General features: G+C 35.0%; 1 protein-coding gene across 1 annotated transcript; it reads left to right on the forward strand.

The window, feature by feature from the left end:
- Nucleotides 1-47,475: 47,475 nt before the first annotated feature.
- On the forward strand, nucleotides 47,476-114,969 carry LOC149556416 (uncharacterized). Its single transcript, XM_089830717.1, has 6 exons — nucleotides 47,476-48,402; nucleotides 80,500-81,048; nucleotides 96,908-96,988; nucleotides 105,694-105,771; nucleotides 114,301-114,396; nucleotides 114,650-114,969. The coding sequence occupies exons 1-6, from the start codon at nucleotides 48,076-48,078 to the stop codon at nucleotides 114,905-114,907; spliced, it is 1,389 nt and encodes a 462-aa protein (XP_089686843.1). The 5' UTR covers nucleotides 47,476-48,075; the 3' UTR covers nucleotides 114,908-114,969.
- Nucleotides 114,970-144,179: the final 29,210 nt, after the last annotated feature.

Raw genomic sequence — 144,179 nt, forward strand, 5'->3', positions numbered from 1 at the left:
GATGAGCTAGTAGACTACTTTGAGTTAAAAAAATATTGGGGATCTTGTCAAAGTAAGGTTAGCACATACTAAGTTGAAGGGACGTGTTCCTCTTTGGTGGAAATAATTGCAAAGAGATAGAGAAGAAGAAGAAGAAGAAGGTGAAATGAAAATCACTCATTGGAGATTAATGGTGACTAAGTTGAAGGCTAAGTTCATTCGTATTGATTATGAACTTGAGTTGTTTAAGAGGTTGCAAAATCTAAAGCAGAAGGATATGAGTGTGAAAGATTATGCTGAGGAGTTCTACAAGTTGGTTATTTGGTCTAGGCATAGAGAAATTTCTAAGGAGAAGGTAGCTCGGTATATTAATGGTTTCAGATTCAATATTTCGGATGAGATTGGTATGTTGAAGATTGATTCAGTTGAGGATGCTTATAAGTATGCACTAAGGGTAGAAGATAAGTTGAAGAGGTGAAATAAAGGTAGTTCTCATGGAAAGGAGAAGCAAGATCACTTGACAAAGGATAAATCTAGTGCAGAAGGTGAACCAAAACCTATTGAGCTGAGGAAGAGGATGATTAAGGCTTCCTTTAAAGGTATTTGTTTTTGTTGTGGTGAATTAGTGTTCCCAGAAGGCTGGTGATAGAAGAGTTGTTGTTGTGAATGAGGTTGAAGACATGGTTAATCAAATCAAAAGAAAAGGAGAGAACTTGTTGGCTTAGTGAGTATTATTTGGTAATAGGGTATTGGAACCTTGTCAAAGGAGTAATTTGTTCAAGACTCATTGTAAATCTGCTAGTAAAGTCTAAAATGTAATTGTGGATGGTGGTAGTACTAATAACCTTGTTGCTAAGGAGATGGTTCAAAAAATTGGTTTGAAGAGAGTGAGACATCCTTGTCCTTATAGGATTGGGTGGTTACAAGATGATCATGCTTTGAAAGTGAGATAGAAATGTCTTGTAGATTTTTAGATTGGGCAGTATAAGGATCAAGTTTTGTGTGATATTGTGGACATGAGTAATTGTCACATATTGCTTGGTAGACCTTAGCAATATGATTTTAAAGGTGTGCATGATTGTGTCAATAATGTATTTACAATTTAAAAAGGTGGCAGGAAGTTTTCATTGATTCCTTTGCAAAATAAAGAACTTGGTAGGAGGAACCTGAGATTTGGGAGACAAGTTGAACTGAAGGATTCTAAGAGGGTTAGATATTAGCATGGAAAGTAAACTTTTGGAACATTAGGGATAGATGTGAAGAAGCAAAGCAAACAATTATTTATTTTTGGAAAGGATTGGTAGAAGTGGAACAAGGGAAAGAGTGTGGAAGTTGATAACTTGGAGGATGTGTATGTGAAGACCCAGTTCAAGATTTATATGTTGAATCCCGCAAGATGTTCTTCTAGCTATTAAGAACATCTTTTTACACCTAGGGTGTCCAATGTAGGAGAATCCTAGGGAAGTTGGCAATCCTACATGCTAGAGTGGTTTGATTTTTAGGTTGGAGAGCTTGGTCGAAGAAGAGGTAATGCTTGCTTGCTATTGAGCATTTCTTGGTTGTAGTGTTGGCCAAGGATCTCAATCGCTAAAGGAGCTCAACATCAACTATTTCTTGACTTATACTATGTTTCTTGGCACTCTCTATAGTGCTCGGTATGTTTTGGTTGTTTGACACCTATGGAACTTAGCAATGCTTGTGGGAGCTTGGTGATACTTGTGGTTTTTTGCTAATGCTCAATAGTTTGGCTTGCCCAATGTAGTTCTTGTGGATTAGATCGACTAACTTGGCATATTTAATGTATGTGATCATGATTTGGATCATTATGGAGATATGTGTGGACTTATTTAGGCCTTAGATCTTTGTCCTGGATGCATTTAATTGGTGTTGTAAGACAACTAAGGAATTTTGTATTTAATATATGTTGTAGGCTGACTTGTGGCTCAAATATGTATTTAATGTAAAGGTTTGTTTAATTTGTAACTTTCTAGGCTAACTTGTGTCTTAGTTGGGTATAAATAGGGGGTATTCTGGAGTCTTGAATCATAATTCATTTAGTATGGAGTAGCTAAGAAGAACAAAGTTGAGAAGAGCTAGTAGATGTGGCTTGGGAACCAAGGAGATTTCTTAGTGGCTTGAGAGCACAAGTTTAGATCTCACTTAAGGTTTTTACCAAAGTATTGTTGTGCTACATATCTAGACTAGTTAGGGTTTATTCTGGATCTTGAGGGATCGTGCAAAACTATTACTTTCTTTGTATTTGGCCATAACTGAGAAGGCCTCATAGATTGGCACATTACATGTAATTAGTTATTTTATGAATAAAGATTTTAGTTTGGTACCAAATCTTGTATCTTGTGTTGTGTTTCTGTTGTGTGGTTAGTTGTTGGGAATTGGATCACCTCCATTGGAGGTTCATTTGGTTTTTTACTGCATCAAATAGAGTGACGCAACAGTTTGTTCTTTAGCAGGATTCACCCCCACCCATGCCCTGATACCCATATAGAGCTAGGTACAGGGATTTACCCAAGATCAAATAACAATTGGCTATAGATGATGTGACAGTGATAGATATTGAGGGTCCATTGATGCAAAGGTACCCCCTACACTAGAAGATGTAGGGGTATCCATAGAATACCTAAGGTATGTCAGTGTGCATGGTGTGAGAGATGTATTCCCAGTTGACTACCCTACAAGTCATTTGGGTCCATATCACAGAGCACAATGAGGAGATGGTAGAGATGATGATGATGAGGATGATATGATGAGCCTCCACTAGAGGGAGATCTGATAGAGGGTGAGGAGGACACACCAGTACTAGGTGGGAGACCATATGAGAGGACACCATCTCCTATAGTAGCTAGACTACTATGGTCATGCACACCACAACATTATACCAAGATGCCTCCCGCTAAGACTAGACAGGTAGAGTGTGGAGAATCGATTCATCTGCCACCAACTATCCATCTCTAGGACATAGATTCGAGGTTCCAGGATGGAGATCTAGGTATGAAAAAGAGATATAGAATGAATGCATAAACAATAATAGCAAATATATGACTGATGAAAATTGTAATTTGTGCAACTAGTATGAAAGAGTGGAGATCCTTTGTGCAAGATATCCTATAGTAGTGGAGCTATAGTTGATGCGAAAGAAGCTAGATCAGCCAAGACACAAGCTATGAGAGCTATGTGAGCACTAGTGTAGATCACATAGTTGATCAAAGAGTACCTCTAGGAGTCATACATAGGTATCCATGACTCAAAGGACAAACCCATCATCACATCATAGAGGAAAGAGATCCATATCTCATCGTCCTACGGATGAGAGTTGATTGTACCTATTTTGATATTAGCAACATTTTGTATCAAGTGCCTACTTATGTATACCAAAATTGTTTGATGATAACATATATATGTTGTACATGTTTTGCTATTTCTTTGTTTGATTAAGTATTATAACTAATTGCAATGAGAGAAAAAAAATTGAAATGAATGAATGATTACACATAATATCATCATAAATGCATAATTTTAATAGGTTCCTTAAAAGGCACGTCATTCATATCAACAATCTTATATGCACCAGGTCCATATGCCTTTGAGATAATATAAGGACCTAACCAGTTAGGACCAAACTTCCCTTTTTTTCCCAGTGAGTTATTTATATTCCTTTGATTCTCATAAAGAACTAAGTCTCCGATTGAAAAAGAGTGTTCAATCACTTTATCTTTTTATCTTTAGTTCACCATTTTATGATAAGTCATGATGTGTTCGAGAGAATTGATTTGTTGTTCATCCAACATCTCAAGCTCTTGTAAACATTGTTCTAAAAAATTATCTTTCTTAATTATACCTTTGAAAAAAATTATTAGAGAAGGAATTTCTAATTCTAAAGGCATCACCGCATCTGCCCATAAACTAGGTTATAAGGAGATTTCTCGGTTGCAATTCAAACACTGGTCCTATATGCCCAAAAAGCATAAACCAACTGAGTTTGCCTATGTTTAGTATTTTTATTAATTATCTTCTGCAGGATTTGTTCAATAACCTTATTAGAAGCCTCAACTTGTCCATTAGATTGAGGGAATTAAGGAGAAGAAAAATGGTGATGAATACAATATTTCTCCAAAAAGGCCTTCAATTCCTTGTTTTTAAATTAAGCTCCATCATCTAAGATTATAGCCATAGGGATACCAAATCAAGTGATAATTTTTTGAAGAATGAAGTCACAAATTACATCTATAGTGGTAGAGCAGAGAGATACAACTCCTATCCACTTAGTAAAGTGATCTATAGTAGTGAGAATATAAATATGTCCTTGAGAAGAAGGGGGAGAGATCTTACCAATAAGATCAAAACCCCACACACTAAAAGACCATTGTGGAACTTGAGAGTGCAAAGCATACATAGGAGCATGAATAAGGTTGTTATGGTGTTGACACTACAAACACTTTTTGACAAAGGAGAATGAGTCGTGTTCCATAGTTTTCCAATAATACCCCATACAAAGAATTTTGTTAACTATAGACTTCCCACCAATGTGCCCCGCATGATCCAACATGAGCTTCTCGCAAACCTACAGGGATATCAACTTTAGCGAGGCATCTAAGGAGAAGGCCATTATAAGACCTTTTATAAAGAACATCAGCAAGAATGATATAATGAGCTACTAGTTTTTGAATTCTACTTCTAGAATTCGTACTTGTTGACTTAGGGAAAGAACCATCGTTAAGATATTGATAAATGTGATAATACCACTCATCCAAATGTAAGTTAAGAAAATTTACATCTAGCAAGGCATCATGTGAAATATCAAGTTTAGATAGAGTATTAATCGTGAACTAAAAATCCAACACACCTTCCCCTAAAGTGATTAAGGATGTTGCACTAGCCATAGCATCGACATGTTGATTATCTTTTCAAGGTAGATTCTGAATTGCGAAAGAAGAAAATCTTCCAAGTATGTCCAAAGCGAGATCATGATACTTAGTTAATTCATTGTATGACAAGTCGTGAATCACCAAAGATCCTAATATGTCTAATATTCAAAGATAAAGTTGCTTTTAATCTAGCGATAAGGGCTTCATACTTAGCAATATTATTAGTACATGCAAGGGTAAGTTTTTAAGATAAAGGGATATATTTCCTAGACACGGGATACATTTCTAGATCTAGCTTGACATCTAGATCCATCGAAGTATAATTCCCATGTCTTATCTGCATCAATAGGTAAGACAAATTTGTTAGAAAACTTTCAAGTGTTGATGTAGAGATAAAAGAATGACTCTAGCTAATAGTCAATCAAGGCTTGCCCTTTAATAGATTTATGAGATATAAACTTTAAATCAAACTCTGTTAAGAGCATGACCCATTTAACAAGTCACCTAGATAAATTATTTTTTGAAAAGAGATGCTTCAAAGGATAAAACTTCACATAGACATTACCTTCTACATTTAAGAGATAATTTCTAAGTTTTTGACAAGAAAAAACTAAGGCCAAACATTGTTTTTCAATTGTAGTATAGCACATTTCATAATCAATCAGCGTACGACTTATGTAATAAATAGAAAGTTCCTTACCATTTTGATCATGTTGAGCCAAGATAGTACCTAACACCTTAGAATAAGTAGAAGTATAAAGAAAAAATGGCTTATTAATTTGATTTGGTTGAAGGATAGGAGGATTAGCAAGGTAAGCCTTGAATTGTTCAAATTAGAGCTTACAATCTTCATTCCAAGATAAAGTAGAATCTTTCTTGAGCAAGGAAGTGAAGGGAATAGTATAATCTGTCAGGTTAGAAACAAACCTATGAAAGGCCTACATCTTTCTTTGTAAGCTACAAAGTTGTGAGATGTTACGAGGAGGATGTATATTGACAATAGCATCAATCTTCTCTCTATCTACCTTGATACCTCTATTAGATATGATAAACACAATGAGCTTTCCACTGTCAACTCCAAAGGTAAATTTTCATGGAACTAGACACATATTGTATTTTCTTATCCTTTCAAAGATCTTTCTAAGAATAGGAACATGCTTTTCATGTCTTATAGACTTTGCTAAAATATCATCCACATAGTCTTGAAGAATGTTATGCATGTAATCATGAAAAATCAATGTCATAGCACACTAATAAGTAGCACCTACATTTCTTAATCCAAAAGGAATCATTACCCATTAGAAAGCTCCCCAAGGAGTTATGAAAGTAGTCTTGTATTGATCATAAGGAGGAACAAAAATATGATTATATTGAAAAAATCCATCCATAAAAGATAACAATGCATGTCCAACAGATGAATCCACTATCATATCAATGTCTAGTTAAGGAAAATCATCTTTGAAAGAAGCTTTGTTTAAATCTCATAAATTAGTACACATCCTTATCTTATTTTCACCCTTAGAGACATCCATGATATTTGAAATCCAAGGGGAATAATGTATAGGACGTATGAATTCGGCATCTAAAAGTTTTTCTATCGCAGCTTTAACCAAGGGAGCAATGTTGGGACTCATTTTACGAATCTTTTGTTTAATAGATTTAGCATCGAATGCCATGACTATATTGTGAGTGACAATTTTAGGATCAATGTTAGGCATCTTAGAATATTTCCAAGAAAAGATATAAAAAAAATCCAGAAAAAGTTTAGTAAGATGCTTTTGTTCTGTTTCATCTAAACATTTCCCAATCTTAATAACCTTTTTAGAGTGCACATCTATCATTTAGTGATCAACATATTATTTTTGTGTGTCTCTTTAATAGGAGGAGGAGGATCAATATGTGAATCAAATTTCATTTCCTCTCCAAAATATCCATTTATATCCAAACGATAAGGATTTCTCTTATTATGATGAAAAGAAGGTAAATCCTCATATGCGCCTAGAAAATCAGCCAAGGTATCATCGGAGGAGAAAACATCCAAAGAAGCAAATTGATAAAATGCAATAAGATGAGGATTTTTTATCTTTAAAGGATCACTCCAAATATGATTAAAATTCAAAAAGAATGATGGTTGTTTATAAGGGTTAAATCCCAAACCATAAGTATACTCATAAACATCATTAGATAAAGGAACTTGTATTCCTTGTTAATATTTTGTACATCCTTGACCATAAAACTAATCCTTAGCGAGAAAATGGTATCCAAGACCATAGTGGTCTACCATATCAGAGATAGTCAAAGGAGATTCATAGAAAACTATCTTCTAACCATCCAGCTTAATAGCTTCAATGGTTTCTTTACATGAAGCAGGGATAAAATTGTTACTTAATTCACTAGAAAGAGGAGTTGAACAACTTTTTCTTCCTTAGGTTGTTCAGAGATCTTCATAAAAGAGAGATCAAAGACCTTGTATTCTCCAATACATGTAGGATTAAAGTCCAAAGTGTTGGAAATATAGAAGGAGTAACTAAGAGGGGGGGTGAATCAGTTACCACTAAAATAAATCCTAGATCCCTTAGATGTCAACAATAAAATTAAGACTGAGAAAATTGATTGTTGTTGTTACTCAGTAAACACACAGAAAATGTTGTAACTCGGTAAATGCAGAGTGTGAATTACTTTTAGCAGATCTTAAAATAGTAACAATAATTAATTTGCAAGCATAAGAGAAATAGCATGAACACATGAGACACCATAATTTAACGTGGAAACCCAATTTGGGAAAAACCATCAATGTAACTAGTTATTGTTTTTCACTCTTCTAAAGTAAGTCCTATTAGGAGCCAACCCTATTAAAGGTTACAAAATACACTGTTAGGTGTGACCTTGTTAAAGGATTTAATCACCTTGCTAGGAGTGGCCTTGCAAGAGCTCTTAAAACAATTCAATGGAATTTCCACTTGTTAGAGGATTTACAATTGGCTGTTAAACCAACTTTGTTAAAGGATTTTAGATCATTGCTACAATGGTTAGAGAGTAACAATGAAATGACCTAATTGTGATGCAACTAAATTGTTGAATCCATATCTCTTTTCTACTTAAACTTGATCCTTCCTAATTGAATATTACTTTTCTATTCCATAAGGATACTTTCTTATCCTTCAAGTTCACTCACTCTCTTTCCTTTTTCAATTCAATCAACACACTTACACACACACACTATAAATCTCAACTTGACCTTTCATTTATACCTTCTAGATTGCCACGTCAACCCAAATTCAAATTACAATCACCAATATTCATCATCATAGTTGGCTAGAAACAATACATAAAGTAATTAAGCTTCATATGCCAAAACAAGAAAAATCCTTCGAGAGCTAACCCTACTCAATAGAAACTAAATTTAGAATGATTCTCTATGTTAACCAACAAAGGCTCAGTTAACACTATGAACTTGCAAAAATCCTTTGGCAACCGAGTGAACTCTGTGAACATTGACTTTGTCCAACTTTCTCTTCATTAACTGAGTGAGCTTGGTTAACACTCTTTTCTTCCTCAATTCCTTTGATGCCTAAGTGAGCTCGGTAGACACTGTCATCTGTTCAGAGTAAACTTGTAAACACTCGGTAGACAAGGAAAACTATCTTCACTGACCAAGTGAGCTTGGTAAGCACTGTCTGTCAACTGATATGACATTTTTGTAACATCAAAGACAACACACAATTAATCAATTTTATCCAACAATCTCCCTCTTTGGCATTGATGGCAACACAACATGTCATAGCACAATGAAATTTTGAGAACAAGACTCCCTCTGATAGAATGTTTCTCCCTCTTTGGTTTTAAACAAGAACTTCTTCTTTATGTTGTATTCTCCCTTTGCATACTTTCTTTTCAAACTTCTCCCTCTACAAACTCTACAAAATTTCAAAAAGATATAGATATGACAGTAAACTTCTCCCTCTTTGACAACACATGCCAAATTTGTATCAATGTATCTTGAGTATTGATTCATATGCAATATTTTTTTGATTATGTTGCATTAACTAATTGATTTTTAACTTGGTTATTGTTGATGCATCACTAAACTTTATTTAGTGAGCTTCAGATAGGGGAGTGACCCCTAGCTTGCCTCTTAGATATAAGAATGCATCCTTAGGTAATGGCTTGGTAAATATGTTTGCAACTTGTTCTTTTGTATGGACATATTCCAATCTGCTTTCTTTGTCTTGCACCAGTTCTCTGGGAAAGTGATATTTTATAGCAATGTGCTTTGTTTTGAAATGCATCACTGAGTTCTTTGATATGTTAATTGCACCGGTGTTATCACAATGCATGACTATTGGCTCTTTGACTTCAACCTTCATTCCTTCTAGTAATTGTTTGAATTGAACAATGTTAGAATAATTCACGACTACTACTACATACTCTGCTTCTACTATAGATTGGGATGTGTATTTTTGCTTCTTGCTTGTCCAAGATACCAACCTTTTACCAAGAAATAAAGCTCCACCATTTGTGCTTTTTCTATCATCAAGATTTCTTGCCCAATTAGCATCAATAAATACCTTTAGGTCTAGGTTTCCTCCAAGTTTGTACCATAAGCCATATTCCTCAGTACCTTTCAAATATCTCAAAATTCTTTTGATTCTCATCATATGATTTTCTCTAGGTTTAGCTGAGAATCTTGCCACTATCCCAACTACTAAAGCAATATCAGGCCTTGTGTGAATTACATACTGTAATTTTCCAATCATTGATTTGTATAAGATTCGATCTACTTCTTTGGAGTCATCATCTTTCATAATCTTGAGTCAAGTACACATAGGGGTACCAACTAGTTTAGAATCTTCCATACCAAACTTCTTGAGTATCTCTTTTACATACTTGGATTGGGTGATATATATACCATTCTTGTTCTGCTATATCTAGAATCCAACAAAAAAATTTATCTCACCAAACATGGACATCTCAAACTCTTTGTTTATTTGTTCTAAAAATGCTTTGCATAGGTCATCATTTCCTGTAAATAGAGTATCATCCATAAATATCTTTGCCAACATAATTTTGTTATATTGTCCTTCCTTGATGTACATACTATTGTTATCATTTGTTCTTTGAAAACCAATCTGTATCAAGTAGTTATGTAGTCTTTCATACCAGGCTCTAGGAGCCTGTTTGAGACCATATAGTTCTTTGTGTAATTTACAAACCATGTCCCTTTTGTCAGGATCAAAAAAACCTTCTGGTTGTTCAATGTACACTTCTTCATCAAGAATTCCATTCAGAAATGCAGATTTAACATCCATTTGATATACTTTGAATCCTCTGTGAGCTGCATATGCAAGTAGGGTCCTAATACCTTCTAATCTTTCAATAGGAGCAAAAGTCTCACCATAATCAATTCCTTCTTCTTGAGAATAGCCTTTACATACTAATCTGACTTTGTTTCTTGATACTTGTCCATCTTCATTCAGCTTATTTCTGAATACTCATTTTGTTCCAATCACATTTTTATCTTTAGGCCTAGGAACAAGAGTCCAAGTTTTGTTCTTTTCTATTTGTTCTATTTCTTCATTCATTGCCTCAATCCAACTTTCATTTTCTATAGCATCTTTAACACTTCTAGGTTCAAAATCAATAAGTAAACATGTACCTTTCAATTTGCTTCTTGTCATAGTACCTTCTGATTTATCTCCAATAATCTGATCAGGTGCATGATGCCTTCTGACATATTTGGCCAATACATGTTCTTTTCCTTTTGAATGAATTGCACTGTCTTCATTTTGAATTTCAATTTCAGGCTCGGGTTGTTCAAACTTGGTAGGCATTGGCTTGATAGCTTTAGAATGTTACTCGAGTCCCTATGACTCAGTTTGTACTTCTTGCAACTCGGTAGTTGTGGAAGACTCAGGAGGTGAAGTCTCCTTAGATGTGCCTAGAAATGTATCAGGTTTGAAGTAAACAAATCTTTTGTAATCTTTTTTTTCCTTTTTGCTTTCTTCTTCAGTCTTTTCTACAAACTCATCAATTCTCACATGTGCACTTTCTATGATTTTATGAGTAGACAAATTCAAGTATTTATATGCCTTACTTCTGCAAAAATATCCTAAGAATATACCTTCATCACCTTTCACATCAAACTTGCCTTTTCTAGACTCTTTCAAGATATAACATTTACTGCCAAATACTTTCAGCTAACTTACATTGGGTTTGTAGCCATACCATAATTCATAAAGAGTTTTATGTGAGTCATTCTTCAACTGAACTCAGTTCAAATTATGAACTACAGTGTTGATGGCTTTCTTTCATTATTTGATAGCAATATTCTTTTCAATCATTAGAGTCCTTACACAATCCATGATGGATTTGTTTCTTCTTTTAGCTATTCTATTCTGCTCAGGAGTACTGAGGGCTGCTACTTGCCTTTTGATTCCTCTTTCAATGCAAAAAATATTGAATTCATTGGAGATGAAATAACCACCTCTATTTGATCTTAAGCATTTCAATCTTTTTCCTATTTCTTTTTTTGCTCTTGCTAGATACCATTTGAATTTCTCAAATGCTTCTGACTTTTCTCTAAGATACATAATAGTCATCATTCTAGACTAGTCATCAACAAAAAGAATAAAGAATTTTTCTCTACTATAACTTTATCCTCCAATGGGTCCACATAGGTCAGTATGCACAATTTGCAAGACATCTTCAAATTGATATTTTTGCTCTTAAAACTAGTCTTTCCTATTTTTCCAATCTAACTATTTTTGCATAATCCAACATCTGGTTTCTTCAAACTAGGGATACCTCTTACTTTTTTGAATTTTCTTATCTTGATCATATTATCAAAGTTTACATGACATAGTCTTCTATGCCATAGCCAACTTTCTTCCATTTGAGCAATAAAACATGAGCAATCACCAAGATCAAGATAAAATAGGTTACCTCTTGTTTGTTTGCCTGATCAAATCAAATTCCCTTTGTCATCCAATAGTCTTTCCTTGTCATGCATGAATTCTACCTTGAATCCAATGTTGATTAGTTGTGCTACACTTAGTAGATTATGTTTTAGTCCTTCAACCCAATAGGCATTTTCACATACAAGTTCATTGGTTAATGATATGCGACCTTTCCCTTTTATGCAACAAGGTTCATTGTTTCCAAACCTTACACTACCTCCATCATAGTGTTCAAAGTGTTCAAATTTTGTTTTGACTCCAGTCATATGATGTGAACATCCACTATCTATGATCCATGTGTCATTTTTACTGACATGTGAGATAAGTACCATCTTGTCTTCTTCTTCATTAGATTCATCTTTTACAGCAATGTATACTATCTCATCTTCACTGGTATCAGAATCTTTAGCCATAAAACAAGTCTGCTTACCTTTTTATTTAAAGGATTTAAGACTTTTGGATTCCATCTTGCCTTTGTACTTGTGGCTCTTTTTCTCATCCTTTCTTTCTCTATTTGGGCACCTGGTAGCAATATGACCAATCTCTTCACATGAAAAGCAAATTAAAGGAACTTTACCTTTACACTTTCCTCTAGCTCTAGAATATTTCTTTGCAAGTAAAGCTTCAACAACTTCAAGATCACTATCAAAACTTTCCTCTGTTTCCTCTTCACTTTCTAACTGAATGTCCTTTTTTTCTTACCTTTTTCTTTGAGTGAACGTTTAGCTTCAAATGCAAACTCAACATTTTTTGAAGCTGGAACATAATTGTCAAAATTATCTAGCTCAAAAGTTGTCAATCTTCCTACTAAGGCATCCAAACTTAATTTGTGATTTGGGTCACGTCTCTTTTCTTGAATAGCAGATACTCTAATTGCACAGATAGGAAGCAATTTTCTGAGAACTTTACTTATGACATTTTCTTCCTTAATTTCTCCTCCAGAAGCTCTGATTGCACTTACACTAGCTTTGATTCTTTCCACATATTTAGCAACATTTTCATCTTCTCTCATTCTCATCTGATGAAATTGTCCTCTGAGGCTTTCTGCTTTGGTTCTCCTTACATTATCATCACCACCATAGATGTCCTTTAGCTTGTTCCACATATCAAAAGCATTTTTACAGTCTTTGATCTCATCAAATTCGTCATAGCTATGAGAAAATGCAATATCAATCATCATGATGTTATGGTTCTTTTTCTTAGAAAGATCTCCAACAGATAATGTACTAGTAGGAGTTTTGTATTCTTCATCAAGGTATTTTCAACTTGAATCACTAATGGTGGCCAGATGAAGTCTCATGAGTCCCTGCCATGCTGAAAAGTTGTCTCTATTTAGCTTTAGAATCTCTCTCTTGGAAGAAATCTTAATCTTTAGCTTAGGTCCTTGAAACCTTTCCTGCAAGCACTAATAGCTATGATACCAATTGTTGAAAATATAAGATTAACTAAGAGGGGGGTGAATCAATTACCACTAAAATAAATCCCAGATCCCTTAGATGTCAACAATAAAATTTAGACTAAGAAAACTGATTGATGTTGTTAATTGGTAAACACATAGAAAATACTGTAACTCGGTAAATGCAGAGTGTGAATTACTTTTAGCAGATCTTAAAACATTAATAGTAATTAATTTGCAAGCATAAGATAAATAACATGAACACATGAGACACTAGGATTTAACATGGAAACCCAATTTGGAAAAACGACCAATGTAACTAATTACTATTTTTACTCTTCTAAAGTGAGCCTTTTTAGGAGCCAACCGTGTTAAAGGTTACAAAACACATTGTTAGGTGTAACCTTGTTAGAGGATTTGATCACCCTGCTAGGAGTGGCCTTACAAGAGGTCTTAAAAAAATTCAATGGAATTGCCACCTTGTTAGAGGATTTACAACTGGTTGTTAAACCAACTCTGTTAAGAGATTTTAGATCATTGCTACAATGGTTAGAGAGTAACAATGAAATAACTTGATTGTGATGCAACTGAATTGTTGAATCTAGATCTCTTCTCTACTTAAACTTGATCCTTCCTAATTGAATATTACTTTTCTGCTCTACAAGGATACTTGCTTATCCTTCAATTTTTCTCCCTCTCTTTCCTTTTTCAATTCAATCAACACACTTGCCACACACTAGAAATCTCAACTTGACCCTTCATTTATACCTTCTAGATTGTCACATCGGCCCAAATTCAAATTACAATCACCAATATTCATCATCATAGTTAGCTAGAAACAATACATAAAGTAATTAAGCTTCGTATGCCAAATCAAGAAAAATCCTTCAAGAGCTGACCCTTCTCGGTAGAAACTAACTTTAGAATGATTCTCTGTGTTAACCAACAGAGGCTTGGTTAACACTACGAACTTGCAGAAATCCTTTAGCAACCGAGTGAACTCGATGAACACTAACTCTTTCCAAATTTCCCTTCGTTAACCGAGTGATCTCGATTAAGACTCTTTTCTTCCTCAATTCCTTCGACGTCCAAGTGAGCTCGGTAGACACTATCGTCTATTCAAAGTAAAACTGTGAATGCTCAATAGACAAGGAAAACTATCTTCACTAACCAAGTGAGCTTGGTAGGCACTTTCTATCAATTGATATGATATTTGTGTAACATCAAAGACAACACAAAATTAATCAAGTGTATCCAACACAAAGTACCCCATTCGTCATCAGATAATGAGGAAGGTTCTTCACTCGATTATTCTTTAACTTTAGCTTTGTCCTTTTGTTTCTCTTCCCTAGATGTTGATACCTCAAAAGCTTTAGTAGTATAGAAATTATTAAGTTTATTATCTGCATAAAGGGTGTAAATTATGTTATCATAGATAAACTTCACTTTACAATGAAGAGTAGAGGGAACACCATGCATGTTATGCAACCATGGTCTCCCTAAAAGAAGGTTGTAGTTGAGAGGTCTTGGCATCACATGGATAAAAGTATCTAATACCATAGGACCAACCTTCATAGGAAGAGTTATAACTCCCAAAATTTTCTTAGCAATGTTATCAAAACCACAAACAGGTAGGCTATCTATCTTTATAGTAGACATATCAGTGTTTATAGATTTCAAAATATCCAAACTACAAAAATTCAATCTCAATCCTTTATTAATTAAGGTTCTACAAATGAGATTCCCATTAATAAGAACCGCAACCATAAGAGTATCATATTGATCTTGAACTTCCTTAGATGACAAATCTTTGTCAGTAAACATAATCTAAAGAGGTGTAGGTGTAGCATGCATACACTCTAAGAAATAATTTATATTACCCAGATTAGGAAAAGGTTTAGAAAGAGTCGACAAAGCCTTTTGCAAAGCTTCATGATAGGTAGGTGATGTTTGAAGAAGTTCCCATAAAGAAATTGTAGTCGGAGAATCATGCAACCACTTAATTAAATCATACTCCCTTCCAATGGAATTTGTTAAATGAGGTGCTTGAGGAAGCACTAGTTGAGATGGAGGTAAAGATGTAGGAGCTACCAGAATAGTTGGTTGAGGATCATTATGTGTCCAATAAGTGTGAGCAACTAAAGTGTAATCAGGTTTTCCTTTAAGGACTATAAGAGTCTTATCATCCTGAAGAAATCCTTTAAGAGTGATAATGGGTTGGTATGGTGGACATCCTTTAAGAGTGATAACAAGTTGAGAAAATTGTATAGGTTCACTACTACATAGTATCATACATAGGAAGTCATGATATAACCCTAGTATAAAGTTTAGTTGCAAAAGATGTACAGTAAGTTGTAGGAGGAATAGATCCAATGAAGATATCATTCTTGTCATATGACTCTTTGCTACCAGACACCTTTGAAGGTTCTCTAGTAAAAACATCATCAAAGTACTCATAAAAGAAATCATACATCTTGAAGTAAAACAAAATTACTTAAGACTAACATGTAAAGCAATCCTAATAATGCAAAAAAAAAAAAAATTGTACTCTTTTTAAAAATAAATGCAACATATAAAAGAAAGATCTAAGTACCAAGATCAAACAAAAGAGAGTGTTCATGTCTAGTTCACTAAAATGTTTAGGGAGGAAATTGCACCAATAACAAACAATGCAAACTAGACTAGGCAACTTAAGCATGTTCACCCTGAGACATTCAATACAAGAGAAAGAGAGGATTCCAACTCTCGATAAGCCCTGAATTTGGTTAGCAAGACCCCAAAGAGGATAAGGGATGCTAATGAAAAATCTCAAAATTTGTCAAGGAAGTATGTTAGCAAGTTCTTTTTCAAGCAATGTAAACAATAGATATAACAAATATAAATCTGAAATACACACAAATAGCCCAATAAAGGTATGAAAGTAAATGTATGCTAAGAAGGAAAATAAGAGATAAAGTACTCATCTAGAAATGTGTAGTGGAAGATATGATTTGGCCTTAGAACTCATAGATCTGAACTATTTTTGAACTTCTGACTATGGAGCTTGGAATAAAATGTTGAAAGGAACAAAACCCAGAAACCTTCACGAAATCTAAGATTGAAGAACTAGGTCAACTTGGAAGGACATCCTACAACTAGGTTTACATAGACCATGACTCCAAAACTAATGACTCCAAAAAGCTTGTAAACTGTAGGTTCTAGATCTGTAATTCTTTTTGCTCCCGACCTGCAAATCTATAACAATTTTGTGTATGGGTAGCTAAAAAGGGATTTGCCTTAGTCAACCCTTCAGTTTGGTGATTTCCACCTCCATGAGTAGTTGTTAGGAAAAGTGTCATGTGTGTAATACTAGATGTATATATCTAGAATGCAAATATGCTAAGAATATACTTTATGAGTGAAACCCTAGCATAAAAGTATGTATGTATGTAAATGCATGTAAATGTATGAAGGTGCAAAGAATTAGATCTAGAGAATGATGTAAAAATTATAGCAAGCCCCCAAGGCTAAAGTACTCTAACCATCTTCAAGATCCATTTGAAACTCCATGTTTTGATAAATTCACCTTTGAATGCTTGATTGAAGAATAATAGCCTCACTTGCCTTGAATAATAAGAAACAAGCCTTTATTTCCACCTTGCAATTACTCTAATTCATATTGGGGTGCACATACTTGCTTTCTCCTCTCATGAAGAGTCATGTCATGTTCTCCTCTTGTGAAAATGAGGGATTAGATACCTTTTACAGTGGATTTTTGGAATAATCTTGAAATTACATTGTTGGGGATGATGACACAAGTGAGATTTTAATGGGAGTGTTAAATGACTACAAGTTTGAAATCATCAGAAACACCAAGACCAGGTTGACATAGGTTGACCTAGTCCTGAAGGTTGACCTTCAAGGTCTCCCTATCCATATTTTAGACTAGCAAAGATTTAGTGATGAAATGTGTGTCTCGGACTGTCATCTGGTGATCCAATCTAGGGTTTTGGGGTCCTAGAAAGGGAGGATACTCATAGATTACATCTTGATTCAGTGATTGTGTGAAGGATGAAGAGGAATCAAGGAGGATTGGTTACATCCTACCTCAGTTTCACCTAATAGCAAAGAGGAGAAAATATGTGAGGTGTGTGCTAAAAGTGAAAACATGAAATTCAAACACAGTAAAGAGGAGCTAAAATGTCTTAAATTCAAGTGCATCAAATTTAAGATAGTACAGAGGGAAAGGAAAATTCAAAGGTAAACTTCCTCTGGTATATTTTTAATGCAATAAAGTTGGTCATATTGTTGCTAGATGTCCCAATAGAAATAGAAGTGACAAGAAAGACAAAAAGTAGACAAAGGGAAGAAGTCATGCTATATTTCTAAGGAGGAGCATACCTAGTTAGATTCTAATGATAAGAATGAAGGTGAAGAAGTGGTATATGTTGTTGTTAAAGAAGACCCAAAAGAGGAAAGGTGTGAGGGAAAAAACTCTTATTTCTCATATTAGTAAAAGTGATACATGAATTATTGACACTAGATGTTCACATCATATGACTAGTGATATTAGTAAGTTTGATAAGCTAGAAGAATACAAAGGTGGAACTGTTAAACTTGGAAATTGTGTTCCATGTCATATGAAAGGTAGAGGATCATTGTTTCTAAATGATAACATTAGATGTGATGATGCTTATTAGGCTCACAAACTAAAATACAATTTGTTGAGTGTTGCACAACTGAATAATATAGGTCACAAGTTGGAATTTCAAAACATTAAGGTAAAGATCTATGGTGATGATGGAAACTTGATTGGTACTGGAGAGAAAACCAAAGTTAACCTATTTTAGCTAGATCCTACAATTAGTACATGCCTATTTGCTAAAATTGAAGATGTATGGTTGTGGCATAAGAGACCTTGTTAAGTAAATTTTGAGAATATGGTCAAAGTAAGAAAAAAAAAGAAAGTGAGAGGCTTACTAAATCTACATAAACCTAAAAATGCTATATGTAAGCAATGTCAACTTGGTAGGATGAATAATTATAGATTTTAAAGTAAGAAACATTCATCTAATGATATTCTAGAGTTTGTACATACTGATTTGTGTGGACCTATGAAAGTTTAGATTTAATCTAGAGATAGATATTTCATATTGTTTGTTGATGATTATTATAGAATGATGAAGGTTATGTTTTTGAAGTTGAAATTTGATTCTTTTTAAATATTCAAGTGGTATAAGGCATGAGTTGAAAAATAAATTGGTAAAAAATTGAAATGTTTGAGATTTGATAGAGGTGGTGAGTTTATGTATAATGAATTCACTAACTTTTTTGCTGAGAGCGGAATTAAGAGACATCCATCTACACCAAGGACACGACAATAAAATGAGATTGTAGAGAGAAGAAAATAATCCATTGTTGATTATGTTAGAACATTGTTGATTGAAAAAGGAGTTGGAAAAATGTTCTAGAGAGAGGTTGTAACTACTTCTATTTACACCCTCAACAAAGTTTAGTTGAAGAAAGGAACAAACAAGACACCATATGAACTGTGGTATGGTCATATACAGAATGTAAGTTATTTCAAAATATTTGGAAGTAGGTGTTATATTCATAAAGATGCAAGGAATGGGAAGTTTGATTCAAAAACTAATGAGGGTATATTTCTATGTTACTCTACTAGGAGCAAGGCTTCAAAATATTTGAGCAAAGTGGATAAAACAATGATTGAAAGTGAAAATATTAAAATTGATGAGTTTGCAGATAAGAATGTTGAGGAAAGCAATAAGGAACTTGAGGATTGCAACAAGTTTGTGTATGTCTTTGATGGCACATATGTTATTGTACCCAAGCACCAAAATAAGTCATTACAATGGTACACCAAGAAACAAAAAAGAACTATTGAGCAACAACCTGCATTACCCAAGCCACAAACTGAATAACTCGAACAAAATGTTGAACCCTAGCCGAGTGAAGATAATGTTCGAGATCACAGAGTTGAACCTATATTAGCAAAGTATGTGAGAAGGAATCATTAACAAGATCAAATAATTGGAGACAGAAGTGCTAGAATCATGACAAGAAGTAAGGTGAAGGATAATTCATGTTTGAATGTTGAATTTGAACAAGAATTGTGAAAGGTGCACTTGATAATGATGATTGGATCAATGTTGTCAATGAGGAAATAGATCATATTGAGGAGAACAATACACTGACACTTGTATGGAGACCCAAAGAAAAGAATGTAATTGAGACCAATTGGATATTTAGGAACAAATTAAATGAGAAAGGTGAAGTTGTGAGGAACAAAACTAGATTAGTTTGTAAATGTTATGCCCAAGAAGAAGGAATTGATTATGGTGAGACCTTTCCACTTCTAGCTAAATTAGAAGGAGTCAAAACATTGTTGGCTTATGCAATAGATTTAAAGTCTATCAAATGGATGTTAAGTCTATATTTCTAAATAGAATACTAGAATATGAGGTCTATATTGAACAACTTCAAGGATTTGTGGAGCCAAATCAAAAGCACCTAGTATGCAAACTAAACAAAGAATTGTATGGATTGAAGCAAGCATCGAGAGCATGGTATGAAAGGTTGCATTCATATATGATCAAAATTGGATTTGTTAAAACAATTAAAAACAATAATATGTATTTGAGAAGTGAAGCTGAAAACAAGGTTCTAAAACTTGAGATAGTTTTTGGTGATATATTATTTGATGGTAATGATTTGTTATGCAAATAATTTTTTGATAAAATGAGAAAATAATTTGAGATGTTTATATTTGGTGAGATCAAAATTTTCATTGGTTTACAAGTTCATCACACAAGGTGGTATATATCTGACCCAATCTAAGCATGTAAAGGAGATATTGAATACATTTGGTATTGATGAATCAAGGCTAGATGGAACACCTATGGTCACTAGATGCAACTCATCTAAGAAAGAAAACACTATTGAAATGATCGAAACATAATATAGATCAATGATTGGGAAGTTGCAATATGTTGCACACATCAGACTTGATATTGCACATGCAATTGGAATAGTTGCAAAATTTTCATCTAATCCTAAGGAGACACATATGACTACAATTAAGAGGATATTCAAATACTTTAAAGGAACAAAAGGTTTTGGACTATAGTTCAAACAAGAAGGTGATTTTGAGGTTAGATTTTATACTAATGTTGACTAGACATAAAATTTTGATGATAAAAAGAGTACTAGTGGTGGAGTTTTCTTTTTAGGAGAGAGATTGATTACATGGTTGAGCAAGAAACAAAGTTGTATATCTCATTTTGTTGCTGAAGCTAAGTATGTTGTTGTTGATATTAAATGTTTAAATATTGTATGGATTAAGCAACTATTGGAAGGTATGCAAGAAGTCATAGAACCTGTTATTATCTATTGTGACAACACAAGTTCTATAAACATATTAAAGAATCATGTGATGCATGAAAAAACCAAACACATATCTATCAAATATCATTACTTTATGGAGCAAGTTTAAGAGAAATAAATTAGACTAGAGTATGTGAAGTATAAGGATCAAATTGTAGATATATCCACAAAACCATTGCCTAAGGATACTTATGAGTATCTGAGAGGTAAGTTAGGGGTCCTTCCCCTATCCAAGATTCACTAAGATAAGATGTATGTCACATCAATTCATGGATTATCATAATATCTTTGTGGAGTTGATGCAAGAGTTCTCTCTTCAGGGGTTGTTTCGTGAAGTTGTGAAAGTTATTGTGATGGAACTAATGAAATATTTACATGCAAGGTATAAGGTATTACTACAAGGTTTTATAGGTTTTGCATTGAAACTTATAGTTACCTTTGTCATTGTTGTCAAAGTGGGAGAGAATCATAATGAAGATAATTAGAAGGGAGAGAAGAAGAATGAAGTGATTGCAAGTGATTGCAAGATTGATGCCAAACAAGGGAGAGTCAGAAATATTGAAGATAATATCCCAAGGGAGAGTAATTGCATAGTTGATTGAAGATGTTGTTGAATAGGAGTACACCCAAAGGGGGAGAAGATGTAAAAATGGACACCTAATGTTGAACTTGTTGTAGAGAACCTGAATGATGTCAAAGAACTGAAAATGTGTTAGCATTTGATGTTTCATAATGTAATATTATGTAATGTAATATCTTATATTTTTATGTGTCACCATCAATGCCAATGGGGGTAATTGTTAGCCCCAATTGATAATGTGGTTAATGTATATAAAAGAGTCATATCAGTTTTTTTCATTAATTTCAAGCCTTAGTTGGTTAGGCATTATGCTAATCCAGTAGAGTACCATATCATTCGATTGATGAAGATGATATGAAGAAAGTATGATGATGTAAGAGTTGTTAAGTGTATGGTATTCAATGGGAACTTCAATGAGTTGGACTCTAATAGTATAATGTTGGTTTGATTATTTTTCATGATCTCAACATATAAGAATAGTTATGACATCATGTATATGCAAGGTAGTTGGTTGGTAAATTAAGGAACATAGCATAGACCAAACTACTACAGTTGTCACAAAGCACGTGAAGAAGAGATGTAAAAAGTATAGTGTCAACTGAACAATTTTAGTTTTAACTGAGTCTAGTGTTGACTGAGTGATATGTAATGTTTATTAAGCATGTGAAGGAAAAACAATTTAAGAAAAAAATTAATCTAAGGCTGACATTTGATGAAAATAAGATTGTTTGAGAAGTTTTAAAGATAAGGATGAAGTTTGTTACAAGATCAACAACTAGATAAATCCAAAGAAGATCCAATGAAGGAGATTTATCAATTGGAAATGGAGCACAAATTTTAAGGTGGAAGTGTATTTCTCGAGCATCTAGATTCAATAAACATGATCTGGATGAAGATCTAACAATTGAGATTAAGTGGTAAAACCTAGAAGATTCTAGAGGAATGACAAAAGTTTTCTATTTAAAGGATGAACATGATGTTTATTATTGTTGATTGAGTTGATTGTTGTTGATCAAGTTGTTGAAGGAATAAGGAGACCTGAGCAAGACAATATTGTGAAGATCAAGCAAAGAAAGTGCTAAGTTTACGTGTGGAGTGTGTGAATTAGACAATAAGGGATCAGAAGACAGAGATTGATCAAAGCATAGATATGAGCAAGCAAGATAGTGCTAAACCTAACAAATCATTTCACTGTTACTCTCTAATCATTGTAACAGAAAAATATCTTAATCGAGTTGACCTAACAGTATTTTAAAACCCTATATGGTAACAATTTATTGAGTGTTCATAAGTCTTTTAGAAAAAACCAGTCTTTAGAAGTGTTAAATAATGAATAAGGTCTAGATGATCTTTGTTGAAAATCCTCTAACAAGGTCATATTAACAATGTGCATTTAACCTTTAACAAGGTTGCCTCCTAATAGAGCTCACTTTAGAAGAGTGAAAATTTTGGGTTCCCAATGGTGTTTCCCTTTATAGGGTTTCTACATTAAATACTTGTGTTAAATTGTGTGAATGCTTATGATGTTGCAAGTTTATTGTTTATTGTTGCAACTAGGTATAAGATGAAAGATAGCTATTTTACTTTATATATATATATATATATATATATATATATCAGTTTAATTTTTGATGCTAGATCTAGTTACTGGGTTATTTATCTGAAAGATCAAAGCATTTTAATTGGAAAAAAGTGTGTTTAAGGCATGTAGGATAACTGTTTAACCCCCTCCCCTAGATATCTAACAAATTGTCCTCACAAATCCTAACTCACACTCACTTTGAGTTATCTTCTTAATCAAAATTCTTCATGCCACAATTTTTGGTTCTAACTAAATAATCTATTTATAGTTAACTCCCCAATTAATTCAATCTTCTAATCAACTAAACCAATTAATTCATCCATGCATTTTGTTATCTCACTAATTTATTTTGATATCTAATCAATCAAATCACTTAAAATATGAATATAATATGTTGTCAGAGAAATTAATCCTATTAACATGATGAACAATTAAGTTGAACTCTTACTCACATTGATTTCACTCTTCAATCATAATCAGTCATCTCATTAATCAAGGAATCTTGATTGAAATTGTTGAAAAATCTTATAAATAGAGATCTTTATCTTTGATTTTGGTAACCATAAAACCACACACACGCATTGAATTCTTATATTGGCATAATCTTGAGCTCAATTCTAAGAACCCACAATGCACACAGAGGAGAATAATAAGGAAGGATGTCATATGGTTTTCATAATTCATTTGAATTTGATTTCATTATGTTTGAATGATGGTGATTATTATTTTTTAATATAAAAGTAACAAGAGTATTAACAACACATAGTTTGCACATTAAAAATAACTAGCACATTGTCAACAAATATAAAGCAACCACTCCTTACCTCCATCAAAAACATAATAAGAAAAAAACTAGCTAGGATAACATACTTAAAATCACTATTTAGATAATAATAAAAACTTGCAGGGCCATAACTGGTATCAAAAAATAAATAATTATGGAGAATAGCATTGTTCAAATAAAAACAAGACTGTGTAGGACCATAACCAGTATCAAAAAATAATTAGTTTTCAAGACCCAAAGGGCCAACACAATACCTTAACCACAAAAAGGAGACACCCATAGAAACTAAGTTTTAGTGTTGCCACCCAACCTCTTAGATACAAAAGTGGAGGTCCATTCTTCCTTTAAGAACTAAAAAAGCTTTGTGTAACCATCCTTAGTGTCTGGCTTACCACCACTGAACCACTCCTACAACAAGAAGAGAGTCACCAAGAATACATTCATCAACTTTACGGTGAATTTTTTGTTGTGTTGTATGCCACTATTAAGCCCAACAATATCTGTTTTCAAACTTCCCACACTGGCATCAAGCTCCACAAGTATTTTGTTAAAATTTTCCACCAAACCACCATACTTCAACTCAATAATGTCTAGCTTTGGAACCTCCTTGTCAGCAACACAAAAGGAGGAGTTGGAGGTGGGGTTAGGGGTCAAGGTTTGGGAGGGTTGATAGCAGGGACCATGGGCTGAAACTGAGGTTACATTAATAACCAGAGGTGGGGAATCATCCTTTCAACTGGAAGAGAGTTGGGATGAATCATCTATAGAGTGATTCTCATAGTTTTTAGTGGCATAATAGTTACTAGTTTTGAGAACTTGTTTATACCTTTTCTTAGCCAACTTATTAGACCTATATGCACTAGGTGTTTTTATATACACATTAAAGTTAACACTGAAAACATGTATTTTCCCTTTTTTTGGAGGTCTAGGCTCAGTAGGGGGTTCTCAACATGACTATGGTATTTTTCCTTGATAGTCTCAACCTAGGGAATACTAGTATCATGGGTAGAATCAGCCAAGGAGGCCTCAATATGGGGCACAAGTTAGACATACACATTAACAAGTGGGCACAAGGCATGATGGAAATTATAGGGCCTATAAATTTTACTTTGGTGTAAAATGACATTTTTTTACTAGTTTCCTTACATTCCCTAAAGGACTTAACATTGCCCTCATGCGAATGTAGAAAATAGAAAAGAAAGAAATGAGATCATTGTTCCTTAAGTGATTCAGGAAAGGAAGGTGGTAGAAGTAAAAGACAGTGAACTTACCCTCTAGTGTGAAATACTTCATAACAATGTAGCAGACATGCTTCCAAATTCCCCGAAGATCCTCACAGTTGTATCCACCTTATTTTTCACTAGATTCTCTTTAGGACCTCTAAAAAAAAAAGAGGCCATTGTGGTTAGAGTTTATGCTCATTTTTATTCCATTTCTGACCCTTAATGGAGAGACCAGTAGCTTTTGCAATGATGTCCTCGTTAATTTCAAAATTGATTATGTTGATAGTCACCCTTCCTTCATTCTAGGTAGAGATGAACTAGCATGAAATAGTCTTGTTGTAACCTCCTAACATACTTTCCATGATGAAGGGTAAAATGCCTCCCTCCTCATAAACATGCATAACTGCATGATTCTTCCATAGCCATTCCTTAATTTTATTTGGTTTGATTATCATTTTATCACCTCCCATTGTGGAATTCTACAAAAAGAAAAAAATGATACACTAGAGAACAGTAGAAAAATTATTTTGATGTGATTTAACCAATTTTTTATTATCTTAATAAAGAAGGGTGTTTCAATACCTGAATTTTTCATAATTACGATTCCATCCCAAACTCTTTGACACTTGCATGTACATGTATGAGCCATTATATGAGGAGCTAGAACATTTTTTGCTAATCTCACTAAATATTTTTAAATCCCAATTCTTGGAAAATTTTCCTTTGATGTGATTTAAATACCCATACAGTACATGAGCATTAAGAAGGCAAGTGTCATAGTAATAATTATTAATCTACATTGTTTCATGAGTGTTCTACAAGGGGAAAATAACCATTTGTATCCATCTAGTCATGTAATGCCTAGAACACAAGGGCACAGAGCTTAGGCCAAAAAAGAAGAAGGTGTTACACATGGATGGAGGGGGTGATGGTGTATTCCTCTTGCCTTAATAGGATCCTAGTCTTCTTTAATAGTTGATGAACACCAAACCAACACCTTAAGCTTTCTAGTTGCATACCAACTCCACCATAGAATCTGCCACAACACTGCCTTTATAATAAATGTGGTTGATCTTATACATGTAGAATTGAAGGATTAGGGAACTAGTGTCAACTTTCCAACCTATCTCCATCTTGGGTTGGATAGAATCCATAATGATCTTGGAATCCCCCTCTATCTCAAGAAAAGTGATACTCATAAAGACAATAAATTTGAGACCCCATATCAATGTCATGCACTCAACTTGATTGAACTTGTATTCCTTAAGAGGCCCAAAAAAGGTAGTTTTAAGCTTGGTCTTTGGGGGTGAAGACACCATCAACATATAGCTTGAACTATCCTGGGGATGGGGGTGACCGATTGATAAAAACTGTAGCAATCCTCTTCAAATTCTTAAAATTGTTGAACCTAGGTTTGAGATTCTGATTGTTGGATCCACGAGATTAGGATGAGTGATGGGGAATTTCAAGTTTTAGGTAGAAAGTTCTCCTAAATGTGTTTGATCCCAATCCTAAAAGTAGTCTAAGGGGAGCATTCAAAGTCTTCAAAAATTTGGTTACTCCTTTATTTCCATATGCACCAACATGCATAGGAAGGAACCAATCACCAAAGGATTTGTAGCAGGGGGTGGTTGGAGGTACATTGCCATTGTATAAACTTCTAAAAATCCTAATTAAGTGTCCATATGAGTTAAATTTTGTAAGAACTTGGTGCCAAATAGAAATCACAATGAATAAATAGGTGGTCAATGTTCTCCTCGACCTTCTTGCACATTACACATCTATTTGCAAGGTAGAGGCCCCTTTTGGTGAGGTTGTCCCGAAGGAGGATTTTTCCATGCACAAGAGTCCACCAAAAGAAGTTAATTTTGGGAATCAGCCTCTGGTTCCAAATCTTGGACTAATCAGTGGGGTCCTTGAGAGTATTATAAGTCAAGTTATAGGTCAACTTGACTAGAGAAGCTGATAGTAAGGGTGGGTGATCTAATATTCTTATCCTCTTGATCAAAGATGGGGATTCTTATAGAATTTGGGTGGTCCATAAGTTTCTCAGCAAGATTATGAGAAAGTGTCCTATCATCAAGAAGAGAGACCATGTTCTTCCATTTCCCTTTATTAAAGTAACCAACAACATTATGACCAAGCATAGGGGTAAGAAATTTTTTGAGGGGCTTGAGTCTGTGTACTTCACTAGTCAACAAGTCAAGTCACTTGTCCTTCCAAACCCTAGTGTTTGCCCCATTCCCAAGTTTATATTTAATACCTTTACAAATAACAATTTTGCACTTCATAATGTTATTACAGATTTTGGAGCCTTGGGGTGATTATTATCCATGAATTGTTTACTATAGAAACCTTCATTAGTTACTTGGCCTTCATAATGTTGCATCAATCATCCTTACCAATTATAAGCCTCCAAGTCATCTTTCTCATCAGAACCTTATTCAATTTGGTAATCTTTCAAAGGCCAAGGCCACCAAGTTTCTTAAGGGAGCATATAGTGTCCCGATTGACTAGAGACAGCCTATTTTTCTCCTCCATGCCCATCCAGAGGTAGTTGCATTGAATTTTTTCTAGCTTGTCATCCATGACCCCCAAGATCTTGAAGATAGATACAAAATAAATAGGAATACTTTGAAGGGAGGAGCTAAGGAGCTAAAGTTTACCAACATTGGTGAGGAGATTTCCTTTCCATCTCATGAGATTTTTTTGGGTTCATTTCATAATGTTGTTCTAGAAATCTATCTTAACTTCTTTTACAATAAATAGGAGACCTAAATAGTTGGTGGGAAGAGCACCAAGTTAGTAGCCCAAAATTTGTATCACTTTATTTTGAACATCAATAAGAGCATAGAAGAAAAACACTCTTCTTTTCTTAAAGTTAATATATTGACCAAAGGACTATGCATAGTTTTCAAGGAATTTCCTTCACTCTCTAGCTTCCACCAGAAAAGATTCACTTAAGAAAAAGGTGTCATCCACAATCTACTAAAGATCAAAGGCAAGAGGGTAGGTGACAATCTAACCCCTTTTATTCTTTGATGATCAATAAGGCTCTACATATTCATTCCAAGCACTTCAACCACTAGAATAAACAAGTAGGGAGAGATCGAGTCACTCTGTCTCAGGACTTTTCTCAAGGGGAAGAATTCACCTAGGGAGCCATTAACAAAAATTGAATGGTTAATAGTTTCTACAAATTCCTTAATGATTGTTATAAAATTGTCAACAAAGCCTAATTTGGCCAGGACTTTATAAAGGAAGGACCAATTAATTTTATCATAGGCCTTAGAGATATCAACTTTGAGGGCCATACCTATATTTTTCTATTGTCCGTGGACTGAATGATCTCATGAGTTGAGATCACAACATCTAAGATTTGTCACCCTAGGATAAATCCTTTTTTTATTGTGGCTAACAATCTTCTCTAGAAGTGGCTTCAACCTATTCACCAATACTTTGGACATAATTTTATAAAATGTGTTGCATACTTCATAGAGGATGGGTTATTGTATTTGGGGACCAACATAATAAAGGTTTTTTTGTGTTATTGAAGTATCTTTACTATTTATCTTGCATTCTTTATTGATTTATTAGGAATGTTAATTTCTCGATCATTATCTCTTTGTGGTTGAGATTTATGTATTGGTCCTCTTTACCCTATTAAAGTCACACTAAACATCCTAACAAAACTCATCCACACCACCACCACCCCCCACCCACCCACCCCCCGCTTTCAATAAATAATCATATATAATCTATTGAGACCACTACAAAAGTAACAATCAAGAGAAAATACTATGAAAAAAATCAAAACCTTGTTTTGAGAATCATCTAAGTGGAAGATTCCATAAATATTTATCGGTCTCTTGTCTCCTTCTATAAAGATAGTTCAAAGCATCAAACACCATGTCTAATATGATAACTATTACCCATTGATAAACTTCTTATAGTAGCTAATGTATTTCCACAATCACTCCAAAATGGTTATCACTTTGTCAAGATGTGAACATTGTCTGCCCCTGACATTATCTATTGATCTACAATTTCCTCTTTCTTGTAATTTCACTACCTGACTCCATCTAACATATAGGATACCAATGATGAAACATTTTAAAAATGTTGAATGTTTTACAAGAAAAATTGTCCAAACTCTAAGCTCCTATGGACCATATCAATGGTATAATATCTTAGGCAACATAAGAATTTAATTCTACATCCTTTGACATCCCATCGAGACCTTTTTAGTAAATGAGATTACATCCCTTGGAATAGGTTATGCATCCCACCTTGATACATACTATCATACTATCCCCGCCTTATCAAACACCTGCAAACCTTTCAAATTAATTGCCACTAATTCCCTTGCTTTTGGCAGTATCTATGACCTCCCAAATATGAATCCCAACTCCACTATTGGAAAGCCAATCTTCCACTTTATTTTCACTTCAATAGACATGGGAGATGGAACGGTCCTCTAATCAAACAATTCAGTGTTTAATTTTTTGAACCCACCTCTTGAGTTTCCAATTAGATATATGACCCTTTTCTATTGAATTAATGGAGAAAATTGAATCGCCTTCTACAACTACTCTTAGAAACCCTTTTGAAACACTTAATTTCACCTCTCTAATCAATGCTTCCAACTCTGCTTCACTATTAGATGTCATGCTTAGGAAAAAATGAAGGGGTTGTAAACATGAGCCATCACTATCTCTTATGATGCAACCAATGCCTACTGTACTTGGATATTATCTTACAACCTTATTCACATTAAGCTTAACCCATCCTTTCAATGATAGGTCAACTTAGCATATATGATCATTAACAATATTGGATATCATTAACAATATTTAAACTTGCATATATGATCAAACCAAAAAGTAAACATAATCATGACATAATGCAACTCATAACACTATTATTTGTTAACTAGGGAAATCCTAGCTAAGGGAAAACCCTGGCAGGGATGGTACCCACAAAATGATCCACTAATCAAAAGTATCATGTGAAATATATTGACCCTATTAGGAGTCTATTACATATGTATAATGTATCTAGCCTTATTAGAGGACTAGGCCTTGTTAGAAGCCTCAACCCTATTAGGAATTGTTATTAAAATACAAAAGTAGCAAGTTAAGCCCATTTCCCAAACATGCATATACAATAGTACAATATGTATACAAAAGTTATAGATATAAAAACCTTTTTGACAATGTTGATATCTTCAATATCTAATTTATATTGTGTAGATCTCTTCAGAAAACTTATCATATATCTATACTATATTGTACTACCATCTAGTTTGCATCAATATTGATCATAAAAGTGCACATTCAAACATTTCAAAATTATATTATAGTGCCACACTTATTACAAACAAAAAGTATCTTCTTTTGTACCAAACTACTTAACTAGACGATCTTCAATACCTTGTATGTTTCCCAAAACTTGAAACATATTTTTTCTAGGTGAGGGTTAACATCGAGGATGTTGTCCCTACTTTTTTAGATCATTTTTTTGGTAATCCAAAACAATCCCTTAACCAAAATGCCTTTGCTCTGTCATATGCTTTGTTTTGCCTGTTATGACCTATACCTGGAAAACTCTACATAACTTTGTCTGCACAATAAATCTTCTTGAGAACTTTTACCCACGTGCTCATTACATCCTCTACTACCTTCCCTCAACTGAACATAGATTGAAGTGCTTCCTAGTAAACCACACTAAAGAAAAATGTATAATTGTTCCCTGATTTCTAAATAATACTTAGACAAATTTCTAAGTCCAAGTATTCAAAACATAATATGAAGTTTTTCCTTCTTGATAGCAGGTGTATGTTTCCATAAATGAAAACTCTATATCATCCTTTCATATTCTCCTCGCCCAATTTACAACAATATCCCACTTTGGCATTGATGGCAATATGTAGGAAAATTGGCTATTACAAAAATCTTCAAATTTGTGGCCTTGTAATAAATTCAAAATTTGTGGATCATCTTCATCATATATAAGATGGTATACATTCATATGGTACTCTTGTACTCCCCCTTTCACTATACTTTATCCTACTTATAACTCCTTTCAATAAAGTATACTTAACATTTTACAATTTTCCTCAATACTCTCCCCCTTTGACATCAATGACAAAGATTAGTCAAAATCTATATGCATATAATAAAAAATTATTTTCCTTTAGGCTTGTTGCATGTTTGTGAGTGGCATTCACTCTCCAAATTTATGCTTCAAACTGGTGACCCATATATCATTTATTGCCTCAGATATATTGATCAATGCACATAAACCATATGATGCTAATTCAGATGCTAATTCAATTACATCAAGATCAGGAATATATCAGTCTTCCATAAAACTCTTTGGCATTCATGCATTATTTGAGCTTCCTTTGTACATGATCAATTTTCAATATAATGTGTTCCCTTAACAATGAAAACTTCTTTAAGGTTCTCTCCTTCTGCAACTCTAATAGCCTCAACTCATCATGAACATTGTTGATCCTTGATTCCAAATCTATGATTTATGCATTTGGATCTTTTAGTTCATCCAAAATGCTTTTCAATGATGTTAACTCATCTTTCCAAATTCTTTTGTTATCTTTCCAATTGAGAAAGTTGTTAACTAAATGTACTTTTGAATGTCTGTGTTACCATCAAACATTTTGGTAACATCTGGGGACAGACCAGTGAAAAGTCCTTCAAGAGGTGATCTTGAAGTACTTGCTTGAGTTGCATTAGTTGTCTTATCAGGTGTTTGCACAACTACTATCTACCTATCCCCATCTATAGATTATATTGATCTAGTGGCTATGATGGTTGAGTATCCATGTAATTTTTCTTTTATTGCTCTTTTGCTTTCTTTTCCTCTTCTTTCTTCTCTTCTTCTCTTTTAGTCTTCTTCAGAGAAATAGTGTTGAATGTGGCTTTCTCCACTATGTTTGACCAATTTGTTGTAAAGTCAAATTTTACACTCACAATAATAGGTCTCAAAAATAACTCTATAGGTGTTTCATGTTTGCTCACAACTGTAGAGTCCTATTTTCTATTGTTATTTGTTTCTTCCTCTGAATTGGAATAGTCAACTATGTTATTTGTAACCAAAGTGCCAACTTCATAATTTTTTTGTCCTGCAAGAGGGTCATCTTTAGTGCTATCAAAGGGATCTTCACTAGTATTTATAGTTATTGTGGCTCCCCCTATCATCATGGTGTCATCTTGCACATTAGGTGCATCCTCTGTATCCATTACTATATTATCTTTGGTCTCTTCTTTTGTTGTTGCTGAAGGAATTACAGTGATAGGTGTTGTAGGGGTAGGAATTGCTAGTGGTGGACTATTATGTGCAACTGACAATGGTTGAATTAGTAAGATATTGCTTTGAATGGTTTCCTTCATCTCAACTATTATTTGCTTAACGTCAACATATTCTTCCTTTTTCATCCCAATGTCATGAAATATTTTCTTCACTACATTTTCTACTTTCTTCTTTATTTCTTTAGATATCTGAAATTGTTGTACCTCAACTAATCTTTCTTCTGCATTTCCCCATTTCTCACTTTCATCATCCATATCAGATTTCATTATTTCTTCTACATAACCCTTAATTTCCTTTTCAGTCACTTCATAACCAAAGGGATCCATAAACATCACTCTTTTTTCAATTGCTTCCATACAAATTTTGTTAGTTTCCATCATAAAGAAAAATGTTTCCTTATACTTCTCTACAATTGTTCTAAGTATCCTTATCCTTCTCTTCATCTTAGATTGGAATGTTCTTGTCAAACTGTTTATATTACCAGTTATGTAGTCTTTAGAAGTTTTCCTATAATAGTAGCTTACCAATTTCATTATGCACTTATCTGATTTCCATTTTGACTGTGGCATGTTTGGGAATCTATTCGTGACATGAAAGAATATATATGTTATTAGAGATCCAAATATGAATATTACATACTTATTATTTTTATTCATTTCAAGGTTATCAAAGAGTTGTTTCAAATTTTCACATAAATTAACTTCCACTCTCTCAAGACACATCTTATAAGTTGCATTTAGGAAGCTTGTTGAGACTTCGTCTTCTCTAGATTTGGATCTCATATTATAAGCTAATATTTTACTAAAAAATCTAACAATATCATGTTCAATTAAACTTAACATCATGCCTCTTCCATTCCATTTAGTCTTAGTGTTTCCTTCAACAATTTTCTTCACATTTTTCTCATTGATAGGCACTCTTCCCTTGTTGCTTAGTCCATTCACCTCAAGAATTAGGTCACCTATTATTTCAATAACTTGATCTCATAACTAAAAAAATTTACCATGGATTTTTCTAAGGATAACTCTAGCCCATTCTTCATTGTCAAGTTCATGGAAAAACAAAAATTGTCCAATCTTTAATTGTCCTAAATGGTTGAATTCATCTTTAAATCTCGTATCTTGTTTATAAATCTTGTCAAATTTCTTTGAAATAATAGTGTGTCCTAGGATTTCAAATTTGTAGTGGATGTAAGATTGCACATCTTCTGCAATTACCACTCCATCTAAAATTTATGATAAATTCCCCAGCAGGGTCATCTTCCAAACTTGCAATTGCATTTATTTTGAACTTATGCCTTGGTTTCTCCATTATATCATGTATCAAAGAGGGATCCATTTTACAAATTTTAAATAACTTCATAGTTTAGCTTCAATGACGTAGATAAATACCTTAAATTCACATAATTAGGGCTCTTGCATAAACTATTTGAGTTTGCTTCTCCAACACTCAATTCTCCTTCAAATCACTCTCAAATATCCTCTACAAGTTTATTTTTTCTCTCAAACATTTGAATGGTGATAAATTACTTTGATTTCATTCATTTTATCTACCACAAGTTCAATTTTCATTAATTGTGTCAATATGCAAAACTCAAAAAGTTGATTTTATAACTAGTAGATTAAATTCCTTCTCCGTGCTCACATATGATCTTAATACTTTATGTGATCTTAATTGTAGCTTCTACCCAACGTTTTCAAGCTTCTCCCAAGTGCACAAAATTTTTTGTCACCATTTTTAGGTCTAATGAATTTTTGGTTGTATTAACCCCAGTTTATTTAATGAATTGATTGCTTAAGTTGAGAAGGGTTTCTCAACTACTAATACTAATTTCAACCTTTTGTCAGATGTATCATTTGTCTTCTCAATCCATACTCGTGTACATGTAAGTTTCTTTTCTTTAACAAATGTTTCATTGAATTTTTCTACTTGTTCTGTCACTTTTTCTTTCTTTCGTTCATCACTTTTTGATTCCTTCTTAAATTGTTGTTTACATTACTTCTAAAGTTCATGTTTTGTGATTCATATTTGATGTTCTCATGTTGTTAACTCTACAAAGTCTTGTTGTATGTCCCAAATTGTTGCAAATATAACATTTTATAACATTGTTTCCATATCTAGGTCCAAATTGATTAGTCTACAATATGTAATTCTAGCAATATGTCCAAAATTGTTGCACTCATAACACATAACTCCATGTCTTATGAAATTTGTTTCTCCCAATGGTCTACTAGCTATAGGTTTAGTGCTTTTATATATTACATTATTATTATTATATCTAGGTTTACTACATTTGTTAGATTTATGTCCATAAGCAAAGCAATTATAACAATAACCAAAGAAGGGTTTAGCATTCTTACCTGTATAATCCTTCTTCATGTGTCCAAGATGGTTACATGCAAGTCATATTACATTAATTTTTTTATTTATTTATTCATGTTTCAGAGGGTTTAGATACTTCTTTCTTTAGATCATCTTGATGTTCAAGTTGTTGGTTCACTAGATTTGGTTCCTTAGTAACTCTAGATCCTTTAGATGATTCTCCTTCAACATATCTAATCCTTGTCATGTTGTAAATAAGTCTTTGTGCCATAATCTTCTCATCAAGCTTCTTAGTGCTGGAATATAACTTTTCAAGATGCTTATTTGTTTGTGTAAGTTCTCCTTTAGCAATAATGTTGTATTTTTTAAGTCATGTATATTGTAACTTTGTAGTCTCAAACTCATATGTCACCTTCATAAGTTGAGATTTCAGATATGAATTCTCATATCTTAGATCTGATTGACTTTTCTTTTCATCTTCCATCATACTCATCTTAAGATTGGTAATCTCAAGTTCATGCTTTAGAATTTAGTTCTCCTTCTTAAGCTTAGAAACTACATCACTATCCTTGATTTGATTAATTGACCCAATCGGTCACATTGCATAATGTAGCAGAGTTGGCATAAGTGTGTTGTAATTGATTGACAATCAATCGAAGAGCACACATCATCTCATGTGTTTCGGTAGACATCTTCACCAATCTACACAAGAGAATAAGACAAGATAGAAGTTGTCACAGTTAGCATGAGGAGTCATCGTTATGATATGGTAGAATAGGTAAGGCAAAAATTCAAATTTGTTGGTACTCTAACAAGAACGACAGAGCACATAAAGGATAACTGAATTTAGAAGAGACCTAGAGTAGATGGACTTCACCACTAGTTTAGACACTAAATCCTAGGTGTTATAGGTTGCTCATGAACCACTTAGCATTTTGAATTCATTGGTTTGAGAGAGATATTATCCTAGGGTTTGGTCACCCATAGATAAGAGGAGACTTCACACGTTCAAGTGTGTGGTTGGAAATGAAAAAGTGATAATGTTGAAATAGAGAGAGATTGGGAACTAGAGAAGATACCAGAGACCAAAAGAAGATAGAATGTTACACTAAGAACACAAAGAAGGAAAACCAGAATGATAGAGGAAAGTTATTAAGAAGAAGACTAAAAATGAAGAGCCATATCCAACTAGATGTAGTAGTATGCACTGTAGACACAGGTGAGTAGAAAAGTGAAAAGCCAAGGAATAAAATAGATATTGCCAAGTGCACCCATGTGATAGGGAGATAAAATGATATCTGAAGAGGTATACATTGGAGTTATATCAATCAAGGAAATGTTATTTATTCTAGAACACATTTTGATTGCTTTCTAACAATTGTAATCATCTTGTAACATCTTAATTGAGTATGCTTCAGCAGTAAGCATATGTTAAATCCACTAACAAGGTCCCTCTTAGAAGGAGTGCTAAATCCTATAACTAGGTAGCCTTAACAGGTTGTTTGTAATCCTAATAGGTTACTAACATTCTTGACAAAAAATTGTTCTCAAAAGGAATAAGTTGTAGCTCTTAACACAACAACCTTTTTATCTACAGTAAAAGGCTACTGGGTATATTATCCCCATAGTTGTTTTCATCCTCTCATCAAGGGTTTCCACTTACTAAAATTTTTATGTCCATTGATGAATTCTCTTGCATGTAAGTTCATTTTCTTTTATCTTAGTGCATTTATATTTGTGTTGGCAATCAAGTGGTAGTTAGTTAATAGATTTGGAGATATTTTTTTTTAAAATAAAAATAAATTTAGAGTCGGTATTGATTCACCCCCCTCCCCCTCTCATAATACCAGCTAGGACCAATTGGTATCAAAGCTTGGACCCTAATAGTTTCAAGTTTCGCAACTTGAGGGAAGATCAAACAACAACCATGAAGTATAAACAATTATATGAAGTACTTGACACCATGGAAGACCTAAAGGAAAAGATGAAAGAGTCCTTAGCTAAAAGAAAGAAACTCAGTGAAAGACATGAGATTATTGAGAAGATGGAAGAACAAATTGGCTTAGATGGATCCAAAGAAACCATCTCTAACCTCATGTCCGACAACAAGAAGTTGAGCAAGTCAGTTGCAAAGATGAAGAAAGAGTTGGAAGAAGTGTCAAAAAGATTAAGTCAGGTAGAAAATGAGAAAAGTGATGCCACATTAGCATTGCAAGAAGTTGAAATAGCACTAAGTGAATCCATGGAAGCAAAGAGAATAGAGAAGGAAAACATCAAATAAAAGGATGAGCAAATTCAAAGACTATCAGAGGAACTAAAGAATGCCAACAAAAGAAATGAGAAACTAAGAATATTCAATGACATATTTGAGATGATAGATGAGCAACTCAAAGCTCAAATAGGAGCCAAGGATAGAAATAGTCTTGGCTATGAAGGAGTCAGTAGGACTAAAAATAGTGAATCATCCAAGGATAAGGGAAAATGTCATCTAAAGGAAAGAACCCTAAGAAGCCAATTTGTCATTGTTGTGGTAGAAAAGGTCACACCTCAAATATATGTTGGCACATAAAGGTTGCATCTAATGCATGGTATGCCTCCTATAGGTATTATAACACATGCCACTAGTATGGTCATTCCTCTTGAGAATGCAGATCTCATACACATGAGAAAAGGTTTGATGGGTATTGTTACTACTGTAACAAGTACATACACAAGGCTGAGGTATGCAAATCAAGACAATGGAAAAAATAGTAGTCATAAAGAACCTTCAATTATGATTCAAAGAATAAGTTCAACAAACTTGTATGTTCAACCTGTGTGAACATAAGACATATGAATGAGCATTGCCAAACAATAACTGGTCAAAGGAATAACTTAGGACCGTGGAGAAGAACAAACATGACCTATTACTACTGTAGCAAGATAGGGCATCTTGCCAAAGGTTGTAGATCAAGAAAAAATATTCCAAGTGCACAACTTAAACCACAAAGGGAAGAGCAAGGTGGTAGACAAGGAGGAATTCAAAAAATACTTCAACAAGATATGGGTAAGAAAAGAAGACCAGAGCAAACAGGCTCAATTGATGTTATACTCAATGATATTTTTCACAATGCAAACTATAATACAATAAGGTATAAATATGCACTTATGAGTGAAAAAGACTAGAACAATGTAATAAGTGCAGTAGTGGTAAGCATGGGGACTTATAGCAAAACACTAGACATGGTAAAGAGGATGCTACAAAAGGAATTGGTAGACATTGTAATCAAGAAATGGTAATATGGTGTTGCACAACTAAAAGAGATACTTAATGACACACTTACAAAAGTAAGACCAGAATTCACACCCTCAGACAGGTAGACCTACACTGCAACTTATATCAATGAGTTCCTAACACAAGATAATGTTGCATTAGTCACAACATGAAGGGAAAGGGAAATGTTTGACAAAGCAGTCAAAAGATGGAGATGTGGTGCATGGGCACCTATTCAAGCGTGGTAAAACCACTTAAAAGTATAAACAAAAAGTGGAACTAATATAATTTAAGTCCTAAAGTCATTTTAATCACATGTCAAGGTTTTATGAAAAGTTTTAAGTCATTTGGATAATAATTGTAAATGTTTTTCAAAAGTTGTTAAAATTGTAATGGCAACTTTTACAACTTGGTGACAATTTTACAAAAGTTGGTTTAAATATGTTAATGGGTAGTTGTAGGTTAGTTGGAGAGTTTAATCTAATTCCAAATTATATATATTTGGTTTCCAAAACATGAGATTGTAAGTTGGATAAGTTGGAGGAAGGATTTGGAATGCAAGAAAACTTATTTTGATGTTGTATATTTCAGTTTTCTGGTTATTTTTTCCTACAATTTCTTTGATGTTTCAATTGATGTGAATTCATTGTGAATAGTACAGACCTAAAACTTACATTTTTAGAAAGGTATATGAGTTATCTTTGATTTGGTTTTTGTCTGGATGATTTTAAACACATTTGGAAGAAGTTATGGCCATTTTGGTGAAGATTGGTCAAATTCTGTCATAATATGATAAGTTTTAAGGAAATTGTAATAACTTTTATTTCCTTGATTATATTTGGCTATAACTTGGAGAAAATGATGATAATTCACTCTTATTGAATCTCACAAAAAGAATTGGTTTAATTATTTCATTTATGGAAGTTATAAATGACTGGTTAAGGGTTTTAAATTATGCCCTAGTTGAGAAATTATTATTAAAGGATGCAACATTCTTGCATTCATTTCAATCATTGGAAAAGATTATAAATGTGAATCCCTACCTAATAATGGAGTGGAATAATATATTTTAAGTTTTTGATTGATTTTATATACCCATTACTTGGTACTTTCTTTGTAAACCAAGCCTAATTAGGCCTATTAGGTCTGCATACAAGGTAAGAGTTAAGGAGTGTTGAAGTAGAGTTAGTTCTATAAATTTGAAATTTTGTGGAAGGCCCATAAAGTACACTTTGTTGTGCTCTCTACATCAAGATGGATAAGATACCAAGTAGAGTTTTTTGTGTAAAAAGGTTAGTAGAACAAACAAAAGCCCTAACAAGACTAGATCCAAAGGATAAGGACAAGAAAAAGACAATCACATCTATTGGAATCGACAGAACAATATAATTCAAGGGTTATGTTGAAGAAATATATGAATAACCTATTAAATTCAGCCCTCTAACCTCACCGAGAGAAGCCAGATATGCAATAACTAAAGGTATAGTAGTTACTAAGCATGAAATAACACCAGGTTCGGTAAAACCTCAAAATATTTCAGCAACACCAAATCTAGCTAATGATCCCAAGACATCTACAGTGTAGCTGGCAACAAAAACATAGAAATCATGCACCACTCAACATGAAGTAATAAGGAAAGAATGCAACACTCAATCAAGCAAGCCAGTAGAGACTATATGCATGGAGGATGTCTTATCAACAAAGGTCACATAAGAAGAAGACAAAGGCAAGAGAAGCCCAAGAAAGGACACTACTGAGCAACGTCTACATGAAAAAAATGATGTACATAAGGAAGATGACCAATCGGTCACCCAATCAACACCTAGGAGATCCCCAAGCCTCGTAAAGTCTATATCTACAAAGAGGAAGATGCAATTGAGAAGTAGTGAATCTGAACATTGCCAGGGAAAAATAACAAAGAGGAGAAAAAAACCTTCCTCATCATCATCGTCTTCAAGATCTAAAGTTGAAGGAGAACAATATGAGAAGCATACTCAGGAAGTAGAAGATCTTGAGACTTGATCCAAACTTAATTGGACAAGTACGCTAGAAGAGCAAAGGATTTGAGTGGTGAAGCACTTGATTGCCACAATAACTTGTTGAACAAACTCACAATAGAAAAAAAAAAAAAACTAGTCTAAGAAGGAGACGTGCATGTATCTTGATCAAACCAAGGACATTAATCATAAGTTGATCACAAGAGTACTTGGTAATGTGTCATATGACCCCAATACTGATCTTACTGATCAACTAGGGCATATACTCTAGCATGTAAATAGAAGTGACACAATAGGTCCCCTCAACACAAGGAAGGAAAATAAAAGCTCAAGAAACTCATTGAGCATCACTCACAGAAACTCAAAGAAGCAAGAAATATTATAGTCAAGCTATTGAAGGATATCTCTCCAATCCTATACATAATATATGATTCCCAAAACTTTCTAATTGATCTTAACGGTACTTTGAAATCTTCCCATTAGGGATTGCAAGTCACTCAAAACATTTTTTGATTTGTCATAATCTTTAGCTAGTGCATGCACCTATCAGCTTTAAGAAAAGCTTACATAGATCAAGCAGGTTACTGCAAAATAACACATGAGAAACTCCACACTTTTTGAGTTGTAATGCTTCCTATGTCCCATAATAGGAACCATTCAATGTCATATTTAGGACGTAGATCAGTTACCATCCATAAACATTGTAGACAATATTCAAGAAATCAAATAGCACATACTGATGTTGACTGATATAACTTAGGCACTCCAAAAACTATCATATACATGGAAGACACAACTAGAAACTACAGAGGCAACATACCCTTTATCATTGATGACAAAAAGGGGGAGATAAGAAACTAAGAAAGAGGGAGATAAGAGAATAAATGAAGTTGAGATAAGGGGGAGATAAATGATAGAGATGACAAAAAGAGGGAGATGAGATCAAAAATAAAGATTCAAAAAAAGGCAAAAAGAGGAAATGAACAGGGGGAGATGAGAAATACAGATACATGGAGCACACAATGGAGATACCTAGAAGAGCACAACCAAAAAAAAGGAAGGGAGAGATAAGAAAATAAGAAAGAGGGAGATAAGAGAATAAATGAAGCTGAGATAAGGGGGAGATAAATGATAGAGATGACAAAAAGAGGGAGATGAGATCAACAATAAATATTTAAAGAAAGGCAAAAAGGGGAAATGAATAGGGAGAGATGAGAAACATAGATACATGGAGCACGCAATGGAGATACCTAAAAGAGCACAACCAAAAACAAAAAGGGAAGGCAAAGACTTGAAGAATAGATCAAGCAGAAGATACATCACAGGAGGAGTAAAATAAAGAAAGATGTTGAACATAGTAGATAAATGAATAAGTCCACTCATCGGTAAAGATTCTACTAGCACTCCAATCAAGTGAAGGTATATGTTTTGCCATAGATGCCAAAGGGGGAGATTATTGACCCAACTGATCACATTGGCATAATGTAGTAGAGTTTGTATAAGTGTGTTGTCATTTATTGGCAACTAATTGAAGAATACACATCATCTCATGTGTACCAAAAACATCTTCACCAATCTGCATAGGACAGTAAGACAATTATGGTGCTTAGCTTCTGGATTAGATTCTGTTAATATTTTTGCCATCAACATTTTGAATCACACTACATGATCCATCATTAGGATGAGAGAATAAGACATTGTTTTACATCTCTTGCTCTCTCATCTTGATGATGGATCACGCAATGTGATTTGAAATGTTGATGGAAAAAATCTTAACACAATCTAATCTAGAAGCTAAGCACCATAACTATCATGGATTATGGAAATTTGATCTCCTTAATAGATTAAGACAAGATAGAAGTTGTCATAGTCAGCATGAGGAGTCATCACTATGACATGAGATAACCAGTAAGATGAGAACTTAATTAGTTGGTATTCTGACAATAATGGTAGAGCACAGAAAGGACAATTGAATTCATATGAGACCTAGAGTAGATGGACTGTACCAATAGTCTAGACCCTATGTTGTAGCTATCACATGTTGCTTGTGAACCACTCAACAATTTGAATTTGAATTTTGAATTCACTGGTTTGAGTAGGATATTCTCCTAAGGTTTCGACACCCATAGATAAGAGGAGACTTTACATGTTCAAGTATGCGGTTGGAAATGAAAAAGTGAGAATGCTAAGATAGAGAGAGATTGGGAATTGGAGAAGATACTAGAGACCAAAAGAAGATAAATGTCACACTAAGAACATGGAGAAGGAAAAACATAATGAAAGAAGAAAGTTGTTAAGAAGAATACTAAAAAGGAACAACCATATCCAACTAGATGCAATAGTGTGCACTACAGACACAAGTAAGTAGAAAAGTGAAAAGCCAAGGAATACAAAAAAAATCACCAAGTGCACCCAAATGACAAGGGAGAACATGATATCTGAAGAGGTATACACTAGAATTCTAATGATCTCGTAAGCTCTTAACCACACATGCTTCAACAGTAAGGATATGTTAAATCCTCTAATTAGATGTCTCTCAAAAGTAGTGCTAAATCCTATAACCAAGTAGCCTTAACAAGTTCTTTGTAATCCTAATAGGTTACTAGAATTCTTGAAAGAATGTGTTCTTGGAAGGAACAAGTTGTAGCTCTTAACAAGGCAACCTTTTATCTATGGTAAAAGGAGAATGGGTATATTATCCCCATCATGGTTTTCATCCTCACATCAAGGGTTTCCCCGTACAAAAATATGTGTATCCATTGATGAATGCTCTCGTGTGTGAGTTCATTTGCTTTATTTTATTGCATTTATATTTGTTGGCAATCAAGTGGTTGTTAGTTAATATATTTGGAGTAATTAAAAAGTTAACAATTTTAGAGCCAGTATTGATTCACCTGCCCTCTCAATACTAGTTGGTACCAACATGATTATTTGACTCTTTCTTCTTAGATTTAGATGATTCAATTTACTCTTCCAACTTCCAAATGAATCTTGTGCATCTCTAAGTTTGATCTTCATTTTGTTTCTTTCATTTGTAACTACATCAAGTTCCTCAAGAGCTTCCTCAATATTATTCTGTAGTTGATCCATATCCATAGAGATCTTATTCAAGATGTTAGTCCTCCTTTGAGCAATTGAGCTTTGATACTAATTGTTAGAAATAGGGAATATTAAGAGGAGGGTGGGTGGGAGGGGGGGGGGTGGTGGTGAATCAATGTTCCACAAATTTTGGCCCAACTATGGATAACAATCTTTAAACTTGTATATATAATCAAACATAAAAGTAAACATAACCATAACATAATACAACTCATAGCACTATTATTTGTTAACTAGGGAAACCCTAGCCAAGGGAAAACCCTGATGGGGATGGTAACCACAAAATGATCCACTAATCAAAAGTATCTTGTGAAAGATATTGACTATGTTAGGAGTCTATTACATATGTCCTTGTTAGAAGTCTCAACCTTGTTAGGAGTTGTTATTACAATACAAAAGTAGCTAGTTGAGTCCATTGCCCAAACATGCATATGCAATAGTACAATCTGTATACAAAAGGTATAGATATACAAACCTTTCTGACAGTGTTGATATCTTCAATATCTGATTTGTCCTTTGTAGTTCTCTTAAAAAAACTAATCATACATCCATATTATAACGTACTACCTTCTAGTTCACATCAATATTGATCATGCAAAGTGTGCATTCAAATATTTTGACATTATATTACAATGCCACACTTATTACAAACAAAAAGTGTCTTCTTTTATACCAAATTGCTTAACCAACCAGCCTTCAATATCTTGCAAGTTTCCCAAAACTTAAAATAACTTTTTTCTAAGTGAGGGTAAACATCTAGGATGTTGTCCCTACCTTGCTAATCATTTTTTTGGTAATCCAAAACAATCCCTTAACCAAAATGCCTTTACTCTATCATTTGCTTTGTTCTGCCTGTTATGACTTGTACTTGGAAAACTGTCCATAACTCTGTCCGTACAACAAATCTTCTTGAGTGATTTTACCCACATGCTCTTTACATGCTCTACTACCTTCCCTCAACTATGCATAGATTGAAGTGCTTCCAATAAGCCACACTAAAGCAAAATGTATAATTATTCCCTATCTTCCTAAATAATACTTAGACATTTTTCTAAGTTTAAGTATCCAAAACATAATATGAGGTTTTTCCTTCTTGATAGTAGGTATATGTTTCCATAAATGACAAATCTATATCATCTTTTCATATCCTCTTAGCCAAATTCCCAACACCTTAGCCGATAATTGTCCTATACCTAGTTCAAGTCAAAAAATATCTTAGACCAGAATAACATTCTCATTCGATGGAAATTGATAGCATACTGGTGAGGTTGAGCAGTGGTGGACAACATTTAGGACAAATATGATCTAACATGTTCAAGGAGCATACACAATCCTCATGAATTGTTGGACATAGAGATACTTGTATCAGATGGAGGTGGCACCGTAAGTAGCACTGTGTCTCAGATGGGGACAGATTTTCATTGCTCACAATGATAGCTTGGTGTAGGCATGTTCTTTATGGGACAACTGAAAGAATACAATGGAAAGTCTAAATTGGTCTCTACCACCAAAGAAGGGTTGAAGTTGGAGGACACAAAGGTAGAGAAGAAGAGACTGGAAATATTGGGAGACAAGGTAGAGAAGGTAGTAGTATTTGACTGTGTTGTGGAATCACCATGTGTGCTTGTGATAGGGAAATACAAGTGGACTACAAACATGGAGAGGATAATGAAGGCTCAGGCCATATGGGATAACAATATGTTGAGCAAGAAAACCATGGAAATAAATCTAGACAATCCAATAATGGAGGAGTTGAGGAAGAGAGCAGAGGCATATAAGAATGACAAGTTTGTGAAGGATCTAGTTCTCCTCATCTATGAAACCACTTTGTTGACCTCTAGATTCAACCTTGATGATCCTAACACCTTTACATCCAAGATGAAAGAGGTGGACTAAATTCATATTTCTTTTTGTCTATAGTAGGAGGAATTGCAAAATGTTATATAGGTTGAGTTTTTGTGATTAGGTTGAAGGAAGTATGATATCAAATTAGGAAATGACTAGAATGCTATCCAACAACATTAAGCCTATCATTTATGAATAGGTTTGAGTATGATCTAAGTTAGAAACAAAGGCTAGGGTATTACTCTTATGCAACAACATGGGTACACATATATGTCATATTTTATGTAATTATCTCTAAATTTTGTATAAGAAATATAATTTTCTATTTTTTCACTGAGATTTTATTTCCATTCATTTGATTTATTTTCAATATAAAATGGATTAATGGAATTACTTTGGATGTGGTTGTGGTTATAATGGATTTTCCTAGGTTCTTGCATATGGGCCTTGAAACCTTTTCAATATGCTCTAGATTCTAAATGTCCAAAATGCCACATGTTGTTTTGTATATATACATTCCAACTGAGTTCAACAAAGTTTTAGCACTATAGAGTATATATGGTAGAACATTTAATAATATGTTGAAATGTCTGAATCAAATTAGAGCAATTGCTAAGAAATTTTGACATTCTTCAACAAATGGTACACCATGATATGGTAGAATATGAAGCAATAACAATCTATCTTATCCAAATCTAAGCATTTGTTATAAAATATTACATTTTGTTTGAAGAGAGTAGAGCATGGTGAGAAAGAACATTTAAATAATTCTATTGTCATTGAACTATGAGCAAGACTATAATTTAAAGATCATGTGTATGCAATTGCTAAGTTTCACTATTATAAGTGCTAAACTTGGCTTGTGTAGTTGTGAAGTTTGTTCTCTCTATTTTAAAGTATTAGTAGGTGCACTGGAAATTTAGGTAGAACATCAAGTACGTGTGTAAAAGTTTCACCATTATGTTTGTCCAAATTGTTTGTATTGAAAGTATTTAATTCGGTGGATTTGGGATTTTGAATTATTATTTTTGGTAGTTTTCTAGGTTAATTTGTATTTCTAAATGATTAATTATTTAAAAATGACAAAAATTGAAGGGTTTTAATGGAGTAATTTTAATTATACAAATGAACACTCTAAAACAACACATGTCCATGTATTTTTGTTAAGGAGTTGTTTTAAAAAATAAAATGGATTTCATTGGTTTAGTTGTTGAGCATAAAATGAAAAGATGTCAGGGTATTTTCATGAGATTTGGGGATGATTCATTAAGTTAGGGGAAATATTTTTTTGGTAGTATATATTACTAGAACTTGCTCTTGCTAGGCTCAAGGGTTATGCTGATTGTTGATCCGTTATATTGATCACTCACTACAATTTACATAACATCAATTGTTACATATTTAAACAAATTTTTAAAATTTTAGAAATTGACCTGCAAATGTAACTTTAAGAAAAATATCAGTGTGACATTCTTTCAAATAATTCTCTTGCATTACCTATGGTTGTTCTACGACCAATGCAACCACAAAAATATAATAATAAACTAATGCACTTGATAGGGGATTTCACAAAAGAGAAATCATGGACTCAAAAGTCCAATCAAAGACTTTTCATAATAGAAACATACATGCTACTCTTTCTTATGGGCTGCATAATTTCATATTTAAGGGTATTGTCAAGAAAATTTCATTGCAAACCCTTATGTTGGAAATGAGGCGCCAATAAAATTTGTCATACTCTTCCCAAGAAAACGAAAGAGAAGTTTGACAAAAAAATGTAGGAGTGGTGTGTTCAACCTCCAACATCTTGGGAACTTGACATGCAGAATGTTGTGCAATAATTTTTTGAAGTCTACTAAGGTGCGAGATTCAAGGTTTAGATCAATCTCTGAGACAAAAAACTACATCACCTCAAACATCATGCCAACTCTTTTCTACACAAGAATATTCTCTCAAAACCTATAAATCACTCAATCAAATCCTTTACATAGTAGCTCGACAGAAATCTAATTTGCAACTTGTCTCGATAGAATATATTTCTATTGTAATATAGCCGGATATGTTTAGCGAAGGTTAAGAAACTCCACGTTGTTGATGCACATGTTAAATCCTTAGTAGCTTATACATTTCTTTCTGTGTTGTGATATTAAATTTCAATATTAGCTTCATGACTCCATTGCTTAAGTCAAACGGATTCTAACTAATAACAAGATTAGTCACTATTATTTGCAATGTCAAAAAGTAGATGTGCATCCTCTATAATTTATAACATTGTGTATGCTTGAACATTTTACATTTGTGACCACTATTGTGCACCTGTTGCTACAAATTTGATAAACTTTCTATATCATTTATACTTTAGACTTGTTGATTTCTTGAAAGTTGTTACAACCATTCAAGCTAATCTTTTTTATGTATATTCCGCCATCTTTGTACTCCATGTACTGACAATCTCTTGAAGCGACCTATGAAACAATTCAATGCACTGTTCATATCTCCACTTCTCTTTGAAACATTTATCAAAGAGTACATATACATGCTGCAAACTCTCTATCAAAGAGTCCACATACATGCTTTGTAAACGCTACTATATTTTATTTGCACTTCGTGCACACGTCACAAAATTTCCATATTATCTCTTATATGACACAATATTACGATCTTCTAGAAAGTTTTATGTCATATCTAAATATTTATGATTTAACAATCGACATAACCTTAGACGTTGAAGCACAAGAGATAGTATTAATGAGGAATACATATAGACGTACAAGAGATAGTACTAATGAGGAATACATATATAATTACAATCGTTGAGATGAAGTTATTGGATAATCCAATTTTGACGAAAACTTTTTTGCACGATATCATTCAAGAGCATGCCAAGTCGTGCAAGAAGAACCAAAAACCAAAATATATTTGTTTTGGTTACAACCGGTCAACAATTGCCGTCCCAAAGAGAAAAAGGCTGGTAAGATAATCCAATTTTCTGATAAAATATCTTATGACAACAAGTCATCAATCACCAAGTGCCATGTCAAAATCGTCCACTAGAAAAATATACACATAAAATATATTCTGTCCAATTGTCGATATTTCTCTGGTACAGAATGGTCGAACCCTAACGTATACACACACAGTATTTCCCCAGGTGAAGCCGTTATATTTGGACCCTGCAGGCATATTCAAACCCTGATATATATACACAGTAAATATATTCCCAATTGAATCCACCCCGGTTGGCTCCCGTCGGCATGTACAAACCCTTTGATATATATCCAAGAAATGCATTCAGCCGGCATGTACAAACCATTTGATATATAACCAAGAAGTGCATTCAGAATCGATTGATTGCAATTGATTTAGGGAAAGTTCCGTGGAGATCAATTGAGTATAGAACAGTTGAAATTCTTTTTGAAGGGAAAATTTGTGCAAACATCCCGTAGAATCTATGAAATTCAATGAACAGGAATTTGTTTTTGTTAGATGATAGGAGCTCAAGACTTGTCATGGTGAGGTGCAGGAAGAAGATGCAGAAATTGCAATTCAATGCAAAAAACTGTTTCAGCAGATCTGTTGTTCCGCTCTTAGTTTTATGCTTTGTGACTCCATTGTTAATAATTCACCTAACGCCGTCTTTACCGATTGGTTCGTTAAATCCCGCACCAGAACCGAGTTGTGAGAAACCTGGGCCGCGCTTTGCTGTTGAAAACTCGGGCTTTTGCATTGGGGCGTGCAGATCCGAGTGTTTTCCTCGCGTTAAGAATCTTTGCATTTCTCGTTCTCAGGTTAGCCTTTTTTGTCATTTAACATTACTGGAAAGATAATTGCTCCTGCAAATTTTTAGCATTTATATTTTGTTTGAACTTCGCAAATGTTTTGGGAGTTTTGAAATGGTAATCATTCTTTACAGAGCAGGACTGGGGTTATTGTTATTATGGAAACTAAGTTAACTGCGCGGAGCAGATACGAATACAAATAAAATGATTTTTTAATATTTTTATGTATCTATAGTAGGAGGTAAGGGATGTTACAGAGTTTAAAGATTTATTGTGCTTTCAAATTAAAAATTCGCAAGATACATGTAGTAAAATCAATCAATAAAATATTAATTAAGATTGCACTTTCAGAAGGTGTTTTGAAAATTTTATAAGAATTAATTTAGTAAGTTTTAATTTTTTTAAAATTTTAACAACAATACTACTCAATCTATACAATTATATAGTGAAATATAAAAATATTTGGAAAAATTTAAAGAATAATAAATGAATGAATGACACGTAAGGTAAAATTTAACCCATTTCTAATACACCTCCTTAATAAAAAGTAGAGACCAGTAGTTCTTTACGCAGGATTCCAATTCTTAAATATCCTACAGCATAATATGTTTCTTCTTAGAGAACTCCTCCACAGTAATAGTTCCTCTATGGATCTGACATATCTCGGAATTTGAAAAGAAAAATAGATTCCAGATTAAGTAACAAAAGTCCTATTTGCCCATTTCTTGGTCGCATTATGGAAATTTTCTGTAAAGAGTATTGAGTAGGCGACTCTGTAGAGACCTAAAGTTGAGATTGTTATGCTAGAAACAGATTTAACTTCCAGAGAAACATATAAAGGAATATGCTATATACCCTGATACATATCCGCGAGTCTCGTTAAATGGACTAAATTTATAGATTTACTTGTTCCTTTGCATTTCAATTTTGTTCCGAATCTATTATTTTCAGCCAATTAAAAACAGTAAGCAGTTTTAATAAATTGTAAACTGACGATTTTATTTTCTTTCTGAATTTTAAGCACAAGAAAGGTTGACTTTTCTCTGCTAGCAGTAATTATAATGACATAAGTTCTGCTACCAATTTCTGTTCGATCCAATTCTGCCTTAAATAGTAGCGTTTTTTTGTAAACATGAATTTCTCATTGGTTCCCATATCATCCTAAGTGTTTTTCTGAAAATTCAAATTGCTACTTCACGTTATCTTTAGAGAACAGAACAAAGCTTTTTTAATAAATCAAAACAAAGTTCTTGCTCTGAGAGTTCAAACCTTTTTAACCTTATTTGCCACCACAAAAAGAAATTTTAGTGATTTTCTGGAACAGTCAAGGAGGAGAATAGAGTAAATATGATTGTAAACATTTATCAATAGCTTCCTTCATCAGAACTTCCTGAAACAAAATGAATAAAAAATCTGTTAAATTGGCATGTTCTGTGACAACAGCGTCGCACTGGCATAAATTCTTGACAGTTGTTGTCCTTGTCTTGCGTCCTTTGATTGCGGCCCTCATCTCTGGTGTAGGTCTTCTACAATAACTTCTCGTTCAATACCTTTTTCCTAGTTTCCCTTTCTATAAAAAATACAAACTAACAAATTTTTTAATCCTATACCATAACTACCATAACAGTTTTCCCTATTGCAAGAGGCAATTTTGAAGGACAGATCACATTTAATGGAAGGAGGTTTGAAGTGGCGAAATTTCATTGTTCAAAGACCAAAATAGGAGATAATTATTGTAGATTTTTTAAAATTTTTTTGATCGATAAAAAGCCTAAGCCATAATGATTTTATTAATTTTAAATTGCTAGGTACAACCTCCGTTCATAACGGGCATTGGTAGGAAACAGCAGAGACAATAAAACCTCCAGTCGTCTTGCCCTTGGACCATCATCCACTCAAAAAATTACAAAAGTACAGGTATAGGGGCATCCCCCTATTTACAGAGATAAAAGTTATGAAGGCCTTTCCTCACAGTATGGACTTTATTACATAAAACCAAGAGTCCGCCCAACTTTGGTTAACATCCTTCTATGCTGAGTATACATGGATAATTGCTTACTTTAGTCGAGACCTGTATGCACTACTTCTTGACCAAGATCGATATTAGCGTAATCTTACCACATGAAAACCTAATATCTCTAGATGCCATGTATAGGGATCATTCTTAATAGATAAATCAGGATTCTATGAGCTCTAATTAGTCCTTGAAGTAGCAGTTGCAACCAAGCTACGAAAAATTAAAGAAATTACGCAAAGCTACTTCAATTTAATGTTCCTCTTAGTGTTAGCTCACTTAAACTAAGAAATAATTAAACTCTCTGTAGAAATAATTAAATTCCCTCTAAATCTGCTGTAATTCTGTTCCCTATGAAGCTCCAATATTTTTGAAAGAAACATGCCGAAAACCTATCAGGCAAAAGAGATTTATCTGGGTTCATTTGTCTTAGTGTATTTCCTACTTCTGGAACAGTCAATTTGCCCGAAATTTTTTTATTTTGCTCTCGGGAAATAAGCCTAGGAATATTCTTTACAATGTTTTCCTGTGCCACCAGATTCAGAAGCGTTCAAGATGTCCTCAAAATACTGAACAGCTTCCTTAGCTATCCCCTTAGCGTCCTCCACAACTCCCACTCCTCTGTTTTTAATGGATGTTATCCTATTAACAATTCTCCGTTGCTTAGTGCAATTATGAAAGAATCTACTATTTCTATCCCTGCCGCTAACCATGTTTACCTTGATTTCTGTCTCCAAAATATCTCTTTTTTGGCAAGGACCTCCCCATATTCTTTTACCAATTGCTTTTCAGGTTCATATAAGGCAGAGTACATCCCCTTTGCTATTACCTCCTGGTTTAGATTCTCCAATTTCTCTTCTCTTCCAATGCTTCCTTATTCTCAAATATATTTTCAAGGTGTTCAACATTCCACATCTTAAGGCTCTGCTTAATAATTTTAAGTTTATTAGTTACTCGGTAGAGTTTAGACCTAGTTATCTCAATTTCTTTCCACCATCTTTCAATCATTTCCAAAAAACCTTCCGCTATAAACCACATCTATTCAAATTTGAAAGGGCAATTGTCTGGCCTTTTCAGATCAACTGGGTAGTGATTTGAACCCAATATAGGCTTTACCTCTGATCTTAATGTCAAAGGTAGGTCAGCCATATTTCCATAAATTAGGAATCTATCCAATTTTTCCGCTATGTAGCTAAAACCTTTTCTTTGGTTATTCCATGTAAAGCTCTCTTTGGATGTTGTAATTTCTGTAAGTCCGTTTTTGTTAATCCAATCATTAAAGTCTACTACAGATTTTGGAAGTATCTAAATCCCTCCCCATTTCTCTGTGGTTTTAGTAATAGTATTGAAGTCCCCTCCAATGATAGATACCCCTGCTCTATCTTCTAACAGTTTTTCTTCAATATCCTTCCAAACTTTTACCTTCTCCATGTTGGGAATAGGACCATAAACATTAAAGATCCTAATTTTTAACTTAGTTTGGGAGCTTCTCACCAGACCACAGCTTTAGTTTTCATGGTCTTCAATTGTTGTGATAGTCACCACTCTTGGGTCCCAAACATACGCCAAACCCCCTTAAGCTCCCCTAGCCAGAGAACCCCATATCTCTCTGAAACGTAGTTTTTTCTTTAAATTTGCTATGTCATCCCTATCTAATTTAGTTTCTTGAAGCATTATGATTTCAGCTTTAGTTGAAGAATGCAACGTTTTAATATTCACTGCTTGCTAGGGGCATTTAATCCCCTAACATTCCACGCTAGGACATTCATGATGATTTGGGAATGAACTTCCCCTTCCTTGCATAAAAGATTTCTGTAATTTTGGTCTGCCTTGCTGGAACACCATCCCTTGATCTCAATTCTTCAATAGTTTAACTGCCTCCTCTTTTTGTAACTTTTGGCGCAGTCAGGGACTTCACTACTGGGCTGAGTTGCAATAATTCCTAACGATTCGTGTTTTATTTGTTCCAAAACTTCTAAATTTACTAGAAGATGCTCTTTTCAGCTTTATCTAGCGGATTGTTTCCTTCCAAACACTTCTTGATCGACAACTCTTTTTGTCTGGAAGATTCCTCTTTGTCGCAAATTTCAACCACAAATTGTTCCATCAAATCATTGACCACCACATCACACAAATGTTCAAAGATAATCATGACCTCATTCTCTACCCTATCTGGGCTACTCAACCCACCTTCTAAAGAGCTACTTGATCCAAATGATCCTGCCTCCTCCATTATACCTTCAGGCTTTGCATTCTTGCTATCTAATTCCTCGAGATTTTGATAAGTTATGATCCTAAAACCCCCTCCTTCCTCATTTAGTGTTACTGAAAGACCTTCTAAGAGCTTATTACTATTGAAACAATCTTCTCTCCCTACTAAGCACTTTGTCCTGCTAAAATCCCTATCTTCTACAATCTCCCCTTCCTCAATAGTACTTGGAGCTTCTACTGATGGTTCTATATTCTCTTGATGACATTGAGTCCTATCTTTTCTTGCTTGTTTTAATTTCTCCTCAAAATCCTTTTGTGATTTTGATTTGAGGAATTTAGGATGAATTTCATAGATTGCATCTTGTCACTGAATTGGAATTGGCCTTAAAGATTTAATATTAATATCCATGTTGACTACTATTATGCTATCAGACTTCGGAAAATCTTTTTCAACATTGCCTAGGTGATTCCCAATAGCTTTAAAGAATTCTAGATTAATTAATTCTACCGGAATATTTGGACTAAGAATAGCCCTATCTACTTTAAGATTTTCTAAATTACTAGGATCAAATTTCGGTTTCCAATCTAAGAATGTAAGATTATAGTCTTTAAAAATAGGGTTTTCACCTTTAAGAAAACTATGCTAAATTTTAATTGACTTACATTTAACAAAGAAGAAGCCTCACGATCTTGGTTTCACTCTAATCCATCCATTAGGGTTTGCCCCCCTCTTGGTCGTGTGCTTAAAGATTTTGAACATAACATTTCTTAGTATATTTTGTATGCTGAAAGAGGAAAAATTGCTCATACAACTTTTCCATCAAGAAAGCATTCTTTCAAAGGCTAAATCCACCCACAAGTGGTTAGATCGCAAAAAAATTCCTTTGAAGAGGGGAATGGAAGTAGTGGCCTCCTCGTCTTCCTCTCTTTGTATCAAAACATGCGATAGATGCAGTTGTGTATTTCCTTTGTTCTTTAGAATTCCAGGAGAAGGAAGGTCTTGGATGCCCTACTTCTTGATCGACATGGATATCCTTCCCTAGTTCTGACTAACTCACAAGCATAAAAAGAAAGAGACAAAAATAGATCAAGACCTCGCTCTCAGATTGCCCCTTTCACAGTGTACCATGATATAAAATATCGCGGCAACCTTGAGTAGAGAAAAACCGAATTGATTGAAAAAGATAATCAAGAAACAAAATTTGAAATCCAATATCAAAAGAAAAGAGTAAATCCATGAAAAGTAACTTTTTGCCAAAGAGATCAATAGGACTGGATAGTGACGAGCCAAGGGTAGACATGAAGAAGGACACATCTTGGAAGGACCTATTGGTAGCATCTAGAACCATGATAAGACTAGCAAACTAAGACCTTTAGGACAATACTCTCTAGGACAAAGGATCTCGTGAAGCACTTAGTTGGGAGGACTACAGATCCTAATCAAACGTAGAGAGGCATGAAAATAAAGATATATCTCATTTTCAAGCTCAATACGTGTATTTTTGTTGTGTGACGTTAGAACACCACGAGAATATGGAGGAGTGGATGCTGTGGGGATTTGGATGGATGAGACAGTGATAGATAATAAGTGGGTCCAAGTACACATGGCGCCTATTGCTAGGTTTTCACCAAGGTACCTATCCAAGGTGCCTAAATTGTCAAATCTTCACCATTGGATGCTTATTTCCCTTTACTATTTTTCTTTGCTTTTTAAAATTTTTTTGTTATCACCAGGTGCCTAAATTTCTAAGTTTCTACCATGATGATGATTTTTTAAGATTTTCTAAGATGTTTTTGTGTTTTTTTCAGGAGTAGCAGGGTACACTAAGTGGCTTAGGCATATAAATTCTTTAGGCGAATGATGTTTGTGAGAGCTTTTAGAGGTTCATCTTCTAGAGTTGATAATTGATATGCTCCTAAGCCGAAGGATGCTACGATAACCTAGGGGCCTAACTAGGTGGGATCAAACTCACCCTTCTTTTCTCATTCTACTTGGACTTTCATGTTCTCTTTTAACACTATGTTCCCTACCTAAAAGTGTCAGGGACGAACCCTTTTTTTGAAATTGCTCGAGTCATTTTGATATACCATGAGGTGGTCATAGGATTGTTGCCTTATTTTATGAAGGAGATCTAGCTGTTAGTCCCAACTGATAATGTAATTAGTAATGCTACATGAATATATGTAAATGAGTCATATCAATTGTTATATTGTCATTGATGTCAAGTCTTAGTTGGCTAGACATTATGATAATTCAGTAGATTGCCATATCATTTGATTGATGAAGAGGATTTGAAGAAAGTATGTTGAAGACAAAGTTGATAAGCAAGTTATTCAATGGGCACTTGAATGAGTTGGACAATGATAATATAATGTTGGTTTGATTGTTTTACAATTGTGTAATATTGTAATGCATTGAGCTACACAAGCCAAATCGAGTAAAAAGGTTAAGGAAGGAAAACAATATTTGCCGAGTGACTAAAGTGTTCACCTAGCAGATGGCAAAGTTAAGTTGGAAGTTCAGTATTTCCTGAGCAAGTCTAGTATTGACCAAGTACTATATTACTCGAGTGAAATGTTATGTTCACCGAGTAACAGTTGGAAGAACAAGATTATAAAGATGGATTCTAAGGTCGATTTTTTTGATGGAAATATGGAATGTTTGAGATGTTCAAAGGTGCGAGTCTAAGTTTTTTTTACAAGATGAACGACTAATAAAATTCAATAAGGATCTAATTATGGAGATTGAAGAAGGATAAGGATGAGCACAAAGCTCAATGAAAGTTCTATTTTCTAAGTGGCTAGATACATTGTATTTGGTAAAATGGAAACTATGACGGCCCAAACCTTGGAATCTATCGTAGATTTCTTTGATTTGTTCTGCAAAACGACAGAGCCATTTTTTGTGTGATGATAACATATTTCTCAATTCAACATTTGATCCCTTGATTATCCTTTGACTTTGTTATTATCATCCGCTCAATTTCTTTTCTGATCAACCTGATTATTGCACTTACAATTATTGGAAAATTTCTAATTTCTAATTTTTCACACCTCAATCTAAGATTTGTCTCTTGATTTCTGATATGACAATCAAAATCGATCTGAAATCTGAAAGTTGCCCTTCTTTTGTTTAGAATTTGCCTTAAAACAGGGTGTAAATTGCGTTTGACTGCTTGGAAACTCTTGTTCAGGCCAGATCTGCTTGCATGGATCCACACTTTGTGCTTTGAATGTCAGATAAAGGAGCTGGATTGGGTTTGAAGAGATCTCCCAAAATCTGATGCTCTGTTCAAAATTGGGGCTCTGGGCTCAGTGGATGACGAGCTCGCTGTGCAAGTCAGATTGGGCTCTGAATGTTACAAGATCGATCTGGTGTCTGAGATGCCAAGTTGGAGGGGCACTGATCTCCAGAATTGCTCTCTGCTTAAACAATTAACTAGGTTTGCATTTACTATTAACATTAGAGATAGACCCGCAATGAAGAACCCTATCCATCTTATGTATGCATTTATTTAGTGAGTGTTTTCTTTTATACAACAAAATGACACACAAGTTGAAATTAATTCTACCAATCAATCATTGTAGAAATTAATTTTATTCTGCAGAATAGAATTAAATATCAGTTGAGTTGCTGTTCTTATGGCGGGAATTGTTTTCCTGAGGAAGGTACATTTTGTTTGGAGTTTTATTTAATCAAATATGATGTATTTTAGTTAGTGAGTGTTCTTTCTTTTCTAAATATTACTGTAGAATTCTTACATACTGCGATTCTGCCATATGTACACATTTACATATTTCATTAAGTTACTGTTTAGAAACCAATATTTGGGATTTTTTTGGAAGAAACCGAGAGTTCATTTTGCTAAATAGAACTAAATGCCAAAGGAACTATAGAGAAGTGGTTTTTCTGAGAGAATGGAAAAGAGATAAATCTTGTCTTGAAGACATATTGTCAATTTGCATTTTTTTTGGGGTTTTAAATAAATTTCTTTTTTTTAAAAATATTAAACATTGTTATTTGATTCTTGAAAAGTTTGCAGAATTCTTTTAGTCTGTTTGTTGTGTAGATTCAAATGTATATTTCCTAACCTTAGATTTGGATGTATTTCATGAGTTATTACTACATTATTGTCTAATCTGGTTGCAGGTTTCCAAAACAGGCTGATCTCATCTTATTTTGCAGTATGGATTATATGTTTAATTACATTTTGCCCAAAATACTCCAATACACCAAAATATGGCAAAACCTTTACAATTAAAAGTACACTTTCGGATTAGGATATAAAATACCTTGGAATATCCTCCAATCATTTTGACTCCACGATCCTACTCTTTGTAGCAGAGGCTACTAGCACATGATCTTAGTCAAGCTAAACAAGGTGACACAAAAATTGGGTGGCACACAAAACAAGGTGATACCAAAAACACCCCAAAACCAAACTTCTCAGAATTCGATGAAAACAAAATCCAATTCCAAAATATATTCGAACTCTCAAAAATCCAATAAAAATCTCGTTCTGGGCATGCACACAAAATCCAACTGCATAACTAAATAAAAACTCCCATTTTCCAATCAAGAATTCACATGAAAACTCATCCCCATCCAACTGGGCCATGAATCACACAAAAATAGAGGGGAACACTAGCTCTCAACCTCCAAACATTTAGCAATCAAAAGGAAGAGTTAAAACGAAGAGGAACAATTTAAACGAGGACGCCCTATCTCAAGACAAAACTCCAAAATCGGAAAAGAGAAGAAGAAAATAAAGGAAACATCTAATGGGCTGTAAACCTCGGTGGATATGAGTAATTGCACTATGAATCCAATGACTTGCTCCTCCCGAAGATTCGGTGAGCCAATCTCCCACAACAAGCAATTTACGCAATTTCTGCAAAGGGGTTTGGAGAGCAAAAATTCTTTTCTCTTAACACAAAGTGAGAAGTGAGTGTGAAGAACTCACTTTTTGCCTAATATAAACACTTTCATTGAAGTGCCTTGTAAATTAGATTATTAAATCACCCAATAATCTAATTGGCCCCTTTTCCCAAATAAATAAATTGATCGCAGGAACATGGAATCCAACTACAACAAATTAGCTGGTAATATAATTAAGTTAAATCAAATAAATAAAATCCCCTAAATACAATCAGAATGGAACAATGGAAAGTTTTAAGTATGAACTTTAAAACCATTGAATCAAAATATCAAACCACTAATATTGATACTAATACTAATAGTAATATCATCTACTCATTTAATATTATGTCATATAGAGTCAAATAATTGAAAACTCACATTGCAAACAAATAAAAATAAAAATGTTTTGTTTTCATTATTTATTGATATGCTTTTTCCTCTAGAGACGTGCAGTAGATGTTGAAATTTAATGGTGAGAGACCTGGAGACATTGGGAGACTTTTTCTGGGTACGCACAAGGTCTCAGAGAAACATCTCGGAGGGGGAGACACCACTCCTAGTTACACTTATAGAATTCATATGCATGATTTTTGAGGTAGGGTTTCATGAATAAAGATGACAAACTTCAACAAACCAGTTACTGTCTTTCCGGATCATCAAGGAATCTTTGGAGACACCCAACTACACTAGGGGTTTATTAGCCTTGCCTTCAGTTCTCCCCCTTAGACCGTACATCTCTGATATAATGTTTAGAAAGAAGGATCAGCACCTGGAGTAGGTGCATAATCATCTTCAATCATTCCAGGCATAACTACCTTTTTACTGTTATAATAAATGCTCCATCTTTTTTTCTTTATTGATATTAATCTTCCTCCACAGATGGTTACCATTCAGATTTGTTTTGCAGAAGCCTGCATCATGTCCCATCTTGTAACAGTTATAATGTACTGGACCTTACCAGATCCACCTGTGCTCAAGCTCCCTTTAAAACTTTTTTTTCATCCTGCACTCAATAGCTCTATGCCCATATCCATTGCAGAAAAACTAGTATACATTGAATGAGTGAGCTTAATTCTATATTTTAACTCAACATTCAGCAGCTCTAATGTCCACAACTATTACAAGCACAACATCTTCCATGAAACGATTGATTTTTTGAATCTACTTCTACATTCATTTGCCTGGTGACCAAATTTATTGCAAGAAAAGCATTTACCATTAAAAAAGCACCTGGATGGATTATTATGACTTCTACTGAAATAGATCTTGCTACCCTAGACTGGAATAGACGCTGTTCTTCAGTGTCCACTGATTCATCCTTAGTCTTCACTTGGCATTTGTCTTCTGGGATCTGACCTTTTTCAGAATCGGGTACTTTTTTTGTGTCCCCCTTTAGCATATTGATAAACATTTTACTGTCTCTTCCTGATTTAAGACTTTTTCTAATCAGTTCTTTTGCATCTTCCAGTTTCTTTTTCAGCATGTGAACAACATTTTCAAGTTTGACACATTCTTCAGTTTTGTTGTTTATCTTAAGTTCAAGATCATCAATATATTTTCTTCCTTCTCAAGAAGTTTTCTTAGAGAGCAAATCTTGTCCATAGCCTTCTTATGACAACATCACATACACTATCTCCAAAGGCATCGATATCATCCAAAAAATCTCCAAACATAGTGCCCAAAACCCAGATCTACCATAGTGCTCTGATATCAGTTGTTGGACCCACTTTGATGCTGGGGTGTGAATCAATATCCACTTAAACAACTATTAATCTCAGCTTGTTTATTAATTCATTCACTTCGTGGAACATGTGAGAATGCAGCTGAAGTAGTAAAATACATTCACACAAGAAACACCAGAATTTTTGCGTGGAAAACTAAAAAATGGGAATAACCACAGTGAGAGTTTCCTCACAATATATGCATATGTTTACTTTTGTTTACAAAAAGTTAGGCTAATCAATGAGGAGCTCACTGCCCAGATTTTACAACAAAGGTTCATTACCTATAGAGTAAGATACAAAAGAGAATCTTGCAATCTGAAGATCATATCTCCAGAGTAAGAAGCATAATATTAACTGATGATGAATGAAAATTGAACCAATAGGAATAGCATCTGTTATGCCTGATTACAGTTAATAATGAATACACATCTGACTATCTTCGTTCCTACATTCTACAACATTCGGTCTGTTGAAGTACTGGATCACTGCAAATGTAATAACACTTCCATATTTTTGTGCGTTCCAAGTGCAGATTCAAATGCATATACATAGGAGAAGAAGAGACATATCTCTACGTTAATCAATATTGGTTATGGTAAGTTAATAACCATTAGACATTATTAACAACAATATATGAAGGGGACCATATGCAGATTTGAGGAAGAATCTATATATGGATAAATATAAATAGGAATGAACAACATTAGTTCATATCTAACAACACAGCGATCTGATTATAATCTCTTAAGTTGTGGTATAAGTAGTTATGCTTATTTATCTCTTTCAATTAATATAAATTATATGCAATCAATGAGTAGAGGTTGACATGATGGAGGAGAACGTGTAAATCCCTCACTAAGCATGCAAACTCATGATGATGGTTAAAAGACCATTGAGGCCATGAATAAAGTCCTGCTGTTGGGCCTAGGGTATAGGATACTTGGGGCACCTCATCATGTCTCCCAACATAATCCTGGAAAGGAGTTCAAGGAGGGTGAACAATTAAGATTCCCACTAGGTAAGGCACCTGGTAAATATGGTTAAGGATCATTGGTTAGAGACCATGAGGCCAAGGAGGATAAGGTTTTGCCTTGACCCTCACACTAAATTTTCTCACAAACAGTTTTAAGAATATAACAAAAATCTTTGCAATTGAAACCAGTTGAATAAACCAAAAAAGTAGCAGCAAACTGTTCACTAAAATCCCTCAAAATATGTTATTGCATTATACATCAACAATACAATAACTAGATAACATCATCCAATCTTAAATACAGCTACACAATCAAATTGGAGAGAACTATAAAATGCGCCTGTAAAATTCAGATGTGAATCCTGATGTGAATCCACCACAGATGTTGAACTAGGGCTACATCCAATCCACCAAAGATGGTCTGAAGGTTTGCGTCCTTAGGTCTGAAATAGAAGATGTAAACTCTCATAATGTTTCTCCAAGAGAAACTCAAAATCTCCAAGCAACAAATAATCCAAGCATAGCTGAAAATGAGTGAGGCTTTCCTCTTTTAATGCTCCACAGTGACTCTTCAACTTCCTTCTGTCTTTTCGTCTTATTCTTCTTTGTCACCTTTAACCCACTTTATAATATCAATTTCACCATTTTATAAATCTGCATTAAGCTCCCTTAAGCCAAAATTAATATTTTATGGATTTCTAATGTCCCAAAAAGGGGACATTACAAGTCCTCCCTCATCGAAATTGCTTGTCCTCAAGCAATCGGTACCAGGATCTCATACATATCTGCAAGTAGTTTTGTAGCCCATCCTGAAAACATATCCTGTAACACGATGAAACAAGGTGTGTAACCGCAACTCTTTAAGCAATGAAATTCTAGGATCCCAAGTCAACCTCTGACACAAAGTTGTGTCCATAGGTTGCGTGACTCTGATCATAAACCTCCCACAATGCAAAGCACACCTTGTGTTGACCCCTGGATCCCAAACCAACCTATCAACATGATCCTAGGTGTAGAAATAGATGATTGATGAATCCCAAGCCTCCTGAATCAGCCAACTGAATAAATAGATGCCCATCACATTGCCCATGTGCAAGGAAACCAGTTCAGCTTGACTCAAGATGTCACTGACATAACTCGGATCAACATCAAGAATGATAATGCTATCACCAATATGTTGTGGAACTGGAAGGAGAAACATCTTATATAGAATATATAGCAACATGTGTAGTTCCCACTCATCTGCATGCAACTCACTACCCCTTCTGGGTCAAGCCAAATCTAAAAATTTACAAATAGTTCAAGCAGGGCAGCCGCTGATAATTGAAGTATGTAGAAAGATAAAATCACCAAGCAATAAGTAGACAGCTGCCGTATCATAAGAACTTGGTGATAAATCTTAAGGTAAGCTGTAAAAACGCTCAAGGCAATTTAAAGACAACTCTAAATTATCTGCTTCACCATAAGTATCAGCACTAGAATCAACATCTCCATCAATGAAACGATTACCATCAAGTGAAGTCTTTGAATCATTTTTACTTGTTTGATTCCTATCCACGTGGCATTGTGTAGATATATAACTGCTGTTATAAAAATCAGAGCTCTCAGTGTGCATTTCTTGCTGGTCCTTGAGGTCTTCCTCAACCTCATGAGCATCATATAGATAGGGTGAAGTGGGGATACTAAGTTTACCTTATTCTCACCAAAGGTACTAATTCCTTCAACAATGTGTATGAGATCCATAGTTCTATGATCAATGTCAATCATCTATGTGTGTGGCTGTTGTAGAATTCTCATTTTCAGCCTGATGTAAAGAATATTGTGTCATACTTAGTTGGAGACAAAACTCATCTATCTCCCTCTTTATCTTCAGCATGTTTGATAGCCATATCTCTATCTTTGAGAAACTTCAAGTAATCTTATTTCATTCTTTCCAATGCCCTCTTAAGAGTGTGAAGACTTGCACTATTGGGTCCCTTAATTATTCCCTTCTCCTTTTCAATACTTTTAACTTACCACATGATTTCCTCAATGTTTTTATGGGTTTTGTCAAAATGTACTAAGGCTGCGATGACCATATCATTTGATACTTTCAGCTTATCCTCCAAACCATATGCTCCAAAATCATCATCATCCTGAAATGGAATTTCTACTTGGCTCTTGAATTTAGCCCCTAAGGTAACATCATCTTGTTCTAGTTCTTGAATACTAGATTCGTTTTTCCTTTCAGCCATACTATTTTCAGAATTTTCTTTCCTCTCTAGATGTATTGTTTTATCAACTATCACATCATTGTCTTCACATAATTTGTTCTCATTGAGAGACTCATTTTCAACCTTAGATTCACCATAATATTTGTTAATATTAATCTCCAATTCACTAAAGAAGATGCTAGTATAATCCTTACCATCATTCATAGTGGAATCCCTCTCACAAGTTTCATCATGTTGCAAACAAGTCCTCAAATTCCTCAACATTGATATGGACTTCTTGAGTTGACTCTTCTTTCTTGTTTTCCTCACAAGTGTGATCAAGTGACCTGATATGCTGCAAGTAAAATTTTTTCGCTCTTTCCTTATTTAGTTCTTGCTCATTTTCTAAGATTCTACAACCTGTAATTCCCTTGCCCTAAATGTTTCTTTAGCCCGTTGTTTTTTATACTTCTCAATATTTGGCTCACATTGTTTGAGCACCTTGTTGACCAACTTACAAGCAGCTTTTGAAACCTTTTGTTCTCTATTTTAAATTGTTAACACCATTAGTAGAAGTGGCTGGAAATGAGCATCACACTCAGTAATTGTTATTACCATAATATTTTCCATGGCTGCAATAACATCTACATTGTGTTCTTCCCTAATTGTACCTAATAGATTATGAAACATGGTATGTATGAAATCATACATTGCCAAGTCAAGTAGTAGATTGCACAACCTGATATCTGCAAATGACTTTAGTATTGTTTCCCTTCTTGTGAAATGATGATTGTTGCTGTCACCAAGATGTTGAAAACTATAAAAAATGAGCTACTGCCTCCTTCATAATGTCTTCTTCATAAGGTTCTTGTGGTGCTAGAATTCTTATAACCTCCATCAAACAAGAAGTAACCAATAGCTTTACCTTGTCATCTTTATGTTTTAGCCACTTTAGATGTTTCAATTCCATCACTGAAGGCACAAGAGCAACTTCCAATAAATCTGGGGGTGATTGCTCGATCGTGATCAAACATCCTTCTAATTGGGTTAGTGTGGTGAGAACATTTTCCTTTGTTTGTGATTCCAACTCCAACTTGCTACTAGTCTCATAAAGTACTAGGGCCAAACTGTTATTTGATGCCACTGAAGTTTGCTCTTTTGACTACTACCCAATCTCATGGGGAATTCGTCAAATAGTTCACATATATGTTGATTGGATAATTTAGCCGGTCTGTAATTGCAATTTAGTATTAATGGGGTTAAATTGTTAAATCTAGAGCGCAGAAATCAATGAAGATAACCAGCAATAAGAAAGATATAAAATTGAAACAAAGACGCCAGAAATATTCTAGGAAAACCCTTCAAGAATGAAGGGAAAAACCTAGCCACACAATGCAAATATATCTTTATTGATAATGAAATGTTCAAGTGTACAATATCCTTTGGTAGCTACGAATATATAACAATAGGAGAGACTCTTCACATTGTAACCGAAGGTCTCTTGAGATTCCCATAACTCCTATAATTAATTATAACTCTTCTAATATTCATGCCTCAATGCATGTGAATGACACATGTCATTTACATTTAATATTACAAATTAAACTTAAGTGTCCTTTTTAGCTGAACGTAATAATAATGGTAATAATGTTCATATTTCCAGAGATAAATATCTCTATCGCAGCTACCATCTTCAACACTCCCTCTTAGCCAGAGAGAGATCTTTAGTTGAACAATCACACGAGACTACAACCAAAATGTTAATAATGAAATCTCATCTCATTTACCCTATAAAATTCATGAAAACTTGTAACAATCAATCACATTCATGGAATCGCTTAACATGAAACACTGTAACAATAATTCACATTCATGGAATCGCTCAACATGCAACCCGGTAACAATTAATCATATTCATGGAATCACTCAACATTAAAAGATTTGCAAGACTCACAACTAAGCCTTTATTCACGAACTCTCTCAATGTGAACTGTCATGGAATCTCTCAACATGATATCCAACTCCCATCACAGAATCTCTCAAGGTGATGACATCATGAACTCTCTCCACATGATGTTCACTATTGCATAGTGAATAGTTATCATAGCTGATCTTACAATCTCTTTTATTCACACAAGAATAGAAATATGTATAACAAAAGCAAGACTTAGTTCCATTTAAGTCTCAAATTTTACAGATACCACAAGCATCACAATCATATATGAGAATGAAGAGGATTTCTTATGCACTCCCTCTTAATTATGAAGCCTCCATCTGAAGCTAAAATCTCCCTCTAAAGCTCAACATCTCCTTGTGGAGCTATTATCCTTATCTTGTTGTATTATGCAACCAAGAGTGATTAAGATTAATCTATCATGTAAGAAATATTGATACAATAAGTATATTATTTCTAGTTATATAAACAAAAAAATCATAAACTCTACAAGAGTAATACTAATCTCTATGTTGATGTCAAACAAGGTCCATTCAACAATCATTGTAGTCCTCTTGCTACAAATTAGAAGACACTTTGGCATAAATAATCCTCCCTCCATTACTGACAACTTTCACAGCTTTAGGAAGAATAAAAAATTATTACACAACATTCACCATTCTCAGTAAACAAATCAATTCTAAATAGTATTCCGGTTCCTATTTGTATATAATTTCATCTCATGAAAAATATACACAATAGACATAGTAGAATAATACTTATCTCTGGATGCACAAAAATTGTTGTACACGCCTAGTAATCATAATTTACAAGAGATTTGGCAGCACGTGTGGCCATCCCTAACAAAGTTGAACTCTGATATGCTTTGCTCTAGTGCTCAAAAGAGACGACAGTCATATAAAAAATAAAACAATAATAACTCGAAAGATTGAGAAAGAGAAACTGTTACCACCAAACAAAATAACAGAGTGAACATGTCATAAACCAAGAGAGGAGTGGAAGCAAGTTCTTTCAACAGTTGAACTTTAACTCCATCTTTGTCAGTTATGACTCTCGACCATGAATGATAAGTATAGCGATAATGCTCATATCACTCTTCATGTCATTGAAGCATCCAACTCCTCATAACCTATCCATATATGAAATGTCTCAATTAGAGATAGTTGTGTAGCATTGGTCTTCTTGACTCACATAGTGACCCATTGCTAATCACCATATGAATGTTGAGAACATAATCCACTATCACCCAGGTTGTATGGAAGGTTGGACTCAATGATCGAAAGCCGTGGAGAAACAATTTTGTCTTATCACTATCCCATCAATCTACTCATCGCTCAAAACTTGTAGGCATTGAAATATGAAATAGCAATGAAGAACATGCACCTGATGAAAGGCAAAGACATACAAAATTAATCAATGGAAACATAAAATGATAAGAGTGATGGATGATAACTCTAGACAGTTGGAAGTTTTATTCACAGGGAGACTACGCAGTTGCATAAAAGGCATATATGAATCGTGAAGAGACTTTCCTACCAAATAAAGAATACATGTGAGATATTGCACAAGCAAACATCTCTAGTATGAACGTAATATTAATTTTGCAAGGAAGATCGTAGGAAAGCACAAATTCATGAATCGAATCCCGCCTAGGGAGGATTTCCTGACTCAGTGGTAATGAATATGACTAAGAACCTCTAGTTGCCAAGCATCACACGGGAATGAAAAAAAACTTATTACACAAGAACGAGGAATTATTTTAGTGACCAAATCTCGAACTCGTAATTCACCAACAAAATAAAACTCACCAATTATTCCCTCGAAGATGCCCATCTATAAACTTCGCTTCATTAAAAACGAGTTCTCAAGGGAATCAGCGTGAAAATAGATGGGAGAGAAAGACACTGGAAAACTGTTGCTAGCTAGACAAAAATCCCATAATTAAAACTAAAGATGAGCTAGCAAGAGCCAAGAACGACAAAATACATAATTGGTGGAGAAAACTCGATAGCTTCAACATAATCCACGCTATAAAATTCCAAACATGAGAAATGATGTTGACAAACATGAGGCCAAAAAACACACAATCTAGAGCGGATATTGTAGCTCCTCTACTTAACACTGAAAGGAACATTTCATTATTTGCATCATGCCATCAACAATCTTCAAATAGCGAAGTGTGACGATCATTTGAGCATTGAGCATCTCCTTTCCATATTAACAACACAAAAAAAAATCATAGTTAAAAAATTTTTATTCCTGAAGTCCTACCAAGACATCAAATTAGAAAGAAATAAGCCATTGCCATTACAACAAGTGCAAAAAACCTTCAATAGAAAGACTGGCGTTTTGTAAAATAATTCCCACAAGGCCTTACACCTAATGTGAAATTTCCTCTACAGATCATGTAAGATCTGTCAAAGTGCATCACAGAATAAAAAACACAACTACTCCCCTAAACCCGTCTGTTCCAAAACATCCGACCAACAATATCATGAGTTCCATTCAGAATATATTTGCAGACAAAATCAAGATCATCACAAATAGACAATCTATATAAATTTAACACTCCTATATTGCTGATATCAACTTTACTCTGATACCATGTTAAATCTAGAGCACAGAAATCAATGAAGATAAGATAACCAGCAATAAGAAAGATATAAAACTGAAACAAAGACACCATAAATATTCTGGGAAAACCTTTAGAGAATGAAGGGAAAAACCCAACCACACAACACAAATATCTCTTTATTGATAATAAAATGTTCAAGTGTACAATATCTTTTGGTAGCTACAAATATATAACAATAGGAGAGACTCTTCACATTATAACTGAAGGTCTCTTGAGATTCCCATAACTCCTATAATTAATTATAACTCTTTGAATATTCATACCTCAGTGCATGTGAATGGCACATGTCGTTACATTTAATATTACAAATTAAACTTAAATGTCCTTTTCAGCTGAACGTAATAATAACGGTAATAACGTTCATATTTCCAGAGATCAAGATCTCTATCGCAGCTACCATCTTCAACATAAATAACATATGAATGAAAATCTGATGTGAAGCAATGAGACGACTAAGGCCCAATAGAATAGCCTTTTAAAAGACAAAAATGGATAGCTCAAAGCGAGAGTTATCAGTCACAATTAACTCTCCTTCATTTATTTGACATTTGTTTCAGATAACCCAGTTATGACCATATTGTTTGCAACTGCTGAAAGCTATTCAAATCATAATAGTGTCTATTTTTTTCTTTTTGAAGTCTATTCTTTAACACCAAATTCACAGATTCATGCAAATATTTGGTTGACATTAATGAACTCTGCATAGGTTCACGCAACAAGGAGATATCTGTGACTCTGACTCAGTTGCATCAGTAAAGTCTAATTGTGAAGTTCTTGATTGTAAAGTTCCCAATACACCATTTATTTATTGCAACTGCTTATACAACTCCTCTGAATCATTTTTCAATCCCTGTGAACGCCCGCCTTTTCGAAACGAGAAACCACTTACTACTCCCAAGCATCCGACACCATCTTCGAACACATTAAGGCTTCAAACTTCTTTTATTCCCTGTCACCTGTCCAATTTCTGTCGCTTCTACAAGTGCTAATTCAAACAAACCAAGGACTAGTATAAAATCGATAAGTTATGGAATTATAATCGTAAAAGTCTCCTTTGAAGATCAAAGTATCCGTCACAAACTCCTATTGATGTTTGGTAGCTTTAGTCGAATAAGCTAATGAATATATATAATTATATATGAGATATAATATATATGTTTTTATTATATTTGAGATATGAGTTTATTATTATATGAGAAAAATTAATATAATACACACACACATATATAACTATAATTATAATTATATTAATTACATTATAATGAATAAACATGTTCCATGAAGGGACATGTCTATTCTTGGCTCATTTTTCAAATATAAATAAAAGAGGTCATCATCATTTGGAACAAACATGCCGAATAGGCAGTGCCATTACATTTGCAATGATCATGACAAACTCAACATGGTATTAGAGCCAAACTGCATATGTAATGAAAGATTGATTAATAGAATATGTTGTATAATGTGCATAAGCACACATGAATGCAGAGGATGGTTGTATTCAGATTGTGTTGGTCATTAGACGATAGTGCAAAGATGAAGGAGATCAAACTCAACGCATTGGAAAATTAGTAAATAAAGTAAAATCAAAATAAAATAGTCTTTGAGCAAGCTGCTAGCATGACAAACTACGTATGTACTCGAGTTTAGGGAATGTGGACAGGATGTACACGTTAGATACGATGTGAGTACAAAATAGATGGATGCGACCTTCCATTGGCATAGATTGGGCAAAACAGAATCAAAGAAGCGCATAATAGTCAACACGGTGACTGGCATGTAAGGAAGGAAGCAATCCCCAACAAGGCATGTTGGTAAGCATCGACCCCACAATAAGAAGTTGGAAGATGGAGCCATACAATGATTTAAATTGAATGTGGGCAACCAATCTTCTCATCCATTCCAACGGTTTTCCATCAGATATATTGACTCAATAAGGAAAAACAATAACATCAAATATGGGAGGTTGACATAGATCACAGGGAGCATGAGAATAATCAAAGTGCATAGCAAGAGTGGACAAATTAGTAGAATCTATGGACCACACATCGTTGTGTGATATCCATGTGACACTCACATAAAAGTACAATCGACATCAGAACCGTTCGTTGGGGATAGGCCGCACTCTCTGCCACATCACCCATGGTGATATTCATCATTTAAGTATGGTGCGAATGGACCCAACAAGATTATGCGACCAAGATGCTCATATGCCCACCTTGGCGATTCATTAGTTGATCAAACATGGTTGGAATCTTTTGGAAGATCCCAAGGTTAATAACCTTGATCCTACCTGCATACGCCTCCTCAAAAATCCACGTGGGAGTCAAATATAGAAGAATGAACAAATTGGGAGTCAAATATGAGAATAGTTTGCTCACTTCTCTCAATAGAGGAAACAAAGGGGACGAAGAATAATAATTACAAGAAATGATTTCACAACCTGGGTGGTTGTGCAGACCGTCTACACTTCAGTGTCACAACTTAAAACTTGTTGGTAGAAATGGCGAAGGCAGAGAACAAACTCAGATACCAACCAATTTTAAGTCAATACACAACGTGGAGTATTTGGTGAACTAGGAAGAAACAAAATAGTAACATCATATATAAGGAGCGATCAATGTTTTTGAGAGGAACAATCAGAACATTGAAACATGAATACAAGTCGATCTGATTATATATAGCAGCAAAATTGGCTCTAGAAAATTATTAGAGGTTGCGACAAGTTTTTTGATGATTGTATTATGTCACGATTACACGCAGAGGATATACGAATAAGAAGAGATAGATGCGTGTCAAGTGTGCCACCCGACATTAACCATTTTGCCGTCAACTATCTTGGAATCTTTCCTCCATTCCTTGAGATGGTATAGATGGCATGAGGGTTTTGAGTACAGAGGGATTTCTACATTCTGTTGTTTCTTAAATTTGAAAGGAATTCAAAATGGTGGTAATTATAGCGAAATTCGACTAAGAAAAAAAGAAACTCTTGGTTGAGTAGGGGAGCAAATTTGACATTTCCTCCACAATGGACACCAATTAGCTCCAAAGCACTCTAAAATGAAATTAATTGACCATATTTGAAAATATCTGAATGAATTTATGGACCATCTATTGTGCGGGGTTGGATTGAGCCAATTTGTACAACAGTTTTAAAACCTTAGCCATAAGGTGGAAACGTTGAGAAAAAATGTTGTATAGGTACGATGGAATGACATGATGACTTATAAGTATTTTAGTTATCTTTGTTACTATTATTTATTTTGTAGTTACCTTAGATTATTGTATGTGGTATAATATGTTGAAAATGTATATATATATATATATATATATATATATATATGTTAATGTTTGGTAGCTTCAGTCGGATAACTATATGACTATACACGTAATTATTATGTGAGATATAAACTTATTATATGAGAGAAATATATTTATATTCATATATATATATATATATAACAATAGTTAAGTTTATATAAAATAATTATTTGATTATTGAATAGACATGTCCCATGAAGGGACATGTCCATTCATGACCTATGTTCAGTATAAATGAGAGGATGTTGCATATGGAAAACATATACCTCAATAGGCAATGCCATTACATTTGCAGTAGATCCAAAGAAACATCAACATGGTATCAAAGCTAGGATGCAAATGTAAAGAAACAAAGAGTAGTAGCATTATTATTTTGGGGTCTAATTTGAATGCAAGAATCACACATTTAGGGAGCTCTGAGATAACTGTTGAATTGTCTGGAAAATATGAAAACGAACAATTCTCAAGCATAGAGATTACAAAGGAGGATTCAGGGGAAACTCATGGCCGGTACAAGAGGTCACAAAGTAGGAAAATTATTGGATCACAAGGTTACACGGCTCCAGAGTTTGCTATGAGCGGTATAATCTCTCAGAAAGCTAACATTTTTGCATTTGAGATAGTTTTGTTGGAGCTTTTGACTGGATGGGAACTTGTGAAATTTTCTTTTGATGCGACAAGGAATGAGGACAACTTAAAGATTCCTACCCTGTTGATTGTGCTGAGAAAGTTGCAAAGCTCATAGCAACATGTATAGATATGATTCCACACATAGGCCGGAAATGAGACATGTAGCTGGAGAGCTATCTAAAATATACCTGAAATCCAAGAAATGGTCAGAGGAACTCGAGGCAAATAAAGCCTTCATGACTGCCACAATGGATGCTAGATAGCTTTGTAAAGTTTAGGGTTCTTTCTCCATTTTTTGCAAAGGCGTTTTTGGTGGTTCTGAATATCTAACATGTTTAGATGTGGTCCATGCAACGAGACAAATATTAGACATATACAAGGAGACATCTATTTTCAATGTAAAGGAAATAAGAGTTTTTTAGCGTTAAGGAAGTTCCCAAGAAGATGACAAGTGTAAGGAGAAAATCAACAATCAACAGTGACTAGCCAATATTTGGTAAGAAACCTTGCGTATTTTCTCTTGAACCACATGCCCATATAAAGGTAATTATAAACAAAAAGCACTACGAGTCCTTGATAAGGTACGCATGTTTGATATGTTAGTATGTAAATTTAAAGATGTAAGTATATTGGTAACAAAATATGTTAATATATTATATTTTTAAATGATTAACATACAACTTATAATTGTTATTGATAAGATGATATTAATAACTACATTGAATATTGGAATAGAATTTCTCATTTCTTATAATTAAAATACAATAATATTATTGTTGTGAATAATTATTAAAAGTGTTTGCAATAATATTATTGTTGAGAATAATTATTAAAAGTGTTTTGTACTATAAGAGTTATTTGCCTTGATTTTTTCCTCCGAGAATGTTCTTGCAGGAAAAAGAGGGAGATTAAGATTCAGAGGGAGAAGACTAAGGATGCTATTTTGGTTAACCTTTAGTGGACCCGATTTTATTAATTGAGAGGGAGTACACCATAGTGATATGGATTCCCTAGTGATCTATAAATTGTGACAGTCATGAGGACTGCGACTCATAAATTGTGACCATGTGATTTTAATGGGCCTACCCCTGTGTACATCACGAGGAAGTGACGACTTCTAAATGATCATCACTTGTATTTGGGAGAAGTTGTTGTAAGGTGACGATCTTACAATCAACTTGTATCATGAGATCTAATAAATTGAGTAAATGGTGAATGTCTTGTATCTCAACATTCTGGGAGGCCATTACTCTTAGAGTACTTGGTGAATATTATTGATATTCTGGGAGGCTAATACTCTTGATATCAAATGTGATGTCTAAACGTTTTGAGTAAGTGGTGAATATCATTGATATTTTGGGAGGCCAATACTCTTGATATCAAATGTGATATCTAAACGTTTTGAGTAATTAGGGAATATCATTAATATTCTGGGAGGCTAATATTCTTGATATCAAATGTGATATCTAAATGTTTTTGAGTAATTGGTGAATATCATTGATATTTTGGGAGGCCAATACTCTTGATATCAAATGTGATATCTAAACCTTGTTTTGAGTACTTGATGAATATCGAATGTCGATATTCTAAGAGATCAAGACTCTTGATATCAAATGTGATATCTAAACTTTGTTTTGAGTAATTGACAAATATCATATGTTGATATTCTGGAGATCAATACTCTTGATATCGTATGCGATATTAATGGTAGAAAACTTTTGAGTTTTCCTTAAATTCTTAATATTACCAATGGTGTAATATTTGTCTTGTTTTTATCCTCCCTTGCTAAGAGGGAGTGTTAATGTTTGGTAGCTTCAGTCGGATAACTATATAACTGTACACATAATTATTATGTGAGATATAAACTTATTATATGAGAGAAATATATTTATATTCATATATATATAAATATTTATATATAACAATAGTTAAGTTTATATAAAATAATTATTTGATTATTGAATAGAAATATCCCTTCATGGGACATGTCTATTCATGACCTATGTTCAATATAAATGAGAGGATGTTGCATATGGAAAACACATACCTCAACAGGCAATGCTATTACATTTGCAGCAGATCCAGAAAAACATCAACAATATATATATATGTGTGTGTGTGTGGAGAACTATTTATTACCCTTGCGTATTACATTAGTCTATCTCATATTTGTATTTTGAATACGTACTATAAGAGCTATATGCCTTGATCTTTTCCCTCATAGAATCATATTGCAAGAAGAGGGAGATTGAGATTCAGAGGGAGCCTGGCATTTAATTATAGGCAACCTTGAAAGAGAGGGAGTAGATAGAGGATGTGATTTAGTCAACATTCGGTGATCTTGGTCATATTGATTCAAAGGGAGTAAATCATGTTGAGAAGGGTCCTCCACTGATCAATAAATTGTAGGAGTCAAGAAGACTATGATTTCATGAATATACCTCATGACTATGTGATTTTACTGGGCCTACCCCTATGTACATCATGAGGAAGTGACAACTTCCAAATGATCATTACTTGTATTTGTAGAAGTCAATGAAAAGTGACGATCTTACAATAACTTAATTTTCTATTATGATGGATATATTACAATGTCTATGTAGGTCATGATAGATTATATTTTGCATGGTGGATGTTTATATGGTAAGCATTATGAGAATGCATGTGCACATACCTTATAAACATTTTTCGAGTACATGGTGAATGTTATGCAAATTGATGTTCTAGAGGCCATTACATAGAGTACGTGTTGAATATCATACGACTTGATGTTTTGTAGGCCATTACTCACAGTACTTAGTGAATATCTTGCATCTCATTATGGAGACCATTACTCAGAGTATTTGGTGAATATCATATGTTGATATTCTGTAGACCAATACTCAAATGTGATATCAAAATGGTGATTATCATATGTTGATATTCTATAGACCATTACCTTATTGAGTACATGGTGAGGATCAAGTGTTGATATTCTGAAGACCATTACTCAGAGTATTCGGTGAATATCATATATTTTGAACGCCAATACCCATGATATCAAATCAAAATGTGATATCAAATTGGTGGATATCTTCTAATCAAAGATATCCTTAAAAATTTTCATGCCCAATATTACCAATGGTGCAATACATGTCTTGTGTTTAACCTCCCTAGCTAAGAGGTAGTGTTGATGTTTGGGCTTCAGTCGAATAAGCCTACAAATATATATAATAATATATGAGATATAATTTATATATTTATTATATTTGAGATATGAGTTTATTATTATATGAGAAAAATTAATACAATATACACACATATATAAAACTACAATTATAACTATATTAATTGCATTATAATGAATAGACGTCCCATGAAGGGACACATCTGTTCTTGGCTCATTTTTCAAATATAAATAAAAGAGGTCGCTGCCATTTGGAACAAACATACCGAACAGGCAGTGCGATTACATTTGCCAGTACTGGGATGGGTGACCTCCCGGGAAGTCCCGGTGCTTCACCCCTGTGAGCATCACCTAGATCCAATGAGTGCTAAGTGTTTCATTTATACTCATGAGAGATGGATTCATGTTGAATCACTACTCATGAAACATGGGTCATCGAGTTTGACTCAAAATCACACAGTTAAATCCTGATATTCACATCACAATTTGACTAGCTGTGGAAATCATGTCCTACTTATCAATTGATGAGCTTAAGGGGCTTTCTAATGAATGGTTCATAAGGCACAACACTTGGTGAAGGTTTTGCAAATGGGGTTGCAAGCTTTGGGTTTAACTGTGGAGGAAACTCCGTAGTTAAGCGCGCTCAGGCTGGAGTAGTACTGGGATGGGTGACCTCCCGGGAAGTCCCGGTGCTTCACCCCTGTGAGCATCACCTAGATCCAATGAGTGCTAAGTGTTTCATTTATACTCATGAGAGATGGATTCATGTTGAATCACTACTCATGAAACATGGGTCATCGAGTTTGACTCAAAATCACACAGTTAAATCCTGATATTCACATCACAATTTGACTAGCTGTGGAAATCATGTCCTACTTATCAATTGATGAGCTTAAGGGGCTTTCTAATGAATGGTTCATAAGGCACAACACTTGGTGAAGGTTTTGCAAATGGGGTTGCAAGCTTTGGGTTTAACTGTGGAGGAAACTCCGTAGTTAAGCGCGCTCAGGCTGGAGTAGTACTGGGATGGGTGACCTCCCGGGAAGTCCCGGTGCTTCACCCCTGTGAGCATCACCTAGATCCAATGAGTGCTAAGTGTTTCATTTATACTCATGAGAGATGGATTCATGTTGAATCACTACTCATGAAACATGGGTCATCGAGTTTGACTCAAAATCACACAGTTAAATCCTGATATTCACATCACAATTTGACTAGCTGTGGAAATCATGTCCTACTTATCAATTGATGAGCTTAAGGGGCTTTCTAATGAATGGTTCATAAGGCACAACACTTGGTGAAGGTTTTGCAAATGGGGTTGCAAGCTTTGGGTTTAACTGTGGAGGAAACTCCGTAGTTAAGCGCGCTCAGGCTGGAGTAGTACTGGGATGGGTGACCTCCCGGGAAGTCCCGGTGCTTCACCCCTGTGAGCATCACCTAGATCCAACGAGTGCTAAGTGTTTCATTTATACTCATGAGAGATGGATTCATGTTGAATCACTACTCATGAAACATGGGTCATCGAGTTTGACTCAAAATCACACAGTTAAATCCTGATATTCACATCACAATTTGACTAGCTGTGGAAATCATGTCCTACTTATCAATTGATGAGCTTAAGGGGCTTTCTAATGAATGGTTCATAAGGCACAACACTTGGTGAAGGTTTTGCAAATGGGGTTGCAAGCTTTGGGTTTAACTGTGGAGGAAACTCCGTAGTTAAGCGCGCTCAGGCTGGAGTAGTACTGGGATGGGTGACCTCCCGGGAAGTCCCGGTGCTTCACCCCTGTGAGCATCACTTAGATCCAATGAGTGCTAAGTGTTTCATTTATACTCATGAGAGATGGATTCATGTTGAATCACTACTCATGAAACATGGGTCATCGAGTTTGACTCAAAATCACACAGTTAAATCCTGATATTCACATCACAATTTGACTAGCTGTGGAAATCATGTCCTACTTATCAATTGATGAGCTTAAGGGGCTTTCTAATGAATGGTTCATAAGGCACAACACTTGGTGAAGGTTTTGCAAATGGGGTTGCAAGCTTTGGGTTTAACTGTGGAGGAAACTCCGTAGTTAAGCGCGCTCAGGCTGGAGTAGTACTGGGATGGGTGACCTCCCGGGAAGTCCCGGTGCTTCACCCCTGTGAGCATCACCTAGATCCAACGAGTGCTAAGTGTTTCATTTATACTCATGAGAGATGGATTCATGTTGAATCACTACTCATGAAACATGGGTCATCGAGTTTGACTCAAAATCACACAGTTAAATCCTGATATTCACATCACAATTTGACTAGCTGTGGAAATCATGTCCTACTTATCAATTGATGAGCTTAAGGGGCTTTCTAATGAATGGTTCATAAGGCACAACACTTGGTGAAGGTTTTGCAAATGGGGTTGCAAGCTTTGGGTTTAACTGTGGAGGAAACTCCGTAGTTAAGCGCGCTCAGGCTGGAGTAGTACTGGGATGGGTGACCTCCCGGGAAGTCCCGGTGCTTCACCCCTGTGAGCATCACCTAGATCCAATGAGTGCTAAGTGTTTCATTTATACTCATGAGAGATGGATTCATGTTGAATCACTACTCATGAAACATGGGTCATCGAGTTTGACTCAAAATCACACAGTTAAATCCTGATATTCACATCACAATTTGACTAGCTGTGGAAATCATGTCCTACTTATCAAACTCAACAACTTCGTTCATGATAGTTTGCTCAGAATGATATTCAATGTAAATATTTGCAATATCCACCAAAAAATTGCTACGAATTGACAACAACCAATAGTATAGCAAAGGCCTGCACAACTTTTCAAGTCAAATATCAATGCAAGGAGCGACTGAAATCATCAAACTTGTGTCAAATGAGATTTTGGCCCATCTTCTTCATAAGAATATTTTACGGTTCGCAATGCTTAACAAGGACAGACCATATGCTTCAACAACTTGTGTTATAATCGCGTAGTACAAAGAAATAGTCTGCAGACGCCCAACATCTTGCATCACATCCAAACTATTAAGGAAATAATAAAATTCTTGTTATTGTGTACAAAATAATTTCATTCCTCTCAATCATTGCCATCTGGAGCTAAATATATTGGCTTATAATTGATCAATTAGGAGCCATAGCTTTGAGTATGGCGTCCAGAGGAAATATTCTAAGCCAAGTTACCAATAATATATAAATTTTCATCGCAGAATATAGTCCTTCCTTGACAATATTTGATTCAGCTTGCATATTCCTCAAGACTAATAAAATACAAAGTAGCTATTAGATATCTATCTTAAAGCCAAGCTGCTTCTCTCTTTAACTTCTCTTATAAGAAACCCTTCTAAGATTTGTCCTAGTTAATCTGTACAGGTTGGCAGGAAAATTAGCTTTGATACCATTGTAATAACCCAGTAGGATATTATCTCCACATTTTCTCACAAACAGTTTCAAGAATATAATATATATCTTTGCAATTAAAACCAGCTGAATAAACCAGAAAAGTAGCAGCAAATGTTCACTGAAATCCCTCAAAATATGTTATTGTATTATACATCGGCAATACAATAACTAGATAACATAATCCAATCTTAAATATAGCTACACAGTCAGATTGGAGAGAGCTTTAAAATGCACTTGTCAAATTGAGATGTGAATCCACCATAGATGATGAATTGGGGCTATGTCCAATCCACCAGAGATGCCTTGAAGGTTTGCGTCCTCAGGTCTAAAATGGAAGATGTAAACTCTCCCAATGTTTCTCTACGAGAAACTCAAATAATCCAAGCATAGCTGAAAATGAATGAGGCTCCCTCTTTTAATGCTCCACAATGACTCTTCAATTGCCTTCTGTCTTTTAGTTTTATTCTTCTTTGTCACCTTTAACCCACTTTATAATATTAATATTAATTTTACCATTTTATAAATTTGCATTAAGCTCCCTTAAGCCAAAATTAATATTTTATGGATTGGACTTTAGAATCTTTAATGTCCCACAAAGGGGACATTACATAGCTTCACATTGATCATTTTTGAAATGAGTGAATCGTAAGCGAGAGGTGGATAGGATGGAGGAGAACGATGCAAAGCCCTTGCTAGTTACACCGGCTCATGATGTTGGTTAAGGACCATCGATTAAGGACCACACGAGGTTACAAAGGATAAGGTCTTGCTATATGGCCTAGTGTAGAGGATACTTGGGACTCCTCGTCATGTCTTGTAATACAATCCTTGTTATGGTTGAGCTCCTAAGTAATCATTAGATTTGTTGTGTATATTTATATGTATGTTTCCTAACCCTAGATTTATTTATGTGTGTGTATTTGTACTTGTCTAATCTGGTTGTAGTTTTCCAAAATAAGCTTATCTTCTTCTTAAGTAAGGTTATATCTCTAATTACATTTTGCTCTTGGTTTCATTTTGGAATTGGGAATTTAGGACAAAATATGAGATGATCCCAAAAGGGGACATGACATTATTATTGTAAACATTGAGTATATTTTGTAAAAGCTTATGACTTTTTTGTGACTTTTGACCTAACTTTTGCATTGGCTTGTGAATCTAGTTAAATAGATGCTACCTAAAATGGTAAGCATTTTTTCCTGAAATTTTCACTCATGCAAACCTTGTTAGTTTGGATATAAGCATAATATCTGTTAAATTTCCACTATGTTATTAATAGATTTATTAACGGGGGAATTTCATTGGTTTGACATAAGAACTTGGGGATATTATGGTAGAATTTAAGTTCATTTAACAGGATGGATTTAATTGTTGAAGGAATTGTTGTTCCGTATGCTGAGAAATGACTTTTTTAGCATAAGGGAGAAATATTTAAAAGCTTGGTTGTTTTGTTTGGGAGGAGTCCTTCCACGTAGTTTTTATTCATGAATTCTATTATATCATGTAAATTGGTGAGTGCAATTTTCTCCCAAAAGTTTTTGTGTAAAAGCTTTATTGATTTGACTTTTTCTGAGGATATTTTTTAGTGGAAAGTCCTTAGATAACAGGAAATGTTGCTATATTTAGTTTGTTTTCCTGTATTTGCTTAAAATCTATCAGGTATAGATTTTCCAAAGGACGGCAAACTAGACTAAGCTCATAAATTGTTTTGCAGTTTTGCATCAGATTATGTTTTAAGTTTAACCTACTTAGAATCTGTGTTTTCTATTAGGTGTTAGGAATCGAGCAATATATTATCCTACATAATTTGCAAGAAATCTCTCAAGCTTTTTATTTCTGCAGTTGAGAAAAACACTTTTGGCGTGATAATCCTTTTATATGGTGAATTAATTAATTAGAATGACTTAGAATCAATCTCTACTCATACAGCCAAATAGTTAACAATAAATTATTGGGGTAGTCTTGAATTTGGCATTTATGGATTTCACATATTTCTTGATTTTGTTCATTTGTGTTGTATTGCATGCTTAAGTTTTCCCTTGTAACTTAAGACTATAACTTTCGATTGCCTTTGTTGCCACTTAGGTGTCTTAAGGGTGCGCTTGCTTGAGCTTGTCTGTCCATCCTTATAGTGCTATACTGGGTTAAATAGTTAAGTTATCCATCTTTAGTATTTGTTTTCACCTTGCTTTGCCCTAAAAGATCAGAAGCAATAACTGTCCAACTTCTGATATACCCCATTTTCTAGTTCTTAACAAAGCTTAATCAATAATGATGCCATGATATTTGCATTGCATTTTTTATGTAGCACCACCTCATCTTTCCCAAGGATTACAGCTAGCTCTGCAGTGCTAAAATATCTACAGATTAATTTCAAGTTTTCAGGATAGCTACATATATTTCTCTTAATATGAGCAGTCATATAAAGCACAACTTGAAGAATTCATCTCTAGCATTCCTATTGATGTTCATGTCCCTGAGTACAAAATTAGCTTTTTAAGTTGATAATATACAGTCAGTTCTGATTCTAAACAGCTAGAATTAGTATTCATATCATAATTTAAATTTCTAGCCTTGGATATCATCTTTGTGAACTCTTTGTATTTTGGAAAGAGTTTATAGTTTGACAATGTGTAGATACAACAAATTAAAACTAATGCTTATCTACTGATTATGGATCAAATAAATATCTGAAGAAGTAAAAATAATAAAAAAATCGGCCAGTTGAATATTGTTGTCTCTCTTTCATTTAGACTCTGAAAATTTCAAAATTAATATTCTCATTGTTTGTCTACAATTCACCTTGCCTCCGATCTCTGTGTTCTTGTTTGTTTGTTTGTTTCTTCAAAGGTTTCTCACTTTGTGCATAGGTGTTTTGGTACTTATGCTTTTATCAGTATACATGTTGACATGAATAGTATGGTGAATATATCCTTAAAAAACATAACTAATAATGTGTCCTTTGCAGGTGGCTTACTGTAAGATGGTGGAAGAAAAGGAAGATATTGCATCAACACAATTTATGCATCCATATGGAGATGAAAAGGGCTTGTTTCAACCTAAACATTCCACAATGCCAAGTATCATGCGTTTTAATGGAGAAACTTTGACTGTACCTGTAGAAAATTCTTCTTGTAATCAAGAAAAAAAGGGAATTCTTGGCTTATCTTTGGTAGCAGATCAACGATATCTTCCATCCCGTAAGCCAAATCCTCATCACGAAGCAGAAAAAATTATCCCTGCTCTTTTATTTACTCAAAGTCAACAAGAACACAATCACACCTTTTATTGGTTCTCCACTCCTAGTGAAGTCTCTACATGGGGAAAGGGTTTCTTAAAAGCCTTCAACATGGATAAAAATGTGAAGTACATGAATTTTCCTGAAGGGAAAAACAGTACTATTTGCTTTGAAGATGCTGTAGTATTTTCAGCTGGAACAACCCTTTACTACGTACCTGACCAAAACACAAATGACTGGCTGCGACATCATGTACTGGAATACTGCTCCATACCAATTGTAGGTAATAGTTCTTTTAATTAGCATATAAATTTCAGTAATATACATTCATACTTTGTGAACTATTTTTTTTGATTAATGAAATGTTGTACATGATGCTGTTAATTGTATATATAAGAGTTTTTTTTTTTTATGATTATTACTGTAACAGGTGTTGGAGCAAGTTTGAAATCATAGTTTGAAGACTCAGATTTGATAAGCTATTATTTGACTAAGACTTGGACTCAACAAAACTGAAAAAATGATTAAATCTAGATATTTTCAAGGAACAAAAGCATTCATTAAGCACCCAAATCAACTTTAAAGGCATTGTATTGATGAGTTAGTGGTAAAGAGAATGCATTCACATGTATAGCTGTTTGTTGCTGTTTACTCCTGTAGGCAACTTACTAATTACTATGCAGAGTAAATCGAGAACAAAGGGGTAGGTGAAGTCTAGCAGTACTAGAACCATACATGTACTCGTGACTTCCTTCAACTTGTCAAAGGTGCGTTGCGCCCGCTGACCCCAATGGAAGGATCCCTTCTTTGTCAGGTCTGTATGGGTTGCACCATGCTATGAGAATCCCTTCACAAACCTTCTGTAACAACTGCATAATTTAAAGAATCCACATAACTTCAAGAGAGGCTTAGGAGGTGAGTTCAAAATTGCTTGAATCTTCTTTTGGTATTCCTGTTCCCCTTGGGCATCAATTACGTGACCCAAAGTACAATTTCTCGGTCATCCCAAACTCCTATTTGGACCTCTTGGCAAATAAAGATTGTGACTCCATGATCCCCAATACTTTAGTCAAATGTCTTAGACGTTCTTCCCAAGTCTTGTTGTAGATGAATATGTCATCGAAGAACACCAACAAAAATTTGCATAGTTGCTTGTTGAAGATGTGGTTCATGTAGGACTGGAAGGTGATCAAAATGAATGAATGCGATTTTAATGACGTCCATGAGACCACAACAGTCTATGGGACCAGCAGAACATGCTAAACAGATTCCATATTTCTTTCCATTTCCAATCTTCTGATATGGATCATAATCAAGAAGTCCGCCGTTTGCTTGATCCTGTCAACCTCAAACAAACTATGCATGTTGACTGCCTTCTGTATAAAATTATAGTATATTCGGATGTTGTCGGAAGCTGTGCACTCGGAGAGAAAATGCCATTCTGTTTCAATAGCTCCTGTCTTACAAAACATGCATAACCTCTCCTCCCAAACCTCCTTGGGCCTCTTCCATTTGCCTATCTCACATCTGAGTGATGGTATCTAGTTCTCAACTGAGCCAATGACAACCTTGCTTTACCTTTAATAGCAGCCCCAAGGTATGCTTTCTTAACGTGATCCCTGGTTGGGTTGAATTCTTTAATGTAATACACCTTTTTTCTGCCAATGTTATTATTCCACATGGCACTTTTGAAACTTTTCCCTAACAAACTTTTTTATGCCCATATTATCATTCAGACACTCATGCACCTTGATGTTCCATTTATCCATCCATTTAACGTTTTGCTTCATCCATGTTTTCTTCCTATGGTTAAGAGCTTCTTCTTTCACAATTTTTGGCCACCGATGATCATGCATGTTTTCAGTTCTTTTATAAGTAGCTAATTATACAGATTAACACAAAAGCCTCTAATGGAAAAGTGTCGGCTTCTGACAAAAGAATTTCATAAGGAACGGAGGATTTGACTTTGAGATTGCTTGTGATTAAGTGTTTTTGAATTCTCTCTATTTGCCTCCATCCACACTTTGATATGCTGCCCCTCCACACCTCACAGCCATAAAGAATCACCGGCGTGACCAGCAAACTGAAGAGAGTCTTCTTAGTTTTCCAATACTATAGTTCTGCTGTCCTATATCTATTCTGAAGTAGAAATGAAGCTTTCTAAACCCCCTTGAATCCTTTTCGCTCGACATGTCTCCCAACTAACTTGATGATGAAAGTCAATCCCAAGGTACTTGTATTCTTTCACGATTCCCAACGGGCTGCCTTCGAAAAGAACTGTAGTATTCTCTTATTTTCTCATTAGAGAGAAAATCATGACTTTGGTTTTGGAGATATTCACTTGCATCCAAACTTCTTGGCAAAATTTTTTTAAGGCCCCTAAATGATCTCTTAATCCTTGAGCCATTTTTGCTATTAAAATAAGGTCATCCACCTACAAAAGAAGCTTCACCACATACCCTGCCAACTGAACACCTCCCCTCCATGTTGTCTAACCAATTTTCTAGTTTATCGATGTATAGCCCGAACAAGGTAGGGGATAAAGGGCATCCCTGTTTAACACCAATGTAGCTCCTAAAACATTTAGACATACCATCACTAGTTCTGATTTTGGCTCTGGCTTTGTCATATAATCTATTATGCACTGCTGCTCTATATTCATTTGGGATGCCTAATTCTTTCATTCTGTTCCATAGCTTGTCTCTAGGTACCTTGTTTAAGGTTTTCTTGAAGTCAACAAAACAACAATAAGCTTCTTCCCCCTGAATGTCCCACACTTTCTCTATTATGTGTTGAAGGGTGATGCAATGGTCAATGGTGAAGTCTTTGGGTATGAAACCTGAAACCTGCCTGCCCTCTTGCTCTTTTACGTTCACTTTTTGCCCATTTGCTGATATTACATTCAATCATACTCCCAAAAAGTTTTCCGAGAAGTGGTTTAACCATAATAGTGTGGTAGTTTGATGGGTTGTTGATATCACCGCTCTTAAAAAGTGGGATAACCACACTAGCAGTCCAATCTAATGGGAAACCTTCACGAGCAACGTGGTTGAAAATATCCTTTGTATGAGGCGCAATAATTTCTGTGCTCCATTTTATGAATTCAGCTTGCATCTCATCAATGTCACTTGCTTTACCACTTGCCAAATTCTTTATACCAAAGCATTGGTCACAAATGGCACAATCAAGAATTCATAGTGTTCGTAATGGCAATAGAACACTATCTTGTCCACATCTTGCTCCCTTATGCGAATCTAATGGTAGCTTGAGCAAAGATCATTTTTGGAGAAATAGACTATGCCATGTAGTTCGTCCAATAGTTCATCAGTCTTAGGGATGGGGTATCTATTTTTGATAGTCTTTTTGTTCAACGCCCAATAGTCAATACACATCCCCAGGGATCTACCCTTTCTCTTTACCAGAACTATCAAAGATGCAAAGGGGTTAGAGTTGGGCTTCATCCATCCTTTGTCAAGGAGTTCCTGGATCTTCTTTTCTATTTCATCTTTGAACTTCTTAGGATGGCGATAGGGCATGGTGATGATAGGTTTGGTTCCCTCCTCCAACTTGATGATGTGCTTGAAGCCACAAAGTGGGGGTATGCTAGCTGGAATATCAACAAAGGCCAAACTGTGTTTATCTAATATCGTCTAAAGCTCCTCATCTTGGTAGTAACTTTTTTGCCCATGTATAGGTTCTATTGAGACCAAGTAGTGTGCTGTCCAAATGACATCATGTTTGCAGATTTCTTCTATCCGTTGCGTCGAGTTTGAATGACAACTCCATCCTTTTGAAGCACTGTGTGTACTCATCGAGAGTCTTCATCCATTGGATGCCCAATATGATATTCACATTATCCAAATCTCCTATAAAGAAGTCACTTGTCACTATGTAGCTTCCTATGGTGATGCTCAGTTGTAGAACCAATGAGTACATAACAAGAGACTTCCTCCCACCACCTTGGCTTCAAAACCTTCACATTCCTTTGTACACAAACTTATCCGGTTCATAAGTGGTGTTGATGAAGTGGAGTGTGGCGCCATTGTTGAGCATGACCACGATCTATTGCCCTTGGAGAGTACCTTGTACTCGAAATGTATTGCACCACAAAGTTTCGACAAGTGTTGCGATAGTGCCTTCCTCTCGTGCCAATGTGGCAATCCTCTCCACGCAATTTATGTTAGTCTCCTTTGAATCCTGTCGACCATCTCCTTCATTCTCCCTTTTTGGTGGCTCGATTTCTTCATGCTCCTCATCATTGTCAAACATCACCTCAATGTAATGAATTTTTCGCTTGCCTAAGCATCGGTGCTTGGTTCCCAAAACTCCTTCAAGGTGAAACACAATTTCTTCCCCTTGATTTCCTATCCTGTGGCCTCATTCGATGATGGCTTCTTCAGATGGGATTTGTCGTCTTTCTCCTTCAAAGTGAGGGGCGGCTTGAGATGCGAATAATTCCTCAAAGAAAAAGAGGATGTCGCCATGTCATGTGCCTTGTTAATTGCTTTGAGTAGTGTGTTGGGGTTGAACCCCTTCACCCAACCCTTTAAAGCTTCCATCAGCCCATCCATGAATAACACAATTAATCTCCTCTTTGAGATGTCTACTACTAACAATCTCTGGAATTTTGTAAAGTAACTCTACTGATTCAAATTGCATTCATTGTGCCAACTCCTTAAAGTTGAGTTATGAATTCTTCCCGTCAAAGTAGTCTATAAGCCTCTTCATTAATTCGGCATGAGTTTTCTTGATCATGGTTGAGAGTGACCATTCCTTGATGTCACCATTCGTGAGTGATCCCTTCCAAGTGAAGTGCTGCAAATTTGATCGCCTCATCTTCAAGCATCGAATTAAGCTGGAAGTAGGTATCAACCTTTTGTATCCGTGCTCGTTCTGATATTGCCTTGGCCTCATGAAAGGATGATAAATTGACACTACTCATCTTCCTCTTGATGTCATTATTGTAGTAACCACGACTATTGCCACTTGAGTATCTCATTCGAAGATCAGCATAATCCTTGAAGGATGTGTCTCCTTTGAGATTCATGTTCCTCAAGTCTTGCCTTAGCTTCTTTTGCATTTCTAGAAAGTGGGCTCTCTCTCTTTGTGTGCTGCTTTGGTTATTGGCATAAATGTTAGCACTGACAATCAAAAGTGGATGTGTTGAATGCTTCACCTTCTTGTGATGAAATTGTCACGATGACCATTTTGCTCTCCATTTGATTTACTTTCTACCAATTTCTGCAATGTTTTCTCGTGGCTTCTTGTCGTTGTTCCCCTCTGATTATGGTCCCGTTGATATGCCTTAACAATGTTGTTCCTCTGTGGATTTTTTTTACCAAGCCATGCCTCCTTTTGGTGTTGAGTATGATTTTGTTCTGCATCCACAATCCGAGAGGTTGGCAGAATCACTGGCTTTAATACCACTGTATAGTCGAGGGTGTGATAAAAGACTACCATTATTGTGTTTCAAATAACACTTCTGTCAGCAAGACCCTTGTACGCACGCAATCTCACTATGCCAGTCACTATTTGTACTATAACCTTTATAATGTGTAGAAACAAACAATTCAAACAGAAAGAACTTAGCTCTCAATGATACTCATATGATTGACTAAGATTGTATGACAATGGTCTATGGATGACAACACATATGAATTTGAATGTTCGTATGACGGATTGTGTAGGATCGTGTATAGTCAACTAGACCATATAATAGTTAGCCACACTGTACATGCTTGAATCTTGATGTTGTACTTCGAGTGTTGGGTCTTTGTGTCGAGGCGCCAGGGCTATATAGTATTGTTATGTCACCTGTACAGTCTCAAACCTGAATTGTTTTCGGCTTAGACAATAATTGTCACAGTGTTATTATGGATGAGAACAATGTATGGTAATTAAACCACCTCCATCCACGAGGAAGATCCACACATGCAAAGAGGAATTTGTACTCAATAATGATAGCACCTCAAATTAAACCAAATGAATCTTCATTACAACAATTTTGGGACAAGAGCAGATTATGGTGAAGAGTTACTCCCATTAATACTGCAGATACCAAGTAGGGGGAGGATCTTTCACTTTCAAATTGGCAGACAAGCTGAACTCCAACGAGAATTTGCAATTAGAAAGAAAATCTTAAAGGTGCATACCTACAACAATGACTATCTCGACCTTATATATGTCTTTCAGAAACTTCCTGAAGAATTACAAATGTGCTGACACGACCAAGATACTACCAACTAATAAATTGAAAAGGGCCCGAGAGATAATAATATTAGTTTTGGGGCCATGCATAGATAATATTAAATTGAATTATTTAATATTATTGATGTCATTACAATATTAGAGTTAGGTCTCTTGCCAGCTAGTAGGGTTTTATGAGTGACAAAAGTGTAGCTTAATTGTTTGGAAAGACTTATATATTGTTGCGGAGTTCTATTTAAATATCCTTGAAATAAAGTTGTTACCTTCGAGGTATTTCATTCCTGCGATGGAATAATGATTTTGAGGTAATTATATATAATTTGGAATAATAAAGTTGTTTTCTTTGTAGCATTATATTATTGGTACAATTCATTATATGGTTTCAATTATAAGTTGCAGTGGGAGAAGCATTTAGTCTGAAGATTAATATTTACAGGAGGAAATGAAAAAGAGCCAATCCAAATGTTGGCTGTAGAATATATATCTTCAAAAGCTGTAAGGTAACTAAGGTTCCATTTCCATCCGCGTAATATCGGCAATACAATATTCATTTGGCTTAATATATTAGATCCATATTGGAAAGTTTGGGCTTAAATATTTATAGAAATTTGATCCATATTGTTGAGCTGTTTGGATGTGACACATACCACATCATAATCTAGAGCAAAATTGGGTTAATTTTAAAGCAAATGACATGACATAATAATATTTCATGTCTAATTATTTAGACGTTGGGCATAGTTAAGGTGAGATATTGAATAATGGAGCAAATCCCGTTGGTCCAATTTCTAATATGATTAATAAACTGTGGAGTTGTCCTTACTTGACCTAGGGGACAATGGAGGAATCGCAAGGATTAGTGTTCCTTCACATTCCCACCTCCCAGAACTTGTGAAATTCTAGTGGTAGGTCTCCTTAATGGAGATCCTATATCAATTTTAAATTTATTGACTCCTTCCCCATCCACTGAACTTTCACTACCAGTTATTCTTGCAATGTTATTTCTTGCTATTATAAGAAATTAAATAAATTGAAATTAGGAAAAAAACTATGAAATGCAAGCATGCAAATGCTAAATAAAGTTACAATTATAATAGAGTTAAACTTGTTTCTTTATCTCTTAATTTTTTTTTGGAAAACACTTGATTTATTTCTATCCCAAATTTGAAAAAATTCATCAAAATCTAAAAAGAATTTATTAAAAGACTCAAGAATAGGGTCAGATGCTTATCTTAGACATTTAGATCATTTTGTGGAAGATATCTTCCACCTTAGGAATGAACCCTTAAAAAATAATCACTTGCCCTTCGAATTGCCAAAATGGAGACCAAATGAAAAGAGAAAAAAATAGAAAACAAGATCATATGTTTTAACAACGAATAGCCTCAAAAAAAAAAAAAAAAGTTCTTCAAAATGCACGTCTTAAGTTAATTTCACTTCTTGAAATTTTTTCATTTAAAACTGTGCGTTGGCATGCAAATACTCTTTGGATGTGCCCGAGCATGCCCTGATGTGCATAGGAAAGCCCATCCAGATGCATCCACATGGGGTGGATGTGCTTGATGTGTGCAAGAAAACGCATCCGGATGCATCCATAGGGGGTGGATGTGCTTGATGTATGCAGGAAAGCGCATCCGGATGCATCCACAGGGGGTGGATGTGCTTGATGTGTGCATCCAGATATAGGGGGTCAATGCACGAATTTGGTAGCACAACATAATTCACATGACCATCAAATATTTGTAATTCCACTCTTCAAGAGAAGACAATGAACAATATTGGAGGAGATTTTATTCTTTGTGCATCCTTGATAGTGCCATAGAGAAAACATCCAACGATCAATGTTCATTGAGATCTTTTGCAATGTTTTTAGCACACTGTATACATCAAAGCCATGTCCCGTTTTCTAGCCCTCCTTTCTATTAATTCTACACCCAACAACTATTAAAGAGTAGAAAGAGACATTGAAGCATTATTTAGAGCAAAAACATATTCCCGACACATGGTATTAAGAGGTGTAAGCACGATTGTGAAAAATTCTTACTTTGTATAGTAAATACATGATTTTTCCTTTTTTGATGCTCGGCTCACTCCATTCGGCCCAAACTGAACTATTCTTTGGTTGTCACGAAGATTCAAGTTGACATGACTCTTGTTTGAACTCCCCATTCCAGGGACAATGGAGAAACGTATGCCAAATTACCTGAATTGTCAGTCTAAATCTTAGATTCTTTCATGGGCTATTGAGCAGAATACCTCCAACCTCTTGCAATCAAGATCCTCTCACAAGTATGTTTTTTTTACCACTAGTATTGTACAATTGAGTACCAGTTCTAAATCTTAGATTCTTTCGTGGGCTAATGAGCACAGTACCTCCAAGCTTGTGCAATCAAAGATCCTTTCACAAGTATGTTTTTTTTTACCACTAGTATTGTACAATTGAGTACTTAACAATATTTAATTTACCTTGCAATTTTACACTTAAATTTTGTGAAAGCTATCCAGGTTGCAAATTTTTTTGTCGTTGGACGATTAGAATACATGCTCCTTTATCCACTCAATTAAGCATAACCGTTGGGTTAAAAAAAGCTGAAGACTGAGTTTATATTCATTTCAACTTGTGTCTTATGTCACATAAGGAGGAATAGTACAAGGACGAGGCAATGAAGCTTTGACATGATGATTACATCCCTACACTTGGTGCATCTAGTGTGATCAGAACTGCTTTGGGTTCAAATGATCCTGCAGCTGCTGAAGATGAAAATCAAATAGATTATGGCTTTTTGACAATCCTTTCGATGATTGATGAATCATGAACTACATTTTTGTAATAGCATTAATTTTCTGTTTTTCATTGGAGTCGTGAACATAGGCATATTTGATATTCATTATTTGAATATTTATGAACTATCAATTGGCATTTAATACTTATCTTTGGCATTTGGCATTGATCGATGATGAACTAACATATTATCAATGATTTGCTTTTCTATAATTCTTTAATTGTTTTGCACACACACAAACATGTGTGCACATGCCCAAACCTATCCAACCCCACCCTGCCAAAGAAAAAAATCACGTATCTATGTACTGGGTTCCTATACCTGCATTGGGATCTGGATTCAAACTGGTAACTTAGGAGTTAAGCGTTGATGCCAGCTATGTTATGTTCTAAATTTGTACTGAACCATTAGAAGACTTTGTTGTAAGCTGCTATTCAATTTCCATATCTGTGGTGAGTACCTTCGTTCCTGAATATTAAGTTGTATGCTGAGAAAGGGAAGGAAATTGTGTTGTAAAGGGGAATCTTTCTTTGCTGTTCGATTTAGAATGCTTGAAGTCCAGGCCAGTGAAATGAAACATTTACTCTTTTTGGAGTATTTCTGCTATGAATTTGAATATTCATATTCACACTATATTTTTGAATAAAAAATCAGTTGATAACTAACACCTCTGAAATTAATGTTGCAAATTTATTCATATTTTCTCTCGCACTATGGCCATTGTCCTAAATTGATGCAAGAGCATCTTGGGGTAGTTGGCAATCCTGGATGTTGGAGTGCTTTTGACTTTGGTGTTGGGGAACTCGGTTAAAGAAGATGGCGATGCTCGGTCATTATTGGGGAATCTTTGGCTGTAGTTTTGCTCTAGGAGCTCAATGACTGAAGGAACTCGGTTAAGCTTGTGGTGCTTGGTTGATAATCTACTCGGTAGAACCTGTGCTTGGTGGTGCTTGTCGAAGCTCGGTGGATGTGCTTGCTTGGTATGCTCGGTGGTTTAGTTCACCGAATGGGTGTCTTGGGAGATTTGATTAGTCGATCTGTGCATTTAATTCAAGTTGCACATGATTGTGACGTGGACCGATTGTGGGATGCGTGTGGACCTATTTGGGTCTTGGTTCTTTATCCTATGTGCATTTAATAATTGTTGCAAGCCGACTAAGGCATTTTATGGTTATTTGGGTTCTAGATGATTCTATTTGTAACAAGCCAACTTGTGGCTGTGCAAGTATATAAGGAGGGGTTGGGGTAGTGTTTAGGTATTCAAGGGTAGTAGGAGTAGCAGAGATTCAAGTTAGGAATCTAGAGTTGCGAATTTGAAAGCAGAGCTAGTAACTGAGTGTGGGCTTGGGAAATAAGGAGATTGCTTGGTAGCTTGTGAGCACAAGTTTAGATCTTGCATGGAGTGTCTACTAGAGTCTTGTTGTGTTATAGATCTGGGCTAGCTAGGATTTGGGTTGGGTCTTGCAAGATCTTGTAGAACTATTACTTGCTTTGTATATGGCCGTAACCGGGAAGGCCTTACAGCCCAGCACATTGCATGTAATCAGTTATTTGATGAATAAAGAAGTTGAGTTTAGTATCAAATCTTGTATCTAGTGTTGTGTTTCCGCTGTGTGGTTATTGCTGGGACCAGATCACCTCCATTGGGGGTACATCTGTTCTTGTACTACTACATCATGAATTACGTAATCCTTTGAGTTGTTGATCTCTGTTATGATTATTTTTTAATTGAAGCACCAAACATGATGAAAAGAAATACATGACTTTAAACAAACTACCATACACTATATGCACATAAACTGTTTGAGAAAATAGCTTAGAGGACAAGGTAAAATTTTTATAATTTTTAAAGGGGCTGTTCCTACAGTGGTATTCTGCCATCTTGAAGGGTACAATAAGAAATATGAAGACATGGACAGATCAGAAAAGTTTTTTTCTTAGAAGAATTTAATGACACATTTAATGGTGAACAATTGAGGGATTTGTATAAAGGGAAGTAGGGAATTGACTCTATGTAATTGGATTACAATTGGAGTCCATGAAATTTGTGGATGATGTTCTCTCTAAGTTGGAAGAACTAGATTCATATTTGTTTAACCTGGACTAATCAGATTGGAGACTTCTGAATTGGGTTTTGCAGCCTTCAATGCACGCTTTGGCCCTAACACAAGTTTATGGATCATCCTTATGAAAAGGTGAAGTTGCAGTTGCTTCTTGTCACAATGAGATCATAAGAATAACAACTCCTATGTAGTACTCTATAATGATGACATACTAAAGAAGGTTTGGCAACCGGTTGTGGAGAGCCTACATGGTAACGTCAAAGTCCATAGTTTTGGTAAGAGGGCGAAAATTTAAGAATTAATGGCAAAAACCCCACTATTTATCATCATTATGTTGGATATTGAATGTGATAATTGATTTCACAAACGTTTCAATGTTTTTAAATCGAAATTAGAAAACATAGTCTAGACAATGTGAGGGCTTATATTTTGTCTTTAATTGTGGATGAAGATGGACCGTTTGGAAAAAGGAGCATAACATCTCACTTTTGGCTCATGAGTTTTGAAGAGGACTGATTGAGCAAAAGATTGAAAGGTTCATGAAACAAATGACTGAAAATGAACTAATCTCAATGGGCTTATAGGGTGCAAGGTTTCCCAAAAAGAGTAAGAACCAAATAAGGAAAGAGCAGATCTGTTTCACATGTCAAAAGGCTTGGATACTTGATCATATTTGTGTCTGTCTGGGGAAGGAGCATAACATCTCACTTTTGGCTTAAGAGTTTTAAAGAGGACTGATTGAGAACAAGATTGAAAAGCTCAAGAAACAGATGACTGAATATGAACTAATCTCAATGGGCTTATAGGGTTGCGAGGTTTCCCGAAAAGAGTAAGAACCAAATAAGGAAAGAGCAGATCTGTTTCACATGTCAAATGGCTTGGACACTTGATCATATTTGTGGCTATTTGGGGAAAGGAACATAACATCTCACTTTTGGCTTATGAGTTACAAAGAGGACTGATTGAGAACAAGATGGAAAAGTTTAAGAAACAGATGACTGAAAATGAACTAATCTCAATGGGCTTATAGGGTGCAAGGTTTCCTGAGAAGAGTAACAACAAAATAAGGAAAGAGCAGATTTGTTTCACATATCAGAAGGCTTGGGCACCTGATCATATTTGTGGAATTAGTAAGGGAGAAGACATATTGAGGCCAAGTGGGGATAAGGGCTAAGATACATGCAAGAATGGTGCCATGATATATGAGGAGCAAGCTAAAAGACAGTTTTAAATACACCCATTACTATGCATGGTGACAGCAAAAAGATAATCGTTTTCAATCCACTAAGGCAAGCAATATGGAGGAAGATAAATCACTATAGGTGAGGAGCATTCAAAACTCTTTATTGGTGATTTGCAATCCGTATTGATAGAACATGTGAAGAGAAAAACTTCTTTGATGAATCCATATATGACCGTAATGCTGTCCCATTATTTCTACGTGAAGAGTGCACAACATCCTCTAGAGAGACAACTGATAATGATGGTGATATTGTTCTTATGTATACTAGGCGGAATTGAAAAAAGGAGAAGGATGTGCAAGTATTAACAAGGGTAGACGAATCTCACAAATGCATTGCAAAACTTTTTTGGAAATCTCGAATTGGGGAGAGACATATGGGAATTGCAAGTGGATTCACTAGTACTCAATAGGATGTAATCAAATAAGCATTTGAAAGGACGACATAAGATTACTCACAACTGTTAAGGGATAAGAATCATGGCATCAAATTTACAGAAGACAAGGAAAATGAGGTTGATGATCTCTGTTATTAGCTAAGTATAGCTCATTTTTTTCTATACAAATCAGAACATCAAATGTCTGTTACAACTACAACCAGAAAACAAGAAGTTCGTACAGGGGAAATGGAAATCAAACAAATAGTAGAATGGGTTGATAGACTCATGATGGATGAAATGGGACGATGATTCTAGAAATTGACATGCTAAGTAGATCTAAAATGTCATTGAAACAATTAAAGAGCTTTACGAGAAAATATATTGCAGCCTTATGATATCATTGGAAGGATTTATTTGAGACTCGACTACCTCTGATCACTTGGAAATGACATGAAAATTCAAGATTTGGTGATAGACGAGGAGCCCAAAAATTTGATTTGGAGCAGAAGTTTACCTTCCCATTCACTTGAGTTTACAGTCCTTATACGGAAAAAAATAATGAAGAGGGGTCTAGAAGTGTTGGTACCCAAAGTGCAAGTATTGGCCATAAAATTTTCAGTGAAGAGGTGTTTGAAAGGGTTGAAGATATGATACAAAGGTACAGTAACAAGTCTGATTTTTGCAACAACAGTTATGTATCTTTACATCATCATGAGGTAACAAAATTTCACATACGGGTAACAAAATTTCACATACGGATGACGATGAGCAAAGTTTTATTAGTTCTGAAATTTCACTTGATGGTATTCAATTCATTGGAGAAGTTGATTTGTTGTTGATGACACTTGTAGTGAATTAGATACTCAAGAGTTGTTTTTCATGGGTGATGAAAGCATCTACAATTCATTTTCAGATTTGTCACCAATTTTATACAATATGAGAGCTGTTAATTTACTGGTTGCAGTTGGTGATGTTATCTTCATAGATGCAGTGGACGATTTTATCTTCATTACTGCCGAGAGGCATTCTACAATGGCAGAAAGGGTGGAGTATGATGGTGTGAGTGTGTTAATGTTTAACAATTACCTTTTTAGCTTAAATTTGACAACCATTTACATGTCAAAATTTTAATATATATTTTAAACAAAATATACTTTTACAAATAATTTAATATTTGTTAAAATTATAAGTCTTAGTAATATAAGTAATTGAATTTTTTTAGAAATTAAAATAAATAACTTAAGTCTACCAAAAAATAAACATAAATATTTTGAGTATAGTAAATTCAATTTGGCATTTTCAATTTGGTAGTAAATATAAATAAAAAACTTAAGTCTACCATTGCACTTTCAGATTTGGCATAGTCTACAACAACTAGTGAATTACATGGGAGTTTGTTGAGACATGACTACTTGTTAGATAATGCTCGTGAGATGGATATCTTCCTTATACATGGATATAATAACACCTTCTACATCATTTTTATTGCCAGCCAAAGTTACAACTGCAACATTTGTTGGCCTAATGAGAGGATCTATGTGCATATTGGAGCACCTTTTGGCATCTTTTGGGTGGACTACTTATTTAGATGGATGATACATGAAGATTGTATTATGATAGACATATGGGCGGATGGATAGATTGGTTTGGGATCTGGGTGTTGACAAGTTTGGTGCACAGTTTCTTGTGGATTGTGATGAGTTGCTTCACAACTCGGGGCACGGTGTTGTTATTTGTAGAGTGAGTAACCGGATTGGTGGAGCAGTGTTTTCGAGTTGAACACAGGATCTTGGTATTGACATGCAAACCCTAATTGCTTGAGAACAAGCAATCTTTTTGGGAATGGAGAACTGTAATGTCCCCTTTATTTGGATATAAAAATACTTTAAAAATAATTAAATTAAAGTTGTTGAAATATAATAATTTAATGAAGACTTAATTTAATTATTTACCAAAGTATTAAAATGACTAGTCATGAGTGACAAAAAAAAAAGGTCATTCATTGTTTTCTCTTGGAGAATTCCATGAAGGTTTAGTTTTGTTTTGAAAACCTGAGTATGGAAACCTTGAGGACTTTTTGTTGTATTCGATGGAAACCCAATTCATCACGTTGGTGGATTGTAAACGGAATTCAGAACTGAGCTAATTTGTGAAGTATTCATTGGAAAACAACAAGGTATTTTAAATATGTTGGAAAAATAAGGTTGTAATGATTTATCTATTTGATGGCAATAGTCATATTTAATTTCAGAAATATATTCGGTCTGTTATTATATGATTTTCAAAACAATTTAAGCATAAATAGAAACCAGTTTGCATGCAAATTGTTTGTTTAAATTACTGTGGTACATTTGGAAACAATTTTGAGCAAATATCCGCAGGGGGATATTTCAACCGTACATGTTTCTGTACTTACTAAATTTTGTTACTCTGTTTTCTGAAATATAATTTTATTTTTATGCTTGTATTTGCAAATGTACCAAACTGAGATCAGTAAAACAATGTGTTATGGGTCATGGCATCGTGGGACTAAAGTTGAGCAAGTTGGCTTTTTCGATAAGAAACACATTGCTCAACTTGTTTTTTATTACGTTATATGGCATCCTTGTTGCCTCTACATGACCTGAACATAACTTACAAAAATTTAAATGGATGGGAAGGAATCCCATTTCATTGATAATTTAGAGAATCAACAGAATTCTGCTCCACATTCCTTCTATGTAGGATTGCAGGGTTTTCTATTACCATACTAATCCCTACTCATAATCATTCTGTTGCAACTTAGTTTGATACCACATAATTTTTCTTTGATGTTCCCCATCTACCAATGTCCAAATATAAAATCAATCAAGCAATGTGTTGTGAATCTCTGACATTTTTGGACTAAAGTAAAATAATTTAGCTTTCTTCATTTAGGCTACTTTTCCTGAAGCTTTCCTTCTATGACCTTTTATGCCAAGTCTTGTCAGTTTATACATCCTTAGCATGGTTTACAAGAATGTCCATATATGGAACAAAATCTATTCTCTTGGTATGTTCAGGACAAACCATTTTGACTTTTCTGGTACTAAAGTAAAATAATTTAGCTTTCTTCATTTAGGCTACTTTTCCTGAAGCTTTCCTTCTATGACCTTTTATGCCAAGTCTTGTCAGTTTATACATCCTTAGCATGGTTTACAAGAATGTCCATATATGGAACAAAATCTATTCTCTTGGTATGTTCAGGACAAACCATTTTGATTTTTCTGGTACCAATCTAAGTGGTAAAATCAAATTTCTCAAGAATTTTTGGCTACTATATAATTTCAGTCTAGGTAGAATCTCTTGCATAACCCAATTAAAACTATAGTTAATTCTTAGTACAATTGATTTAGTAGAACAGATCAGAGACTCATATAAAGCATTAACATGGGCTTTTTGCTATGCTTGATGAAAGGAATGAAGCTTTATCTCTTTTTTGTTCAGGTTAACGCATCTTGGCCCCCCAAAAAGGTGGCGATTTTAGATCGAATTGGTGGATCACGCCAACTTCAAAATAAAGATAAGGTATTTATCTCTTTTATTGCTCTGGATGGGCTTTATGATTCATCTGCACTGAACTGTTGGTATGTGATGTTTTCTTGTATGTTACAGTTTCGCTTTGCTGAATTTATGTATTTAGGAAATACATGTTTTTTTTATACATATTTGGTCTGATTATCATGGAAAAGTATTTACTGTGAAAGTTGCCCTTGATGGGAATATTGGATAAATTTCAGATGTGCCAATGGAAACTACAGGAGAGTTTTATGGGTCCTTAGAACAGGTTTGTCTAAGAATGGTTATTGTCAATATTGTTCAGAGAAGTAAACAAGGGTAGTTGGCTCAATGAAACTGATAAACTCTCTGCATTTGGTAGATAACAAGTACTGCCCATTCCAGCTAGCCTTTGATAATGCTTGACAGGTTCATCTATGTATTTCAATGCTTGCCAAGTATTCTTGTTGTCATAATTATAGCAAAATCGATGCCCATTAGAAGCAAAGAGGAATCTATAATTCTCCTGAATATGAAAAAATTAGGATGCAAAGTCATTTACACAAATGGTTTTGTTTCAAAAATATTTAGTATGCCAATTTCATTAAATAAATAAAATGAAGCAAAATGTTTTTCATATATTTGTGTCAGTTTTGTAAAATTTTCTGCTCAGTAAATATAAATAACCAATTGAGTTCGAGAATCATAAAATCAGTAGCCACCTTGACATTCTAAGCATAAAATTTTGGTAACATTTGTTGTAATAATTGATTTACTTTTGGAGAATTAATTTTTTTTCCTCAAAAGGTGTTTCAAAGCATTTTTCCACTAAAATTTGCATACTTTGGAATGCTATTTCGTATTTAGACAATGTTGTGACTTCCAAAGCGTATGATCCACATAGACACAATTATTGCATAGAAGTTTCCATATTTTTTGTATTATCCATTTGTTGTTTCAATGCCTACTTCTTGGCTGTTGGGGAGGTTTGCATTTCAAAAGGCATTTCCATGTTTGGTACATTTGATTATTATTATTATATTAGAGTAGTTGAGGTAATTTTTAGATAGTTTTGCATAGAAACTGAAAGTAAGTTTCTTCTAGAACCTTAATTAATGATCATTTAGGCTTTCTTTTTAGTTTTCTTAATCAGTTCTATTATTAGACATCATCTTTATTTAGACAAACTTTTCTTTTTAGTTTTCACTTTTTATAGCGCCTATAAACTCTATAAATTTGGTGTATTAGTTAATACAGTTATCCAGTTTATAACAATTCCATGGTATCAAAGTGGGAGTCAGTTTGGATTTTCTTCAAAAGAGGGTTTTCATAATCCTTTTCTTAAAAATTATTTGTTGGGTTTTAATAATTTGTTCTAAAAAATAATCTATTTTGTATTCTCTAATCCAGGTAATTCGCAAAAAGTTCGAGTGGGATTTATAAGAATTTCCTCAAACTTGTGATAGATGTTCTCAATGTGTATCTCTATTTTTAGGGAAGTATAGTGCAATTGCCCAACATCACGTTGGACGTTTTATGATGAGTCTTGGTCAGAGATTTTGCAACCTAAGTCACAAGGTTCGAGTTCGAGTTCGAGTTTGACAAATGTGAAGTTCAACAAGTCAAAATAATCAAAAAAAAATTGACATCAAATTTGCCAAATTTATTATTATATGTTTTGATAATTTATAAATAATATAAAATAATATAAATATTGACATGTTTATTTATTAACAAAACACTTAATAATATAAAATAATATAAGTATATGCTATTCATTATTATATAATATAATATAAAATAATATTGACATGCTTAATATTGTATTATTGCTATTAGGATTTAACTATGTGATTTGAGTCAAACTCATCAACCCATGTTTCATGAGTAGTGAATCAACATGAATCCATCTCTCATGAGAATAAATGGAACACTTAGCACTCATTGGATCTAGGTGATGCTCACAAGGGTGAAGCACCAGGACTTCTCGAGAACCCATCCTAGTACTACTCCAATCTGAGCACGCTTAACTACGGAGTTTCCTCCATGGTTAAACCGAAAGCTTGCAACCCCATTTGCAAAACCTTCACCAAGTGTTGTGCCTTATGAACCATTCATTAGAAAGCCTCTTAAGCTCATCAATTGACAAGTAGGAGATAATTTCCACAGCAAGTTAAATTGTGATATTACTATCAGGATTTAACTGTGTGATTTTGAGTCAAACTCATTGACCAGTGTTTCATGAGTAGTGATTTAACATGAATCCATCTCTCATGAGAATAAATGGAACACTTAGCACTCATTGGATCTCGGTGATGACCAGTAGTTTGACTCGAAATGACTGTTAAATCCTAATAGCAATATCACAATTTGACCTGCTGTGGAAATTATCTCCTACTTATCAATGTTTAATATTTGATAAATAAATATGAAATTAATAACAGTAATAAATTAAAAATAATGATAAGATGTACAATAATAAAAGTTTAAACTTATTAACTAAACCTAACATTAAATAATCTCAAAACGTAGAAAATCAATATAATTTATATCCGCTACCTATAGTTAGCTGAAACTGAACTGCCGATGGAGAGGAATGGAAGTGCTGCAGATGCCATTCACAGGGGATGTGGGAGATGTTGAAAGCAGAGAGGTATGCAGGAGAATGTGCAGCAGCTCCCAGCAACCTGCGACAGTTTGCAACTTTGCAGCGACAATGTGCAATAACTTTCAACAACCCACGATGATTCGCAGGCAATGAACTTTCTAGCAGGATTGCAGATAATGGCCACCACAGTTTGCCCTAGCTGTCCTGAAAGAATCGTAAAAACTTGAATTCATTTCCTATTAACAGAGGCATCTTTTTATTAATTTTACTGTTGAAAACCCTAAAAATCTTAATATTAAAATACATTTTTTCAGAAACGACAGTTGTTGACTAGCCATCAAATTTATATGAATTTTTTTACATTTTTTAAGTTCGCCAAATTCTGAACCTGGAGTCAAACATTTTGGCGAACCTTGTGACTTAGGTGGCAACCTCATTGCAATGGAAGACTCTTGTCTCTTGTTGCTGACCATTTTGAAGAAGGGTATAAAATTCTCTGTTTTTATTCTAGGCTTCTCTTTGTCATTGACATTCTGTAGATCAGAGAGGGTCCGAGCAACTACAAAATGTTCTGAAGGATTTGTAACTTAAGACATCTAATGTCTTATGCAAGGTAGTTGATAGAATGACCATAAGGGAGGCCATAAGATTATTTTTAGAATCCTAGGGTCTTTCTTTGTTTAGCTTGTTGTTCTAGAACCTTTGTTAATAGTCAGTCTAGGATTTCTTTTTAGTTCTCATAATCAGTTCTATATTTAGATGTTGCCTTTATTTAGACAACTTTTCTTTATAGGTAACGCTTTTTATAGCATCTGTGAACTCTATATATTTGGTGAATTGGTTAATACAATTAATTCCAATTTTTAACAATTTCCTGATTAAAAAGTTTAAAAGCTTTTCTTCCCAAGGTAACACTTAGAAGGAGAGTATTCTTGTGTCTATAGCTCCTAGCAATGGGTATAACTCAATATTGATGTCACAAATTAACTGCAGGTTCAAAAAAGAATATCTAGAAGCTAGAAGTGTTTTGCAGTGTGAATTGAACTTGCAAAGCACTTTTTGTCTAGATTTTGAATAATTAAAAAAGATGGCTGTTAATACCATTTGAGTCTCTTTGCGCTTAATGATTGGATTTCAGAATAGAAAGGATCCATAAAATCAAAGTCATCTTTACCTCTCAGAGAGATCATTGGCTCGCTGGACATTGCACCGTGTCTCAACCATAGCTCACAAGAGTATAACAGAAGTTGGCAGGGGCAGATGCTAAGGCCATGTAACTATTGATTGATTATAGTTTGGACCAACATTGTTACAATTGATAATTTACGAGAATTGTTTAACAGAGAAATGCATCTGACCTAACTCTCTTGAATTTATTGTGGGCCGTGGCTAAAAGCTATATGCTCTCTCCAGCATTTTTTTATTGCTTATCCCTTTGTGGAAAGGTGGTGAAAGTTGGTGTCTAAGGTTTATTTGAAGAAAATGACCCAGTAAATGCAAATGTCAATAGATTAAGGAAACAAAACAATCAAAATGGCATATTGTTCCCCAAAAATGCAAGCTAACCTTGGAATTGCCAAGAGACCTTACCTTGTGAAGATAGAAAATAAGCTTGAAAAGACTCCTAAGACAACTAAGTTTGGAATAAAATTTGAACTGGACATTGCTTTGAGGGAACGTTTGCCTACAGTGTGGCACATGTTGGAGCATGTTAGTTTGCACTTCTCAACCCTTGTACAGTCAATTTTTCTCTAAAAATAGGGGCCTCAAACCTGCAACTGGTATATAACTTGTGATCTAATTCGATATAGAAGACTTGAACCTTCAAAGGGATATCCTTGTAATGTATCGTAGAGCAATGATGCTTGAAAATAGGGAGTTATACATATCACTTACGACTTATTAACCCAGAGAAAGTAAAATTTCTGGAAATTTAGATATTTTTATTTTTGTTGGGTTTTTAACTGCACAGAGCTTTTTTGTGCACAAATCCTTACAATGATTGGTATATCTTACTTGAATTGGATCAGTGAAGTTAATAAGAGGGCTAGCTTAGTGACCTAATGTTCCTATTGGAGCTAACCTCCTGATTATGCTTACCACAACTTGAAGGCACATTCTACAAGAATGAAGTTGATTAGTAGAGACTACCATAAAAGAGAACAGAGAAAGTATAAACTGAAGGAAGAGACTGCGGTTGATCACATCTTTGTAGTTCGACATTAGTTGTAGTTGAACATTTTGCAGAAGATAAAAGAGACGGGCCTACAGGGTCTGAGAGCTCCAACATATCACAATGATTTCTTTCAGTTACCAGGAGACTTAGGCTTTCTTCTTTGACTTTTTAGTTTTTTTCCGTATTCATCTTCCTATAATCTTCCAGCATTGGTCATTGTATGGGGACTTTTCCTTGACATTCACAAGTGTTGGTTGTAAGAATTATTGCTGGTAGTCTATCGGTCTTGGGGAGTCGTAGCATTGATTTTGGGAGGGTGGGACATTGCTTTGTTGTATGAAAGATTTGCATGCCTTTTTTAAGGAGATAAAACCATTCTAACAGCTCATGAGATAGTTGATTGAGGGGAATGAAATGTTGCGCTTATGTTTTCCTTCTATTAGTGGCTTCCTCCAGGTCATGTTGGTCTTACTTCTGATTCTTCTTGTTGCTGCTTTTTATTTTGGTTGTATATGTATTCTGCTTTGCATAATTCAGCTATCATAACTTTTTAAATTAAAATTAAAGGGACTGTTTTTCCTTATTCTGCACTGGAATAGAAACAAATTCAGCTGAATTATAGTGGGGAAGTGTTGTACTGTTTTAATGAACTATGTGGTGGAATATTTACACTAGTTTGGGAATCATTTGTGGTGGAATATTGACACTAGTTTGGGAATCATTTGCCTATGAGTGATCATTTTCAATGATCCTTAGCCAATGTACATATGAATAATGAAAAGGATAGGGGTCCACAATGCATAAGCACCATTTAACAAATTTACAATGATGCCTAATCAATAGGAAAGTAGCTCACAAAGCATGGAAGCACCATTAACTCATGTACATTTGTGATCTTTTAATTTTTGTGGATTGTTTTACTGTAGAGTATATCTATACTGAAAATCTTCCCTGCAACAATTATGATTTATATTCCACAAGCAGTCTGTCATTCTCAGTAACATTTAACTTGAGCATGTTGATGAATAAGAAAAAGATGATGGCTCCATAAAACATACAATTTTGTATAATTTATGCATCTCCAACAACCTTGGAAGTGCCCATGGATGCCTAGGGGGAAATTTCTAAATATTTTGTAATCAGGATTCCCTGAGAAATTTGGCATTAGTTGTGATGTGCATTCATGAAGAAGGTGGAGTACAACAGTACATATGAATAATGAAAAGGAAAGGGGCTCACAATACATAAGCACCATCTAACAAATGTTAAATGATCCTCAATCAATAGGAAAGTAGCTCACAAAACACGAAAGCACCTTTAACTCATGTACATTTGTGATCTTTAAAGCAGTAATATTGAGCATCTCAATAAAGTGCTCATAGGATTGTGGTAGACTTTTCAAAGTAATGACTACCATTTCCTTTTCCTCTGTCTCTGAAAAAGTGCTGAAGCTGATCTCTGATGTCCTTAATCTTCAGAAGATGTTTCTGTAAGGACATGTTCTCATACATAAAAATAGAGAATAGCTGATTCTCCATAGAGAAATCTTTTCTTTTGTTTGATGTCTTGTGGAAATCCTTCAGTGTATAGATCTCTGTAGCTATCTTTCTGGATGACACTAGAGGCAGCTGATCATCAATAACTGAAAGCTCAACGAGCATAGTTGCTTCACAGTTACGCTTATCAAACCTTTCTTAAGTAGCATCAACTGTGGTAGGATGAGTCTTGGTACCCAGAACAAGTGCCTCAAGGCGACAACACTTGAAGATTGTTATCATTCCTTGCTTCCAAGGTGTTGAAATTCTTTGTGTTGAATCGTTGACTGACTTCCAAAAACATGAATATCCGAAAAGGCTTGAATGTTAAGGTGGATTGACAAAAGGTTCAGGAAAAATGAAGACACCCATAAGAGAGCTCAGAAAACCTAGAAGGAATCTGATGTCAGATTTTGAATCCGCTGGCTTGAAAATCAAGGTATGGAAAATGATGCATCAAGAAAAAAATGAAGGCAAGCAAGTTGAGATATGCAAAAACCCACCAAGAATTTGCAATTTTTTTGAATCCAACACAAAAAATGAGAGTTTCGAAAGGAACCCAAGCTGTCTGCAACAAACATCAAAAAATGGCAAAAGAAAATTTATCACTGGTTGCAGAAAAATTATCATAACAGGTTGAAAGAAATTTGCGTTTGTAGAAGATGTTTGTAATAACATCATGTAGGCTTTAGAAGGCCAAAAGACAAACACAAAGTTTTCAGTAGAGAGCAAAAAATGCAACCGACCTAGCATAGTGGATAAACGCCCAAAATACAAGCCTAAAAGAAGTAGACCAGTTGCAGGTAGCACAAACAACAGGTGCCAAAAAACTCAGAAAAAAACTGATGCCAAAAATATGTTCTAGACCAAATAGATGCCTAGAAAGAGTTAAGAACTAGGAAAAAAATTGCAGGAAAGGTGTCAATTAGGATGCTAAAACCCTAGTTGAGTTATAAAAAATGAATTCCTGCAAACAGATTTTTGAACAGATCACAGGAAAGGTGTTAATGAAGAATAAAAGATTTTCAAAACCTATTTCGAAAAGCAACTCAGGAAATTTCAATAATGAAATTATTACTTTCATGTCTGATACTATATTATGGTAAAATAATGAATGTGTTATTCAACAAAGATCATAAATGATCTATATATACATGTATACACATGGATGTTTCTACAATGAATGACGAGAGAGAAGTAGAAACATTTTGAAGAGAAAAACCTAAGTTGCCGGTTCGGGTTCAGTTCCAAGTTTGAAGTTCAAGAACCAGTTAACAAGTTCATCAAAATTTTGGAAAGGGGTTTGGGTTCATTTGGGTTCGTTAGTAGAAAAACATGTAAAAGTTATAAATATATATATACACATATTTATGAAGCATGGGTTAAATTAGAATGTAGCATAGTAGCATAAACACATTTAAACAACAAAAACATCATAAACAGTTAAACTTGTAATCATAGTGATCAGACCATCATATAGTTCAATCAACTTCAACATCAAAGATTCAAAACATTTGACAGAATACCCTGTTTGGAAACATAAAATGACAATGAGAGGCCACCAAGAAGCAATTCATAACAACTTTTAGGGTTGTAGACACCAAAAAATATTTAATACTTGCCCAAAAAAACACTTTCCAGCTGTCCGCGGGGCCCGGTTTGCTGCAGGTTCGAACTTTTTGGTGCTGGTGTACCCGGGTTCGAACCCAATTCAAACCCGATCAAACCCACAGAGGAAAAACAGTACCTTGGTCGAACCAAGTCCGAACCGGACTAGAACTGCGAACCAGTTTGAACTTTTCCTGGTGCGGAGGGGGGGGTGAGGTACCCATGCAACGTAGAGAAAAACAGATAGAGAGTTTCCATATTGAATAGAGAGGGAATTGGGAAACATGTAAGAGGAATGACCATTAGAAATATAAATAAATCTATGGAAGAAAGAAACAAAAAAAGAGAGATTTAACTCTAATAAGTATGAGTTAGCTGTTTCAAGGTTCATATGTTCACAAGCATCACTGTTATCTAGACCTTGCTTCAATGGGACATTTAGTTGCTTAATTTTTTATTTTAACAAGTGAATAACAATGAATCAGACATGGTAAGGTTAGCAGAAGTTCCAACTTTTTAGTAGTAGCTAGTATGACTTAAAAGTGAATGTAGAATCCAGTTCTCTGAGAATCTGTAAGTTTGAATTTTCTATAAATGATCATTAAGTTATATAAGTCATTTGCTTCAATCAATCCTTTAAGAGGAATAATTGTTTCTTTAGGTTGTGTCTAGCAAGTTCCTCTCTGGTTTTACTGTAATTATGATCCTCTGGCACTTCTTCATTTACTCATTTCATAGAGGCTTACTTTTGAGAGCAGAAAGGGTACACTTTCTAATGTCTTTTGTTTCTTTGCAATGTTTATGTTAGGTTGCACAAGTGTTGTCCCAGAAACTAGGAATGCCTGCAAGGCAAGGCTACAGTGGCATTGGTTCATTTTGTGATCAGGTAAATTTTTTGACTTTATTCTCTTAGTTGCCTACATACTACCATGTGTTGTGGGTAATAATAAGATTGGTCACAATATTAAACATGTTCAATCAGCATTCTATTACCATGTTAGGTGATTTTTAGTTACAATTTCCATATAATGATTTATTTCTGATGTCTTGAGAAGGAAGGATTGGAGACACATATTTTGATTTTATTATTCTATTCTGAATACATCTGGTGCTACAAATTCCATTTAAAGGCATTTTCAGGTTTATATATTCATGTCTCCACATCACATTGCATTTCGCAACCATTCCATGATGATATTTGACAAAACCTATTAAAGGAGAATGCTTTACAAAATCTAGTGAGCTAGACTTAAATAAATTAAGATCATCTGGAAAATTTAGAGCGAAAATGGAACTCGAGATGGATCTATGAATTTTGGAAGTCAGGATAGAGAAAAATGGATTTTTGTGGTTCTTTCACAAAGTACATTGCTTGATGCTTTACTTATGTGGCTCCAAAATTGAACAAGCATCCAGTTACTTCGTGGATGAAGCTGTGTTCACTGTCAAGCACCTTTCACAAGCTGCCCAGACTGATGGCAAGGCAGCTAGAAGCCTGATGAAGCTCACTCTGTTTCGGTAGTTCTACAGTGTAGTAGTTAGCTACATATACCTCACTCAGATTTTGGTTTTTGCTCTCAAAACAATTTTATCTTACCAATACTCCTCGACCTGTGACTTCTATATTTTCACAGGCTACAAATTCAGGCCAGACTCGCACAATCCATATTCATACTGGATGATGATGATGATGATGAAGCTGCTGCTGAATAGGCTATTGCAGAGATTTTGAGCTACGATGTGAGATATATTGATTCAGTTGAGTATAAATGAGAGCTAGGATGAGCGATTATATGATGTATAGGGCCAAAAGTCCATTAGAAGTTAGAGTGGTGTTGCGGTGCAGAAGTATTATTGATAACAGCTTCTGTATGGAAAAGTATCATTAAAGAGTCAGGAAGCTAGATATCCGAGTTAGGTTTATGACAACTGAGATAGCCTTAAATGCTTACAAATCATACTAGGGACAGTTTTTGGCTGAAAAATGGAGCAAAGGAGTCATGTGCATGTATGCAATGATGTACACTAAAATCAGTTATAAAATGTATGTTAAGTAGACCGGTGTCCACCATAAAATCATAGAACTTGTACCCATCAAATCAACATACAGAAATCTTTGTACGGAGGAGTACCAGCCAATTAAATGAAAAAGAACACGCTAACAAGGATATCCCTTTTAAGTTTTTAACATTTGGCTTTTCATGAAGCTTGCACATGCAAGGATATAGAAGATGCATCCCTGACATGCAAAAATTAAACTGGCCTCTTTGCCAACAAAAATAAATGATGAACAAAGATTGCTGTACAATCCATAAATATGGCTAATGCTTTATTATTTATTAGAAATGCATTTATTTCAATAGTTTGATAAAATATAAGCGCTATGTTGGCATTAAAAATAGAGGGAAAAATCAACTAATAAAGCCCAAAGTCAAACTTAGGGTGGTGAGTGGAGATTCAGAAGATCATTTAAACCATCCCAAGTTTCTTGCCTCTAACTAACTAGAGCTGTGTAATATCCCAGTCTGGATACTTTTCCAAAATACCACACAAATATATTTTCAGAAATATAACAGATAATTCATACCGTAACTTTCAGATTAACCAGTGGTCCAGCAGTAACACTAGATTATTCCCAAATAAAATAACCTCAGAAACATCACTGCATTGAATCATCACCGGTTATTATTGCAATGGGTTGCAGATGGAAAGTGGGAGATGGTACACAGGTGAAGTTTTGGGAAGACTGCTGGTTGCTGGATACTCTGCTGGATACAGCTCTTAATAATCCTGGTATAGTTGATTATTGTAAAAACAATTTTGGCATGTTATTGGAGAGATGGTAAGTGGGTGGATTTGATTCGGACCAAGGCCTAAGATTGTTCAGAGATCCCTTAACTCAGTATGCATTTCTGATAATTATAGGGATAGTCTTATTTGGGCCCTTCATCACAGTGGGAAGTTCAATGTCTCCTCTGTCTTTCGGTCTAAATGTGATGTCAACAACCCCCCTTGGGTTAGAGCATGGATCAAAGTTCTGACTCCCAAAATTGAGATTTTCTTTTGGATTGCTTTGAAGAATAAAATCTTAACTATTGATAATCTACAAAAAAGGGGGTTTCTTCTTATTAACAAGTGTAGTCTGTGTGAACTGGTTAATGATTCTGTTGATCATCTTTCCATTGCCAGTATAACCAGGATGTTTGCAAAATTATTCTTGACTAGTGGTCTATATCTTGGATCCAGTCAGAGAGTATTGTTGACTGTTTAAAGATGGAAATGCTCACTTAAAGGACCTGAAGCTAAAGCCCTTTGGCAGTTCTCCCTGCCTTATCACAAAGAAGGCTGGAATGGTGTCCCCTACTGTGCAGGTGAAAGATTATGTGTAAGAAGTAGCTAATATTGGTAAGAGTTTGGCTAATGCCATCAAAGAGCTAGTCTAGTGCTCTTTAGTTTGTTGTGTATTTTTGTCAGTGGTCTGGTGTTTTTTGTTGCTGAAGCTGGTTATCGTTGCTGGTTTTTTGTTTGTTCCAGCAGGTAGTTGGTCTGTTTTTCCCTGGATGGGCTTTGGTCTTATTGTCTATATGCTAAAGTTTGGACTCAGGTTTCAAATCCTTGTAAAACCTGGTTTTGAGTTGGTACTTTAAAGCTCTATCTTTCTGTTGTAATTGTGTGTGAGGTTTCCGGTCCCCTCAAAACCTATTTTAACCTTAATCTAAAAAAATCATCACCAGCACAACATAATATAATCCAATCTTAAATACAAAAGTAATAGTCGGATTGGAAAACATAGTAGAGAACTTGAAGCACAATTGTGAACTCCATCACAAATCCACCGCGAATGATGAACTAGGTTTCCGATCAATCCATTGAAAAGCTTGAGGGTTTCCATCCTCGAGTTTGTGAATCAAAAGATCGAAGCTTCCTAAATATTTCTAAGAGAAATCAGAAATGAGCTCCTCCTTCCTCTTTTAAGCACAACCATATTCCCCTGCCAGTCTCTTCATTTTCATTCTCTTTTTCTTTTAAATTGTCCTTTTTTCACTTAGAAGAATAATATGGCCTTGTAAACTAAAGTGACTTATTAATTTGCCTTTTAATTTAAAAACCACTTAAAGAAATTTAATCTTCAGGCATTAAAATAGATAACGAGTCGGACTTGGAGAACCATGTGTGATAGCTCGTAGGAAAGATCTTGATGACATACTCTGAGTCCAACACTGAAATGCTAGAAATAAGGAACCCTACTGACTTACAATAAATAGTAAGCAACTCTGAAAAGCTAGAAATAAGGAACCTTGCTGACTTACTATAAATACTAAATATATGGAAACCTGTGCTGTATTAACTCAGATCTGCCTGAAAACTTTGTTGAATCTCACACTGTTCTCTGCAAAGTCCTGGTTAGCCCATGAGACCATGGTGAAAAGGGCTAACGACATGTCAGAAAACAATGTCCTAGAAAAAGGGGACATTACAAGTTGAGAAGAGGAATGTGGAAGAAAAAACAATATGTAATCTCATAATGAATTATTGTTATTTCTCAGCATTTGATTAGTTTTTTCTCTACTCTTGATTTGATTGAAGTGCATGTTTTCTTTGTTTATAATGATTAATTATGTTTTAGAACCATTTAAATTCATGGCAAAATGATCTCGTAAGTTTTTTAATTTTCAGTTTGATGTAATTAACATCTCAAAGGATAGGTATATAAATCTGATGCTTGTTTTGAGCAAATAAAATTTTGAAGGAGAAAAAAAAAATATACAATTAACTTTGTGTTGTTTGTCAGACATGATTTCATTGTCGCCTAAAAGTCGGGAAATTTGGTTTTCATTTCTTCTCTTCCTCTTGATACTTGTTATTCACATACATATCAGAGACTATCTATGTGTTTGTGCATGTGTGTGAAAAGTATTCCTGTGTAGACCGTAATTGTTTGAAGGATCACTAAGTAGGAAAATAATATTATCAAGGTTTTGCGTAATGTTTTTGTTCCTAAACAAACTAGAGAAGAATATTCATATTTGTCAAGACCTCTTTCTTGTAATAAGTTTAGTTTGTCTGATTTGTACCATGTAATTCGACAATTAGTATTGCGGTTGTAAGATTCAAGTTATATTGTTGACATTAATAATATACATTGCAAGATTAGTGGTAGACCATAATAAATTAGCCTAATAATTTAGACAGTTGTCAAACAAGTATACAATAGTGATATTACTATCAAGATTGAGGCTCCCGGTAAGGCTCAATGCTTCATCCCTATGAGCATCATCTAGATGCCATGAGTGTGAAGTGTTCCATTCATTCGCATGAGAGATGGGTTCTTGTGAACCATTTCTGATGGAACAAGGATCAATGAGTTTGTCTCAAAAACTACACAGTTGAATACTATTAGCAATATCACAATTTGACTACTTGTGGAAAAGATCTCCTATTTATGAAGTATGTAATAGCCAAGATTTAAAATAGTTTCTAGGTTGATCCAATGGAGGGACAAAGAAACAAAACTCTACATGGATACATCCTTTACAAATTATTGATTACAACTTTTTCATGTACATATATATTGTTAGCTATTTGAAACTGCATGTCATTCAAATGGCTTTAGAATGAACATTTTTGTCTAGAAACATTGCCCATCCCGTCGTATGGTAGCTCTTGTAAGAGATTGCAGAATGCATGTAATTTTCCAATGTTAGAGGAAACTTTTGTAGCTCTTCTTGCATAGTTGAAATTTCAAAGTATTGCATTTGATTCATACCTTAGCTCACTTTCCTAGCTTGTCAAACAATCTCATGACAGCGTGATGAAAAATTGTTTGAAAAAGTTGTAATATTGCTTGCATGAATTCCTCACCAATTTACGAATGTTGAGATCTCACATGGTGGTAAAGTGGTTTGGTGCCACTGCTCAAATGCCTACAATTTGAGGTAGTCGATTGATTGTTATTATTTGGAAGAAAAGTATAATTGAAAACTAACAATACAATGGTTTTATGAATATGGGTGCAACAAAAGAACTTAGTTTTATAAGATTTGTGACATTCATATAGTTATGAAAACTTAAAACTAAAAAAATGGCTAAGCAACATCATTGAAGGACCTAGAATAAATGGGGAGATTATACTTTTCTATAAGCTATAATGGGTGGCACAAAGACATGGAGTCCATAAACAATAAGGATTGACAAAAAGTTTATCAATTTTGAACAAAAGCTTATCTTATTAAAATAAATTAACATTGACATTGAATAGGTTTAAGTGTACAAAACTTATCAAGAAAAAAATTAACTGCTAACAAGAAGAATGACATCACTTTGGTTTGTGAGTGAATATGAAAGTTAACTGATGAAAATAATGAAGATTTTGCATCTTAAAATATGTATATGATTTATAAGGCCATCTACACTTATCGGTATCAAAATATTTCTGTATATCAATGAAGATCAACCTTATGGATACAAATTTAAATTGAGACTACAAACTCTTGTCTTGATAGTTTATGGAGTATGACCATGTATAAATTACAAAATACACATTTTGATATTAGAAGTTTGTCACACTCTTAGAGATTTTTGAACAAGCTATTAGTATTACAAATACATTGGCAAACAACAAGGTTAACATTTATATAGATTTTATGATGATTGTTAGGTGATCAACTCTTAGACTTTGATCTTGTGATATAAATCTTCTCAAGAGTCCAAAGCTTTTTTCGACAGAAGGTGTTGAGGATGGGTGTGATTAGATATGCCTTTGTATGCTTGATTTGATTATAGCTTTGAATGAATATATTCTAAAATGTTATGAGCGCCTTTTATATATAACTTCTAACTTAACATTATGTAAAATAACCTATCTTATATTTGAAGGGAGTCAAAGTTCTTTGACAATTTTTTATCTTTAGAATCGATCCAACAATCATGATGATAAGAAAACCTCTGTACAATTGTGCTTTGGTCCTTATTTTTGAACAATTGTGTTTTGTTCCATTGGAAATCTTTCTATTCAATTGACATCACACATGTAATTTAGTTATGGACAACTAGAGTGGATGATGTAGTAGATCTATTTCTTAGTCCAATAGTGTTGTTGAGTATCTAATCTTTTTTATCCTAATTTAGGGTTTGACTCTAATTTAATTGTGAAGGTATTAGGGGTAGGCATAATCTTGATGATTTTAAAAAAATAACTTCCTAATTTGATTAGAGCGAAACCCTTTAATAGGATAAGAAAGATGAGATGGTTAACACCACTCTTAGAGAGAGAAATAGAACTACAACATCATCTGCTCTTATTGTCTATATAAAATCACTTTTGTATCATGTCTATGAAATAGATAGATAGGTCCCAAAAGACTAAAGTACAATTTTTCAAAAATAAGTAGCATAACAATCTTGAATTTTTTTATCATCATTATTGCTTTGTAGGGATTAATGATGAGATGGTTGAAGAACTTTGATTCCCTTTAGATATAAAAGAGGAGATTGACACCTTTAGCAACATGCTTTAGACCAAGTAGCTTTTATATGAAGGTTTAAGGCAGTGTTACACTGGCACAAGGGTGTGGGGGGACGTCGGGATGAGTTTCGGGTGCGGGAAAAAAAAGGCCTCAATTTGGGGGCGGCAAGGGTGCGGAGGGGGGGAGGGAGGTTGCATGGTATACATATATGACTTAAAATACGAATTATGAAATGATACTTAAATATAACATACCAAATATAGTTGAATATAGAAAATTGAAATGGGATTCACAAATTATTAGTTCAAACTTGAAACTTGAAACTTCATAACCAATGACCATTGAACTTAGTATTAGTAACATACTCATAGTAAAACTTTTGAGCATAATAATGATAACTATAAATGAAAAATATAAATGAAAGATTCAAAATTCATTGTTCAAATATGATATATCATAAAGATGCTCATCATTACAATGAGCAGAGTAGCATGATGAAATGATATAATGTATCATAGCCATATCAAAGTGAGTACAATCAACAAATTGTCAATAATGAGAATGTAAGGGTGGGAGCTCTCTAATCAACACCTACACCGAAGTCCTCATCACTAGAACAACTAGACTCCTCATTGGTAAGATCCTGATCCTCCAAAAGAACACCAACTAGCCTTACATCGGCTTTTGCTGCATCGTCATCCTCATCAATCTGAGTCAGATCCTCTGGCTCTACATCCCATCGTGTTGCTGGGCTCTCCTTGTACTTGCTTGTCTTGCGATCTTTGAGCCACAAGAAACCATGTACATCAACAAACTTGTCCGCTCTCTTAGAGGTTAGTCTGTTCCTCTTAATAGAGTGGATGAAGCTATAGGTAGACCAGTTCCTCTCTACAGTTGAGGAGCTAGAGACCTGAGATAACAAAGTTGAAAGTTACAACTTACAAACAAACATTCATACAATTTGTGATGGACAGATACAAATTCTCCTACCTATGGGTGGATGGACAGATCCGTAAAAGAACCTGCTAGTTGCTCCTGCAGAAGCCTTGGGGACCTCTCTGCTTCTAATCATTACTATGGAATATCAATCTTGTTTAAGCTCTTATTGTATCATGATTTTTTCCCGCTAGAATTGATGCACTTTGCATACTGATTAAACTTTGTGGTTTGGAAGTTTCTAATGAGTGCCTCTTTACTGAATGATAAGAAAATTTCACTGTCCTAAGTATCTTGGAGTTTGTACTTCAGATCTGTCTCTCACTGCTTTAACTATCTTTGCAGTATCCAAATATACAGCTCCTTAACTGGCTGTATCTTTTGTATATTTTGTAATTTTTCACCTTTTTCAAATATATTTTTCATGAATCAGAAGTAAAGAAAGGAAAGATCTCTATGAAAGGAAACAATTTTTGGTGCTTTTAAAAGATTCCTTAGCTGGGATATTACTCTCATCTTCAGAAGATTTGATCAATGAGTAGTAACCTAGTGCAAAGCATTGCAGCAAGTACACAAGGATTTGGAAGGAGACAGCTATGCAAAAAGATATAGGGATTATGTTGTTTAGGGCATCTTTACAGGGATATTTGTCTGGTCTCCACAAAATGTGTGTAATGAGTACTGTGGAAACCAAAAGAGTCCCTGCAAGACATGGGGGTGAGAGGAAGAGAAAAGCATCAGTGGTACACTGTTCAATCAAATGGATTTTTACTAATTTATTTAGATTGTGCAAGCTGGAATTCTTTAGTTTAATTTTTGGCACCTTGTCTTCATCTGTTGCATAATGAATATTTTTTGAAAATAAATTTGACTATTCCTGTTTTTCAGTCTGTCAAAAATAATATATTTCCTTTTGAGTTCATATTTTGGATCCCATCATTTGGCAAATAAAGTTCTAAAAGAAGCTCGTGCAATCAATACTAATTGATTATATATACATGCATTCATACCAGGTCCGTGAAGTTGCAGAAGAGGACCTTATAATTGTCCCTCACGGCTCTCAAAATGTCAATCTTCTTTTTGCCCGTAAAGGGGCTGTAGTGATTGAGGTGAGGCAGACATTAATTTCTGTGGACGCTTAGATTTGTTGATAATGTGTTATTCAATTTCTTTAACTAAAATTACTTTCCTTTGTCCATATTTTCTTTTCAAAGGACTACTGACATGTTATTGACTACTTATTTTATTCAAATGTACAAGTTGGCATAATTTGACGCTTTTTCATGTTTTCAAATGTGCAAATACTCTAGTCTATTTTTGTTTGGCTAGTTTGTATGTATCTAATTATCCTTTCAATTGCAGATTTTCCCCTATTTATATTACACGTCTGCTTTGAAGAACTACACACATGCTGCACAGTTGCATGTTTATTCACTTCTTGGAGATATGCCAAATGATAGCTTCTTCATGCGTCCTCTATCTTTGTTGGGATGGGATTCTTGCTTTAAAATACGATGGTGCAAAAACTATGCTCGTAAACATTTTGTTCTTGCTGATATTGGAGTGCTAAAGAAGTTATTGGATCACATCGAGAAGGATAGTTTAGGGTGGAGAACTTGACTTTTTGTATAAATACTTGGTGTTGATCAATTAAATCGTTTCTGCCATCTTTCAATCACTAATTCAATTCAGTTATCTTTGAAATGTGTCATATAAGCAAATAATTTGATCTAGCAGTCTGAAATTTATCCTCAAAAGTTTAGGAGAGCCAAAAAAACTAGTATAGATATAACCATCCTTGTTCACAGTACAAATTGTGTATGAGATTTGATTCAGTGAAATATGCCGTGATCATTTAATTCTCGCTGTGACCTTACAAGTATTTCCAAACATAGAAACAAAATTCATTCTTGGAGTTGGCCTTGCAAACCAAATGATATGGATTTGTTTTTCAATCAATCAACATTTGATTTTAAAATTAAAATTACTGTAAAATTTATAAAAATATAGAAGAAATGCTGTTTTTAATAATTTTGTGCGAATTTGCAAAACTTTGTCAAGTTGTCGGTATTCCGATTTGTGCCAAGTATGGAGGATAAATTGTTGACATGTGAAGTGCAGATAACCTCTAATAGTGATTTTCGCAACGTAATTTAAAAATACATCTTGAAGAAAAGACAATTTATCAATCTCAAAACTGCACCTGTCATATAGTGCATTTCTAGCTTATCCGTTTTCGCATAGATTGAAAACAAAAGTTTTATCTAGTTAATTTACCATTAAGCTGTATTGTAGTCAATTTTGGTACACCGATCAAAACCTATGAACAACATTGTAACGTTCTGAGGCCAATATAAGGCTATAACTTTGTTTATATCAGGAATTGCGCGATACTTATGAGGCTATGTAAAGGGTATTTAAGTGAAGGCATTGTGTAATACGCAAGGCACCCCAAATAGTTTCTTGAATATGTTGATTCAATAAAACACAAAACTTCCACTAAATCACAGTAATATTCATTAGAGGAGATATTTTCAAATGATTCTCATTTTTAAAGAAAATATTAATAATGATAGTTTCATACAACCGTTCTTCTCTAACAACAATATTCATCAGAGAGGAAGCATAAGTTATCAAATGCATATATGTTACCAGTGATGCATTAGAGAAAGAGGGGGATTTGGGACTCCAACATTTTTTAGAATAAATTGTTGGAGGCACACTGAGAATGGATGTTGTCGTCCTGGGATTGTCGGCCTTGAAATACCACAACTAGCATTGTTGAAGAAGTCTATGGTATCTTACTCACCCATAAACCAAACATGCCGAGTAACTTTTAGCGGATACAAGTCACTCGATATCGTTGCCTTCTGTAGGCAATCACATGCCTCTCGAATTTCGTTTGCATTCGTATCACCAAAGTCCTACCAAGGGGATATTCATGATCTCAAACTAACGTGTAGGCTCGGTGCATTGCAAGCACCAACCTCACTTTCGACTTGTGATCACATACGTCTTGCTGGCCCATTTCGATCGTGGATTTGAGCAAGAATTAGAATATGGAATTTTCAAAAAATTTAAATCTATTGTTTGGGTCTGTCAAATGAGAATGGGAATTCAAAAAAAATAGAATCCGGTATCCTCATTTACCCCCAAAAATCAGGATTCGGTCTTCCATCTAAATAGGTAGAATTGCCCAAATACCCATTCTAATTCTATTTTTTCAAAAATGAGCATTCCAAATTATTGAAATAAAATTGTTTTTTGACGTCCGTTCGTTCAACTATTTGAAATTTGATTTGGCACTCATTTTCACAACACGAGATTTTTCCACATTTGCCCCTTCTGATCATTTTTTATCTGCTCGTTGTTGTCTTTGCATGTATGGACTGTTTGTTATTCAAAGTCTATTTATTTTTGCATCTTGGTTTATCAAAGTAGAAGTGCAGGGTATTCTTATTTTAACTCCAAACATTTTGCCAACATGTATCATTTACACAATGATTTTGATGTTACTCTTTGTCTAATGAGTAGGCTATCATTAGCGCGGGTCTAACAGTGGATCGATTTTTGCAGACCATTTTTGTTAGAGATTTGTAAGATAATACAAATAGCAAGAATTGTGCAAGTCTTAGGCACGAAATAAAATCTCATGATATCCTTGTTAAAATTTGATCAGGCCACTCCATTCCCATTTGCAATGATTTTGTTTTATCGTTGCAAAAATGATTACTATTATTTCTAACTTTGTGGTGCGATGTTAACTCTTTGTTTGAAAAACTCTTTAATATGCCTCAAGCTTCCACGAATGCAAAGCTTGCCCATTTTCATCTTGTCTTGGTGCTCTTCCTATTTCCTTGGAGTTAAAAATAATTCACTATCCCATATACTTCCCTTGAAACTTGGTCTATTTTAATTTCGTATATGAACATTTGGCAAAAAAAAATTAATGTCACCGTAATTTATAAACTAATGTAGTTTATTTTTGGGAGTTAATATTTTCCATGTCTAGCACGGTTTTAATGACATTGAATAAAATGACTTTAAAATCATGTAATGTGTAAGGTACATTTTAATCACATTTAAAATTATGCTAAAACAATATATAAAAAACACATTTCATTCATTTTAATTTTTTTGTAAAAAAAATGCTTATTCTCATTGGTATTCCAATTTTAGAAATGTGCAACCAAATAAAGAAAATATGTATTCTCATAATGAATTCTTGGTGAACCAAACGGTCCCAAATCAAATTCTCAAAACCATAATCCAGATTTCAAGTTCCAGAATCCCAAATCAAGAATTCTAAATGCTAATTCTCAAATCATATTCCAGCAACCAAACGGGCCCCAAAGGTGGTAGAAACTGGAATAGTACATTTGGGATTTCATCCAAATGACCAAGAACAAGGATGCTCGTTCTTCAAAACAGAATCACGAAGAAAAAGTTACCCGAATCGTTATTATCTTCCCTTCACATGGGCACTCCTTTTCAATTTAATTTGACAGCTCGGTTGCCAAAAAGGAATTGAGTGTTATTGAAAGCAAGACAATCTTTCCCTCCCAAGATTGCTTTCCCTCAAGAAATCAAAGTGCCAGATGGTGTAGAATTTGCTCTCCCCCAAGGCACATCTTCTATGGATAAAATTCTAGATACTCCCTAAAAGTCATGTTCCTTAATTGCCTCTCCCTCTTCTCATGCACCTTTGTAGGTACCATCTCTAACTCCCCTTCCTCGCCAAGAGGGGGTAATCCAAGTGTATCTATAACAAGTTATTGAAGAGCCCTCTTAAGGTATGAGACATGGAAACATGATGAATCTGACTACCTTCTAGTAGCTCCAAGTCGCAAGGTACCTCTCCAATCCTCCGTAATATACTTTAAGGTCCATAAAATCTTGTTATCACTCCTCTTCAATGAGCTTTGCCTATAGGGTTGATGACTTAGGAACACCATGTCTCCAACCTTGAAAGATTTCTTAGTCCTATGGCAATTTGCATAGATCTTTTGTTGATTTTGAGCTCATTGCAAATTCTCCCTAAGAGGCAAGAGAATATCTTGTTGCTCTTGTAACCAATGCTTGGCTAATGGAGTTCGACTATTTGCCAAGGGTAGGTCTATGAAAGACAAGGGGCTTGAAAATGAGGCATGTCAACGGACATATGATGAGTTGTACCAATACTTGCCTAGATATTGTTGTTTGCTAGAGAAACTAATTTGCTAAGGAAATAAAATCAAAATCAAACATCCACAAACCAATATCAAAAGCAACAAATAGATTAACCGAAAGGAATCCAAAACAAAGAAGTGCAAACATTGTATATTTGTAGCTTCCTTGATGTGTAGATGTGGTCGTGATTGTCGATGTGTGCTCAATGGTATGTTAAATATTTTAACAATAGATGATTATGGATGGATGCGTCATAATCTGAGTATAGTAATAACACTTTGATAATATTTAGCTCTCAAAATGGTATAGTAATTCTACTCAAAAGGTGGATGATTTGTGAGGAGCAAAGGTTTCAATTTATATGCAATTGGGTGAGGAGGATATAAGAAATTTTGATGGATAGTTTACACAGTGAGGTGTGAGATAGACTTACGTGTTTAGAGGTGAAAGAGAGATGTGGCAGGAGAGTAGACTTGGGCTTGAGTAAATCATGCATTGACTTGTGCAAGTGATCTGGAGAGATTTTAGACATGGATGAGGGGGTGATGTGTTTCAGTTAAGGTGGGTGAGGTGGATCAATTGACATGATGATGTGGCTAGTAGGTGGATTTGTTGGGAAAAAGTTTTGTGGAGGAGTTTAAGTAAATAAATGAATTATTTAATTAAAAAGAGAATTATTATTTATTGGTGCATGGGTCGAGTTTGGCTAACTATTGATTTAGAGGGGTTAGTTTGTGGTTGGAGAGATTTAATTAATAAAATTAATTAAATGAAAAGGGATTTTGGGATTAAATTAAATAGATTTTGTATTTATTTAATTTAATAGAGGAAGGGGGATTTGATTAATAAATTAGACTATTGGTTGTCTTTTAATTTATTAGTCAGATTATAATTAATTAATTAATTTGGGGATAACATAAATTAATACAATATTTTATTAATAATGCCTTAGAAGATGACTAAATATGATTACATACTTATTTGATCAGATTTAGTTGTTTACATTTTGCCCCTCTTCGACATAGTGTTGGGATAACATTATTTTGAAAATGTTTTTAAATAATAGACAACATGAAGCAGATGTTTTAAAGCAACCAAGTTGCCCTAGTCTTATAAAGGACGCTATTGTAAGATGCCCCCTCGAGAAGGTGGTAGGGAGAGAAGATGATGTCAAATGATATCTCAAAATGCATGAGAGTGGCAAGAATGATGCAAAAGGGCTATGAAAGGGTTAATTTTGTGTCTAGGATGCAAAATTGTGCAAATTGAAGGGAATTGTGAAATGGCATGACAGATACGAGGTATAATGTAACATATCGGTGACCAAATATTTCTCCTAGGTAGGTATAGATCACTTGCTCAAGTTAGACAAATTTGGTAAATAGAAGTGAGTATATGGGGGATATATGGGAGTATTTTACTTTTAAATTGAACTCTTAATATAGGAGTGGGTGATTGGGTGAATGTTTGGAAACTTGAAGGATCTTTATGGGATTTTTTGATAGGATTCAAGATAGGATAAGGATGTAGGATTGATGTTGATAGGATGATTTTGATAGCAATAAAATGAACTCGTCTTGTTGGATGATTTTGATAGTGATAAAATGAACTCTTTTTGTTGTTTCCTTTTTGTGAAGGGGTGATGAGATGTAATCCATTTGAAGCTTGAGCGTGGGATTCTCCATAAGGAGAACCAACATGTAGTTGAGAACTTAATTTAAAATAGAAATGTTGAGGACTTGACAAAGTTACCAAAAACATCAAGGCCTTGTTGATGTCACTACATAGGACTGACTCAAAACAAGACACGCAAGGATGCCTTGACATCACAAATGAATCTCAAAGGGAGTCAGAGTGGAAATGGTACTGGGTAATCCACAAGCAAGCAATATTTTCCAAGTGCACCATGTAACCATAAATGGTATTGGGTAAACCATAAGCAAGCAATATGTTCCAAGTTCGGGATATGCAAGGGTTATGCCCAACTGACACACAGGCTGAAAAGATAAACAAACGAAAGACTGATCAAAGACCTTGCTCTCAGATTGCCTCATTCGCAGCACACCATGATATGAATGATTGTGGCAACCTTGAGTAGTGGATAACCAAATTGCTTGAAAAGGATAATTATGAACCAAAATTTGAAATTCAACAGTAAAAGAAAGAGTAAAATCTATGAAAAAACAACCTTCTATCAAAGAGATTGGTAGGACTAGATATTGATAGACCAAAATCAGACGAGAGGAAAGCATATTCTTCAAGGAATTTTTGGTAACACGTAGAACCTAGATTGAATAATAAATGGAAAACATATAGGACAACCTTTTGATGATAAAGGATTTCACAATGAGGCCTTTCTGAAGTGAGGAGCGGTGAGATGTAGGACCTGATTGGATTCAAACTGACATCAGACTAGGCTATGTACAATGGGACTAGACCGATGACTGATATGGGGTGGTATATGCAATGAAATTGACAGAGATATTTACAAGGATGACACTATAACAAAGCTAAATTGCTTGGAAAATATCATCAAGAACCAAAATTAAAATCCCAAATTGAATCAAAGTGTAAATCTACAAAACAATAGCCTTTTTTTAAAGAAATGCATTATGGTGCCCCAGTCAAGCTTAAAAAACCAAGATGGATTTTTGGTGGATAGGGTGATGTGGATAAGGGAATGATATACCTCAAAACAAGACAAGGATTGGGAAGGATGCATCCCAATGATGATGATTGGATTTTGAGAAAGGCTAGAATCAAGACTAAGGGTGATTGGACGAGTTGATCGGTGCACAATTTTAGATAACTAGAGGGGAAGGATGGGATGGTACATGTAATGGTTGCTAGGAGCTTTAGGATATGAATGGATGGAATTGGGTTGCATAGGGATAGCCAAGCTAAACATCGATGACAAGGGATATATCATGTGACAAAAAGATGGAGGAGATGTTGGGAGGTACACAGATGGAAGCAAAAGGTATGGTGGATAGAAAGATTTGGGTAGAGGAATGTGACAAGATAGGGATTGGAAGATGAAGATGGAAATAGAACAAGAATTGGGAGATGTAAGGTGGATAGGATAGGGTCTCCAAGGAATACAATGCCTCTGGTTATAATATGTTGTGCATGGGGAGGACTTAAGAGGGGTATAATAGGATGGACGATAGGACAATAAGATGCGGGAGGTAGATAAAGGATAACTAAGATGGGTAGATGGAGCTAAAGGAAAGGAGGAGGATGGATTATATGGAAGAAAGAATGGGTAGATAAAGGATAGTTGGATACACATTGTGATGGGAGAATGAGTATCAAAAGGTGACCAAAAGCATGTATGTATGATGGTGGCCTTTATTTATTTATTTATTTATATCAAGATCCAGAGGATGGAGGAGGTGAAATGGATAAGATGTGGTGGGTATGGTAAAAAGATAAGATGGGTGTGGTGGGTAGAAGAACTTGCCCCCAAGTGTGTAGGGTATTTGGCTAGAGGGATTACACATGACACTTGTTTGCCAAGTTTTTATCATGGTACTTATCCAAGGTCCTTGTTTGCCAAGTTTTCACCTTTGGACGCTTTTTTGTTTTTTGGATAGATTTTATGGACTCGTGCATAAAGTTTGATATGGAGTTAATGGGAGCCCGTTTGGAGTTATCAGTGGATGTTGGTACAACCTTATTTGGGATTGAGAGATTATGTAGAGGACTGGCTTAGATGGTTTTGAAGGGAGTTGAATGTGGGAGAAGGGGTATTGTTGTAGGAAGTGTTTGGATTGAGTGATTGGAAATGAGCATGAGAGGGGAATGTCATTAGGACCAACATTAGCACGAGTTGTAAGGGGTGTGAAAATAGTGTACAAGAAGTAGATGGTAGATGAGGCTATGATGGAGGAATTATGGAAGCACATTTTTTGACATAAGGACCTAAAATGGATTTAGAAGATGGAGAGGAAATCCTAGCTAGTGGATTAGCAAGTTTGGATGCCATTGTACATTTTTCTTTTAAATGCACATCATCTTTTTTCTTTGGAATCCATATGGTTTTTGGTTTTTCATTGATGGGCCTTTGTGGCATACAGTTTTTAGTGCATTTTTTGGTTAGATTTTTCTTTGTTAGAGTATGTTGTTTAGAGTAGACATAGAAATCTTTAGGATATTTTTGATTAAGGAAAATGGGATTTGAAAGGGCCCTGAAACCCCATTACATAGTAACAACAGACCAAAGGAGAGACAGGTCACCAACCAAAAAGGTGACCGAGGTGGCTACAAAGATAACACAGTACAGCTCAGCCACTACACCAGGTTTTGACTGGGCACCTGGAACCCCATGGTTAAAAAAGATTAGCATTAAGTCCCTAACCATGAATCACAACAACAAAAAGCGAGGCAAGGACTCAAGATTCCCTTTCAGTCCCACCTTATGAGAATGTCAAGCCATGTTAAAAGCTGAGTTGGAGAACTTGACCTTTTTCTTCTTGACAGTAGTCCATCCATCCTCCACCAAATCGGCAACCTTGTGCCAAGCAAAGTCATCATCTACGCAACCATCCCTCACAACCCTTGCAGCCTGAGGACATTAGAATGAGGCAGGAACATCCACAGTAGAAGGAACTGCAAGAGAGGAGCCCACAACTGAGGTGGGAATCGAAGGAGGGGACTCCACCACCGGAGGATGGGGAATAAAAGATGACACCACTGAAGGGGCATCAGCAATACCAAATGAGAACACAACTGGGGCAACAACGTCACTAGTCGAGTCAGCCACCAAAGAAATTGGAGGCGAGCTAACATCCCCAACAGGTGAGGCCTTTTGAACCGTGTAGTGATCATCTAAAACCCCTTTCCACCAAGAGGGAGACTTCTTCGGTCTGGAAATATCAAAACAATGGTGAGCAACAAGGTGTCCAATTTTGTGGCATTTTTAGCATTGGAAGGGGATGCCCTCGTAGTCAAGCATTTGAATCCAAGATCCAAAAGAGGAAACCAGCTTAATCTTTTCAGGGAGTTCCTTGGAGACGTCAATCTCCACAAGAATGCGAGCATACGTCGTCCAAAACACATTGGATGACGTTGTATCAACTAGTAAGAATTCCCCAAGGGTCATCCCCACAGCCTCAAGGATAGAATCCAACCAAAGGCGAAGGGGGAGATTCGATAGCCTAACCCACAGTGGGATTTTATTGAAGGATGCAATCAATGGGTCAAAATCCTGAAACCAGGGTTTGGCCATCAAGGGGAACTTCTCCCCCCATGAGAAACCCCGGCGTAAAATGGCATTTTTGTCATCAATAGAGGCGAACTTCACAATGAAAAAGCCCCGAGCCACAGGGAAGATTTGGGCCTCATTTGTAATGACGGGTTCCCATTCACGGGAGATCCAGGCATGCAGGGCCAACAAATCGGAAGATAGCAGCCATGGATGAGAAATCATCCACAAACGAGGCTATCTCATTAGAAATTTCATCCTCAAGATCCAAGCAGATAGGGATGCCAACAGTAATAGGAACAGCCTCCCGCACCCCCAAAGGTTTGACCGGGGCAATTTCGGCCTCATATGCTACAACATCAGCGTATGAAATAGCCAACCTACCCCCTTCACAACATGATAGAGGCCAGCCCCACAAGATCAAAGCCACCAAAACCAGGCCCAATGGCCACAGACGGGGAATGAGCTCGAGCTAGGGCATTAGGAAAAGTCGTTGTAGGAGTTGACGTCACAACAGGGGCTAGCCTAGTAGCCCGCACACCCACAAGAGTGCCAAACCCAGGCAATGACTTGGACACAGCATGCACAGATACGGGTGCAGCAGGAGAAGCGACGCACAGAGGGATAGAGACGGGCGCAATAAAGGGTGCGGGAATCGTCGAAGAGGCGTCGCGCAGAGCCATCATTCGGATAAGCCGAAAGGGATCGTTGTTTATTAATCACTTTCCTTACCTTTTTTCCTTGTACAAATTCTTTGAGCAAATCCCATTGAGAAAAAGTAGGAAATGAGTGGCCGAAATCTTTAGGATGTTATGGATAGTTAGTTGTATGCATTTTTAATTTGGCATTCAGATTATTATGAGAAGCACTCGAGTGATCATAAGAAGTTTTATGAGATGAGGGATATGGAGGAATTTATAATGGGAGGATGAGGGATGGTATGTGTGGATATGTGCCTTTGTTGATCTGGATTAGGAATGTAAGGAGTGGGATATTTATGATGGATGAGAGGGGTATGGATTTGGTAGATGTAGGATAAGATGTGGGGTGAGATTTTGGGATGTAAGGCCCCAAAATGGATTTGGTATGTGGGGGATATGAAATGGTAGGTTTTGGGATATATCGGTCCAAAATGGATTTAGAGGAAGAAGGGGGAATGTGGTAGGTTTTTTTGGATTGTAATGATGGAGAAAGGGTAATGACATTAAATGTCTTGGAAGAATAATGGGAAAATGAAATGGTGGGTTTGGAAGGATGCTTGCATTTATGATGTAATGTACCAATATTTCTTTGATATATAGCCAAGACCATGAGATCACAGATGTTATTTTACATGGACGGGCTCCATGGTACCTTGCTCGTGTGGTCCTTAACTTTTACATTGATACTTCCATTTCTTGAGCATTTGAACCAAAGTAGGATAAGTTATGAGTCCATTATTAGGTGGACTACAAATGGTGGATATGGAATTTATTTCTTCTATTGCAAGTGGACCACCATGGGTGAATGTAAGTGAACCCAGGGGGTAGAGGGAAAGTGGTCTCGTAGTTTGGATGGATGCTAATAAAGGATCATGAAATGGGGGAGATGGAAGGATGGGATCTTTATTTGGATGGAAGGAGGGTGATATCTCTTGAGTTGGATTAGGTATAATGGTAGGATCTTGATATGAAGGAGATGGTGACTTCTCTTTAGATGGACTAGATGGTAAAAATGGATCCCATAGGGGAATAAGTAGGATGGTAGCATCTTGATATGGAGGAGATGGTGACTGATCTTTAGATGGAGTGAATGGTAAAAATGGATCATGTAGGGGAATAAATGGGATGGGAGGATCTTGAGATGGAGTAGGTAGAATGGTAGGATTGTAATTTATGCCAACAGATATTTCAACATGCTTCTAGACAAGATCTTGACAAGATTGGTTGGGAGTGGATGTGTGATAAGAGATGTATGGATGAACTCGTCAGATGGGGTCAATGGATGGGGAATGGGAGATGGAAGGCATTGTATAAGTAGGGTGGATGGAAGAGGGATGATATTTGTGGGAGATGAAAGAGGAATGATGGGTCTGGAGGATGGAAAGGCTTCATCACTAACAGTTTCACGTGATGGAATTAGATGACATGACTCATCAAATTTAGAAGATGCATTTTGTATTGGATTCCTTGTGAAATTCCTTGGAGATTTTGGTGTTAGATGTTGAGGTGGAGGATTGGTATATGTAGGTGGTGGAAAGCTCTATATCAGTGGGATGACATGTTGTATGCTTGGCTAAATGACTAGAGGTTTAGAAATGGGCATATGAGATGGCATTGTTGGATAGTTCATGTAAGGGGTTGCCCCTATTTTTTGATTATGTGTTGGTGGAATGGTTTGGCCACCTCTAAGAGGAGACTTTGCTAGGTAGTTGGTGATGGGTAGTTTTCTTTCTAGTGAAGGAGGTGTGATAGATTGGGGTATGGAATATGAAGTGGATTGAGGGGTGTAGGCGGCTTCTAGAATGGGGTTTATGGTGGCATAAGATGGAATGGAATATGGTAGATTAATACAAAGTGGAGGAGTTATGAAGGATAGAGTGGATGGAACTAGACTAGAAAGAGTAGGAAGATTAGGGTGATGCATTATATAACCAGGATTGGATTGAGGATTTATATTGAGATTGTGCATTTGGACTAGGGATGTAGCTAGTAGCATTGCTATGGAAAGGTGGAGATTGGGGTATGACTGTGGAGGAAGATGGAGACATGAAAGATGTATGTGGGGGATGCATGGGTGTGATATAGGAAGATGGTGTGGATGAATGCAAAAATGAATTTTCCTTGCCAAAGGTAGGATAAGGAGTAATGGTGGATATGTACAAAGGCATAATGGGGTAATTTGGAGGAATGTTTGGAATTTGGAAGATGTTTGGAGCTTGATTTCTAAGGCCTTCAACGTATGCATCATGGTCAACAAGAATCTCATCATCATTGGAATAATATAAAGTGGGGCAGAAAAGATAGGGTGACCAAATTCATCGTAATAGAATTGTGACATCATGATTTGATTATGAGTTAGATAGGGATGAAGGATGAAGGTGGATGAAAACCAAAGCTTAGATTAGGATGAATAGTAACCTCAGATTGGGATTTGGATTAATCTCGAAATAAGAGGAAGGAATAACTTCAAAGAAGACAGAAATGGGACAAGGAATGACCAAGAAAAACTAGCCTATGATATGGAGGGAAAAGAGAGGACTTTATGGAAGACTAGAATGATGATGCTAGAAGAAAAATGATGCATGATGATAGAAAGGATATGATTATGAAATGAGGATGATAACATTTTGGAAGTTTGGATGAATCTCTAATGAGATAGTGACTTCACTAAGTATGCCCTAGTTTGATTTTGAGACAATAATTTTGGATCAAGTGAACAAGAAATCCCTCAAAGGAAAAAGTAACTTTGAGGGAGATAGATAATGGATCTATTTTGGCATAAGGATATCAATAACCAACTTAGATAGATGTGTATGTTTGACAAATGTTTTCCACAAGGTCGTGTCACAAAGAGTACATTTCACACATGCTTTAGCTTAAGGTCAACTTGGTTTCAATATAAGGCTAAAAGGGTGGCTACTAATTTGGCTCGTAGTAAAATTCGTGGAGTCCTCCTAATCGATTTATATGTGTGTGACTCACTAAAGAGCCTAGTTGACCATGTTGAAATCATCAAAAAAAATTCCTACCTTAGGCCACCATCAACACATCACCCAACCTTGATGGGATGATGCAAGAATATTTTTTAGCCCTTTATTTATATATCAGCCAAGGAGTTTATCAGTTTGAGGTCGTTCTCTAATGGGGACATGCTTCCCAAAGAACATGCCTCTCTAGAAGTGCTTCTAGAGTTGTTGTGAATGATCTTGCTAACAACTTTTCGACACATACATCACTTATTTACTTAGATCCACAATAGAAAAGTAAATGAGCCCACAAAAGTGTCTTTGAGAAACACATGAAACACTTGTTCTTTACAAATTGAGATTTTAGATTTTTCTATCTATGACAAAAGACACGTGATTAAGATGCAAGGTTCATTCCCTAAAAGTAAACATGTGTGTGCTTAAGAAATTGATCATCAACTTGAACGTGAAAGCTTGAAAGAGGAGGGAATAAGAACATTTTAGCTTTTAGCATTCAAGAGTTTGTTTGCTCATTTTAAGCCGCAAAAATGAAGTTTTCAATTTGCAATGTTCATTAGCCATTATGCATTCAAGATTGGATGATTTTGTTTTACCTAAATCTAAAAATACATTATTTTCTTCATTTCCATATCATTTAAGATTGATGTGATGTAAAAGCATGCATTTATTCATTTTAATGCTACTAAATGAAGTGTGAGTTTAACCTAAACTAAATTAAACAATACCAACAAGGACCCTGCACAGTGAACAAGCAAGTCATAAATTACAATAAGCACATTCTCGCGGGTCAAAGGAGCATTCCCGGGACCATAGGTTTGCATTCTCATAGACAGGGAATGCATTCCTAAAATTGGTGAAGAAAACAATGGAAAATAAAAATAGAGACTTGCGAATTTTTTTACCATAGAGCATTTTCAAGAAGGCTTGCTCCTATAGGAAAAATACAGTGTTTTCATAGGGTCAACCCACATTCCCATAGGGTCAACTCATGTTCCTGCTAAGGTGGGAATGACACAGAATGTCAAATGTTAGTAGAATAGAAATAAGCACGTTTAATGTTTTTAGGTTTTAAGTCACGTTCATGTGGTTGTAGGATTACATTCCCACGGGTTTCTCTTGCCTTCTCATGGTCACAGGAATGCGCGTTTATTTTCAATAACACATTTTTTTTGTAGGATCACATTTTTGTTTGCAGGAACGCGTTTATACTTGCGCAATCACTTTTTTAATTTATAGGATCGCATTGTGTAAAAAATGATTATAAGACTAGTGTATCGATGGATCGATGTGGGAGAATTTGAGTATAGTAATAGCACTTTGATAGTATTTAGCTCTCAAAACGGTATAGTAATTCTATTCAAAAAGATGGATAATTTGTGAGGAGTAAAGGGTTCAATTTATAAGCAATTAGGTGAGGAGGAAATAATATTTTATTATGGATAGTTGACTGAGTGAGGTGTGAGATAGACTTCTATATTTAGAGTTGAAAGAGGGAGATGTGGCAAGAGAGTGGACTTGGGCTTGAGTCAAGACAAGTAAATTGTGCCTTGCTTTGTGCAAATGATCTTGAGATGGATTTTAGAGATGGGTGAGGGGGTGATGTGTTCTAGTTAAGGTGGGTGAGGTAGATCAATTGACTCGATGATATAGTTGGTGGGTGAATTTGTTAGAAAAAAGGTTGGTGGATGTGTTTAATTAAATAAATGAATGATTATTTGAAAGGGGAATTATTGGTGCATGGGTTGAGTTTGGGTAACTACTAGTTTAGAGGGGTTAGTTTGTGGTTGGAGGGATTTAATTAATTAAATGGAGAGGGGTTTTGGGATTAAATTAAATGGCTTTTATATTTATTTAATTTAATAGAGGAAGGGGATTTAGTATTAGACTATTGGTTTCTTTTAATTTATTAAGGGATAAGATAAATTGATAAAGTATTTAATATTTAATCGATAATGCCTTAGAAGATGACTATATATGATTACACATTTGTGTGATCAGATTTAGGTGTCGACAATAGCCACTTAACCCAAGCTTGTTGTTGCCTGGGAATGTAATTGTAGAGATATCCTTCTATCCATTTATTTACTATATATGCATGTCCAATTGTCTGAAGATGGTAATTAGTGCTAGGGATCAGACTTGTCCTAGCAAGTCTAATGAGCTCATGTGAAAATATGCTAAGAAACTTATTGTCCCTGTCACTAACAATGGTCTTAAGTAAACCATATAATGTGAAAACCTCTCTAAAGAACAATGTTGCAACCTAAGAGGTTGTCTAATCAGCCGCCACTGCAAAAAAATAGCATACTTTGTCAACATATCCACTACCACAAATATGATATACTTGTCATGCACCTTTGGGAGCCCTCTGATGAAGTTAATGGATATGCTCTCCCATTTATGCTTAGGAATTATTAAGGGTTGCAATAAACCAATTGGATATACATGTTATAAATTTTTATGTTGAAAACTCAAACGCCCTCTAACATGATTGAGAATGTCATCTTTAAGACCCTTCCAACAGAATCTCTCCCTAACCTTTATTTAAGTATTAAAGTACTTTGGATGACCTAATATTAGTTTATCATGCATTGACTGCAAAATCCACTCCTTAAGCTTAGATTCAAGAACTAAATAAATTTTGTTTTTGTAATAGACAATGTCATCAATGACCTTGTATCTATCATCCATATTATGACCATCCATGAACTCCTATGCAAATGTGTTCTTGAAATACTCTAGTAAAAGTTAAGACTTCCAAACAAATGAAATCTTTGACATAGCACAATAGGTAGCAGTGGTTGGACTCTTCGAAAGTGCATTAGCTACTACACTATTCTTTCCCTTGACATATTCACTATCAAATTCATACGTTTGAACCTTGTTGATCCACATTTGTTGTCTCTTGTTTAGTTCCTTTTGTGCCAAGAAGAATTGTGAATTGATATAATTTGTCCTCACTGCAAAACGTCCACCCACTAGATACTGTCTCAACTTAGCTAGAGCATGCATGATGGCTAATATCTCCTTATCAAAGGTGGAATACAACTTCTTTTGATCCTTCAACTTATTGCTCTCGTAAGTAATAGGGTGCATATCCTGCATAAGTATAGCTCCAATCCTATCACTGAAGGTATCATATTTCAAAATAAATGGTCTAGTGAAATCTTTTAATGCTAACACTAGGCATGTACTCATTACCTGCTTGACCTTATCAAATATCACTTTCGTATACTTGCCTCATCTAAATGCACCCTTCTTCGTGAGGTTAGAAAGAGGTGATGTGAGTTGGGAAAATTCCTTCACAAATCTCTTGTAGTAGGACCACAATCCAAGGAACCCTCTCAAATTTGAAATACTCTTTGGTGACAATCAATCAAGTATATCATATATCTATTCTTAATGTACCTTGACCCCATTAGCCCCAATTGCATGCCCAAGGTACAAGATCCTTGTCAAGCCAAACTCACACTAAGATTCCCTAGCAAACAACAAATGATGCTCCATGATGCTCAAAACCACATCCAAATATTGTAAGTGGTCGTTCCACATCCTACTAAATGGTAGAGTATCATAAAAGAATACTAGAATGAACTTACACAATTGCTTATTAAATATGTAGTACATATAAGAATAGAATATAGCAAGTGCATTGGTGAGTCTGAAAAGCATCATCAAAAACTCAGTGTCAGTAGTGGCATCTAAAAGTTGTCTTATGCACATCTTCCCCATGGACTCAAATTTGACGGTAACCTGAATGAAGATCAATTTTTGAAAAGTAGATGGCCCCATATAACTCATCCAACAACTCATCTATGTTGGGAATGGGATACTTGTTCTTAATAGTCCTCTTATTCAAATCCTTGTAATCAATACACGACAGTCCTCCCCTCCTGAGATTGCTTGGCCTCAAGAAATTGAAGTTCTAGATGTTGAAGAATCTACTCACTCTCCCAAGACACATCTTCTATGGTTAAGTTTTCTCATGTGACCAGATACTCCCTAATAGTCTTGTTCTTTAATTTCCTCTCCCTCATCTCAAGCACCATTGTAAGTATTGTTGTGCAATTATTTTTCATGATGCTTAACAACATAAATCCTTTCAAAACTCTCTCTTGAAAATTTGATCAATGACTAACTCCAAGGTTCTGAATGGTTGTTTTTCAATCTACTGGGTAACCCAATTAAAGATAAATGTAAATGTTCACAAAGAGGCCTTTGTTGGTTCCAACCGATTCTGCACAACTTTTTTGAAATGTAAACACAAAAAGATATTTTTTGTACTTTTTATTTTATAATGAATACAATTTATAATCAATGCAACTATATGAATTCCTATTTTAACCAAGTGTTTGGAAAGAAAATAGCAAAGAGAGAGTAACGAGAGATTTAAAGAAAAATACAAAAAGGGAAAATTCCTAACGGACATAAGCCAAAGTAACAACACATCTATGAATTAAATTATCAAAAGGATCTAGTAGGAAACCAACGAAACTAGGAGTAGCACTTCCACAACTACACTCATGCAATTGTTGATGGGAACTTCAATCAAAAATTGAAATATGTTTCACATTTCATCAAATCGTAAGGCCACAAAAAGTGTGCATACATGAGAAAAAACACTATGTAAGAACAATAATGATCCTTTCTCCAATTCGTCACAACAACGAAATTCATTAACATAAGGAAAACACCAAAATTAAAAGATTGCACAATTATAACAATGCAATAAAACTGTTAGCTCCATTATTATGCATTCACAAAAATAACACACTCCGGCAAGATTTACTACACTTAAAATAAGAGAACAAATAGCATATATTATGGCATCAAAAGCTTGGCCTAGAGTACATATTACATCTATGTATTTAAAAGAAATCTTCTCCTTTTTTGTTAGGAGTGGGAGCTCTTCTAATGTAAATGCATGCTAAAAACTAATCAAATAAAGCTAATTACATACAAACTAACTCTCTGAATGGTGTTATGTAGGTCTTCACCTTGTTTTTATCAATTAATGGGTGCATGAGCCTTTACATGACTTAAAATAATAAAAGAAGAACATAGAAGAGAGAAGCCATGAGATAATATGAGATTCACTTTGGGACTTCTATAAATGCAAGTTTGGCCTTCTCTAGGTGTTTCTGAGAGTTAAACTATCGTCAAAATGTGTTTTTGGTGCATGGAATGCTCAAGAATAGCAACTGGCAATTAATAGTTGGCGCACTGATTCTTCTTCAAAATTGTCAGTGAACCTCTTGATTTCGCACACCTCTAAAAAGTGCACCTTGGAAAAGTGCACCTCTAAAAAATGTAATTTCAAAAATCACACCTTGATGGTAGGACCAAAAAATTGACATAATTTTTTCGAACTCTACAATTTTCCAAGAGTGAGAATTTTTCTAAGTCCACAATTTTCAGTTTCCATCATCTGGGTCTTGTTGACGTTCAAGCAAAATGATGTGTGGTTGTTCCCCTTTAAAATTTTGGATGGAAAAGGTGATTCCTTGAGGAGCTAACAAGTCTAAAGCTTCATGCTTTACCCTCACTTCCCTTTGGAAATCATAAAGTGTGACTTCTTAGGCATTCCTTGGAACTTGAAAGTCGTGTGTTTGAGTGTGATCTTATCTATTGCGGAAGACATGAAGCAATGGTAATGTTGGGCACCTCAAGGGCCTCTGGATCTTTTAGATATGCGCACCTTAGATGTCTCTAGATGTTTTAGATATGCACACCTTTAGAGATAATCTATTCACCAAATCTTCAAATTGTGCACCTGCGCACCTATGCACCTGCACACCTTCAGGGAAGTGCACAAGGTGTTCAATTCACCCAAAAATCAAAGTTATTAGATTTGAAAATGATTTTTGTGTTTTTCTCAAATGAGTTCTAGGACCACTCTTGTGTACTTATTTTGATTTTTTTGATGATTTAGGCCCATTTGCGCACCTATGCACTTTGCTTTTCAAAAACTTGTAAAATTGTGCACCTGTGCACCTTAGCATCTTTGGGACGTTAGGCATCTTCAAGACTTTAGAATTGTGCACCTTTGCACCTTTAAAAAATGCACTTTCACACTGTTAAAAAGAGAACCTTCAAAAAATGCAACTTTAAAAAGTGCAGCTCCAAAAAGCGCACCTAAAAAATGCAAGGTGCTCAATTCACCCAAAAATTAAATTTCCCAACTTTGAAAATGATATCTAGGTTTTTCTCAGACAGGGTCTGGGAGTAGTCTAGTGTACTTATTCTTGATATTTTTGATGATTTATGCCCTTTTTATAGTCCAACATTGTCATAGACTTAAACTTCTTCTACTTCTTTTATTTGAATTCCTAAGGTGCCTGTTTTGAAAATGCACATGCAATACCATGGTATTTTTTTGTTCTACAGATGATGATGATGCCATGATGACCTACAAAAAAGATAAACATCAATATACTGGTGCTAGAGATTAAATATGATTCTAACTGACCATACTCATAAACCCAAACTACAAAAATTCCACTCCCTAAGGCACCTTAGAAGATACACTATTTTGAGGAATGGGCTTTTGTGATAATAAAAAAAAAGGGGGTCCCCATTTTTGGAGTAAAAAATGGGGTGTGTGTTGTGGAACCACAAAAAACAACCCTGATAAAAGGAAGTAATGACAAAGGCATTTCTTTATTAACAAGTAATTTTTGAACCTGTATCAAGTTTGTAACTTGACTCTAGATGTCACTAGTGGCTTTTGAGAACTTCAAACAAGAAAGTCAAAACTTTTCAATTTTCACGCTCAATGTCTTAATCCCCTTGATGTTTCTAAGTGCCAAACACCATGAGTGTGCAACAACATAGAAAAAATCTTCCACTGACCAATGAGAGTTTGAGAAATCCCCATCAATAAATTTCCAATCATTATATGACTAGATGTGAGAAACCAACCAGAGGGCTCTTAATGAGTCATCAATTACTTGTCTTTTGTATATCTGGTGATCCATTTGTCAACTTCATGGAGCTTGCATGTTTCCACTTGATTCTTCCTTGAAACTTTTGTTCATTTGAAGTGAGCGAATAATTATATTGCGCTAGCTCTCGTTGATCACTTTATTTTGGTTCTGATGTAGGAGCATCTCAAGTTTGCTCAGTGACTACTTTGGGGGAATTCTTGGTAGTTACTTTGGAGGTAATTTGTGTGTTTACCAAGTGTTCTTGATTAAGCTTTGGTTCATGCTTGGTCACTAAAGGGGCTCAATCATCTTTGGATAGTTTTCGATTGGAAGGAATGCGACCTCGCCGACGAACTCGATGGATGCATGCACTTGGCAATTCTAGTGGAGCTCAGTCATCAAAAGGAGCTTAGTAATGTTGGTTGTGCTCGGCTTGTACTGCAAGGTTTGGATTGCAGTATTTCCTGAGTAGCTCAATCAATAAAGGGGTTCAATTACTCGACAATTTGTGGAGCTTGGTGATGCTTGTGGTTTTTTTTATGCTCAAAGGTTGTTACCGACACTCAGTTTCTATGTTGCTCGAGTTGTTCGAGAGTCAGTTGCTGTTGTGAGCTGACTTGGCATTTAATTTGGTTATATGTATTAAATTTTTGTTGGGAGCCAACTTGTGGCTTAAATGTGCATTTAGTGCAAGGGTTTATTTAATTTGTAACATATTAGGCCCACTTGTGGCTTAGTTGGGTATAAGTAGGGGGTCTTGTGGAGTCTTAAGTCATAATCATCCAAGTTGGATAAGAGGATGTGGAAGAGGAGTGAACTTTGAAGAGGTAGTACCTGAGGCTTGGAAAACAAGGAGATTTCTTGGTGGGCTTGCGAGCACAAGTTTAGACCTTCCTTGGGGTTTCTACCAGAGTGTAGATCTCAACTAGCTAGTGTTTGGGTTGGATCTTGAGAAATCTTGCAAAACTAGTTTTGTAATTGCTATTGTATTTGGTCAAAACCTAGAAGCCTTACAACTGGGCACATTGCATGTAAACAATTATTTTATGAATAAAGAGTTGCATTTGGTATCAGATTGTGTATCTTGTGTTTTGTTTCTATTGTGTGATTATTTGTTGGGGGCTAGGATGTCTCCTTTGGGGATTCTCCTACCTTGCACTACATCAAATGGTATCAAAGAATGGTTATTCTGAAGCATGTAGAAAGATCATTGAAGTTGAGTCAATTTGCAAGAGGATGTTGGGTTGAGAGAAGTTGATTCGAGAAGATCTTGATCTAGCGGTGGATTATGTTCTTTTTGGAGTCCTAGATCTCTTGATTGTGAGGTGGAAAATTGTGGTTCTGACTTGCAGTTGTAGAGGACTTACAGATGGATCAATGGATGCAAAGATGAAAGTTTGATCTTTTTGGAGCATGATCGTAGCGATTTTCTATAATTTATGTTGCAGATTCATGTTCCTGAAGTTGTGATTTGTTCATGATTGTTCATGAAAGGTGGCAAGTTGCGATCTGACTTGCAAACAATTTGGGTTTGTCATAAGGTGTGTGAGAAGGATTTATTGCATAGGGTTTGCAAAGATCTTGGAAGATGTCTCTGAGAAGATTAGACCCTGGGATGATTGTGAATCTCCATGATGTGGTAGAGAAGAGGCTTTAGAGATGTATGTTCAATTTGAAGCTATATTGACTAGTCGAGTTAAGGAAGGGATGGTTGAGTTTCATAGATGTTTATGGAGCTAGAGTCTACCAATCTGGAAGAGAGTTGTCTAGTCAGTTAGAAGACTTGTTCAAGAGAGAAGATGACATGGCAAGGTCGAGGAAGAGGTTGGTTTTGTTAATCAGTTTGTGGAGTCTAACGTGAAACCTATAGAGCAACTTGTGGTTGTTGCTAAAGAGGTTCCTAACCTTGTTGATGTTGGGATGGAGATTGGTTTTCATGATCAATTGGTTGTGTCTGGCATGAAAATTATAGAGCACTTGATCATGGATGATCTGATTGTTGTGGGTGATCTTATTATGAGAAATGAGATTGTTGGTGTTGGGAGTTTGGAATTTGTTGGTGATGTTGTTGATGTGGATTTGGTCTTGAAACTAGATGGTACTACAGATCTATATGTTCTTGATCTATTGATGGTTGACATGGATGAGGATTTACATGTGAAGCATTATGCTCAGTTTATTTTGGGGAGTGAGCATGTTGATTGGGTTTTTGAGATTTAGGAGATTCGGGTGTTTGACAGAATGATGTAGATGTGGGTGATTTATAAATTGTTTTTCTTGTCCTTGATGGAGTGGAAGCCTTTGGTAAAGATGAAGATTGGATCAGATCTTTCGTTGTGCATCAAAGTGTAGGACACACTTTTTCATTTACCTAGGGAGTCTGATGCAGGAGCATCTTGGGTTTTCTTGGTGACTACTTTGGATGAATGCTTGGTAGTTTCTTTGGAGGTAATTTATGTGTTTATTGAGTATTCTCGATTAAGCTTTGGTTCATGCTCGGTGATTGAAGGGGCTCGATCATCTTTGGATAGTTCTTGATTGGAAGGAATGCCTCCTCATCAAAAAACTCGATGGATGAATGGACTCGACGATCCTAGTGGAGCTTGATTGTCAAAAGGGTCTTGGTAATGTTGGTTGTGCTCGGCTTGTACTACAGGGTTCAAATTGTAGTATTGCCTGAGTAGCTCGGTCAATAAAGGGGTTTGATTACTTGGCAGTTGGTGGAGCTTGATGATGCTTGTGGTTTTGTTGATGCTCAGAGGTTGTTACTAACACTCAATTTTTCTGTTGCCCAAGTTGTCTGGGAGTCATTTGCTATTGTAAGCCGACTTGGCATTAATTTGGTTATATGTATTTAATTTCTATTGGGAGTCGACTTGTGGCTAAAATGTGCATTTAATGCAAGGGTTTGTTTAATTTGTAACATACTAGGCCGACCTATGGCTTAGATGGCTTGTGGAGTCTTAAGCCATAATCATCTAGCTTGGAGAAGAGGATGTGGTAGAGGAGTGAACTTTGAAGAGCTAGTAGCTGAGGCTTGGGAAACAAGGAGATTGTTTGGTGGGCTTGCGAGCACAAGTTTGGATCTTCCTTGAGGTTTTTACTAGAGTGTGGATCTGGACTAGCTAGTGTTATATATATATATATATATATATATATATATATATATATATATATATATATATATATATTTATTTATTTATTTATTTATATTTATTTTTATTTTTTTTCTTGACTATAATTAGACTATGTGGATGTTGGTGTTCCTTTATTATGGACCTTTTCCAATCTAATGACTTTGGCGTTCCTCTTTTAATGAACTTTGGGAAACTCACATTCCAACAAGTGATTTTCATAAGCCCTTTGGGAAATCCTCTATTCAAACTGGAAAGCTTTGGACTATCCCTTAGCTACTGCCTACCTAGGTTGAAAGCAACCTAGATGACCAATTCTTTGAATTTGTAATGTGTTGAGAGTGATCAATCTACAAGCCAATTTTAAGGCCAAAAGTCCTCTTTACCTGCGAACAACATATGTATTTAGTCTGTACAAGAAACAAAGTTATCCAAATGCTTTGACGAAGAAACACCTCTTCCAAAAATCGAGACTAGTTGGGATGGACCACATCTTGGGAACAACCTTGACAAAACATAGTGACTCAAAACTAACTCAAAGACTAAAAAACACAAGAAGAAAAAAGATGCAAAATCCCAAACAAAATAGACTCAACACAAAGAAAACTAACACATAACTAAAAAGATTTTTATTTTATTTTTTTAAAAAGAAAAAACTTGTATACAGAAAACCCTAAATAATAAGAACATGGGGTGGTTGTCAAGAGATTTCACGTTATGTGCAATATAATAACCCAACCCATATAGTTCTAAACAATGTTGACTTGTCTTTGCACTAAGAAAAATAAAATTTGAGCAATCTTGGTTCAAATTTCAGGTACACATCACACAAAATCAGAATTTATGGTAACTCTACATGGTTATGATTGATTCACAAACAAGTTTTCTTACCTTTAGCATCAGATTCAAATTGAAAATTATCAAACTAAGAGGGATAATGGAAAGATATCACCTAATCTAGTGAGTCCCCCACCATAGGGGTACACTCACACGTTGTAATTTCTCCTTCTGGTGGTCTTTTCTCATGGTACACAACTCTACGTGCACATGGAAACACTAGCATCAATGATGTAATATAGCTATCAAAACAAGATCCAAAAGATAGAACATTGTGTTTATGGTCCTTATTGTCATCATCATTAGCCTTAAACCATGAATTATCACCTTTAGGCTCCTTGGGACTAGAAAACTCAATCATAAGCCTTCCTTTCAAATTACATAGTTCATTAATATCATTAATCAAGGTTTTTTTCTCCCTCTCATCCCAAAGAAGCATGTTCAAAATCATACTTACCCTCCATTGTGATCTCCCAAGCTAACAAGAAATCCAGACAACTACTTCTGAATGGAACCCAAATGGATGGATTCTACATGAATTTGTTATTGAATAGTTTGATGTATGCACAGAGTACCCACAAATAGACATTTCCTCAATCAAGCTTGAGACCAGATTAAGTATTCTATCCATCTCGTCTATTGACATATCTTGTTCTAAGGGAGGTATCTTATCATTATCAAACAAGGGATCAATATCACAGTACAAAGCATTGGTATCTTCATCTTGATGACTTCCTAATTCAGAAATCTTAGCAACCTCAAAATCTTCTACATTTCCATCATTTTTTGCAATTTTAAGAATTTTTGCAACTCCATGGAGTTTTGGAACTTCAAATATTTTTGCATCCTCAAAATTTCTTAGGATATCCACACTTATTACAACATTAAAACTTGAAATAATTTCATTACTTTCAACAATTTCAATAGTCTGATCTATCTACACTAACACATTAGTTATTGCATCATGGCAACTAGCACATTCCAACTCCTAATGAATCCTTTGGTGGAGGCGACAATATTTAGGAAGTAAAAGGATGTTTAGATTATGATCTTCTCCAAGATACTTCAAATTTCTTATTACATTATCTATAAAACCTTTCAAAACTTCATCCTTTACATGTAATTCCTTCTAAACTATCGGAGTAATTTTAGTTGGAGCCTCATAATGCGCTGGAGTGTTACAAACCTACATGTCTAGAGGAGTAGGATGTAACCATAGAGGGACATCATCCATTAGAGATTCTTCTCTATTTTTCAAACTTTGCGTATTCATTTTATTGCTACAATAAACATGTGTCCTAGAGCATCCATGCTCTTTCTCTTCATTGAATGGGAACACAAACTCCTCTTGATCATCTCCATCATTTTGTCCTCTTGTAGATTTATCATATGATTTAAACACCATTGCACTAAACTGCAAAGGTTGTTCCTCCATGATTTGGAGAGATTGATCTGAAACATCATTGTACCCATATCCATTTTCACTTGGACTCATACCTAGTATACCATTACTCTCATTGTTGATGTTACTATAGGGGCCAAAATTTCTACTCTAATTTTGAGAGTAATTATTTTGCACAGCAAGTTATCTTGGATGATTGCCTTGGTTTCTTGAGGAATTAAACCTTATTCTGATGAGTTCATTGGATAAAAGAGACATCATCGTCTTCATGACCTTAAACTCACTAGCCATATTGTTATCGAGTTTAGTAGGTGGAGAAGTCTTTTACTCAATGAATACAGTCTTTTGGGGTCCATACCCTGAATATGTAATTTTTGGCATTGGAGCAATAGTAACCTATTGCAATAAAGGTATTGGATTCAATAGGGGCATTTAATTGGGCATAGTAGATGCTTCAGCTAGAAATGGTGGTATGGCTACTGTATTATTCAAAGTGAAGAAAGACACAAAGTTCCCTCCACCATGGGTATCTACCTACTTCGCGAATGTAACAACCTCTTTGAAGATTTTTTCAATGCTATCAATGTCTCTGGGTGGGAACCTTCTTAGAAAAATAGAAGTTAATGAATTCATTGTTCCCAAAATAGATCTGGATGACAACCTCTTTTGGTATAGTGTAAGGAAACTTCATTCTTTGATACATCCTATAGAAGCAATGATTAAATTTTGAAATGATCTCATGGGGATCCCTCTTAATTGAGATGAAATGATGATGTAGGATAGTTGGATCAATATAGACCTTGAATTGTGCTAGAAACTTTCTCCCAAAAGAGTTCCAATCCCTTAGTGATGCTAGTGGAAGATTGAGGTACCAATTGAATTTCATTTCCCCCAAAGTGTAAGGGAAAAGGTGACAAACCACGTCCATATGCTGAATTTGGTTTCAATTATAGATTTTCTTGACAATTTTAATATGATCTTCTATTGTTCATGATTCTCCATACATGAACCATGGGAAAACTTTATAGGATTTTTTGGCAAGTTGCGTAATGGAGTAGTTAGGTTCAAAGGTGAACTTTGGGCATTGAAGAAAGTCATGGTGCATAATGATGGGAATGTGTGAAGTAGAATGTAGAGTGGATAATGAAGATGGAATTTGCAATGTGAGTGGGTGGAGCCTAGGTATCCCTTTATTGTTGTGAGGCTTGTGAAAATGACTGAGTCCTAGGAACTCTTGCTTATTAAGAAAAGACCTCAATGCTCATTGAAAGGGATAGGTTGGGTCAAGATCTTCCAGTTTGCACAGCTCTGGGAAGGCACACTATAGATCTTGGTGCACCTATCCAAAAAATGTACCTTCTAAAAAGTGCACCTATGAAAAGTGCACTCCTGACAATGACAAACTTCAAAAAATATAGAACTCCCAAAACTACAAAACTGTCAAAGAGAAACTTGTTTTTTTAGCATAATGTTTTCTTGGCCCTCCTTCTAGCACCACTTCTATTGAGCGGTCATTTTGCACGATGCTTAACGACATAAATCATTTCAAATCTCTCTCTTGAAAAGTTGATCAATGACCAACTTCAAGGTTCCGAATGGTTGTTTTTCAACCTATTGGGTAACTCAATTGAAGATAAATGTGAATGTTCACAAGGAGGCCTTTGCTGGTACTGACCAATTATGCACAACTTTGTTGAAACATAACCATAAAAAGATATATTTTTGTATCTTTTTCTTAATGATGAATACAATTTCTAATCAATGCAACTATATGAACTCCTATTTAACCAAGTATTTGAAAAATAAATAACAAAGATAGAGTAATGAAAGATTTAAAGGAAATTACTGAAAGGGAAATTCCAAACGAGCAAAAGTCAAAGTAACAACATGTTTGAAAATTAAATTATCAAAAGGATCTAGTATGAAACCAATAAAACAACGAGTAGTGCTTCCTCAACTCCATTGATGCAATCGTCGATGGGAACTTGAATGAAACACTGAAAGATGTTTCACATTTCATCAAATCAAGAGGCCATGAAAAGTGTGCTCACATGAGACAAAATGTTGTGTAAGAAGAATAGTGATCTTTTCTCCAATTTGTCAAAACAACAGAATTCGTTAGCATAAGACAAACATCAAAATTAAAAGATTACACAATTATAACAATGCAATAAAACCATTACCTCCTTTATTATTCATGAACATGCATTCACAAAAATAACACACTTTGACAAGATTTACTACACTCAAAATGAGAGCACCAATATCATATATTATTGCATCAAAATCTCAACTTGGAGTACATATTGCATCCATGTATTTAAAAGAAATCTTCTCCTCCTTTTGTGTTAGGAGTGAGAGCTCTTCTAATGCAAACTCATGCTAAAAACTAATAAAATAAAGCTAATTACATACTGACTGACTCTCTAAATGGTGCTATGTAGGTCTCCACCCTTATTTTTATCAATTAATGAGTGCATGATACATGACTTAAAACAATAAAAGAAGAAGAAGAAGATAAGAAGAGAGAAGCCATGAGATAATCTAAGAGTCACTGGGACTTTTTAAAATATAAGCTTGGCCACATCTAGGTGTTTTTGGGAGTTAAAATGTTGTCAAAATGAATTTTCAATCCATGGAATGCTCAAAAATAACAACTGGAAGTTAACTGCCGGCACGCTGCTTCTTTTTCAAAATTGTTGGTGCACCTCTTGATTGGTGCACCTCTAAAAAGTGCACCCTAAAAAAATGCACCTTGAAAAAGTGCACCTCTTCAAAACGCACCTTTAAAAAATGCACTTTAAAAAATGGCACGTTGATGACATGATTGAAAAATTGGCAGAATTTTTTCTAACTCCACAATTTTTCAAGAGAGAATTTTTCTAGCTCCACAATTTTCCAAGAGTGAGAATTTTTCTAAGTGCACAATTTTTAGTTCCCATCATCTAGGTCTTGTTGACCTTCAACCAAATTGATGTGTAGATGTTCCCCTTTAAAGTTTTGGATAGTGGAGGTAATTTCTTGAGGAGTTAACAAGTTTGAAGCTTCATACTTTACCCTCACTTCCATGTGAAAATCATGAAGTTTGAATTCTTGGGCTTTCATTGGAATTTAAAAGTCATGGGTTTGAGTGTGATCTTAGCTATTGTAAAAGATAATGAAGTCATGGTAATGTTGGGCACCTCAGGGGCCTTTGGATGTTTTAGACATGTGCACTTGCACACCTTTAGAGATAATATGTTCACTAAATTTTCAAATTGCGCACCTGCACACTTTTAAAAAGTGCACCTTCAAAAAAGCACACCTACGCACCTTCAAGGAAGTGTGCAAGGTGCTCAATTCACCCAAAAATCAAAGTTCTTAGTTTTGAAAATGATTTTTTGGGTTTTACTCAAATGAGGTTTAGGACCACTCTTGTATACTTATTTTTCTTTTTTTGATGATTTAGGCCCATTTGCACACCTATGCACTTTGCTTTTCAAAAACTTGTAAAATTGTGCACCTTTGCACCTTAACATCTTTGGGACCTTAGGCATCTTCAAGACTTTAGAATAACACACCTTCACACTTTTAAAAAATGCACCTTCAAAAAGCTCAATTCACCCAAAAATCAAAGCTCCCAATTTTGGAAAAAATTTCTAGGATTTTCTCTGATGGGGTTTGGGAGAACTCTAGTGTATTTATTCTTGATCTTTTTGATGATTTATGCCTTCTTTATAGTCCACTATTGTCATAGACTTGAACTCCTTCTGCTTCTTCTATCTGAAATCCTAAGGTGTCTGTTTTGAAGATGCACATGCAATACCATGGTATTTTTTGTGTTATGGATGATGATGATGCCATGATGACCTACACAAAAGATAAACATTAGTATACTGGTGCTAGGGGTTAAAAATTATGCTAACTGACCAAACTCCTAAACCCAAACTATAAAATTTCCACTCCCTAAGGTAGCTTTGAGGATACCCTATTTTGAGGAATGAGCTTTTGTGAACAAAAAAATGGGGGTCCCCATTTCTAAAGTAAAAAATGAGGTGTGTGTTGTAGAACCACAACTGGTACCATCTCCAACTCCCCTTCCTTGTCAAGGTGGGGTAATCTAGGTATGCCTGTAACATGTTGTCCAAGAGCTCTCTTGAGGCATGAGACGTGAAAACCATTATGAATCTAACTACCTTATGGTAGATCCAACTCATAAGCTACCTTTCCAATCCTCTTTAATTTACTTTAAGGTCTTCCAAATCTAGGCTTGAGCTTCTTGATACTACTACTCTTCAACAAGATTTTTCAATAGGAGTGATGACGTAGGAACACCATGTCCCTAACCTTGAAAATTTTCTAAGTTTATGGCAATCTACGTAGATCTTTTTGTTGATTTTGAGCTTGTTACACATTCTCCCTAATAGGCAAGAGAATATCTTGTTTCTCTTGTAACCAATCCACGACCAGCATAGTTTATTTTCCTACCAAGGCCATATCTATGAAAGAGAAGGGGTCATAACCTTAGAGCACTTAAAAAGGAGGCATGCC

Source organism: Cupressus sempervirens, chromosome 5, assembly GCF_028749045.1.
Source record: "Cupressus sempervirens isolate cs-2001-9-10 chromosome 5, ASM2874904v1, whole genome shotgun sequence".
In the NCBI taxonomy this organism is placed as follows: Eukaryota; Viridiplantae; Streptophyta; class Pinopsida; order Cupressales; family Cupressaceae; genus Cupressus; species Cupressus sempervirens.

Coding starts and splice junctions, on each gene's coding strand:
- LOC149556416 (XM_089830717.1), top strand. CDS start 48,076: ATGAACAGGAATTTGTTTTTGTTAGATGATAGGAGCTCAAGACTTGTC. Junction 81,049..96,907: donor AATACTGCTCCATACCAATT/GTAGGTAATAGT, acceptor TTTTTTGTTCAG/GTTAACGCATCTTGGCCCCC. Junction 105,772..114,300: donor TTGGTTCATTTTGTGATCAG/GTAAATTTTTTG, acceptor CATTCATACCAG/GTCCGTGAAGTTGCAGAAGA.